The 143,281-nt window shown below is 39.3% G+C and overlaps 1 protein-coding gene across 1 annotated transcript; it reads right to left on the bottom strand.

Moving 5' to 3' along the window:
* Positions 1-25,588: 25,588 nt before the first annotated feature.
* Positions 25,589-134,346, bottom strand: bmpr2 (bone morphogenetic protein receptor type 2). The gene is made up of 13 exons (XM_008114966.3): positions 133,201-134,346; positions 88,954-89,127; positions 86,965-87,144; positions 47,195-47,299; positions 46,004-46,095; positions 43,211-43,441; positions 43,008-43,122; positions 42,188-42,348; positions 38,706-38,853; positions 34,400-34,536; positions 32,023-32,195; positions 29,753-31,032; positions 25,589-27,647 (listed from the first exon to the last, which is right to left on the bottom strand). The coding sequence occupies exons 1-13, from the start codon at positions 133,274-133,276 to the stop codon at positions 27,397-27,399; spliced, it is 3,123 nt and encodes a 1,040-aa protein (XP_008113173.1). The 5' UTR covers positions 133,277-134,346; the 3' UTR covers positions 25,589-27,396.
* Between the last annotated feature and the right edge of the window lie 8,935 nt (positions 134,347-143,281).

Here is a 143,281-nt window from a genome sequence, read left to right as displayed (position 1 = left end):
CTCCCCGCAGCGGTTAAGCAATGCTGTCATCGTCGAGGCAAGCGTGAATCACAGCGCGCCGCCCTCTTTGCCCCCTCTCTCCCGCGACACTCCATCTGCCACCCTAAGCCTCGTTGGTGTGGCATAGTGCCTTATCGCTGGACCACACACAAACAAGGCTTGGCTGTTTGGATTCAGCCATGGATTCAGGAACACAACAGGCCCTTGGTATCTGCTGGCCAGAGACGCCCCCCCCCCCCAAAAAAAACCCCCCACAATCCATGGAGGCTCCAATCAATGGCATAGAAAAATGGTCACCCTTCTGAAGAAGGGCAAAATCAAGGTTTGCTGTTTGAGTTTTCCATATATATATATAAATCTATCTATACACATACATATGCACATGCATACACATAATATATAATAATAATAATAATAATAATAATAATAATAATAATAATAATAATAATAATAATAATTCTGGCAGAAACCAGTTCAGGTGGTCCCGGTGGTGATCGGTACAGTGGGTGCCGTGCCAAAAGATCTCAGCCGGCATTTGGAAACAATAGACATTGACAAAATTACGATCTGCCAACTGCAAAAGGCCACCCTACTGGGATCTGCACGCATCATCCGAACATACATCACACAATCCTAGACACTTGGGAAGTGTTCAACTTGTGATTTTGTGCTATGAAATCCAGCATATCTATCTTGTTTGCTGTGTCATAATAATAATAAAATTATTATTATTATTATTTATATCCCGCTACCATCTCCCCACGGGGACTCGGGGCGGCTTACATGGGGCAGAAGCCCGACAACATAATTGAACAAAATAAACAACAACATAAACACAATTCACAGCATAAGAAGATAAAAAAAGTAATACAACAGTTAATAATATCAGTCAACCACCAGGTTATGCAGATAGATCCATGCATGATCTTATCAAATTGTTTTAGTGGAAGAAATAAAGCTGGCAGTATTCATCTTTTCAGTCACCAATTACAGAAAAAAAATAAGAGATGGCCATGCAGTCAACAATTGAGCTAAAATAAACCATGCAAGTTACATAGATGACTGTTTTGCTACAAAGAAAAAGGCATTCTAATGAAGCTAGTGCATGCATTCCAAATCTGAAGAACTGCGTATGCAAATTGAAGATAATGTTGACCAACAAATATATATTATATAATACTATGTAATACCATAATAATATAATATAAATAATAATTAATAATAATAATAAATCTTCATATAATAAATAATATTCTATATAATCTTCTATCTTCTATCTATGCACATAATAAAAGTGAAAGTCTGTATGTGTGTATGTAGCACAGGTGTCAGCTCACACAAACAGCCTCCGGCCTCCAGAAACAGGCTATAGTTCCTAGTGCTGAGGAGCCACCGAGTCACTCCCTCCCAGGACATTGCAGGTTACACTGAGTATTCCTTTCTCTCTCCATTTGCATGACCCCACCTACTGCCTCTCCCTTAACCCGTTCCTATTATTTTCTGTGGCACACAGCAAACACAGGAATTGATCAGCAACTGAACATACTAGAGAGACAGGTTTGAGGATAATTCACCAGGATTTATAGGAGTTGTAGGGACTGGGATGTATAGTTCACCTGTGATCTAAGAGCACTCTAAACCCCACCAATGATGAAACTGGAACTCACTTGGCACGTAGACCCAAGATGGACAAATTTCCATACTGGCAGGGTTTGGGGGTGATTGACCGTGACATCCAGGAGTTATAGTTCACCCATATTCAGAGAACACTGAAACCATCTGATGATGGATCTGGACCAAACTTGGCACATAAATTCAACATGGCCAACTGGGAATACTGGAAGACTTTTGGGAGGGTTGACTCAAGATTTTTGGGAACGGTAGTTCACCTACATCCTTATGCATTTCCTAATGGGAGAATTCATAAAACAAATGCAAAAACTGAGTTTTTTCCCCTAAGAAATAGCTTAACATGACCAAACTGAGAATACCTAACATCCAAAAACAAACAAGGCCCTTTTCAAATAACCCGGGCATCGCTGGGTACCCAAGCTAGTAAATAAATAAAAGTGAAAATGTGTATGTGTGTAGGTATGTGGCAGGAGTGTCCACTTCCACAGACAGGCACCTACTTCCACAAACAGCTATAACCCACAGTGCTGAGGAGCCACCAAAAGCACTCCCTCCAAGGACATTGTAGGCTATAGCGACCCCCATGAGCATGTCGCCCAAACCCTGCCAATGTCCTCCCCAAACACTACGGCCCACCACCCAAGGAATGCTTTCATTCGGAGACAATTTCATCCCAGATTTTCTGTTTCTCATCTACCAAAGACCGCTCCTAGGGTTCCTTTTTCTTTCCAGTGGTTTGGAGTTTGCATAATCCCACCCACTACCTCTCCCTTCACCCTTTCCTACTCTTTTCAACTCTGTCTGCTTAACAAACTGAGCAGAACTGAGCAGCAGCTAGACATACTGGAGGAGTTTGGGAGATTGACTCCACATGATGGAAGTTGTAGTTCACCCTGCATCAAGTCAGAGCACTGTGACTTCCGCGGACATAAATGAGTCTACACTGCCATATAATCCAGTTCAAAGTGCATCAAGTCAGAGCACTGTGACTTCCGCTGACATAAATGAGTCTACACTTCCATATAATCCAGTTCAAAGTGCATTATAATTGGATTTTATCTGGCAGTGTAGAAGGGGCCTAACTCTTCTCACTTGTCAGTTCAGTTATTCATACTACCCTCATTTGTATTCTGATAAGGAAGACACCCAAGAAGGCTATACAGGCAGTCCCTGAGTTACAAACATCCAATTTGCAAATGACTCATAGTTAAGAACATGGGTGAGACAACAGGAAGTGAGAGAAATCTACCCCTCAGAAGAGAAATTCTTGTTTCCACAAGCCAATTTTTTTTCAAAATCCAATTCTCACAGGGACAGAAAGTGAGGTGAGATCTTCTGAACAGGGGCACAGACAGCACTGGAAACACCACAAGGGCACACACTCATCCCTGTGCTATCCAAAATCTTGTGTGTGTGTGTGTGTGTGTGTGTATATGTATACACACACACACACATTTGCATGGAGTTACCTGTTCCAACTTACAAACAAATTCAACTTAAGAATAAACCTACAGAACATATCTTGTTCATAACTTGGGGACTGCCCATATTGATTTGGATATTTTATTATTCAGTGTTCAAATATGTACACAGACTAAGCTTAGTTTAATTCAGGGATGGGCAACTGCACTAGAGCCGTTGGTCACTGCAACTGCAGCAAATGCCAACAAAGCGAAAGCAAAACCAGGGCAGAGTATGTGTGTGGTGAATTGCAATTTCCTGAAGGCCACCACAAATTCTAATCTCCCACCACTTTTGGGGTTAGCATAAAAGGAGCTATCTATGGAGGCTTATCTAACTTCCTCAGGAACCTTCCACACAGCCCTATATCCCAGTATATCAAGGCAGAAAATCCCACAATATCTGCTTTGAACTGGGTTATCCGAGTCCACACTGCCATATATCCCAGTTCAAAGCAGATAGTGTGGGATTTTATTCAGTTGTGTAGAAGGGGCCTCAGTCTTTTTACCCACAGAGCAGCAACTATATCATTTTTCTTTCCTTGCACCATTATTTTAATGACAGCCAATGGAACAGAGTGGTGTTAATTACACAGTGTAACATTATTTTTGTTCCTGGGTAATAAATGTCATTTCCTAATTCGTTCTAGCATAAAAACATGGAAAAGGATTATTACACCGCAAAACCTTTGTTTTTGCAGGATATCCTGCAACACGTTTTGCTATAGATTTTCAATGACCTTCGCATAGAGTCTCAACCAATTCAACAGTTTGTGACAGCCACAAAAACAGTTTCTGCACTATAACAACTACAGTACTTTCAAAGTAAGTACTACACAATTAAACAGGTATAATGCTTTCAAACCAGGAACAGAATTTTTAAAATAAATTTTGTTACATAGTGTTATCTAAGGAGATCCCAAGATCCTGGTCTGAGCAAGGAAACAAGCCTGAATCTCCTAGATTCAAGTTGCTACAGATTCATTGGTTAAGCTCTTTCCACGAACAATCCTCCAATCATGTCCTCAGCTCTTGATTGGCTGTAGATGAGCCTCATCCTTATCTATATATATAAATGAGTGATGGCATCACGGCGACCAACAAAACAACAAAACTACAGGCCCCCAACCTCGAAATTTGACAACACAACCCATCATTCACGCCTCTAGGTTGATATAACAAAAAGAAAAGAAAAGTAAAGTCCTAATTAGAGGGAAAGGAATAATTGTTTTTATCCAATTGCTGCCATTTAGAGGACTAATCTCTGCCCACTTGGTCTCCTAGCAACCCACTCAGCCCAGGGGACAGGCCGGGTTAGGCCTCACTTAGGCCTCTTCCACAGATTATCTAATTTGCACTGGATTATATGGCAGTGTAGACTCAAGGCCCTTCCACACAGCTATATAACCCATTTATAATGGACTTAATGCCAGGGGAAAACTTTTACCTTAACTACCACCAATTCCTCAATACTTTATTTCCCATACCACCATACTTTGCCACAGCAACGTGTGGCTGGGCACAGCTAGTTTGCCTATATATTTATTTAGAGCAGTTTCTAAACTCTGCTCCTCCAGATGTTTTGAACTTCAGCTCCCACAATTCCTAGCAGCTAGTAAGATGGCCGGGATTTCTGGGAGCTGAAGCCCGAAACATGTAGATGAGCAGACACTGGTTTAGCGTATTTACAGCCACAAAGGCTCTCAGAATGCCTTACAAAGTGACTGTCCCCTGTCCGAAATAAGGCACGACACACAAGGAGAAGGAAATGACTGTGTAGCAGGGGATTTAGTCGAGCAGATACTGGCTCTTCCCTCCCTCAAAGGCAGCAGTAATGAAGAAACAACTTTTTATCTGGATACAGATGATGTTCCTATCTTAAATGGCCACGATGATCATGGGAAGCTGGGAGTTTTGTTCCCTTTGTCCAGCTTGTGGCCAAGCTTCCCTAGGAAAGGTGAAGCAAGTAGCAATCTGAATCTTTCACCTTTTCGTCTCTCCCAAAACCTCATTATTACATGATACACAGATAAGCTATTCATGGCTATTTTCCCCCTCCCCTTATATTTTATTTTCAAAGTAGCCAGGCCTAGGGGGACATCAAAGTCAGGCTGACCTGGAAAAATATTTGTTCCCCAACATACGAAGCAAATGCCTTAGAAACAGTGTTGGCATACTGAATATTGGAGAATGGGCCTGGACCTATAATGACTGTCTATTTCAATTGGTATTGTCACACAACCAGGTAAAAACACCTGCCTGAAATGCCTACTTCTCCATAACCATTAGAAGTATACAAGTCTTCAATTTTCACACTGGCAGTCCTTTGTAGGACTATGATCATGGCGCCTTTTTTAATTGATGTTAAGCACTCTTTCATTTTGTACAGATTTTAGCATGTAGTCTGAGGATCAACCACCACTGGACTAATTCTAGCCTTCAGAGTGTTGCCACTTGGTTCACCTCAAAGCCACCTCCAAAGGCAGAGGAGCGGTGGAAACGTGAAGCATGTCATTTTGCAACACAGGGCTTGGTCCTGAATGGGCATTTCAGTTTTTCTCAGGTGGCCTTCCTTTCTGAGCATGAATCCAGTTCTTACATGGAAGACCTTCTACCCACTTCTGTAGATGTCCTTTAAAAAACTTCCCTTACTGATCCCTGCAAGATGTCCGCTGCTTGTTCCCCTCTTTTGTATGTTTCTCCCAATGGTCTGAACTAGAGATATCCTTATGCTTGGTGACCTGGCTGGGTGATCAATGGTCCTCCACATATTTCCCATTATCCCCAGTTTCGTGCTGTTGTACATTCTGCTTACACATATTAGCCAGTTTGCTCTGCATTATATTGTGTTTTTGGTTTGGTTTAGTTTTTGCATTTTATCTGGATGATTTGTTTTGCAAGTACAACTGTGATTTATTATTCCCCCTGTCCTCTGCATGTATATATTTCAGATCATATGGGCAGTATGCTCTTCTAGACTCTTGGACCAGTTCTTAAAGATGCTTCTGGAATGAGCTACGTGTATTCCAAGTAGAAAGAAATGTACTTAGTCTAATTTTTTATACTGGTTTTAAACCCCTTCATTGCATGTGTTGCAATAGTAGATTCCCAGATTAGTTTAGTATATAAACCTTATTTTTTTGGTTATTTAATATTTAATGTTCATTTTAATTAAGTCATATTTGTCTTTACTGTTCTAATGTAGCACAAATCCTATGTAAAATCATACTATGTATTTTTTACATTAATATTTAAATCTGAAATATATACAAAAAGTTGCCATGTATCAGTGTATGGTGCTACATCAGAGCTTTCCAAACTGTGTTTTGTGACATATTCGTGTGTCTGCTGCAATGTGTAGGTATGTCACATGACCGTATCAAGGCTTCTCTGAGACTATGGACCCTTCCACATAGCCATACAACCCAGAATATCAAGGCAGATAATATATGCTTTGACTTGGCTTATATTCAATGTAGATTTTTTACAGCTGTGTGGAAGGGGCCTATGTGAAATAAGAAATAAATCATATATAAAGCAAACATTTTGTTACTACAATTGAGGTATGTGTCCATGTTTCTTATAATGGGTTGGTTTAACCTCTGGTTTGTAGAAAAACTTAATTACTGTGTTGCGAAATGATGCATGTCTTTAAAAGTGTGTCATCAACATGAAATGTTTGGAAAGCTCTGTGCTTTTACATAAACGACAATGATGATGATTATGATGATATATTTGGAGGGACCTGGGGTTTCCCCAGCCTTGCTTTAAGCTGAATATATTCTACAATCCTTTCCCACTTTAATTATTTGTCTGCAGACTAGTTCTGAGACTGAGGAAGAGGTGTGGAGCTAGGAAACACAGGAGAAAACCAAGCAACAGGTTTCAACCCGATCAAGAAGCTACGCCATCCATGCATCGCATCCAGGTTTCAGGCCCACGATGCCTTGCTGCCACACAAAAAGAAAGGAAAACCTGCCCATCTGCTGCTGCAGCAACTTCTAACTATTTAATGTGTTTCCCACCCTGCCTCTCAGGAAGTCAGAATAACCCTTTAGCCTAAACAAAACTCTGGGGGTTGGGGAAACTGAGACAACCACAGTTGCCTAACTAAAGTAGCTGGTAAGATTCATAACTAAAACAGAGGTTGAATCTAACTTGAGCCATACCATATTCACCATCAATCCAAACACTTTTTTCTTTACAAACACGTTTTTAGTGCCAGCTTTTCAGCCACCCCTTTTCTGAATCACAACAGTTTGTTTTCTTGCCTGATAGAAAACCTGTGTGATATCTTCTGGCAGGAAGCACCATCCCATGCGCTGTACACGTGCTGTCGTCACTCTTCTCAGTATCCTCAGTGTCTGTCCGCTTCACATGCCATAACATGTGCCATTTACACACAGAGCAAGCACACATACTGTGATTACGTATGCACACTGCATACACAGCTCCCTACACAATTCCTGAACTGACAACGTGGGAAGACATCTGTCTAGATGCCAACAGGCATAATCCTCGGATACCATACAAATGAAGAAAATTATGGCACAACTATATTTAGGAAGATGCACTAATTCCTTGCTTTCCAAACAGAAATAAACACCTTTTTGCTATTTATTCAAATAAACATGGAAAACCTCTACTTTCTTAACTTCCTTTTTAGTCAGTTATCACGTCTGACTTGTACACATCTTTGAATGTGGATATATGGTGAGTTTTTTAAGGCACTGTTGCTATGTATGTATTTAATGTGCTTAATTCTGACTGGTTTGGCTGAGGAAAGACTGTTTTTACTCCTTTATTATCCTAATCAGTGTACAGTATTCACAATATTAGAGACTTCAGAAGGTATTAAATCTCACCAGTTGATTTTAGGATTGTGGCATAAACCTATAGATTATGTGTTTCAACTGGAAATGGATACTGAAAATGGGTGTGAAATTAATCCACGGAGTGTTTTTACAACTCATGTAGTTTGGGCACGGCTCCATTTAGAAAGGAACGTGGGAAAGAAAGTAGGAGAGGCAATTACTGGAGATCATTTCATCTGCAGCGTAGTTCTGTCTGCCAGGACAGTTCAGTGCCTATCCCAGAGCAATAACAATCTCCTCCTGACACAAAGATTGGAAGAACTTCAAACCATTCTTTATGGCCCTCTGCCAGTTTTTCATTGTTTTCCTACTACATGATAAATTGGGGAGGAGTGGGTGGGAATCTCAATTAATCCAGTAAATGTTCAGTCTGGGCTTGGGTGTCTCAGGTTCTACTTCTGAGTCAGCAGCTAATTCCACTTGGTTGTCCCAGAGCCATTTCCCACAACACTTCCAGCAAAGGATTCACTCTCACGGTTCATGACAGCATCGCACTGGGACATCACTGGACTCATTCCCCATGAGAAGCAGCAGTTGTTCATTTTGTAAACCGGTGGCATTTGGCACTACAACACCAAGTCTTAAAACTGCTGGAAATGAAAGCATCCACGTTGTAAGAAGCAAACTCAACTGGATGTACAGTGAATAAAAGACTGATATAGTCCCCCCTCTTATCTTTACAAGATCTGTGAAGAGATGGACACACTAAGATTTTAATTCTTCCTTTCTATGAGGCTTCTTCCTGCTGCTGCTTCTACCAAGGCACATCTACATTGTAGAATTGTTGCAGTTCAACACCACTTTAACTGCCATGGCTTAATGCTGTGGAATCCTGGGTCTGGTAGCTCAGTGAGGCACCAGCCCTATTTGGCAGTGAAGGTGGTAGAGACTGCAATTCCTATTTATTTATTTATCGTGTCAGAAGCGAACTGAGGGTACAGTTGTAATGTATTTAAAAATGCAAAGTTAAAAAAAACCTTGGCATTATACTAGATGTCCTTTGACCAGTAGCTGGCCACTTGGAGAATCTCTAGTGTTGCTATAGGAAGGTCTTCCATTGTGCATGTGGCAGGGCTCAGACTGCATTGTAATAGGTAGTCTTTGATTTGGTCTTCTCCACAGTCGCATGTTGTGGGCTCCGCTTTGCATTTCCTATGATTCCATAGCAATGAGCAGTGGCAGTTAAAGTACAATCAAACTGCATTAATTCTACAATGTAGAGTCATCCATGGATGAAAAGCAGGCAGCACAAGGAGAGTGTAAAACTGATTCTCAGTTTTAGAGATTTCTATAACAAAGATAGATATAAATTATGGGCCCAGTGTTAGTCTGTGATGAAAAGCCAGATAGTCACCTCTGCAGATACAGATAAAAACATACAAGTAAAGATATTATGGTATATTTTAAAACATTGCATTTAGTAGGGCTGCAGACACATGCAGTCCTCCTGATAGTGTTGGATTGAGAGAAGAGAGCTTAAAGTTCAACATCATCCTGAGAAATGTATTTTCCCCATTGCTTGAGCATTTGAGTCATGATGAAAGGTTGTTTCTAAATGGGGTGGCTGGGCAACAGAAGAGAAGATGAGCTCAGAGCTCCGTTGCAGAGGCATGGACAATGTTATTAATGCTGTTAACAAACTACAAAGCAGCCCTGGACATTGTGGCTATATAAAGAAAGTTATTTTCCCTCTCAAAAAGATGGGGAGCAAAACCAGCTAGTGAGAGGAGTGTGATTTTGAGCAGATGAATGCTGGAAGACAAATTGAGCAAGTTGCCTCTCCCTCTTCTCATCTTCAAAGTGGCAGTTCCTCCCATGACTGCTTTCAATTAACAAAATAAAGCCCTTTGGGAAGGTTCATGTACTTCTCCTGCCTAACCTCGAGTTCAAGGAAGTGAAATGAAGTGAAACACCTTGATCATAGAGAAAGGATTGCGGCCATGTTGTTATCATCATTGTGTGCCTTCAAGTCAACTCTAACTTTCAGCAATCCTAACATATGTTTTTCTTAGCAAGCATTATTCAGAGGCCTTGTCATTGCCCTCCTCTAAAGCTGAAAGAATGAGACTACCCCAAGGTACGTTTCCATGACAAAACTTGTCACATCAGTTCGATGCTCAGACAGGACTGTAGCCAAGGAGGGGTGGGGGGGGTAGGGGTTCAACACCCCCCCCCCCATTTTAAGGGTTTTTTTAACTGGTTAACTCATGAATTTTAATTGGTTAACCAAATCCCTGAAGTTTATGTGTCTTGAGTGTCCACTGAAGTTTATTGATGGAACCTGATTTCTAATTTATTTTGCATTATGGAATTACTCTTCATGATTTGCTAAAAAAAAGTTTGACCCCACCCCCTGAATTTTTTTTCTGGCTATGGCCCTATGCTCAGATGACTCACCACGCTGATGTGGGTCCATCTAGGACAGTGGTTCTCAACCTGTGGGTCCCCAGGTGTTTTGGCCTACAACTCCCAGAAATCCCAGCCAGTTAACCAGTTGTTAAGATTTTTGGGAGTTGAAGGGCAAACATCTGGGGACCCATAGGTTGAGAGCCACTGATCTAGGAAATTATTATTTTTGGAGACATTGTAGAAGATCTAGGTGAAATATGAGGCTATTCTGCTGCAAAGCTAAAAATAACAATGGCAAATATCTTAATGCCATTACATGCTTCTGTATTGTATATCAGTGCTATTCTCATTCCCTCGTGTTTTTTTTTTAAGATTAAAATATAGAGCTAAAGAAGATGCACAGCACTATTGCAAGAGTGACAACTGTGGACCTCCAAATGGTGAATTGCAAATCCCAGCATTTATCATTGTTGACTTTGCTGGCTAAAGTTGATAAGATATGTAGTTCAACATACAGGCCAGGGATTGGAATCCTGCAGCCCTCCACATACTGTTGGACAACAGGTCCCAGAAGCTCTAATTGAGCATAGCCAATGGTCAGGAATGCTGGGAATTGCAGTGCAACATCAGGCAGGCTGCATAATTGTAAGCCCTGAGCTTGAAGGCCATAGGTTTCCCATCCCAATCTATGTCATAAAATTAACAATGGTGCCATCTTGTTTATTTTCATTAGATGTCCACTTCTTAAAGCCATGCTACTCCTAGTTAGTAAACTCTGAGTTGGGTGATTTTTGAATTGCAGCTTAGATCTCATGTGGAAAAGATGCTTCTCCATAAATCCACTGATATAGGATAAGGTAGGCATGTCCAAAGTCTGGTCCAGGGGCCAATTGCAGCCCATGTTCAAATTTCAACCAGCCCACAGCCTCTGTCATTAAAATCAATAATATGAGGCCCACCAGCAGTGTTGACCACAGTATAAAATACACAAGCTATTTTATATTTTACCAGAGGTTGATCAAAACCACAGTTTTGAATATGTACTGAATCTTTTCAATCCTTGTATAATTTGTTCTTTTGTTTTTCAACTGACAATCAAACCAGGTCTCATACATTTGACAAATTAAATATTAAAATCAATTTTGGTATGGTAACCCGTTTTTCCATTTCTACAATTAAAATAATGAAAAACATGGCCGTTTTCGTTTTTGATATCCAATTCAAAATCATAACAGATATAGAGTTAAGGCCCCTTGGTTGTTATCCTACATACAATTTGACATTATGCTATAATTTCAAGGAAATAAGGGACCCAGCTGTCTCATGTATCCTTCTCAAGGCAAGAGATCAATTTTGTCTTTCAGCGGCTACCTTGTAGATAAATGCCTGGCATTTTTATCAGGGTGGTTCTTGCACTCCACCCAATTAATTCTGTCTAATTCCTGTTGGAAATTGTTCCACGTTCTACTAATCTGCCAGATCAGTGGTTCTGAGCCTTTCAACGATTAAATCCTTTTGGGAGGGGGTGCATTAAATAACTTCTGACTCTGTTTGGAGAAAGGCCTGTTAGAGAAGCTTTTCCGTCTTGTGAAGGCCAGACATGCCCTGGAGTGTGAATAGATTATGAATTAACTGATAATAAAAGCTTGTCTTTCCAGTCGAGCAGAGCCTTGCTCCTAATATAAAGCACAGAGTGCCATTACTCAGCATGGAGTGCCAAAGGGTGATGGTCATGGGCAGTGCGTTCCCTGAAGCAGTGCTTCTCATGACATTAAATCACTCAGGATCCCTTTCCACGTTGATACAATAGGTAGGGCATTATTGCATATTTCCAAGGGATTTGGGGGTGTGATTCAAATTAATTGTACAGTTCACATACTGCATCTAAGCTCAGGAGTTGGAAATGCTACTTCTGACTCTTTGGCATGCCAAGCTACAAAATTCCCAGAAATTTTTGTAAAAAACAAAGAAAGTAACCATTCCAAGCTCGAAATAAGACAATTCCAATGCCAGTACAGCTACATACGTACTGACAGCATGAGATTCATTGTTTTCTTACATGGCAACATAACAAGGAATGCCTGGATGTGGCATGGCAGCTGACCTTCTCATTAAATAATCTCAATCTGGCTTCCAAAGAAGGCCACTGTTGTCAAAATATAGTTTAAAACAACTCCTGAAAGATGCCTTTCAAAGAACACTCAAGAAGGGTTGTTGTATGTCTTTCGGGCTGTGTGACCATGTTCCAGAAGTCTCCTGACGTTTCGCCCACATCTATGGCAGGCATCCTCAGAGGTTGTGAGGTATGGATAAAGGAAAGGAAAAAAAATATATATCTGTGGAGAGTTCAGGGTGTGGCAAGAGTCCTTTGTCACTGGGAAGCCAGCATTAATGTTTCAGTTAATCACCCTAATTAGCATTGGAAAGGTTTTGTCTCTTGCCTGGGGGCATCCTTTGTTCAGTCATTAGCTGCCCTCTGCCCTCAGAGTGTTGGTTCCCATATACTGTTTTGATTTTAGAGTTTTTTAATACTGGTAGCCAGATTTTGTTCACAGAAATGCTGGACCACTCCAACAACTATCATGTCAGACTACACAGAGAAGCCATTGAAATCCACAAGCATGTGGACAACTTCAACAGAAAGGAAGAAACCATGAAAAAGTTTAGTACCAGTTTATGTGTCATGGTTCTGCCAGACAGAATCCAGGGAAGGACAGGATTGAGGAAGGACCAGTGGGATCGAGGGAGCTACTGAAGTCTCAACGTGAGGACATGGGTTTTGCAGTTGGAACTGCCTTATCACGAAGTCACAACACTTGTTTTCCTTTGCTTTCTTAGCTGGCTAGGAATTCTTGTTAGATGATGTAACTTTTCCAATCTCTGAAACAGGACAGAGGAAAAGTGAAAAGTGTAAGGGAAAAGTGATATCCATCTGCTCTTGTGTCACTAAGCAGTATCTCTGTGCACTAGATCAACTGGACGTGTCCAAACAAACCATACAGTCCGGATTCCACTTGTATCATAAGCAAAAAGGAAGAACTAGTTGTCCAATGGTTGTTAATTCAGATTGGCAGTTTTTTTCACCCAAGAACAGCATGTGCCAAGGAGCCAGCATGTGATCTGACACTTCGTCCTAGAAAGGTAGATACCAGATAGAGTCAAATAATGATATGAAGGATAAGGATGGTTTCTTCTGTCCCAGAACCAAAAGCAAATAGCAGGTGTAGCCGCACCTTCCTCAAGTGAAAAGGGCAGTTTCTCATTTACCCCTGGAACCAGAGTTTAGAAAAGGAACTTGTAAAAATTGAAATCCAAATCTTTGTCCAACGATAAAAGGTAGATTGGATTAATAGGAAGTTGGTACGCCAAGATTTGTGTTAGTTCCATTGATTTTGGGACTAATCATTTGATTTAGGCCGAGGTACTGTAGCCCTTCAGATTTGTTCAGACTACAATTCCCAGCAACATTAAATAGTGAAGCCAATCTGAGAAATCTGGAGGGTTACAGGATTCCCATCCCTGATCCAAGTCTTGGTTGCCTAATGGATTCTGGGGGATTCCCAGCACAGTCACTGATGTTGCATGACACATAGTAAAAAGATAAATGTTGGTAGAAACATATGTCTGAATGCTTGCCTTATGCGCTCAGCTTGCCTTCAGTCTGGGATGGGGGAGAGCACCTAAGTTTGCTTGAAAACATGCCCCTGATAACTACTACCTATTTAAGGTTTTCCTCTTGCTTCCCTCTTTAGGATATGAGCATTATTTTAAAAAAATCGCTGTTAAAAAAACAAAAACAACCCAATGTGGCTGGATGTAATAGGAACAAGAATAACTTTGTTCCTAAACATTTTTAATATGCTTTCTGTCAGCTTACAGACCAGAATTCTCCTTGGAGTTATGCTTGATCCTAATCACACACAGATGAGAATGGTTAGATATCTGCATTTGTTTAGTATTTTGAAAACGGTTTTTTTAGTCATATGTTGACTCTAACCTCCTGAATGGTCTCTGTGTGTTGCCTGTCGACTACTGGTGACTCGGATAATTTAACAAGATTTTTTAAGGCAAGGAATCGTCACAGGGGATTTTGCCAGTTCCTTCCTCAGAAATGTATTGCCAACAGCAATTTGCAGTTTCATCCAGGCAGACCATATGTTAAACACAGAACAACCTCTGAATTACCGGGGGGGGGGGGGGAAGGGAGTTGTAACACCCCTATTAAACATGGATAATAGTGAACTCCATACTGTGACTATACTTGAGCCAGAAATATACCATAGAATTGTACTGGAAAACCCAGAGAAGCCCACAAACACTACTAGGGTGGTATTATTTAAAAAAAAACATTGGAAAGCAAAATGTGGCTAGTGAATCATAGATAATGAGGTCATACTGTACTACAGAGCCTCCAGTGGCGAAGGGTGTTAAAGTGCTGAGCTGCTGAACTTGCAGACCGAAAGGTCCCAGGTTCAAATCCTGGGAGCGGAGTGAGCACCCGCTGTTAGCTCCAGCTTCTGCCAACCTAGCAGTTTGAAAACATGCCAATGTGAGTAGATCAATAGGTACCGCTCTGGCGGGAAGGTAACGGCATTCCATGCAGTCATGCTGGCTACATGACTTTGGAGGTGTCTACGGACAATGCCGGCTCTTCGGCTTAGAAATAGAGATGAGCACCAATCCCCAGAGTCGGACACGACTGGACTTAACGTCAGGGGAAACCTTTACCTTTACCTATTGTACTACAACTATTTACTGAAAACAATCCAATGGGAAATGCATGAAGAATTCCAATTTAAATCTATATAGATGTTTGAAAAGGAAAGAAGGGGAATGTGGGTGATATCTAAGTTATAAACAACATGATTAACTTTCTACTAGACCACTTAATGAGATTTGCCAACCTATTTTTTTATCTTACAGGCAGGGTTGCTGAGAGCAGGCAATGGACCAAAGACAAGACATACAATTTGGGCCCCTTTCTTAATATCAAATCCAAATCAAATGTTTACTGCTTTCTTAAATTTTAAATTACTTATGTCAAGGGTGCAACTAGGGTCTACTATTTGGATCTGCTACAACTGGTACAACTGATCATAAAGTTACACTTTGCTGCATCTGAATCATAAGAATAAATGTTGTTGCTCATACAGACTGAATTACAGTCACAGACATTATAGTCATTCTAATTCATTTTGTAACTTCCTGTTTTTTATACACTGTCCAAGCCGCAGTGGTCTGAGCCTTAGGGATTTTGCCCTTCCTCTTCAGCCCTGCTTGAGCAACCTCATAAGTCAAGCCATTATTCTCGTCACAGAAGAAAGGTATGGCTATTATCTCCTGCTTAAAAAGAGAGAAACAAGAGAGAGACATCTCAATGGCTGCACTAAAATTATGGTTATTTCTCCCACAGACTGGGTTGCCATTTTGACTATACTTTGTTGTATAGCAACAAGTTTCCTATTTGGGCAGACTTTTGTTGGCATGAGTTCTAGTTAATGCTTTATTCATAGCATCTGCCTGTTTATGGTTGTTGTTGTAATTTTATGGTTTTTAAAAATATTTTTAAACTATTAGATATATTAAGTCCAGGATGGGTAAAGTGAGGCCAAGACTTTTTTTTTTTTTTTTGCAAACCTTGACCATTTCAAGTTTCCCAGACCATCAGTTTTAGGCCAGAAAAAGAACCCAGTTCTTTGTGTTTCCCCAAAACTTACAGGAATCACAATTGATGTTTAATTAGGTCTCAAACCAACACAAAAGGAAAACATGAGGGGCTTAGAAAAGTTGTACAGAAATAAGTCCATCCCTGCATCACTGGACAGAAATGTGGGCTTTTTGCTTGTATTCACATAGATACAAGTAGCACACTTTGTACCATCGTGACTATGGCTAAAAAGTCACGATGCAATTCTAGATGGAGTTGGATGAAATGGCCAGATTCTGACTTCAGTTTTAAATTAAACCTATAATATTATATCAATATATAATATATAATTGTATAGTTGGCTCTTGGTATCCACAGGAATGCGATTCCAGGATCTGCTGGATGCCCAAGTCTCATTATATAAAATGGTGTAGTAAAATGGTGTCCCTTATATAAAATGGCAATATCAATGTTTGTTTTGGGGATTTTTAAAAAAAGTATTTTCAAAATGTGGATGATTGGATACATGGATGTAGAATCCGTGGATACAGATATTTCTGTTTTATGTTTAATCCAAGACATATATTTGGTGCTCGATCAATGTAAGTAGCTTGATGATTCCAGTAGTAATGATGAAATGCCTTGTGCTATATATTTACTATAGTAAATTTGTTACTACTGATTAATTATACGCTTACCATTTATGAAGGATTCTGATGCAGGGAGCAGAAAAACAGAGGAGCCAGAGTTGAAGGTTTGGTGTTGCAACTTCATTGCCCTGATCAAGACTCAAGAAAAGTAGGGTTCCTTGCACCACAATAAGTCATGTCTGATATAGAGAAGTTGCAGGTGCAAGAAGAGTGCGACAAGCCTTCTGTTCCAAGCTGCTGGAATTCCTGAACAAGAATTCCCATCCCTATGCAGTTCTCTTAATGCGTAGGGATACACTGCACAATTCATGTAATGAGGATGAATTATATCCTGCCATATTTTGTCATGGGACAAGTGTTCTGTTTGGCAGCATAACAGAAAGGACTGCATCTAAAAGCAGATGATATCCAGCGTGTACACAGAAATATGTTATGGTAATTAAACACAAAAGTCCATATTTGACACTTGAACCTGGCATTCTTGGTTAATGTATTGTGAAGGTACATAGATGGCTGGAGTTAGATAAGGAAGATCTGATTTCCTAATCCCCGCTCAAATCATGATTCATGAAGCTCCCCCCCCCCCCCCTTGAGCTATTAACTGCCTGAGTGATCTTGATTTAGGGGACATGATTTCATAACTCTTCAGTTCAGCTATCGGGGGCAAATTATACATTACAGTAATAGTAACTTTGAACCCTGCTCAAATTTCCACCATTCTTTGATATCAATAAAGTTCCCCAAACCCTGATTTAGCATGTCTTGATTTAACAATCCTTCTCGCCCCGCAATCCATTTGCTACTGTGCTTAGACACTGTCTCTCCCTGCTGTCTAGTGAACCTCTTTTTTCTGAAACACCATCACTCCGCAGAAACTTTTTTGAAGGCAAAGTTGGTTGTTCAGGAAAGAATTGGCGAGAAAACTCCCGTTTGTGAAATGCCTAGTGCTCTTATAATTTTGGCTCCAACACTACTAACTCTTGGATCATTTGATGCCTTTATAGGCCACTTTCTAAGACACTGCTCCTGTGAGAAAAGCTTACATACAGTGAGAATATGAACAAAATCAATGTACAATGTACAAGGAGCAGTACATGGGTGTTTTTGTTGTATTTCACCACAATTGCAGAGAACATATTAGACTTAGGTGGGCAGAAACACATTAATAAAAGGCTCTGTATCAATTTAGGTTAGTGGACTGAACAGAGGCATTTGGATATAGTTCACGGGCCTTCAAACTTTTTATGCCGAGGGCTGGTTCACGGTCCCTCAAATATTGGGGGACCGGACTGTTATTTCAAAAGAAAAAAATGAAGGAATTTCTATGCATACTGCACATATCTTATTTGTAATGTAAAAAACATGAAAGAACAAGCCAATATTTAAAATGACAAACAATTTTAACAGGTTTCTATCGATAGAATCAAAAGCTGCTGCTAAGTCGACAAAGGCAACAAATAGATGTTTGGTAGGTCCGGCAATGGCTCGCTGGGCTAAAAAATACAAGGTCAAACACTGGTCGATTGTACTTTGTCCTTTTCTGAAACCAGCCTGTTCAGGATAAATGATTTGGTTATCATATTCCTAGTCTTCTAATTTGTTTAACAGAAGTCTACTATATAACTTTGAGTCAATATCTAAGAGGCTAATAGGGCGATAGTTGTTGGGATCTTGTTTATCACCTTTCTTGTATACTCTGCTTTCTCTTCAGATCGTATAAATTTTTCGCATAACCAGTGAAAACAGAGGAATTTTTCCTCCTTCAGCCCCCCCTCCAATAAAATGGGACTATCCTTCTCTATTTAGGCCTCCTTTTGGCCTCTGCTTGGATAATGGGGCAGTACCGTCTATAGAGTTTAGGGCAGGGGCCAGGTAAAGGACCTTGGAGGACCATATCCAGCCCACGGGCCTTAGCTTGGGGACCGCTGATATCATACACACATCTTAAATGATATACTTATTCCTAAAAGTATAATAAAAGTTACCCTTTATTAAAACCATTTTAACACTTTTCAAAAAATCCAGAAGCTACAGATTTGTCAACTCGCAATAAAAGACTATTAGACAAAAAAAACTTTATGTACACTTAACATATCAGGTGTATTAAAAAATGGGAAATTCAGGTGGTTTTCCCTTGGGGGTAGCATTCATGCCATTCAGTATCCTGTCGATTAATAGTATTATGATAGTCATCTAATTTAAATATTAATGTTTTATTTTCCATTTATATACCCATATTTAAGTCAACTTGCTTGTTCAATGAAGCATTTGTTTTAAAAAAGCTTTCCTCCAACAAAAAATAGCATAGGCTCTAAAATGGCCAATGCTCTAAAGCAGGCATGGGCAAACTTCGGCCCTCCAGATATTTTGGACTTCAACTCCTACAATTCCTGGCCTCAGGCCTGTGCGGGAAAAGGAAAGGGCCAGAGTCCAGGAATTGTGGGAGTTGGAAGTCCAAAACACCTGGATGGCCAAAGAGTGCCCATGCCTGCTCTCAAGTAACTGTATAATTACCGGGATGATTGTGATTGAATCACTGATTCAAAATTACCAGTAAGTTGAAAAATAAGGTTTACTTCACATTTAAGGAATATGTAATTATTTTATTTTGGAGAGCTTGTACTATATTTTCAGAGCTATAGCACTTTAATATTAGGAATGAGATATTGTTGTAAATCATTTTTCTGCTGCACCATATACATTTGACATTAACAGCCATGCAAACATGTCCATTACAAGCCTAGGAAGAATTGATTTATCTGCCTACTCATATCAGTTTCTACTAGTGCACAGATTGTGAGACATAAATTCTCTTCTTTCAGTTTTGAAACGGATTTTCACCTGAGGGCCTAGAGGCAATTTTTACTTACCACAAGCATCCTGTTGAGAACTATTTATACATCTAATTTATAACATATCCACAGCTGAAAGTACTGGCAGATGTTCAGTGTGGATATCAAAGACACGGTATATGTGGCCACATGTTTTCCTATTTTTTTTCCAACATAGCTGCCTGAAGAGACATCTGCTGGCAAAGGAAGTAACTGGCAAGTAGAATAAAAAAGGGCCTAAATATCCTAAAGATATTAGATCTTATCTGATCTTGAAAATGTAAAATGCGCCAGCCCTGTTTAATATTTGAATCAGTGATCACCAACAAGTGCCACGGTGGCGCAGCAGACTAAACAGCTAAGCTGCAGAACTTGCTGACCAGAAGGTTGGGAGTTCGAATTCGTGGGGTAGAGTGTGCTCCCTTTGTTAGCCCCAGCTTCTGCCAACCTAGCAGTTCAAAAACATCCAAATGTGAGTAGATCAATAGGTACCGCTTCGGCAGGAAGGTAATGGCGCTCCATGCAGTCATGCTGGCCCCATGACCTATGAGGCATCTACAGACAACGCCAGCACTTTGGCTTAGAAATGGAGACAAGCACCCCTTCCCAGAGTCGGACTCGAATAGACTTAATCTTTACCTTTACTTTATAGATTAGACTTCAGAGAAGGAAACTGGTGAAGTCACCTCTGAGTATTTTTTGCCTAAGAAAAACCTATGGAATTTGTGAGGTCGCTATAACTCAACAGTCGATTTAAAACTGCATAATACACACACAAGGTTAACGTATCTCAAGGATTTTTTGTGTTAAAATGTGTTCAGAGGTGGTTTGCCATTGCTCCCCCCTCTGAGGCTTAGGAGAGTGTAACTCGCCCATGGCCAGCTAGCGGATTTCCATGACCAGGTGGGTATTTGAAAGCATATACATAAAAAGACAGGCAAATTGAAACAAGCCATTTTCATTCCATGTACTGTGCTGTGGTATTGAAGATCCAACAGTGGCACCTATTGGTCAAAATGCAAGAGTCATTGAAAGCACACATAAACAGCAGACGTTCATGAAGGTGATTTTTATTAAATGGATTAATGCATCATTTTACAGCAAACCTTTTCCTGCCCACCCACCCTCCCTTCCCCAAACCGAAAGAATATTTTTTAATGTTCCGATCTGATTTCTTTGTAACAATACAGTCTTTATATACAGTAGAGTCTCACTTATCCAACACTCGCTTATCCAACGTTCTGGATTATCCAACGCATTTTTGTAGTCAATGCTTTCAATATATCGTGATATTTTGGTGCTAAATTCATAAATACAGTAATTACTATATAGCATTACTGTGTACTGAACTACTTTTTCTGCCAAATTTGTTGTCTAACATGATGTTTTGGTGCTTAATTTGTAAAATCATAACTTAATTTGATGTTTAATAGGGTTATCCTTAATTCCTCATTATCCAACATATTCGCTTATCCAACGTTCTGCCGGCCCGTTTATGTTGGATAAGTGAGACTCTACTGTATGTGCATTTATAACAAAGCATTTTGTTATTAGTGTTCATAGAAAACTCTTGAAGTGGCTTTCAGCAATGTCAGCTTTTGTAGTGGCATCCACAAACGATTTAAAAAAGCAATACATTTCATTCATAGTCACTCTGTTCTGCACTACACAACTTAAACAGTGTAGCAAGTTTAAGGGCAGCTTATACAAAAGTAGTAAAACTGATCACTAATAAATTCAGCATTTCAACAGTAAAGAGAGAGAGGGGCTACGATAACAAAATGACTAGCTATCAAGACATTGCCTTTGAGGGATCCTTTCAACCTCTTGACATCTTACTGTGATAGAACTGCAATGCAGCTTAGTGTTTTTCCAGTTTGAGAATGTACACATAGTTTCATACAACATCTATGAGTATCACCCAGTGGTTGGCCACTATCCCCAGATATCTTTGTAGGAAAGAAAGCCACCTCATCAAAAAGTGTGTTTCAATCCTTCATGTCTGTCAATGAAAGCTTTCAGCCTTACATGCACACAAATACAACACACTCTCCAGTCTGAAAAAGCAAACAGGAAATACAGTCCAATATACTAAATGAAAGCAAAGAGGAGAGTGGCGCTCTCATTGTTTTATCTGCTTATTTTACCATTTACTTTTGATTTTCTCCATTATCAAACTCTTAAGTGCTTCCCAAGGATATAGCTGCAAGAACATCATCAAGAATACAATGCACACCACTGTATTGGTATCAAACAAAGATTCGATTGTGAAAGACTCAAAACTTCAGGTTGGCCAAATCTGAATCAAATCCTTTTAAACAATTTAGAAAATACTGATGCACTAAAGGTAAAGGAAATATATAGAGAAAAGAGAAAATAAGACAATTTCCTGTTTTCTGATCAAACTTCTTATCCATCTGTTTTCTTAGGTTTGAGTCTACCAGATGTAATAAAGTATTGTATATGATTTGTTTTGTTTTATTTTCTCAATAGATGTATTGTAATGTCATGGCTTCTCTACTACAGAGAAGCTTAGTGAGCGTTTCATGCAACAATATATTTGATAATTTAAAGGTATTACAGGACTTGGTGCTGTTTTGCTCCAGTTTATAAAACAGCTTTATAGATGGATCCTTAAAGATGTAGTAATTTCTATATTCAAACATTTTATATAAGCTGGAAAAATAACTCTTGACTACTCAAGAGCACGCAGGTATTGTATTATCTGTTATTGCCATTATCACTAAAACTTTAATTTATGGGGGAAATCAATATGGACAAACTGTTTAAAATGCCACTTTTGCCTTTCCATTTAGCACATTTTAAATGTTACACTTGACAATGGGGAGAAAGTGGCTTCCCTGGGGTCTCTGGAGCAACTGCTGTGTCCACTCCTTCCATCATCTTTTTTGTGATCTTCAGGTTGATGAGGGGGATTGCACAGGTTACTCTTAATGACCCCTAAAACCTTTTGCAAGTGCTCAAACTGAGCACTTACCAAAGACTGATTTTTCAGCTGCAGTCACTGGTCACTCTCAGAAGATCAAACTTTCTCAGGGGAAGAATCAGAATGAATATGCATCACTGTGAAAAATGGAAAAAGCTGAATCCTGGTGGTTTTCCTCAAGAAAGTTCTCCCTGTCCTACATACAGAGAGCTCTCTGCACTACAGTAAGGTCCTCCTATCCACAGATTCAATATCCACCATTTCACTTACCCATGCTCCAAACAATATCCCCTCTCTCCCAATCTCTAATCCTCTGGAGTGATTCTATGGTATGCTTCAGTCCCAAGTAGGATTTGCTATTATTATCCATGGTGTCAGGTATCCATGGATGGTGGTGGTCTTGGAACATATCCCCTGTGGATACAGAGATCATACTGTACTACTGAAGAGCTGTTGGAAAAAGGCCTATGGCATCCTGTGACCTTCAAGAGCTAAAATTGCATCTGAGATTAAACTGAATCTCTAGTTTAGTGGTCCTAGGTACTTCTCTTTTTAAAATAAAGTAACCAGAAAAGTTGCAGAGGATAAAAGGATATCCTTTTGAAGGCAACCTGCCTGCCAAAACAGACTCCTTAAAGTAGTTCTCTCAGTACAAGAAAACTAAATGGTGGGAGAAGGAAGGAAGGAAGGAAGGAAGGAAGGAAGGAAGGAAGGAAGGAAGGAAGGAAGGAGAAAAATAAGCCCAATTGCTAGTAAAATTTGGTATGGATAAGTTAATGAGGTTCACTATGGTTCAAAATTAACCTGAAGGTCATCAGATACATTAAGTAACTAATAATGAAGTAAAAATAGCTAAGCCTGTAATTGTAGGCTGAGCATTGCCTACTGAAATCATGTAATTATACAATGTATCTCAAAAAACTGTAATACTGAAAAGATGCCTTTGTTGATTGGAAATAAAAGCATTGCATATATAATGTGATCAAAAGCAAAATAGAAACTGTGCTTCATTCTACGCACTGATGGAATATGCTTTAATAAATATTATAGCAAGATTTACACTGAAATAGTTTATCAGGGATAATCATACTGAAAAATATAATGAAGGGAGTAGCCTTTAGAAATGTTGCAGATGGGAGAGTTTCTTTCACTGATATGAATGTACAGTCTGTTGGCACTTTGTCCCAAGATGTCTGTCTGTCTGTCACTTCCTCAGTTATTCACACAAAAAATTATGTACTGCTCCTGAGCAAAATATTCAAATGAGATGACAAGAGCCACATGAATTGCCTCATTTGTTAAATCTAATGTGAAATCCCTAATGCCATCAAGGGATGATCTTTTTTACACTGGTTCTCCATGAACTAAATATGGCACAGTAGGTATCCGTTGAAGTTTGGTTCCAGGAACCACTGTGGATATCATAATCCAGGGATGCCAAATCCCATTATATATAATGGCATAGTGAAATGGTGTCCCTTATACAAAATGGCAAAATCAAGCTTTGTTTTTAGATTAAAAAAAAACTATTTTCAAGCTATAGATGGTTGAATCCATAGATAGGGAGGGCCAACTGTAATTGATTACCATATCTTCGTATTTTTGAGGGCTTATTTATAGAATTTGAGCATAACTACAGGAGTGCAATCGCTTCATGTATACACCATTTCTCTTCCCCTCGGTTTCTGGTTGAGCATATTGTTTCTGTGGTGTATGCATGTAGAATTAAAGGGGAAAATTACTATTAGAACAATAAATATTTGAGTTGCTTTGTAATGGAATTTTGACCCAAAACTAGTGTCCATTTAGAGAAATTTGTTCTAACCAAATCACAAAAGTATGTATTTTCTGACATATTATCTTACTCCAAAGTACTTATCTCTCTCCGTAAAGGCCATTTCATTGACATATTGTCGGTATTTTAAGGAAAACAGCAGAGATCCCCCTGCACGATAATGTTGTAAGAATTATTGGAGGGAAAAAATGTCAGTTTCACAACTCAGACCCCTTCTACACTGTCATACAATCCAGATTATCAAAATGGATAATTCACTTTATCTGCTTTAAACTGGATTATATTAGTCTATACTGTCATATAATCCAGTTCAAAGAAGATAATCTGGCAGTGTAGAAGGGATCACAAAGAGGGATCACTTAAATTATCATGAACATTTAAACTTGGTGCACCAGTGAAATCAGTTGAACCACACACGATGGTTTTCAATCCATTTCGAAGATTAGAATGATACCAGAAATGTTTGTGATAAAGAAAATAATGTGTTGATTAAAGTATGACATAATATTTAAATTTTTATGTGTATGTTTCAACATCCCTATATCCACCAGACACATTGGGGAAAACATGGACTACAGTGTTCCCTCGCTACTTCGCGGTTCACTTTTTGCACCCTTGCTGCTTTGCGGGTTTTTAATAAACACTAAAATAATAGTATAAATCATAAAATAATATTATAAATCCCTTATAAATTCCTCTTTCTATTTCCTTCCTAATGACAAACCTAAGGAAGGGAGAGAAAAGGAGGCTGAAGCAGCTTTGTTTTCGCCTCACAAGGCAGCGGCAGTGGCGGGTACGCGCATGCGTGTGCTTGAGAGGCAAGGAGGGGACAGAGATGCTACTTGCAAACAACACAAATATAGCATCCCTACTTTGTGGATTTTCACTTTTCGTGGGTGGTCCTGGAATGTAACCCCTGCGATAAGTGAGGGAACACTGTATTAATGAACAGACTAATCAAATTTTAAAAAATTGATCGAAAGGAGGTGGAAGATCATGTCTCTGAACCACTGAAGTAGGAGAGTGTTGATAATGAGAAATGTGAATGGGGAAGTGAAAGCTTTTTAAAAATGTGCACCATGAGGTGGAAGATGACTGACGGAGAGCTTTATACATTAATTAAGATGCTGAATTCTATAAATTATCCTAATTTGCTTATTATATCTTGAAGCAGATTTTTATCTCATTTAAACCAATTCAAATGACCACTTCTGTTAGCCTATTGAATTTGCGTGTGAGGTTTAGGGCTCTGTAACTGGCTGCCTATGATGGCCCCAGGGACAGAGTTCAAGACCCCATGTGTGCAATTTCACAGACACCATGATGAAGAACAGAATTAACAAAAACAATTTAGCAGACATCTGAAAAACATAACTGAACATTCTGACAGAAACTAGGGTGGATATATTCTGCTGTGATTTTATTGTATGGACTACGTAATTGTTTAGTCAGTCCTGGATCATGACAATACAAAACTAATGTTTTTATTCAGAACATACTATACTAGATGCTATGTAGCTCATATAGAGATATAGATATATACTGATAATGTTAACAAAAGCCTGAATAACAATTGAGACAAAAGGGCTTTGTTTCATGCTGGGACAAGGGCCAATACTGACTATCTTCTGTCTAGACAGATGTCCCTACTGACTTTCAAAATGGTGGTTAATTGGCCAAACATTTTATTAGCTATGCACAAATATGTAGTGTTACATATATTTTGAATTCTTCTTCTGGAGAAAACAAACTTGATATGTTGTCATGATAAGCAGGAGTACTGTTTGAAGAGAAGCAATAATGCAAAAAGGGGGCGAGTCTGAAGAAAATGAATCCATCTCACTATTCTCTAAACTAGTAAATGACACATAGGTGATGCAATGCTGATCGCAATCATTTGGGCAGTAAAAATAATAGAACCATCAGAACATATCACATTACTGTCAAACAACCAAGTTCACACTTTCGTCTCTCTGTTGAAAATCCTGTCTTCGTAACTTAGCTACAATAGGTTTTTTACACAACGTATCAAGAGGAAGTTAAAATGTACTTTTCAAAAAGCACTGACAGCATTCATTAAGAAAAAGCATGTACATAAATATAAACTATAATTGTCAAATTGTATAAAAAATAAAATAACATGGTAGACAGCTCGGGTTCGATTCCACACACATACAGTTTCAATTCTTTCATGCATCCTGATTTTATGAAAGATATGCCACAAATCAACTATCCAGGGTTTAGCTTTCTTGGCCTATAACCATTCAACGGGACACATGGTTATCAAGAATCAAGCTTATTGGGAAGATAATTACTCCCACTGGTTGCACAAATTGACACTTTGATTCCTTACAGTTTGTTCAATATTTTCTTTCTTAGAGTTTTCCAAACTTGTATCACTCACTATGAAAAAAGAATTACACTGCATTAGCCTGAAAGGATGAAAGGAAAAAAAGATTTGTTCTTTAGTGTTTTAAGCCTTTTCAAGGCAGGGAAAAGCATGCATTAACTGCGATCTCAAAGCACACATACTGATAGATACAAGCAGTTGCTTCAAAGCTGATTATGCTTTGCGGAGTTCACAGTCGGAAACCACTGGCTGCCAAACTGTTCAAGTTTTTTTAAAAAAAACATTTTTAATTCCAAAAGAGAGAATGTGTAAAATGGGGCTGGAAACAGAAAGCATACTGTGAACTACAGACTATTGCACATTTCAACATAACACAAGTGAAAAATGAGGAGTTCAAAAGATAATACACTCTGACACACACAAACATACGAATGGACTTATGCACAGAACTCAAAACATGAACAGCAGACACCACTGTTGCCAATTGGCTTATCTGTTTAGTGACCTTTGACACGGGTCCAAACTGATTATCAGCAATACATTTTTTCTTTTTGTTTTTTAAAAAAAATATTTTGAGACCACAGCATTTAATACACATATATATATAATTTTGTGGTCAAAGACAGACAGATGTAATTTTGCAATACTAAATAAAAAGTGCAAAAATGTTAAAAAAAGAACAAAATTAAAAATATGGAAGCATAAGCTAAAAATTGTCTGCATAGCTGAAATCTATTTAAAGCAACTCTTCGGTAAGGGATGCTGACAGAAGAAAGCAGGTTTGTTTTTTTAAAAAAAATGTCTTCTGCATGTTTGTTTAACAGAATGCAAAAATGTCATTTTTGTCAGCTTTCAAACAATTCACAGACAGTCCACTCCTGCATCCTTAGACACCATAGTTGTGGCAGTACCTCCATCTACAAGGTAAACAGCTATGCTGGACTTAGAACTAACCACCCTATCACCACCATTGTTGTTGACTTCACAGTCCAGTGGTTCTGTGGAGATGACCCATGTGGAAGGACGCCACCGCTTAAGAGAATAAGGTGTTTTCACACGTTTTTTGATCTTTTCTCCTGAGCCCGGTTTGCTATCAAGGGATGACTCGCTCACTATAAAAAGGAAAGAGACATAAAATGGTCATGAGGCAGAGACACCTTAGCCAAATACTAGACAACATGCTCAGCCAGCTTCAATTGAGTCAGTCTTGGTAAACCAATAACATCACAAATAACCACAAACATTGAAACACACCTACCATAAAGCCTTGATACTTTTAGCACTGATTTATAAGATGAATGTGTCCATTGGAACAATGATAAAACATGGATTGAAAGAATTGTATTTTTGAAGAGAGATCTGATATCCCCTACTCTGGATCCTTTTACTGAGAGTGAATTACATAAGTAGCCCTTGCAACTGCAGGTAGTGGATTACACACGTTAATGTAAAAATCTAGAACACTACCATTTTTTTTGTTCCTGGTTTGAAAATGTTATTTCCTGTATAATTGTGTGCTACTTACTTTGAGACTAGTTGTTATATTCCAGAAACTTCATTTTTGTGGCTCTCCTCCAGCTGAAGAGAGCTGGTTATTATACTAACATGTTACAGAATAAGATATTAGTGTTCACACTTAAGTTCATTTTCCATGCCTAGGAACTTTTTCAGTGGGGGAAATTTAGACAACCAACCCCTACCCCTACTGGTAGATTAAAAGGTTATGATCCAGCAAAGGATACACTGTAAGGTCATGCTGACCACATTCTTTGACTGAAAGAATACATTATACAATTCCAATGGATTCATTAGTATTAAAATAGCAGTTTAGAATGGTAATTGAATGGAACTGAAAATGTAGTACTGCTTCCACATTATCGTAAAATTGCAAGAGAACCTTCAGATGGCAAACCAAAATCAGTATCCAGAGTAATCATACATTTTAAACCCTATGTTCGGCTCCTGCCGATCTGTAACAAGGAGTGTCTATCAGTCCTATTGAAACTATTAAAAATAAAACAATTTGTTTTATACACAAATGTAGCACAATTGTGAACTTCCATGCATACAACAGAGACAAATAATTGTATTGGAATCCAATGAAACCTATTAAGGTATACACAGGAATGTGCTTTCATCACCTTCCATAATGTCTGCTCATACATCTGTAGAACAATACAGAACAGTTTTCAGGATATAAAAGTATTCTAAAATGTGGAAGAATTAACAGAATACTTTCATTTAAAAAGGGATAATGTTTATATCATAAAGTATCCTAAAATATAATGCATACCTTTAGCTGTAATACATCTGTTAAAAAGAGTTGCAAATCTTTCAGTCAAAAACTAAAATACTTTGTTTCATTCAACTAGAAAACATTGGCTCAGGGAGATTTTCCATGATACTTTCCCTGCTCAAAAGGTAAGTCAGCTGTTGCCAGGAACAAAGGCGTACACTTCTAAGATTACGATAGAAGTTTCTGCTACCCTGTTTCCCCGAAAATAAGACATCCCCAGAAAATAAGACCTAGTAGAGGTTTTGCTGAATTGCTAAATATAAGGCCTCCCCTGAAAGTAAGACCTAGCAAAGGTTTTGTTTGGAAGCATGCCCGCCAAACAGAACACCAGAGCATGCAGGATCGGTAAATGTATGTACCATAGAGTGTTGTACATGGAAATATTGGTAGTAACAAGAAATTCTTGATAGGATTCACAGTTTGTCTGGTAATACTGGTTTGTGATGACAACTACTGTACAGTATATAATAAATGTTCATGTTTTTGTTCAACAATAAATGTGAATTTTTCTTCATGGAAAAATAAGACATCCCCTGAAAATAAGACCTAGTGCATCTTTGGGAGCAAAAATTAATATAAGACACTGTCTTATTTTCGGGGAAACACGGTATGTTGTTCAGGTACTACTGCGACTTCATCAGGAAGCAGAAATGTTCAACACCTCTCCAAAGATTATTTTGATACTACAGTGAAAGGCAGGTCATATATAAAATATATAAAAAGTTTAAGTAATATATTTAATTGGAAAAACACAAACATTTTAAGTAGAACAATTAAAATTACAGTAGCTATGATCATCTCTATTTATGTTTGGCACAGGGAAAGCAAACAACAACTTGACTATTTGTCAGTCACATTAAAAACAATTACTTTCTAAGAACATTTTGTCAACATGCCCTTATAAATCCCACCAGTACTCACACTGCATGCTACAGCTGTCTAAAATATTTGTGGCTGATAAATCCAGGGAGTTAGGCCTCTGTGCTCTTTTAGTACGGGTCTGTTCAGAATTTGGTGCTGTTCTCATATTGACGAGAGTACAGACACCTTGTCCTGGACATGAGTTGCTGCTGCTATTGTTGTTGTTGTTGGCATTTGTTCGGCCATTATCCAGCGAGCGCTCTCTCCGATCAACCAGACGTTCCAGAACACCCTCATCATGGCTCACTTGCTGCTCCCGCCTTAATAAGGGCTCATGCTCATCAGGGCTTGAGTTGATATTCAGACGGCTGTCCTCTCCACTGAATTGGTTCTGCAGCATTTCCTGGGCCCTGTGTACTCCTGAGCTGGTTGATTGGCTAGATGGCACTGTACCATTGACATACTGGGTTGGCACAGCATGAGAGTTAATGGTATGACTTCTTCCTGCCACTTCATTTGTGGTCACTGTTACCACATGAGGTTCTGCAGCACTGACAGTGTTCATCTTGGCAACTCCTGTTTCTACTTGCTTCAAGTTTGATTTGTGCTTCCCTCCGAATTTCAGCCGAGGCTCCTTTGTGGAGTTTTTGGTGTTTAAGGGTAGGGTGGTAGGCCTCTTTGGGAGATTCTGTTGCTTGGGAAGAGGATACACCTGAGCAGGCTGAACATCTGGAATTAGGCAGGCTTGACCATTTCCAGTTTGTGTGAAGTCTGGTTGCCCTGTTGCTTCTACTGCAAGCTTTATCAATGGATAGAGCAAGCTGGAGCTGGTGCTGCTGAGTGGATCTGGGCCACTGAACTGCTTAAGGGAATGCTCCATCAGGTTCTCATCAGAGCTTTCTTTCAGGTTCTTATCCACTTCCTTTGGATCCAATTTATTGGTCTCCAAGTCCTCCTCTGTCAGCTGTAGACAACCAGGGGTCGGCCCAACACCATTTCCTGCACTGACGCTTATGTCACCTGAGTGGGGCATTTCGGATATGGTGGTCATGCCAGTGCTTGGAGTGAGGCCTGTTGTGTTGGTGGTGGTTGTGTTGGTGGACAAACTTGTGACACTTGTCTCGGGACTAGGAATACGGGCTTGTGCTTGCTGCCGCTCATAGTTAATTGAGTTTCTGTTCTTCTCCCCAAGTGTCAGTGGTGTGCTTGACAAAGAAAGTTCAGAGGAAATGTTCTTCACTATGCTATCATTGTGGTGAATTGAGTCCTCAATGTAAGATGAAGAAGAATAATCTTGATATGGTCTGATCTTTGGCACACGCCTATGGTGTGACAAGTTTCTTTAAAAAAAAACACAAAAAACAGAAAGCTATTAGAATTAAGACAATGTGGGTACTAGTTATATTTTCTCATGATATAGGTATCTAAGACGCAAAATGGGTAGTTTCATGCTGCAAACACAATTATCGTGGGAATTTTCTTGTGGGAATGTCTCTACTGGCATCATATTAATCAAGATTAGCAGTCTTCTCTCATATTCTCTAATGCAGTTGTTCTCAACCTGTGGGTCCCCAGATGTTTTGGACTTCAACTCCCAGAAATCCTAACAGTTGGTAAACTGGCTAGGATTTCTGGGAGTTGTAGGCCACAACACCTGGGACCCACAGGTTGAAAACCACTGCTCTAATGGTAAAGTCAACTGTAAAAACACATACAGTTTAACAGTCTTATAAAAGTTCATATTCTTTCTGAACAATTTTCATACTGAGCAGAACAATTTAAACAAAATTGTGTGTTGCCCAGTAACAGATTATCTTTAACTTCACCACACCAAGACTAGCACAGCAAATGCCTTTATATATGGTAATTCATAGCAAGCCACAATTGCTGGTCTGCCCTTATGTGATATTTTTGCCAAATCTCTTTTTATTTTCCTCTCATTGTGTTTTGCGGATGATAAGTGAGATGGGAGGAATAGCTGTGTTTATCATGTTTTTGTAAGAATATGGCTAAATGTATAGATGTGACATGACAATTCTGCAGCTAAGTATGACACAAAACGAGTAATCAAGGACTGTGACATTTCATTTCTCAACCCACACAACAATCATGACAACTGACATGCTATTTAGGGAAGGATCACATTTCCCCAGGTATCAAATTATTGTGATTTCAGTGCTCAGAAAATGTGATATCTCTGCTGTCAAAGCTCATCCCTGAGGGAAAGCACCTAATGCATACACAGGAAGCTTTAAAAATGGTTATACTGCCACTGGCGCACAGGTTTTGGGAAGAGGATGCACATGAACTCCACACATAGTACTACATACCGCTCATTTTGCATAGCTGTAGACATAGGGTTAACTGTCGGGCTAACAGATCTATTCCTCTCCCAAATCATCATAAGTTCAGCCATCCTTTCTTCTGCACACTGGGCAGTCAGTCGAGCTTCAGCGTCCTGATCCCAACAGTCTTCTATTGTCTCTTTCAGCGATCTCACAGCCTGTAAAGTAAAATAAGACTTGATTTTCTTTCTCTTTTTTTATCGTCAATAGGTAAGCTAGTATCACTTGTTTGTTCCAATGGTTATTATTTAAATATATATATTTCACAAAATATCTGAGGATTTTACAGTGCTAGAAAATCATATCAATTTATGATGATTTAAAACATCAACAATAATAGTTTTAAAATGCTAAATATACATTAAATCATTTATCACTTCAAAGATGATAAAGTTAGATTGCTGATTTTTAAAAAAATATCAAGTATTTTAAATGGTCACATAGTGCTATTATTAGGTTTAAAAGAGCTGTGTTGGAGCAGGCTGATTTAGTTCTGCCCACTCTGGCCAACTAGTTTTCCAAAGGAAGACCACAAGAGAACTCGCTTGCTGTTGTGACTGTATCAAAGTAGCACATAAGTAGTATATAAGCCATTGTGACTAGTAGCTAGCCATCTTATCCTTCATGCATTTGTTTAACCTTCTTTCAAAGCCATCTAAGATGTGGGCCATAATCACACCCTATGGAAGCAAATTCTCATTTCATCTATTTGCTGTGTCTTTATATTTTCTTGTCTTATACTTGTATAATAATCTGCTTTTGTCTGTCCTGAATCTCCCAGTGTAAAGCTTCATCAATGATCTTGGATTCTAGAGGAAGAGACATTGCTCTTGTCCCACTTTCTCTATCTTATGCGTAATTTTATGCATGACTCTGACTTTTTTCTAAATTAAATATGCTCTGATCTTTCCTCACTGGGAATTGCTCCAACAACAAGGTAATTTGGGTAGACCCTTTCTCAGACTTTTTCCAACTTCAAAGTATCATTTCTGATTTGAACACTTTAACAGCACAATCCCACGTAACCAGAAACAAGCAGGATATAAGAGTATGTAGCAGTGGTTCTTAACCTGGGGTCCTCAGATGTTTTTGCCTTTCAACTCCCAGAAATCCTAACAGCTGGTAAACTGGCTGCTAAACAGGTTGAGAACCACTGGTATATAGGGTTGCACACACAAAGATATCAGTATTTTTAATGACAACACTGGTAAATTTTGTCTGTAAAAGGCATGTCAATATGATGGCCCCAAGCTTTTTGTTTTCCTGACTATAGTTAAACTACTGAATCAAGTGGATTTACCAAGATGTTGATTTATCATTCAATAGTTGATTCAATAAGTCTACTTAGGATTAGCCACAACAAGATCTAATTTGAGACAAGTAAGCTTGCTTTCAAAAGCAATTCTGCTAATGTTCATTTCGCAAAAGAATGAATAATTAATAAACATAGCATGGGATTTCTTTCAGTAATAGGGAATTTGAACTTATTCTGCATGTGTGGCGACTAAAATAATTTGTAAACCTACATTCAGATGATTCAGTATAAGATTGCTTATATGGGTTTGGCTATTTTGTAAATTTCAATTAAGGAACAAACCAAACAAAAATGTCTTCAATCAAATAGTTCAAAATAGTACTGTGTTTTTCATTGTGCTGGACTGACATTGTGATGACACCTAGCAAAGCAATTATAAATGAGACAACAGAAGGTGTGAAATGGATCACCTGCCACTTCTGTAATCCTGCTGGCTATTGCCAGTCTGTGTGCACAATATATATGTGGGTGGTCTTACCAAATTATTTTCTAGAAAATATCCCCACCACCAAATCCTTTCCCTGTTGGCTTCAACAGATAGGAAAATAACCTGGCATACCCCCACTGGAGGCTTACCATTACCAGAAAGACAATGTGTGACAGTTCTATGCCCATAGAGCTGGTAGAGTGAAAAATGAATCCCTCATTTGCTGAGGGAGCTTTTTTATGTCAACAGAATTCATCTTTAATCCTCTTCAGCCAGGTAACCTGAGAGGTAGGGTTACACTATTAAATCTGTGTAATCAAACATACGTTAAGATATATAATTGTCTAATAGTGATCAAATTGTAGTGAGCCTTTAAATCATGACTAAAATTATTTCAAAAATTAACACAGCATACACAACTGAAATAGGAAATTTCAGTTCAATTTTATTTTTCACATAGTATCTCCACATAGTAGTTGCTTAAATCTTATACTAATCTAAGCAACTACAACAATACATTTTAAACTTTAAACCAACATTGTGTTTCTATTTCCATATTCTAGCAGTGTACATATTATTGTCAAATGCAAAGAAAAAACGGAATGTATTTTGCTTCTCACCAAGCTGTTCTCTTTCCAGGCCTCTGGGAATTTTGGTCTTTGCTTTTCCCTTGAAACAAGGACTTGCATATCTTCAAAAGTAGGGTGGTTTCCAACTTCTGTTTGGAAAGCTGTCTGGAACTCTGGCACTGATTCTCCTGTTTGCAGAGAAAGTTATGTAAAGTACTTTACAATTAAGGCGGCTTGGAGGGCACAAAACAAGTTAGGCTTTGAAATGCAAGAGTGGGATATCATACTCTCTTCGATCTGAATCAGAATTTGGTTGGTTATATAGATGGTAGAGGAGATGTAGGGGCCGGGTTGTGGCGCAGGCTGGTAAAGCAGCCTGCTGCAATAAATCACTCTGACCAGGAGGTCTTGATTTCGAGGCCAGCCCGTGGCGGGGTGAGCACCCGTCAATTAAAAATAAAAAATAGCCCCTGCTCATTGCTGACCTAGCAACCCGAAAGATAGTTGCATCTATCAAGTAGGAGATAAGGTACCACTTATAAAAAGTGGGGAGGCAAATTTAACTAATTTACAATGTTGGAATGAGGAAGTGCGGTCAGAGTGGATTATGAAGCAGCTGCTACCCCTGTGGCCAGAATCGAACATCCCCTCAGGAGAAGGTTAAATTGCCTCTGTGTCTGTCTGTCTCTGTCTCGATTCTATGTATATGGGCATTGAATGTTTGCCCTGTGTGTATATAATGTGATCCGCCCTGAGTCCCCTTCGGGGTGAGAAGGGCGGAATATAAATGCTGTAAATAAATAAATAAACATTAAATGGCAAATCAAAGCAAGAACGCATCCTTCCTCTGCACTATGGCTACTTTAGATTGCAACCTCGGAACAATTTGGGGACTCATTCAGCCGGAAACAGAAGCCTTTTAGCACTGTTTGAGGATTAGAGGGTAGGAAGAGATCAGGAGACCCAAACAAAGGAGATGCATCTTTGTTTGTTTGTTTATTTATTTCTCAACCGCCTGATGCCAATACTAAAGATTCTATAGCAATATATGTGGAGGTTTTGGTTCCCCTTCCTCAATTTTTCTCTAATAGCACAGCGTAATAGGCTTGTTATTATGTGTGTATATGCCTTCAAGTCGCTTTTCAACTTATGGTTACACCGTGGATTTCGTAGGGTTTTCTTAGGCAAGAAATTCTCAGAGATGACTTTTCTAGTCCCTTCCTCTAAAATGAAGCCTATGTCACTTGGTAATGATTGGTGGTACTAATGAGGGCTGACCCTCCTTAGCTAGCTAGATCAGAGAGGATCTGCTGCCTTTAGGGTATTTAGACCCCAGGCTAGTCATTACAGTGCACACATTTCAGGTCCTGCAGCAGCAACTTTAGAGTAAAAAATGGGTTAGTTAAGAGTTAAAGTGATTGCACACTGTGCTTTGTATGGTGCACTTAAAGAGAGAGAAAAAAACATTCTTTTCTGGAAAATGATTTTGCTAAAACTGCCCCGGCATAGCCAACTAACTAAAGATTTTAAGACAGTACTAGTGTAAATAGGAGAAGAAGTCACACGGTAAGCTCAACATGGTGTGGAAGGGAAAAGAAAACTGAATGCATAACATTTGGGAATGCAGCCAACCCATCTAGGAGGGAATCACCCCCCCCCCCCCATCCAACTATCTCAGAAGGTGATCAGGGCTCTCCTCCCATAAGTGGAACTTTTGGAACACAGTAACCTAGCCAGACAAAGGGGAAATTAGCTAGTAACACCTCAATCAATGGGAGGGAAATAGTCCTACAGCAGTACATATACACAGTACTGGGCTAAAACTCCTCAATTAATCTTAACATACACCAACATCTATGCAAATTGGAAGCCCTCCCTCCTAGGCTTTATGGAGTCTCAAAAATCCATAAGGACTCTACTCTCTAGTACGGAACTGTGTTTCCCTTCCCAGGGCATTTGCACCCCACTTTGTACTGGTCATGGACTGTAATAAAGTGTTGTTGTTGCACTGCCTCAGTACGAGCTACTTCCAGTGGGATAATGAATACTATGAACAGAAAGATGGAGTAGCCATGGGGAGCCCTCTTAGCTCTGTTATAGCAAATTTTTACATGGAACACAATGAGAAACAAGTCCTGGAAACAGCACCAAAAAGCTGATATGTGGACAACACATTCACCATTTGGAGCCAGGGAGAAGAACTAAAGTAGTTCCTGGACCACATCAACAACATCCACCCAAATATCCAATTCACCACAGAAAAAGAAAATGAAGGAAAACTGCAATTTCTAGATGTCCTAGTTATCTGCAAACCAAATCAACAGTTGAACCATACAGTTTCATCAGAAAGGAGGAAACAATGAAAATGAACATAATCTGGTTATCAGTATTAAAAAACATCAAAATCAAGGCAGTAAATAATGAACACCACTCAGAAACAGGAGAACTCCAGAGAACAAGCAAACAAGTGCCAGTTAACACCTCCCAAACAGAGGATGCCTTCAGGCAACAAAAGCCAGGCTACCTCTGTTTTATATATGATAAAACATACAGGTCTAGATCCTTTAATGATCCAATGCTATTATGAAATGTCTATAGATGACATGTATCAGACCAATTTACCTCTATGATAAGAAAGCTAATGTGCTCATCTATGTGATATGATGCTCTTCTATAAGGACTGTTAGTTTATAAACATAAAAAGAGATGTAGCTGCATGATTAAGGTCGTGTTATTTAAAATTCTTGAAGGACCAAAATTAAAGAGATTCTTAAGCGTTATACTGATGATGTTCTGCCCACAAAAGAAAATTGTTCCTTACCATCTTGAGAGCTTAGGTGACCAGAAAGGTAAACTCTATAAAGAACTCTGTGCAGAAAAAGATTGGTAAGCACAAAGCAACATACCTTCAGTTCCTTAACAGTGGTTCCCAACCTTTGGTCCTCCAGGGGTTTTAGACTTCAGCCCCCACAATTCCTAACAGCTGGTAAGCTGGCTGGGATTTCTGGAAGTTGAAGTCCAAAACAACTGGAGGACCAAAGTTTGGGAATTACTGCCTTAATAGAAAAAATGGGTGGGGAGAGCCATCTATTTCAACAAGTAGGACTTTTTGACTTTCTGAAATTCTCCCTTCCCTCTAATAAAATCTACCTTCAAACTGGTGAGGACTAGACTAGGCCATCTTCTCCCTTTCTTTTTTTTTCTTTTTTCTATCAAAATGCCTAAGGTCCCAGATGGCGCCATTTATAGCTTCTTGTTACCCAGTTTGGATTATATTACTATGAATTCCTGGTGGATTTTGCTTTTCCATACTATTTGTATACCTGTCCTCCTTTTAGATGGTCAAATATCAGCATCATACTGATAGACACCAGACTGTCTCAGTCTGATACTGGAATAAATGAATTTGGACTTCTATTTCAAAATCACAAGTATGAATTAAAGATAGATAAATCTATTTATTGATTAGTCAACAATAAAATATAAAAAACAAAAATACACAGACGAATAGACACTAATTACTATCCTAAAACTCCTCTAATAGTTAACTTAAAAAATTAAACACAATAAAATTTGATTAAATAATAAGTTTGGTAAAATAGAATTAAATTACAAGATGAAAGCAGGAGGAGTAGGGTGATGAATGTAAAAGAATCCGTCAGAAAATTTAGGTAAGTTCATTGCCATGACCCTTGGGATAAAGAGGGGGGCGGTTTTAACAATGAATTAGGCTATGCAGTTAAGTGTAGATTCTCTCCTGAAAGAAGATAAGACAATCTGGCAGTTGGGTCCTAGTTGGTTGTTGAAGTAGAGATTTATATGATGTTGGCTGCTAAAAGGACTACACATTTATGAACCAAAGTTGATCACTCTGCCCTCAAAAGAATCTTCTACATGTATTCTACAAAATCCAGACATTTTGTTTTAAGGGTTGTATCCACACACAGGCTTCTCTTTAGTTACATTTGAAACAAATTTCAAATACTGGTGTGAATTGTGCTATGTTTGTAGGGCCTCCATTTCCCCTGGTCTACCATTAGCCCCAATGTGAATGCTGGCTATAGTCTGCATATTGGTATCCATTCAACAGCACTACTACTAAGCTTGTAAGCTTTTAATACCGACAGCTTATTGGGTAGGATTAAGTTATTATGTAACCAAGGCTATATATTCACCATTAAAAAATCAATTCCAGTCTGCAACACTAGATGGCACTGAGTTTACTACAGGAAACAAATAATACTGAGTGGTAGGGGAAATGTATATCATGATATTCAGCTGCAAAAAATAAAAAGCAAAAACAAAGGCTACAGCAGATAAAACAAAAGTAGGAGAGTTTTAGCAATCCATGTATTACCTGGGAACAAGTCTGTGCATCTCATAAAAATCTCCCAGTAGATTAGACCTAGTGCATACATATCTACTTGCTTCAGAGCTGATTCACAGTCTCTCAAGTTCACTGCTCCTTCCAACACTTCAGGAGCCATATAACGGATTGTACCAACCTGCAAAAAATTGTAGCATTCTTTATACTTCATTGATATTCATGCAATCTTATTTACAGCTCCCGTCTTTTAAAATAATTTGGATTTTTCCCATTATGTTTGCTTTTATTCTCAACACAGTATCAAGAAGAATATATAGCTTTACCATGGTCCTGCTTTCTGGGTTGGTTTTATGCATTGCATTTAAAGTAACAACAATAACCTTTTTAATGTTTTCTCATTTTCACTAAATGTTTTGAGTAGCATGGTGTAATACTTTAACAGTTTTTTTTATGAACGAAAGAGAGATATATACACAGGAATGCCAAGCTAAAATGTTCAGTATTTCCTTGGGTTAATAGTGAACCTTCTCTTATTTCAAACAGGTGCAGTAAGAGTGACAGCTGCATGTAGGACAGATAGTTCTAAAAGAATATATGAATTTATTCATTCAAACTGAGTAAGTGACAGGATTGGATTATCCCCCCCACCACCACCACCATTCAGCAAGAGAGAAAAAAGAGGAGCTCCCTCTCACCTTTCTGAAGATTATAACAGCCTCTTTACAGCATTTTATACCAGTATCTATAAAAATGCAGTTAGAAAATTGCTATTTTGAGAACACTCATCTTTTAGATTAGCATCAAGGAACACATTTCATTCTGTAGCTTGAGAGTGAAATCAAATTTCTCTGGCAAACACTAATGCCAACAGAGAATTTAAATTTATCCAGAGTTAAAAAGCATTCATTAATCCTCTCTCAATTTCACCCTTTCAGATTCAATCACATTTTTTAGTTACTGAACTATCGGCAGAGGGGAATCTCCACAGCTTCACCTCTCAGGTTTAATTACTGCAATTATGAGAAATGCTACTTATCGCTACTACCCCACTACTGCTTCTTTGATATCATTGTCTGTTTTTGTTAATGACTACAGTATAAAAATGGAACTTTTGCTGTTTATTCGTTCAGATGCTTTCGACTCTTTGTGACTTCATGGACCAGCCCATGACAGTTGGCCGTCGCCACCCCATCTCCTTAAAGGTCAAGCCAGTCACTTCAAGACTACCATCCATCCATCTTGCCCTTGGTTGACCACTTTTGCTTTTTCCTTCCATTTTCCCCAGCATCATTATCTTCTCTAAGCTTTCCTGTCTTCTCATGATGTAGTCAAAGTACTTCATCTTTGCCTCTAGTATCCTTCCCTCCAGTGAGCAGCCGGGCATTATTTCCTGGAGTATGGACTGGTTGGATCTTCTTGCGGTCCAAGGCAATTTTCCTCCAACATCACAGTTCAAAAGCGTCTATCTTCCAAAACGTGAACTACACTCTATCAACATAACTAATGAACATGATTTCATACTGTTAATGTCCAGTGAATCAATGACTATAAACTAAGGCTACTTTATACACTGCACCTTTCTGATGTTTGGATGAAATTATCAGCCCATTGGTAATATTAAGACAAGTCTGAACACCACATTGAGGGCACAAGCTGGAGACAAACATTTTTGAAAGAAACCTTGGAGATTTGACCGTATATCTTCCTGAATATTTTTAAAATCCAAGCTTTAGAATAAAAAATAAAAAGTGTGCTATCTGTACCTGCATATCTCATCTCCAGAGGAATGAAAAAGATCATTATAATTTTTCCAGGAATTCCCTTGCAGAGACATGAACTAAGGTTGATATTAAAAGCGAAATAGTCTTATTATAGCAGTGACTACTCTTTTTAAAAAGATGTACTGAATAATAGTGGTCAGACATCAAAGTCAAATCATTTTTAACAGTACTTTCATTTGAAGATGTAAATTGCAAGCCAAGGAGGGTGGTTTAAAGTCATTTATGTGAATAATTGTTAATTGCTGTTATGTTTTAATGCTACGTTATGTTTTAATGCTTAGTTTTAAGTAAAACTGTGTTATTCTGAAATTGTACGGGGGCATGGAATTGCTGCCGGTTGTAAGGCCGCCCTGAGTCCCCCTTCAGGGTGAGAAGGGAGGGGTACAAGTATGGGAAATAAATAAATAAATAAATAAAATAATTAGAATCACAGAAAAGCATCAAACCAAGGAATACAGAAACAATGTCACAAGTGCTATATTTCATACTTTCTGGCTTTGAGGTATGGAATCATTATTTTTGTTACCACAATAAGCTGTACCACGCCTAATCCAGAACCTCTAAAAAGCTTAAGTACTGGCAAATGTTTAAAAAACCCAAATCCTAAACTCTTCCAAGTCTTAAATCCATCAGACTATCACTGCCTCTGACTAATGACCAAATTCTGCTCACACTGTCATTTACTGTTAAAGATGTCATTTTTCAAGACTCATTGGAGAAGACTCCATCACACTGGTACACTCAAAGGATTGATTTACAGGCTCCTCTTAAGAATACCTACTGGATATGATGCCACAGAATGTACAGAAAGATCCAGCTATATTTTAGAAACACTGCAATCTCTGCTCTAATGGGAAGAGAATGGAAAGCCTCCCTCATTCAACAGTAAAGGTTACTAAGCAGCCAACCCATCTCAACATTAGCAGGAGAGACACACACCTAATGTCAACCTATTAATGCGTCCAGAGGAGGACAACTAAAATGATGAAAGGTCTGGAGAACAAGCCCTATGAGGAGAGGCTTAAAGAACTGGGCATGTTTAGCCTGCAGAAGAGAAGGCTAAGAGGAGACATGATAGCCATGTACAAATATGTGAGGGGAAGTCATAGGGAGGAGGGAGCAAGCTTGTTTTCTGCTGCACTGCAGACTAGGACACGGAACAATGGCTTCAAACTACAGGAAAGGAGACTCCACCTGAACATCAGGAAGGACTTCCTCACTGTGAGAGCTGTTCGGCAGTGGCACTCTCTGCCCCGGACTGTGGTGGAGGCTCCTTCTTTGGAGGCTTTTAAGCAGAGGCTGGATGGCCATCTGTCGGGGGTGCTTTGAATGCTATTTCCTGCTTCTTGGCAGGGGGTTGGACTGGATGGCCCATGAGGTCTCTTCCAACTCTACTATTCTATGATTCTATAAAACCATGCTAGGTCATTGTATCAGATACTAAGAACTCAATGTACTTCACACTCTGACTTCCTCTTCACTATTTTCAAGCAGCAACCAAGAAAAGATAAAATCATACTTAAGAACATTTTAATGACCAAGATGGGTCTGAAGTGTCTGTAAGTATCATTCGTTTTATTTAGCCAAGGGACTTGAAAATAATCCCATGAACTCTCAATATTTTATATCAATTATTTATGCTCAAAGCAGCAGATAAGCACACTCTTTGTTGAGGTTTGTGAAGGTATTTCCAAAATACTTGTTTTCTTTTGATTCCTTTTATATACTCACCTCACTAATGGCAGCATTGTCCTCCTCCCCTGGACGAACAAGTCTATTTCCTGTTAGCTTCATGGAGAGACCAAAATCACTGATGACACATGTCCCATCATTCTTCACCAATACATTGCGACTGTTCAGATCACGATGGGAGATGGCAGGTTTATAGCAATCTGTTTTGATATATGAATACACTGTTTTAGAATTTCTAATAGTTCATTTCAGGTATTACAAAACACAGGCATTTTAGCAAAGAAATTCTCCATGCTTTCTATGATGATTTATGAGAATATTTCATTGCTGTACTACATGAGTGCTCAAAATAGGTCTTTAATAGGAGAAAGTGATACAATTTTCTCCGCCCAACAAAAATTCCCTTCCCCTACAGCATAACTTCTGCAAACATTTAGTTTATCTATAGAGCCAGTACCAGAATCAGTACTGGCACAAAGATAGGTATATTGTATTTAGAAGACATACATGACCAAATATGCATACAAAGAGGACCAGGGATGTGCATTTCAAAGAAGACTGCATGCACTGACAACAGAGTTAAGACAAATTCAAGTGTTCAACATATGGTGCAGTTTTTATCTGAACACAGTCTAAGCTAATTCAGAAATTTGTATATATCCATTTTGATTTTTGTATTCATGCATATATGAGAGCATACCAAAACCAAACACCTGAAACCAGATGTGTAAAAGTCCTTATTTTAAAAATTAAGATCAGACTACATAAAATGGTTTCAATTTATTTCTAGTGATAGAAATATTGGCATCATCTTAGGTCTCTTAAAACAATTTGACCTTAAATCCCCTTCTAACTTTACCTCCTCGTGGCAACTCTGTATGAAGATATGCCAAGCCTCGAGTTATAGAGTGTGCTAACCGACAGGAGCTCACCCAGTCGCTAGTATGAAGACTCAAATATCTGCACAAGGACCCCTGGAAAGAGAATATGAAGAGTTTATCAGTTCATTAGCTCAGTTAATCCACTGTAGAGGATTTTTAAACTCTCTGAATTATTACTTACATTGGCATAATATTCCATCACTAATAAATACTCCATCCGTCCATCTGCAGTGAATCTCTCATCTCCAACAATGAAGTGGGCAATGTTGTCATGTTCCATTAGTGGTATTCTGTATATATTTCTCTCATTGATAAAATTTTGACGATTAGTGAAAGAAAACACTTTTACAGCCACTGGACGCTCATCTAAGGAACCTTTGTAGACTGCTCCATATCGCCCTCGACCAATCAGCTGTGGATTTTTTAAATACAGCAGCCATTAGTTCAGCTTTTAAATAATGGAGAATGAGTTTTGCACCCCCACGACAGACTCCGTACCGGTGACCATTTCCTTATTTGTTGCACTTTACCCGTTCTATTAGTTCGATATATCCACAAGGTCCACCCCATCCCAAGCTGCTCTTTCATTGACTGTAGCACTTTTAGCCAATTACCTCATCCCCTGGATTTACAAAACTCACTCGGAGCACTTTGCCCAGTTTGTTTTTATGACTTTTACCTTGGTGCCAAATCATGTTTTATCACAGTCACCTTTTTAATTTTATTATGTCTAATGTGTAATTTTTTTTTGCATCTGTATTTCTTTTCTGATGTGTTTTGTTTTGTTTATTGTAATCATTTGGGCTTGGCCCCATGTAAGCCATCCCGAGTCCCTTCAGGGAGATGGAGGCAGAGTACAAAAATAAAGTTGTTGTTGTTGTCGTTGTTATTATTATTATTGTGTAAGTCATCATTATCATAATCAATAACAACATCTTCTGGTCACAAGTGAATACAAACACTCGTATAATGAGCTTGTGGATCCGTATCAGGCTGATTTTTTACCTGTTGTAAAGCATTTCACTCCCAGATATACAATATATATTTCTGCCCAGGACCCAAAAGGAATGCTTTGATGTGTGCAAAATGAGGGTTTTCAGTTTGTTTTCTAGGTAACACATAATTAATTAATCCTGTTCCTGAGTGAATCTGCAATAGCCAGGAAGAGTTTTGCAAAGACTGTAGCAAGTTAAATAGGATATTAACTATGCCTTTGAGTCCCGTGATTAAAATAAGATCACCTTCTCTTCTCTTCTTCCCCAAATCAGGACTGAGAGCTCAGTACAAGAAAAAGATGTTAAGTTCTCACCCTTGTAATGGAAGCCTGCACTGAAAGCCCAAATGGCCACTATAACAGCATCAGAAACTCCTGAGGATACTGTTACTAAAAAAACAAACCCAGGGACAGAATCCTACCTGCATAACTGAATGATGTAGTCACTGTCAAATCTATTTTATGACGCAGAACTTTAGATTTTGATATGACCCATGGATAAGCCAAGGATTATTCTGCCAAGAGGGGAAAGCACCAATTCCCACTCAGGAGCTATTCACCCCTGCCTGCCACCACCATTTACCCAGCCAGGCATTCAAAAAGGTCACAAGCAGCATCATGGTGGAGAAGAGTAGAGGGACTGGTGCTTCTTTTAGGTTCTAAGCTTTTGCCACTCTACTCAGAGAAGAGGATAGCTCCCTTTTAATGAGAGTTAAGGTACAATACTCATATTGACCGGTGGATAAATTGACCCTAGACTTATGCATAAGTATATAGGTAAATTATTCTAGTAAAGCATTACCAATTTAAAATAGCATAAAAGCATTCTAAAACATAACACTAAGACTAAAAAAGCAGCACACACTCTTCAAGTGGTTCTATGACTGTGTTCAAAACTGATATACCACAAACTTGTGAATATAACTAACACATGAGCTGAGATTGCAGGTGGATCTGGTAAAGAATAAAATTCTGTTGTTTCTCCCAGAGTGCAGAACCCACCCATTTTCTCTTATTCCTCCCACAGACCTTTAGTGGAATTGACCAAGCAGTGAATAGTTATGTCATTATAACTATTTATAGCTGTTCTTTTTACCAAGACCTTTGAAAACATTTTATAAATCTGATTTTAGAAAGTTTACCAGGGAAGTCCTTACAGTTTTATGTTGATTACCTTCTGGCTGACAAGCATCCCAAAGTTACTGCCAAGGTTGCTAGCTTTTGTGCAGCAGCAATAGCTTGTCAGCACAAGATGCTGTCACACTCTTAGGTTTTAATACTTATTTTAGTTTTTTCCTTTGTCATCTAAGTATTTAAGTAAATTTTTATCTATGATATTTAATATTGGCTTTTAACTCTGCTTTTGACAGTTCCTAAAACCTAAATGCATGTCATGTTCATACTTAGATGTTTAATCTTTTTTTTTTTTTGGTGCTGGTTATTGACACACACACATATATGTCACTATGTGTAGATGCACAACAAAGAAGACATCCTCTGCAACCACTTGCCCAGTTGTAGAAGATAACCAGATGCTGCTTGACCGCTCCCTACCTTCCCCTGGATACTATATGACTCGGAGAGGGCTGTCTGAAGACAGTTGTGTGGGCAGAGTGTCACTTCACAGCAAAGGCAGTGAATATCTCCTACTCTAAAAGACCACTAAAGGACATGTGCAGGCAGGATTCTGTTTTTTTCTTTTGAAATGACAGCTGTTAAGTGACAACTGGAATTATATCTTCTCTATAAATAGTCTCCAGTGACATAAAAAGCAGCACAACTCTTTATCTTAGCATGGTTTCCTAGAACAACAAAACAAGAATACCATCCCAGCAAAGAAATAACAGTTATTTGCTAATGAAGAAAAATCTTTATGTAGTTATTGGTAAAATGAACATCTGGTATTAAATTGAACAGATGATTGATAAATCATGTGAAATGTCAAAAAAGAGCTCCTACTACTTCAGATGGCAAATTTACCTCCAGCAGCTTCAAATTATCCAGGTCTAGCGAGGGTTCTGATGCTGCTGCTTCCATCATATCCATACTGTGCAGACCTTGTTTACGATCCCCTGAGGAAAAAGATCCAACGAAAAGTTAAGACTTCGATCATTTATATATCAAAATGCTCATAGAGGGGCTGAATCCTTATGTGATAACATGAGAGGTTTAATAAATCCTATGTGCTCAAACTGTATGCTTGTGTACTTAATTATACTTAATTAATTGTGTAGCACCTAAACAAAACAGAATACACCTATATCATAAAAGGGTGTATTGTATTTTAATTTACATGTCATAGCTTGTTTTCTGTGCTCTTTACTGTAATACGTATTTGCAAAGTTATTTCCTTCCTGGTTTGTTTAGTCACTCATACAAAAGGAAGAGCAGAGCAGAATGAATGGGCTATATGCACCAGAATATACCTAGTTTGCATTTTTGTTTATTAAAATAGGATTTCTGGATTATCATAAATATGGAAATAATTTCCATACCACTAACTATTTAGGGGATGACATTCAAGCATCTTTAAAGGCGACAACAGGACCCCCCCCCCCCCCCCAAATGTTTACTCCAGCCATTTTGGGTGGGGATGAGAGCGCTATAGTCCTACACAACATCAGTGTCCCAAAGTAGGGAAAAACTGAACCAGAAAATATTAGAATTCTTGAAAAATCAATTAACCAGAAAAATGTGAATAAAATAATGTATTGAGAAGATGCTGCTATACAGTTCTACACTTTATCTGTCCCATGTAGTATTTCTCAAGATTTAGTGGTAACCTCTGAAGCAGCTTGTCTCAAAGATGATCTTCATCTCATGGAGTATCTTTGCTCCCATTTGCAAGATCCAGCACTGATGTAGCACCTCAACAAAAAATAGGGAAGGCACATGGGCAGTGTACTCTAGACATTTCAACTTGGGCATCTTCCCAAGTGGTGTAAGATGCAATTATATGGAATTATGCTAAACTGGCAGTAAACTGATGGCTGCATTCTGATCTGTTAAACAGGTTTAGGGAACATTTTCAAGAACTTTAAAAACTCTGTCGCAACAAATAGAATAAAACATTGGGTAAGAGCAAGGGGAATATATCAAGAACACTATGGCAGTAACAAAAAATAGCAAAGGATTACTTATACTCTTGTTTACAAACAGAACAAAACTTACCTACAAACATCCTGTATCCAAAGAAAAGAGCAACCACCAAAACAGCCAGTACTGACACTGATGCCAGAACGATGACAATTGTTTCAGGAGGAGGAGGAGAGGGATCTGGGGGGGGGAAAAATCAACCCATCTATGATTATATTTTCTTATAGAACTAGTTTTCACCCAGCAGAAAGTCAAATTAAACGAAAGTGTTGTCCTAGAAAATTAATTACATATCCCTATACACACATGTAGTGAGCAGCAAAAGGAAGAGGAAAAACATTAAAATTCTTCTCTTCCCCCATTTTGTAAGTGTAATTATTCTGCTATACCAGAAACCTTCTATGAATGGAAAGGGTTCTCCCTTCTGAAGAAGAAAAATTCTAAGTGAAATCCTCTATCTTAAATTACTTATGAGAATCTAGCTGTTGGTGGTTATGATAATCCAAACAATCTTCCAAATTTAAGATACTTAAGACAGTATAACAAATTGCTCAATATTCTTTTTTAGAATTATGTTTTTATGTGCTGATGAAACTAGAGTTTTGATGGAAGTCAGTCATTATTCGGGTCGAACTACAGTTAACTCCTTTGTACTAAGTCGACAGGTAGAAGTCGACAGTTTAGAAGCCACTCTAAACACCTTCGCAGAAGCATACGAGAAGCTCGGCCTCTCACTGAACATCGAGAAAACCAAAGTGCTCTTCCAACAGGCACCAGCTAATCCCTCTGCAATGCCAGGAATACAGCTTAATGGTGTAACATTAGAAAATGTTGACCATTTCTGCTACCTTGGCAGCCACCTCTCCACAAAAGTCAACATCGACACTGAAATACAACACCGCCTGAGCTCTGCGAGTGCAGCATTTTTCAGAATGAAACAGAGTGTTTGATGACCGGGACATCTGTAGATACCAAGGTGCTTGTTTATAAAGCCATTGTCCTCCCAAACCTGCTCTACGCCTGCGAAACGTGGACGGTCTATAGACATCACACCCAACTCCTGGAGCGTTTCCATCAGTGTTGCCTCAGAAAAATCCTGCAAATCTCTTGGGAAGACAGGCGGACAAATGTCAGCGTGCTGGAAGAAGCAAAGACCACCAGCACTGAAGCGATGCTCCTACGCCATCAACTTCGCTGGACTGGCCACGTTGTCCGAATGCCCGATCACCGTCTCCCAAAGCAGCTACTCTACTCCGAACTCAAGAATGGGAAACGTAATGTTGGTGGGCAGGAAAAGATGGGCTTAAAGCCAACCTTAAAAATTGTGGCATAGACACTGAGAACTGGGAAGCCCTGGCCTTTGAGCGCTCTAATTGGAGGTCAGCTGTGATCAGCAGTGCTGTGGAGTTCAAAGAGGCATGAATGGAGGGCCTAAGAGAGAAACGTGCCAAGAGGAAGGCCTGTCAAGCCAACCCTGACCGAGACCGCCTTCCACCTGGAAACCGATGTCCTCACTGCGGGAGAACATGCAGATCAAGAATAGGTCTCTTCAGCCATTTACGGATCCATCCCCAAGATAGCGAAGACGGAGAACCATCATCCTCGAACTACGAGGGATTGCCTAAGTAAGTAAGTCTACAGGTAATTTGAAGGCACATGCATACACTCTTTTAGTATGTTTATTGCTTTGACAGTACTACTCACTTGAATAGTTCAGTAAACCTTTACCTGAAGGCTGGAAGAACACTTCGTCTCTCTTGGTTTCTCCTTCCTTCCCTGCTTCCTCTGCTGCCCTAGACATGCCTACTACCATAGGTACATGCTTTGATCAATGTGGTTGGAGCAATTAAGCACAGTTTACTTGGGCAATGAGAGAGTAGGGAAGAAGGTTTATTGGCTATAGAAGAACTCGTGCCAGCCTGTCAAATCTTGAGGTAATTATTTGAGGCTGCTCTGTTTACATATTGATCCTTAAACTATATTAATTCCTTCCTGAAAATTGTAAGCAATATTTCAAATATGTCATATAAAACAAGACACACAGCAAAATGAATACGTGTAAACATTAGTTCATAGGCCTAACACTGCAAGATTAAGAAACTGAAACAAACCAAATATAGTAGACTCTCAGTTAACTCACATCTATCTGATTGGAAGGTGTCAGATAAATGTAGTTTCTGATTGTTGAGAGCTACTATTAAAAATAAGCCTAATACTATACCCCAAACTATACAGTGCCATAACCTTTTTATTGACTTCATATTAATAATTAAATACAGTAATTAAAAACAAATAAAGTCAATTAAAGTGAAACTTGACATAATATAATACTGTTTTACTGTATTATAAATCAGCTTTGTGATTTAAAGTATTATTTCTTCAATTTTTGCCAGTTGCTTGAGTTTCAATTAACTGAGGGCCCTTCCAGACAGGCCCTATATCCCAGGATTTGATCCAGGCATTCTGTTTATCCCAGATTATCTGGCAGTGTGGACACATATAATCCAGTTTAAAACAGAAAACCTGGGAAATAAGGCATGTCTAGAAGAGCCCTGAGAGTCTATTGTATTAAGATACGATGGATGCAGAAATCAGCACCCTTCTAAGCTACCTGATCTTCTAAACTAGAGATGCCACAGACTGAAATTGGGATCCCTGGTTCCAATCTAACTGTGATCTCAGATCATACTTATCATTGGAAGTGGGGATAAATTATTCAATTGTACAGGAAAATGTTCTGTATATGCTTGAAAGTTCTCAAAATATTCATGATAAGAGCTCTCTATGATTCACTTTCTTATTGTTGAACTTCTGCCAGTTCAATGTCATCTAGGAAACTAAAACATTATTCCACACTAATCTTTAACATCACTCCTTATTAACCTTTAATAAAGAAGGGGTTTGAAAAAAAGGATACATGCTAGTGGAGGATGGAAATAAAGAAGCAAGGTACAGAGTTGTAAAAAATCAATTGACCAGGTTTATTTCTTTATTGAATTTACATCCTGCTTTTCTCACAAGGTGGGATTCATATACAGTAGTTTCTAGATATACTGCTCCCCCACCCCCATTATCAACAGGTAGTAGCTATGTGTCATGGAACCCAGTTACAGGGCTTTGGTAATTCAGCCCTGTAACTGGGAGTCATAACATAAACAATCCCAGGAGCACCTGGCAGAAGAAGATAGAATATGCCTGGGAACTTGGGGCCGAAAGTATAAACAATTATAATTGGTCTAGTGTGTGAAAATGGTAGTAATGTGATATTGGGGGTGGGACTTGATGATGATATTTACGTGTGGTGTTACGTAGCATCAAAAGTTATAAAAATAGTTGTATGTAAACATTGGGTCATTCCTGACTTTTCCAAAGTCATGTGTTCTTCAATAAAGATTGGATTTGAGAGCAGCCATCTCTGATCTGCGTTCAGACTGATCCTTTGAAGTGAGCAGGATAATTAAGTCAGGAATCCCGTTCTCACCCTCCTGCAAATTTGCAGTGAAGTGATAATGAGCAGGGAAGGAGATCAAAGCCATGACGGAGCAAAGGGGCCTCCGCTGGGAGCTCTGCCGTTGGCAGAAGAGACATTGCAAGCCATAGCTTCCTCTACGGGGTACCCCAAGCCGGACGGCGTGACCCAGAGGATTCCCAGAGGGGGAAGAGGCGTTCCGGCGGCGGCAGAAACCAGTTGGGGATCTGGAGGAAGCATGCCGGAGACCGTGGCCCTGCGGTTATCCATCCTGGAAACTCACTTATCCAGGCTGTCGGATACCGTGGGGAAAATAGTGCCAATATTGGAAGAGAATCTCCAAAAAGAGCACATCCGATACGGCGCCGAGAGAGAGCCAAGCAAAGGAGGCGGTTGGAGCCAGAGGGGACAGCGAGCTTCAACGCAGAGTCCCGCGGCGGCAAGGGACGAGGGAGACGAGGAATACTGGCAGGAGCTGGAGTTCCGAGACAGAATGGCGCGCGAAGTGGAGCGCCAGCGAGCTCTGGGAACTCTGAGGCCGCCATCTCCAACAGAGCTCCCAACCCCCCGAATGGGCGTCGGGGTGGAAAGGCCACTGGGGCCAGGGATCGGGTCCAGTGGATTTGCAGACGAAGGCGGAGAGGAGCGGGGGATCCAGGAAGAGGAGGAGGATGTGCCGTACGACGAGGAAAGGCGAGATGAGGGGGCTACAGCGAGGCCAGTATGCGGATGGGCGGAAGGGCCGACAGCGGCGGCAGACTTTCGGGAGCCGCGCAGAATGACCACCGGAGTGGGGCGCGGCGTGTTCCAAGGAGCCGCCCGAGGAAACCTGATGCAACCCTTCCCCATGCCTCCCAGACAGCATCAACGGGCCGCAGAATGGATGCCAAGAAGAGAAGATCTCAAACTGGAATACGGAGGGGAATCAGATGAACTGAACTTTTTTCTAATTAGCATCAGAGGATACATGGAAGACAATGCACACACATTCCCCTCCGAAGCAAGCAGGGTTCGAGCCATCGGCAACACACTAAAGCGAGGAGCAGCCAGCTGGTACGTGCAACTCCATGCCAGACACGACCCATGCCTGAGGTCAGTGCCCCGCTTCCTCGCCGCACTGGAAAACCGATTCAGAGACCGGCTAGAGCAATTGAGGGCTCGAGACCAGCTGAAAGGAATAAAGCAGAGGGACAAAACAGTGCCCGAGTACGCAGAGGAATTCCTACACCTCGCGGAAAGGGTACCAGAGTGGTCTGAAGTGACCAAAGTGGAGTTATTTAAAGAGGGACTACGCCCCGAGATTTTCAGCTGGGCAGCGCACAGAGATGACCCCGAAACGCTCCAGGGATTGATTCAACTAGCGGGGCGCGTTGAATCCACCCTGGCCCAAGTAAAGCGCTTCAGGAGCAGCGGCGGCCAGCAAAGACCGGTGGCGAGAGGTCGAGGAGAAACGAGGAAGCAGGAAAGACCTGGAGGGAGGCCGGGGATTCCCTCCAGAGGAGACGACAACAAACCTAAACCGGGATGCTTTGTATGTGGGAAGACGGGCCATCGAGCAGCAGAATGCTGGGCACGGAAGGGGGAGCCGCCAAAACCCTCAAAGCCCAAGCCAGCAACCGGGAGGCGTGCGGAGGAGGAGGTGCAAGCCCCAGAATCTTCAGAAAAATTGGTGAGTCGGGACAAACGCATGATAGTAGTGCCAATCTGCCTCTCGGGGCTAGAGAATCGGGCCACCTGCAAGGCATTTGTGGATTGTGGTTGTTCCAGGAATATTATAACTCCAGAGTTAGCAGGAGCGTTGAAATGCCAGCAGATGGCGCTTGACTCCCCAATTGCATTTTCGCAGCTAGACGGATCAGTTGCTACTGGGGAAGTATCTACAAAGGAAATACGGGAGGTCCCATGTAAAATAGGCAAATGGGAAGGAAGAATATCCTTTGTGATAGCCCCTATTGCCACATACCACGTAATATTAGGGATACCATGGCTCGAACAGGCAAATCCCGAAGTAGATTGGAGAGGAAAGAGCCTAGCATTTAAAGAACAGCAGACGCAATGGGAGATAAGCAAGATTGCAGAAGAGGAGGACGAGGGAGATGAAGAAGGTGAAATAGACCCACTGCTATTGCCACCTGAATACAGAGACTTTGTGGATGTGTTCAATCAGAAAGAGGCAAGTAAATTACCTCCCAAAAGGAATATAGAAGTAGAAATTGAAATAACCCCCGGAGCAAACTTACCAAAACCAAAAGTGTATCCCATGTCTGTGCAGGAGAAGGAGGAATTGAGGAAATACATTGATAAAAACCTGGCGCGGGGCTTCATTAAGCCATCCAATTCTCCTCTCGGGGCCCCAGTGTTATTCAGGAGAAAGAAAGACAACTCCCTAAGATTGTGCATTGATTATCGAAATTTGAATGCAATTACTAAGGACAATAAATACCCTATGCCCTTAGTAAAGGATTTAATTACCGTATTGAAAAAAGGGAGCATATTTACTAAACTTGATTTAATTGAAGCATATCATAAATTAAGGATCAAACCGGAAGATACTTGGAAAACTGCATTTTCCTGCGCATTCGGCCATTTTGAATATAAAATTTTACCTTTCGGTTTAAAAAATGGAGGCGGGTGCTTTATGCAGCTTATAAATGAAATACTGCACCCATTGTTGTACAGAGGGGTATTCATATTTCTTGATGATATCTTGATTGTGACTGAAGATAAGGAAAAGCACGTGAAATTGGTCCGGGAAGTTTTGCAGAGACTAAGAGAAGCAAAGCTGTACGCAAAACTGTCCAAATGTGAATTTAATAAAACTCAAATTGACTTTCTGGGGTATCGGATATCTCCAGAAGGGTTAGCTATGGATCCAGCTAAAGTATCAGATGTAAAAGAATGGGGAGTGCCTCAAACAAGGAGGCAATTGCAATCGTTTCTGGGGTTTGCAAATTTTTATAGATCCTTTATAAAAGGCTTCGCGCAAATAACTGCACCCCTTACTGAACTTTTAAAAACAAAAGGGAAAGGAGAGACAGCAAAAGTAAAAGCTCCTGGCGCCAAACTAAGTTGGACGCCAGAATGCCAAAAGGCATTTGAAACCCTAAAAGAATGCTTCACAGAAGGACCCATTCTAAAACACCCCGATATCAGGAGCCCTTTCATAATCCATTGCGATGCCTCAGACTGTGCGTATGGGGCAGTACTATTGCAAAAGGATCAAAATGGGAACTTAAAACCCTGTGGATATTTGTCCCGGAAGTTCAGCGAAACTGAAAAATGCTGGCCGATATGGGAAAAAGAGGCACTAGCCATATTAAAAGCCTTAGAATGCTGGCGACACTTTCTCGAAGGAAGCGGAATCCCATTTGAAATTTGGTCTGACCATAAGAACCTCCAGTATTTAAAGTCCCCTCGAAAATTGTCCCCCAAACAGATTAGATGGGCACAATACTTCAGCAGGTTCGATTTCCAATTAAAGTTTTTTCAGGGGAAGCAGAATGTCTTGGCAGATGCTCTTTCACGCATGCCTCAACACGAAGGAATACCCACAGCAAAAGAGGGAACAATATTCTCTGACAAACAATGGGGTTTAGCTGTCAGAACAAGAGCACAAGCCCAAAAGGAGAACACTGCTATGGTTGAACTCGACGGAAAAGATAATTGGGGAAACGAGCTGAAATAGTCTTATGAAGGAGACCAGTGGATCGCATCCAATGCAGAACAGGGGGAGCAGAAGGGGGGATTTTGGTTTGTGAACAAGAAACTGTATATCCCAGCAACATTAAGGATCAAGATTTTGCATCGTTTTCACAACAACCAGAGCGCTGGTCATACAGGAATTACAAAAACAACAAAAGCAATAGCAAAACATTGCTGGTGGCCAGGGATGAGGAAGGACATAAAAAATTATGTTGTTCAATGTGATGATTGTGCCAGAAATAAATCGAGAGGAGGGAAGCCAATGGGATTATTACAAACAGTAGCAGAACCTACCAGACCTTGGGAATGTGTAGCTATGGACTTTGTGGGGGAACTACCGGTTAGCAAAGGACATCGTTATATTTGGACAGTATTGGACCTGTTTTCTAAACAGGCCCACTTTATAGCACTGACGAAACTACCATCAGCCGAGAAACTAGCTGAATTGTACATAAACCACATTTACAAACTGCATGGATGTCCCAGTAGAGTGGTCAGTGACAGAGGAGTACAATTCACAGCAAAATTTTGGGAAAAATTCCTGGAAATGCTAGGAGCAGAAAGGAGTTTAAGTTCTGCTTTTCACCCCATGACAAATGGGGCGGTAGAACGTACTCAGCAGACACTTGGGCAGTTCCTTCGAATGTACTCTAACATGAGACAAAATGACTGGTCTCGGTGGTTGGCTTTTGCAGAACTAGCTTTTAATTCGACTATACATTCAGCAACAAATAAAACCCCCTTTGAAGTAGTTTACGGGTATGAACTACAGCCTCTGCCCCAGCTGCCGAGATGGACAGAGAATGAGGGAACAGAGGCAGGGAAATGGAAAGCGCAAATGATGGAATGCTGGAGTCAAGTGACTGCATCCTTAAAAGAAGCACATAAAAAGTATAAAGTATTCGCAGACAGAAAGAGGGTGGAAGGTGATAAATTGGAGAAAGGAGATTTAGTGTGGCTAAGTACCCAAAACATCAAACTGGGGCTACCTTCGAAAAAATTGGGCCCTAAATATATTGGACCATTTAGAATACAGGGTGTTATCAACGAGGTGACTTTCCAGTTGGCATTGCCAAAAAGCTTAGGGAAAATACACCCTGTATTCCATCGTAGCTTACTGAAAAAATATATGGGTACTTTGGACAAAATGGACACATAGAATTATTGTTTTGTTTCAGGCTTGTGATGAAAGAAGAACCGAAGAGGAGGACGAAGAAAAGGAGGGCACCATGTCATGGAACCCAGTTACAGGGCTTTGGTAATTCAGCCCTGTAACTGGGAGTCATAACATAAACAATCCCAGGAGCACCTGGCAGAAGAAGATAGAATATGCCTGGGAACTTGGGGCCGAAAGTATAAACAATTATAATTGGTCTAGTGTGTGAAAATGGTAGTAATGTGATATTGGGGGTGGGACTTGATGATGATATTTACGTGTGGTGTTACGTAGCATCAAAAGTTATAAAAATAGTTGTATGTAAACATTGGGTCATTCCTGACTTTTCCAAAGTCATGTGTTCTTCAATAAAGATTGGATTTGAGAGCAGCCATCTCTGATCTGCGTTCAGACTGATCCTTTGAAGTGAGCAGGATAGCTATGCTTTCAGCTCCATAGTACATCTCTCTATATAAATGTCAAAATATGTATCTGTGTCCCTCTTAGGGACATGCTATATCATTCTCTCCACCCCCCCCCTCAAAATGATTTTTGTATACTAGGTAAAGGTTTTTCCCTGACATTAAGTCTAGTCGTGTCCGACTCTGGGAGTTGGTGTCCATCTTCATTTCTAAGCTGAAGAGGTGGCATTGTCCGTAGACACCCCCAAGGTCATGTGGCCAGGATGACTGCATGGAGCGCCGTTATCTTCCTGCTAGAGTGGTACTTATTGATCTACTCACATTTGGATGTTTTTAAACTGCTGGGTTGGCAGAAGCTGGGGCTAACCGTGGGAGCTCACCCTGGATTTAAACTGCCGACCTTTCGGTCAGTAAGTTCAGCAGCTCAGTGGTATAATCCGCTGCACCATTGGGGGCTCCTTTTCTATAATATATCATGAAATTATGAAAAAATTGCATGTCACTTAATTTGGAAGTGAAATGGAGCTAACTACAAATAACAGTATCTCTTCTCCCTATTTTGTAAATCCTTCAAGTATCCAGAAATGCAAACATTAGTGCATTTTAAAAGGCCCTCAAAATTGCTTGAGAAGAACTTCAGTAAAAGGTTCAGAGTAGAAAACCTTAAACTAGGAGTGCTTCTAGACATGAATTTATGAACCAGGGACTTGCATCTTTTTCTAAGTGCCCGTCAATTCTCAACCTCTACTTCATCTCTATCTCACACACCATTGCGTTTTCTTTTCACTAAAATGCATCAGCTACTGCAACTAATATCAAAACAAAAAGCTAGCAGCAGCATCTGGAAAGATGTGGATGGACTACACCAGGGAGGCTATACAATCATTTCTCAAGTCCCACTTGAAATTTTCTCCTCAGGTCCCTTATTTGAGGCCACTTTTCATGTGGTTGGGCACTGAATTGTATGAAGAATCACACATCTCCGCATTTTTTCAAGGTATTCTGATTTCTTGTTAAGCCCATGAATCTCTGCTGACTAGAATAAACTGTTTTCCCAGTCTCCATTTGCTTTCCTATTTATTTTTCCTCCTCAAATATTTTTCCTCCTGGTCTAACATATTCCAGTATCTTCACACATTTAGCTCCTTACGCATACATCAGCACCAACTACCATTTTAGGCTTATCGGACTCTAAAATCCTAAATGTAATATACCGATGACTTCAATGGCAGTTCATTTTGCTAGTTTCACCTTCTAGTCAGAGGGCAGATGGCAAATACAATTGAGGTTAAACCAAGACCACAGCTAACCTCTGGCTAGATGACCTTCATATAAAATGGCACCATTGTGCAAAACGGTTCTCTAAAACAAATGCCTCTAGTTTCAACAGAAGGATTAGTTTGAATTATGCTTCAATAGAAGCATTGGTTTGAATTATGTTTGCCTTGGACACACGAAAGCCATTTATGTCCTCATTTTGCTTTCATTTGTTAAAGTCAATAGATCTCCAAGAGTAAGAAAATTAAAGTATGATCCATTCAATAATGCCTGTAGTAAATCTGGGTTATGAATTGAAAGAAAAAATTATAAAGCTTAAACATAGTCCTAATCCTGTCATTGTCTATGTCTCTGCAGCAATAAGCTGATTTTCTAGTAACAGAATGAACTGAACTGACGTTTTCACTGTAATAACTTCATTTTTGACTCCAGCTTAATCAACCAATTGAGAAAATTGTAACAACTGCTATAGGCTCTAGAGTTAGCTCAGGTTTAATTCTAATTGTTTCTGTGCTACAACTGCAATACATTGTAAAGAACATTAAGGCGCTCAAAGTGGTAATAATCATTTAAAGTAAATCCAAAATATTTTTTTCCATATTAGATATTTTCAGAAACAAAAGTGAAGAGAAATCTATTATTAAAATGTTCTATATTTTGATCAAATGATTTTTATCACAAATTAAAATATAGTAGTACATTTTTATAGAAGAATATGTGTTTTAGATTACAATTCATGATTTAGATACACACATATTTAAAAACACCACTTACAAAATGGCAAAGAAGGAATAGTATCATGTGTATATGGTGATTATTTACATTCTTCCATATGAGTCTTCCATTCTTCTTACATGATTTCAACCATTATTTATTGGTAAAAATGTCTGGCTGCTTGCCTTTGCAAAGTGAAGATTGAGAAATATGTTACTACATCAGCACAGGCAAGGTTTTTATGTGATACTGTATAGTGTGCCACTGGAGCTATGACAAAGAAAGATTACTCCACAACTCTAGAACTTTAATTCTTTGTTTAATCACCATGTGGTTCAAAAAAGGTCAGTTTGTGAGTTCTGAGAAGTGAGGTTTCCCTGAAATGGTGAGAAGACATTCCTCTATGACTTGGTCCACAAGACGAGACACCACTGGAAACCATTAACTTCCTTGGTTTTCAGTCTTGATCATGCCAATAAAGTATATTCTTAAAAAGTTGTAAAAGTCTTGCAAGCTGTAGTCTTGAAGATAAGTTTTCACTTGTTTATGATCCTTTTTTATTTTCTATCCACTTTTCTGTGCAGATAAAGAGAACTGCTTCACCTCCACAAATATTGTTTTTTGCTATTACTAAGAGACCTTCCACCTGAATAAGCAGCACTATATGATGACTTACTTAATATTCCAATTAGCAATCTCCTTCAAATGTTTAAGTGGAGATTAAATAAATGGCAGCAATCTGCAAGAATAAACTTGAACTTTTGAGAGTGTTTAATAAATGTCATGAGAGAGTAATGAGTCAGTTGGGTTGTCAGGGCTGCTTTACTTATTCTATGCTCATATTTATGCTAGTGTTTTTCAACCATATATTATTCAACATGTAAAATAGCTCAGTATGAGTCTCAGGAGTGGGTATGTCTACCTTTAAACCACATAGAGACATCAACTGGTGCAAAATCTAGACTACACAGCCATATCTGTGTTATCCAAAACTATGACCCTAAAAACTGGAGATTCAGGTAAATGTCCTCTAGTTACCCTCAAGATACCAGAATTTCCACTTCAGCTTCACCTCTGAACTAAGAACTGAGATCAGAATGCAAAATCACTCAGGGATACAATGAATTCTTCCCAAAAGAAATCCCAAACCCTTCATCCTGGGATTGCTATCAATTAGTATCTTTTGTTCAGTCAAAGAGTGTTCCCCTTCCCAGACCTGATATCCACCACAAAATTCCGCCCCCCCTACACCTTCATGGAGATAAGGATCAGATAATCCTCATAAATGTGAAACAACCACAAGGACCAAGTTTGGTGGATGGGGGGATGCTGCTGTGCCTTCCATGAATTTGTGAGGAGTGGAATACTGACAATTCCATTCACAAACAATTCCACAGTGGAGTACAATTCAGAAGACTTTGGTGAAGGGGTGATTGGTGACTGAAATCATTGCTACTCCACATCCCACAGCTTCAGGGGGAGGTGCAGTGGCAATCTTGCCATCCATCAAAGTCTACTGGTTTGTAGATTTAAGTGTGTGTGTGTGTGTGGGGTGGTGGTGGTGAGTAAGCACATACTTTCTCTGTCCTCTAGAGCCACAGGGAGTCCCTCTGTCCAGCACCCTGAGGCTGCAGGAAACAGAACACCAACGTTTTGGCCTAGGGCCTTATGGGACAGATGGCAAACCCACAAATAATCAAAAAGCCATGAATGCCAAACCCAGAAAATTGGAAAGCTAGATGTAGTTTGTTTTCAAACAGAATTTTAATAGCTGGCCATCACAATGTCTACCTTTTCCCGTATGGGCCTCTTCCAATTTGCTGGCACTAAATATATGTATTAGTCTCCCTAAGATCAATTTTGCCTTGTAATGCATCTAGCCTTAATTTCAGTTCAGCGGGGAGTCAATTAATTTGACAGAAACCGGGAATTTAGGGGAAAAAGGAGGGACAGTGTTTGGATTCTGTAGAACTATTTGTAGGAGGAGGAAAAAGAACAATGTAAAATCCTATAGGACCATTAAAAAAAATATAATAAGACCAAAAAAAATCATGCACAGCATGCCCAAAGAATCTCCATGGTTGTGTTCACACAAATTTGTGAATATTAATAACACATGAGCTAAGATCCCAGGTGGATCTGGGAGACCAGAAAACTCTGCTCACTCTTCCTGAGTAGAGAAATGACCTGTTTCTTGCCACCCCTCCCACAGTTGTTTAGTGAAGGTGATCAAATAGTTGAATATATATATATATATATACACAGTAGAGTCTCACTTATCCAACATAAACGGGCCGGCAGGACATTGGATAAGTGAATATGTTGGATAATAAGGAGGGATTAAGGAAAAGCCTATTAAACATCAAATTAGGTTATGATTTTACAAATTAAGCACCAAAACATCGTGTTATACAACAAATTTGACAGAAAAAGTAGTTCAATACGCAGTAATGCTATGTAGTAATTACTGTATTTACAAATTTAGCACCAAAATATCATGATGTTTTGAAAACATTGACTACAAAAATGCGTTGGATAATCCAGAACGTTAGATAAGTGAGTGTTGGATAAGTGAGATTCTACTTTATGTAAACTTACTTACTTCGGCGATCCCTCATTGTTCGAGTATGATTCTCTACCAGGTGTAATATCCTGGTGGTGGATACGCAGGCGGCTGTGGAGCCCTATTCTTTTTTCTTTCTTTTTTTTTTGAAACATTTTATTAAATTTTTATACTACATCGAAAGAGTGAGAACAACTGAGATATAGAAAAGTAGGAAAAAGAAAAGAAGAGTAAAATCTACAATCTACAGAAATATAGCCCACACACAACCAAAGGGGAAAAAAAGGATGTGACTTCCATTCCATCTTCTTGGATAATATTTTCTTATTATTCAAAAATATTTTTTCTTACTAAAAAAAGAAAGCAAAAAATAGTAAAATTGTCTCTTGTAATGTTCATTTTCTCAAGTTATCCAGATAGTCCTGAAGATCGTCCCAATTCGTTCTTTGCCTGTATTTTTCTTCAACAAAAAGGTCAATTCGTCCATATCCTTTATTTCTCTTATCTTCTCCACCCACTCCTCAATTGGTGGGACTGATTCCTGTTTCCATTCTCTAGCAAAAACAATTCTAGCGGAGGTCATAATATAAGTAAAAAGCTTATCTTCTTGTTCAGTCAATTGTAAGTCTAAGGCTGTAAACCCTAATAGATAATACTCTGGTTTTCTTATAAATGTTCTTTTTTAAATCTTTTGTGATTCTTCATGAATCTTCATCTAAAACTTTGTTGCTTCTTTACAAGTCCACCATATGTGATAGAAGGAGCCAACTTGTTCTTTACATTTCCAACACTTATCAGAAACTGTTTTGTACATTTTGGTTAATTGTTTCGGTGTAGGATACCATCTGTGGAACATTTTTATCCAGTTCTCTTTCAAATCTATTGTATATGTATATTTAAATTTTTTGCTCCACATTTGTTCCCATTCTTTCATTTGAATTGGCCTTCTTAAATTTTGGGCCCATTTTATCATACAATTTTTAACCTGTTCCATTTCAGTCAGCCAGGTAAGTAATATATTATAAATATTTGATATTATTTTCTTTTCTAATTTTAAAATCCCATCCCAAATCGCCTCTTCCCAACTAAAACCTAATTTTTTATCTTAATTATAATAACCTTTAATTTAATTTAATGTAACCAAGTAATATTAGGGAATTTTTGTTTTAATTCCTCATACGGTTTAATATTATTTGTACTTTAATTTAACAAATCTCTATAGGTTGGCCATTTTCTCCATCCTAAAAGTCTTCTCTGGTGCGTTTCCATAGGAGAGATCCATAAAGGTGTTTTAGAATAAAGATGTTTTTTGTATTTTTGCCAAACTCTTAATAAGGATGCTCTCACAAAATGATTGCCAATTTTTTTTCCTTTTTTCCTCTTTCATACCATAAATAGGCATGCCATCCTACTCTTAAGTCATTCCCTTCTATATTTAAAAAGTCTTCTTTGTTCAGTAATATCCAATCCTTTATCCATATCATAGCACATGCATCGTGGTATGCATTAAAGTCTGGGAGACCCAAACCCCCTCTATTTTTCTTATCAATCAAATTATCATACTTTATTCTTGGTCTTCCTCCGTCCCATATAAATTTTAGAATCTCTTTTCTCCATTTTATAAAAAGTGATTGACTTCTAATTATAGGGAGGTTTTGAAAAAGAAACATTAGTTTCGGTAGTATATTCATCTTAACTAGTGATATGCGGCCTAAAAGCGACAACTTTAAATAAGTCCATTTTTGTAAGTCCTTCTGTATTTTTTTCCAGGTTTTTTCATAATTGTTTTTTAGCAATTGTCCATTTTTAGTTATCCACTGTGCAGCCCTATTCTTGACCCATGTGCTCTTCCACAGTGAGGACATTGGTTTCCAGGTAGAAGGCAGTCCCAATCAGAGTTGGCTTGACGTGCCTTCCTCTTGGCATGTTTTTCCCTTTCACCCTCCATTCATGCCTCTTCAAATTCCACAGCACTAATGGTCACAGCTGACCTCCAGCTAGAGAGCTCAAGGGCCAGGGCTTCCCAGTTCTCAGTGTCTATGCCACAGTTTTAAAGATAGCTTTAAGCCCATCTTTAAATCTCTTTTCTTGTCCACTAACATTCCGTTTTCTGTTCTTGAGTTGAGAGAATAGTAAATGCCTTGGGAGATGGTGATCGCGAATTCAGACAACATGGCCAGTTCAGTGGAGTTGATGGCGTAGGAGCATCGCTTCAGTGCTGGTGGTCTTTGCTTCTTCCAGCACGCTGACATTTGTCCGCCTGTCTTCCCAAGAGATTTGCAGGAATTTTTGGAGGCAAAGCTTATGGAATCGTTCCAGGAGTTGACTGCAGACGGTCCATGTTTTGCAGGCATATAACAGTGTTGGGAAGACAATAATTTTATAAACAAGCACCTTGGTATCCCTATGGATGTCCCGATCCTCAAAAACACTCTGATTCATTTGGGATTATGCTGCACTCGCAGAGCTCAGGCAGTGTTGTATTTCTTACATATATATGCTTTTCTACATAATAATAAAATGAGAACAAAATTTAACATAAGAAAAAAAAAACTTAACAAAACAACAATGACGGGGGGGGGGGGGGGGGGGAGAAATAAGAAAAAAGGGACAAAGTAGAAAAAAAGAGAAAAAGTGCTCTCTGAACCATCCTCCAAAAAATTGGATGCCCTGACAAATTTGTGAATATACTATGGCTCCTCCACGATAACATGATGGCAACAGTCTTGAACAGCAATGGCTCCCAAAGTGACCCATTTAAGGTGGAAGTAGGTGTCAAATAGGGATGTGTTATTGCTCCAACCCTATTTTCCATCTTCATCACTATGATGCTATATTTAAAAAAAAATATTTTGCAGAAAGAGATGTGAGGAGAAATATTAGAAATTGGGGTAGCAAACTGAATCTGATGTCACAAGAAATCACAATGAAAATGAGCCATACTGAGACTTGAATTCATACGCTCCCCCCCCCCCCCCCCCTGCAATTCTGCTTCTAGTGCTATGGCTATGAAAAGAACAAATGTTCTGGCTTTCAATTTTTTACCTGGATATAACCCACAACAAATGGTGGTTAATTTTAATTGTAGCCTGTTTGAAACAAACCAACCTGAAATAGCAGGTTATGAAACTGGCCTGTTCAAACAACCACAATTAATATTAATCAGAGCTTAATTCTTGCCATAATGCTCAACTTAAATTAATCAGAAACAAAAACAAAAGTGTTTGATTTCATGATCACACCAGAAACATCTGTGGTTCCTATGGTTTACTGCCACAATTTTTAAACCTTAATTGATTGAGACATCTGAAATGATCTAGTAAATAAAGGTGAAGAAAGTATTAAAACATTGCTAGCTACCTTTAGCTTATAGGATCACTGGGACAGAAATAAAACAAGTATATCATTTAGGGAATACATGCAAGGTTTTTGGTGCCAAGATGTGCCTACATTTGATACCAGTTCTCAATAATCTATGGAGGAAATTGTAGTTCAAATCAAATAATAAAAAGTAAAGCAAACTGTTACATTTTTGAGAAATTGGACTACAATTCCTATGTTCCCTGATTCTTGCCATGCTGGCTAGGGCTTCCAGCAGTATTTCAAACAATATGAAGAACAGTAAGTTCCCGACCTCTCATGTAAAGAAATGAAGGAATAAAAGAAACAAGGACAGGAGTAATGAGAAATGAACAACTGGCCTAAGACCACAGCGAGAACTGTATGATACTACATACAGAGAAAATTACATGCACCTGATTTGAAAACAATACATGTGAAAGGGATCTAGGAGTCTTAGTAGACCACAAGGTGAACATGAGTCAAAAGTGTGGTGCGGCAGCTAAAAAAAAGCTAATGTGATTCTATGCTGCATCTATCAGAGTACAGGGATAAGATGGAGGGAAGTCATATATCCACTCTATTTTGTTTTGGTCAGACTTTACATGGAATACTGTGTCCAGTTCTGGGCATCACCAGTCAACAAGGATATTAGCAAGCTGGGACATGTCCAGAGGAGAGAGACCAAAATGATAAAAAGCCTGGAGGGCCAAGCCCTATGAGGAACAGCTGAGGGAGCTAGGTATGTTTAGCTTGCAGAAGAGACAAAGAGGGGATATGATAAGACATTTTTTTTAATATTTGAGAGGATGTCACATTGAGGAGAGAGAGGTCTAACTTGTTTTGTGCTACTCTAGAGACTAAGACACAGAGCAATTGATTCAAATAGCAGGAAAAGAGATTTCACCTAAATATCATGAAGAACTTCCTGAAGGTAAAAGCTGTTTGGCAGTGGAATCTGCTGCCCTGGAGTGTGGTGGAGTCTCCTTCTCTGGAAATTTTTAAGCAGAGCTTGGATGGTCATTTGTCAGGAGAGCTTTGATTGTATGTTCCTGCTTGGAAGAATGGGGTTGATCTGGATAGCCCTTGTGGTCTCTTTCAACTGTGTTAAAGATGATTTCAGAACTGGTGCTGCCATCCAAATTTTAAAAAAATAATTCCACTGAGCCAATTCCAATACTAAATCTATTTTTCCAGACAGCGCCTTAACTATGAGTCATTTATTATTTGGCTCTAGATTGTTATAAATGAACCCCGCACCAATATCATTGAAATTAGAATTTTTAAAATGTAGGAAGAGGTAATGATGACTTCATGGATTTTCAGAAACTACAACCTTTTCCTTTAAATGTGCTCATAGGCAAAACACACAGCAGTTTCCAACTTGTTGACAGCTGTTTGAAGATTGGCTTCCCCAGGCCTCCAACAATACTGATCTGCAGCGGGTGGAAAAATGTGTGTGAACACCTGCTCTGTAGCAACGTAATTTGGTCCTGAGCCATCTAATCACTCTGACAAAACTTGGCAAAGACCTTCCCAACTGGAATGTCTGCGTTTCATAAGACACACCCTAAGATTTTATTTCCTCCTGTGCTGCGTTCAATGAAATTAGGTTTCAAACAAAATTATGAGTGTTGACATTTATAAAGAGGTACCAGTATAATACAGGTTGTTTCACAGAGGTTCAGTAATGCTAGTCATCACAACATTTGACTTAATTAAAACCAGTTTCTCAAGACATTACCCTATATTTATGATTCAGACTATTCCAAGGGCAGAATATCATTGGTTTCTGAGACATTCAGTGACATATTCCCTCCATGTAATAATATATAGCTGTCTTAAATGAAATGCAAATGATTATTTAGCAGGCCATCAAGAAATAGTACTAAATACAATATGGATGAGTTGTTGGAAAATACTGGTTAAATGATTCAAATTCCCTACACATTGTAATGTGTTTTCCTTGCATTTCCCCAATAGCCAACATTCCAGCCAATGTACGTGTAAATAAATATATCCAGTTCGATGATTCTATGACTTTATAAGCATCTATGACAATAATATTGAACTAATTTCACTTGTAAGGCCCAATTCAGTGCTAGAGCCAGGACTGCAAAACTCCCCCCCTACCCCCTTTAAGGGTTACATTCCATCTGTCAGGTGCTACATGCTCTTAAACAGCCAGGCTCTCTCTCTTTAGGTTGTCACCAAGAGACAAATGTTCTTTCCCTAACAATTATTAAGAAATACACAGAACACTTCAGGGTAAGGATAATGATGTTAAGATCACCACTCAAGTATGTATATATTTTTTACTTGATACACGTACCCATTCCTTCGCTTGCACAAAAATGTAAGATTTTCAGAAATTTCGAAGCCATAGATATCTAGGGAGAAAACTCTAGAAACTCTCAAATAATTGGAAAAAATGCAATATTTGTATCTTTTGCAGACAAAAAACCAATTTGCTACTTTAAGAAGATACAGTGTGTTGCACCTAATTTCATTCGGTGGAAATTTGGTTTGACCCATGCTATTCTGCCATTTTGCTATCGGAACCATAGTCACAGACAGTATCTAATCTATTACTCCAACCTCTAGGACAGAAAAGAATGGCGCAGATTCATTAGGATATGGTGCAAAACATGAATTAATAGCTTTAACATCTGTTAGTAGCAAGGTCCCCAAAAGATAACATTAAAGTGTTAAGCTTGGATACTTTATTTCCATGAAATTCTACTGATGTTTGAACTGCATTATCTTTTAATGCAATTTTACTAAACACAGACTGATAGTTGCAGTTTTATATGCTCAATATAATTAAATGTACTTTTTAAAAATAAAATGATAGTTGCTGATTTCCAAAAACATATGGATAGAAGGTGATAATCAAGATAGCAAATACATTATATGTTATTCTATGTTCAGCTAGAATGTGTTCTACACATACAGAAATATGTGTGATTATATACACTAAATAGAGATTTAATTTATTAATTATTTAAGATAGCCTTTCCAATTTGCTTTCTTTTTTACTGTAAAGTGAAATATTTTTTAATAAATTTTTATTGCAAACATTTATAATAGTGTGATTTACAATGACATGACAAAATTATACATACAGTGAATAAATTTCCCCAAAAAACCAAACCCATCAAGCCAACATAAAAAAAGAGAGAGAAAAAAGGGAGGAGGAAAAAAAGAGATAAAAACAGAATGGCCACAAGGGAAAGGAGATACCAAAAAATACAAAAGAAAAACAAAAAACAAATAAACAAACCAACAAACTCAGCCGGTGTTAAATAACAAACTGAAACTAATTTAACATTACATAAAGTGAAATATTAACTGAAATGTACAAGGTATGTACAATAATCTACCAGTTGCTCTTGCAAAAAAACCTTTAAACTATGCCCAGTAGTTATGTAGAACTTGAATGTATACTTACAAGAAGTAATTCATTGTAAACAACAATTACCGTATGCTACACCCAAGTAGTCAGTCCAAACTATTGTTGGGATTTCAAATGTTACTTTTTTACTTATAGTCAAAGTAACAAAGTAATCATATTTCCTAGCTTTTAAAAATGTAAAGTGCTGTTTTCTAGTTCAAAGAATATTATCTACCTCACTACTATCTCAGCAGAACATTAAACACAAGGACCCCAATATTCAAGCACTTGTTTCTCTGCTATCATTTAGTGAGGCCACATCCCCAACATTTATAAAAGTAACTAACCACTTCATTCCATGCATTAAATTCTACTGAGCCACCCACTTAAGAAACAACAACCTACTGTGTTCATCACATGACGTAGGCTTCAAATATAGAGATATCTTGCTGTTTTTAAGTGTTTTATCTTTTCAGATGCTTTCTAAGCTGGTTGGCAAGTGACTTTTTGTAAATTATCTGCATAGAGATGGGCAAAATGGCAAATTCTGTCATATGATGAATTCCTTCTGTTGTCCGCTTTAAAATGAAATGGGTATGCAATTTGTGGGAGGAGCAGATAGGCACTTTTGAGAAAAAACTCTGCCATTACCTTTTGTTCAAGGAGGGGGAGGGGGAGAGAAGGAGGGGGAGAAAAGGAGGGAGAGGGAGAATATTTTGATTCAAAATATTTTAACATTTGCTTTTACATGTGGCAAAAATCAGATATTCCTCATAATCAAACTCTGCCTTCTGCTGAGCAAGTACATGAAAGCTGCAATATATAATTCACCACCTAATACCATTTCCCAAGTTCCACTAGGTCTAAACTACTGAAGAAACCATTGAGATGACTAGTAGCAGTATAATAAATTGTTCTATGATAGTTTGATGTTTTGGTTGTTTTGCAGGTTACAAAAAAGGGACACATTTTAGTAGGTCTAACAGACCATGCTTTATGTCACAAACAGAAATATACTTTAACGTTAAAGGATAGAGCATCAATACCACTGAAGAACATTCAGCAATGTCCTATTTTACAAGGAGCCATGAAGCTCAGAAATAACTGATTACTCACCAACTACTGTGTGCTCAAGACACAGGTTATTATTGTAGCCTTTCTAGGCTTGGTGGATAGAAAAGACACTGCTGAATCAATGCAAAAGGATGCCTAGGCAGAGATTTTACCTGGTCTTCCAGGTACAACACCTTGTTCCAAGAGACTGATAAGTTATAAGTTATAAGTTTAATTCTGCGGTACTGTTCCATTATCCAAGCGGAGGCCACTAGGGTGTGCTAGAGAAGGATAGTTCACTTTATGTGGGGAGGGTGGCTGAAGGAGTAAAAACAATTTCCCTCTGTTTTCCTGTTATTCCTACTACCCACGTTGCCTTCGTGGAAAGAATCAGGGAATGGGGAATAACCAGCAAAAATGGGGAAAATTGTTTTCCTCCTTTAACTTCCTGTAAAATGAATTAGCCTTCTCTGTCTAGGCCCCCTTTTGGAATCCGCCCGGATAATGGTACTGTACCCAGACTGCATTGCAATATCCAGGTTTGGTTTTTTTTTTTTTTTTTTGGTAATTGCCAAAAGAAGCTTGACTCAGGATTAAGACTGTTTACTTAACCACATTCAGTACCTACCCTTCAGAATCATATACAAGAGAATGCTTGGTATTACCAGCAAATAAGCAGCACTCAATACCAAAATCTTAAGATAACCTGCTGCAAACCATTCATGAAATGCTTTAACAGCATAAACAAGCATAGACTGCTCCAAGGCAATAAAATTGCAGTTAAGCACTGGTTTCCCAATACCAGCCACTGGAACTTACATTCATGTCAATCTCCACTGCAGAAAAAATCCTTACACATATTTGGCATATAATGAAAGCGTTCTTCTCTCTCTTAATTTCTATATTACCCTAATAAATAACATAAATATGCCTACTGTGTAAAACTAAGGTCCAGTTCAGTCCTTTGGCTGAATCATAATTTAATGCTCCTTAAAATAGGAAACATATAATGATGTAAAAAGAAAAGGCAACCAAATCAGCAGCTAGAATCCTTCCACCAGGATAATAAACCTGAGGTTTATGGTAGACCCCATACAGGCCAGGGCTTTTTCTCTGGTCTTAGGCCTGATGGCTCCAAACTGAGCTCTTGTCTACTAGCGAATTTAATCTCTATAGTTTTTGGCCAACATGTACTGAAGGCTAGCCAGAGTTACAAAAGAGAAGAAATTTAAGCCAAGACCCGTGAAAGGGACTTGAAGGCAGACACACACTGAAGTAAATTGCCTTGCCTTGGTTTTTGCAGCCACTTTCTAGTCACACAATAACCCACATAATTAGCAAGAGAGTTGTTTGAAGGTAGAGCTATTTCAAAAACTACCCCTACATGTATGGCTGAAAGTACGTGTGGATTTTTATGTAGTGGAGGAGAGCAACGCCCACATATCCATAAAATTTAACATGACTGCATGGTCTTTCACACTTAGGCATGCTGTATAAAGCACATTGTGTTCCCACTAAGCAGTTAAATACCTTTGTTTCTCCAATATTCTCAATAAGGCAACTCTGGCAAACTTAAACAGCCCATGGGTGGTTATACGCAATGGCAAGGCTTGTACAAGCAGGCACTTCCTGCATGCAGATCAGACGGGAGAGCCGCTGTCTGCCTTATTGGAGCCTGGGATGTTTCTGTTTACAAATCCTGGAGCCAGACCGGGGTACTAACTGGAGGCGTGCCGTCTGCTTCCTTGCTACACTCAGCCTTTGTCTGGTTCTGCTGTGTCAAAGAAAGAACAACCCTGACGCACTAGCAGCAGCAACGGGTGTTTTCAATACAATGCATCAGACTGGGCCCTCGCTTTCCTCCTTTTCTTTCTTTTTCTTTTCTTTTTTTACAGTCTCCCTCAGAAAGGTAATTTAAGGATTATTGGGCTGAATAGCTTTTCTAAAAATAAAGACCAGAGGGGAGGGGGGGGGGGCTAGCATTTGCCCCAAATCATTTTATTCTTACCTATTTAAGAACCAACTTTAGCATTAATCTAATATAACAATAGTTATATTAGATCCCCCCCCCCCCAAATAGTTTGGCTTTAAACATCTGCACATCAATAAAGATTTAAGCCCTTGAAATATGCATACAGAAACAATACATTCAATAAAAGATATTTCACCTCTTGTTTTAATTTTCTTTCAAATAATATTCCATTTTAACTATTAATCATTGCTCCATTCTAGATCTGCACATTTTTTTATATTTATTTATTTAGTCAGTCAGTTATGTGAATGTATTTCAAAAGAGCCAAGTTTACATAGTGGTTTAGCAATTTAGTGACAGACTGAAAACAAAAACAGATCTGTTACCTCTCAGACTTGTGGCCTTGGAATACAGATATTGTGGAATAAAACTGGTTGCTTTTTTTAAAGCACTTTTACATGTAAGATTTTGGTTCTATGATATGTGGTCCAGATAGCCAACCCATGCAAGCTTATATAAAATGAATGTAATAAGCCTTTTAGGAATTTTTGCTCTTTCCGTTACAAGAGATTGACATTTTGGGAATTGACAAAAAAATAAATACCTATATGTTGTATAATTTTTCTTCCACAGTGGATAATCCATTCATGGCAATTTATTATTGCCTTGAGATCATCCTTTATACTGAACTAGATTTTATCAGTCTTACATAGACTAGTCTCACCAAATCAGTGGAAATTTCCAAACTATTGATAAATCATATTCTGACACATGCAGTGTTGGGACTGACAACCTGACTTAGACTGATGCAACCAGACATTAAGATGCATACTACTGACATTTAATATTAAACTAACATACAATCTTTCTGGAGAGTATAGTAATTCTAAGCATTTCTGAAAAACCACTGAGTATTTTGCTGCATCAGACAGGGACCGGTGTTCAGAACATAAACAAGCAACTACCTCTGAGACAAGCAAGTAGGAATAAATGCACAAAACCCTTTCAAAACACTTACAGGAAATTCTACTGTTTTAGTCAATTTAGTAATTCGGTTATATAATCTACCATTTTATGGAATTGCAGCCTCTAAACTGTTTTTTAAGAGAAAAAAAGATTTCGATCACCTCATTGAAGGCTGACAAAGCCACTTTGCTAGAATAATGACTTTATAAGGGAACTAGCTGTGCCCGGCCACGCGTTGCTGTGGCATATGGGAATTCTTTGTTAGGTAGGTGGAATAACAGTGAATAGCTTTGTAGCCTGAAAGCCTGGCCATTTTCTTATGGGAATCCTTGTTTGGTGAGGTGGAATAGAAAGGAATAGGCTTGCTGCTTGGAAGATTAGGTAGTTGCCTTTTAGGGGGGTAGAATTGTAATGAATAGCCTCGGTGGTTCAAAGCCTGGGTGCTTGCTATCTAGGGGAAATCTTTGGTTGGTCAGTTTCAGAGTAGTATCACTGTTTCAAAGCCTGGTCGCCTTTTACGAAGGTTAATCTTTTATTGGTGTGGTTGAATTGCACTGAATATCCTTGCAGCTCCAATGTCTGGCTGTATTTATTATTTTGTATTATATATATATATATATATTACAAAATATAGAAAGCATGGCACATTGCCTGTTGTGGGTTTTGGCCTTTTTTTGGTGTTGTGATTGTGTTTTTTGTGTGATTGTGTTGTAACTTACTGGAGGCAGGGATGATGGATTGTGTTGCCAATTTTAGAGTTTGGGGGGTGTTGGGTTTTGTTGTTTTGTGAGTCGCCGTGATGCCAAAAGCCTTTTATATATATAGATTACAAAATATAGAAAGCATGGCACATTGCCTGTTGTGGGTTTTGGCCTTTTTTTGGTGTTGTGATTGTGTTTTTTGTGTGATTGTGTTGTAACTTACTGGAGGCAGGGATGATGGATTGTGTTGCCAATTTTAGAGTTTGGGGGGTGTTGGGTTTTGTTGTTTTGTGAGTCGCCGTGATGCCAAAAGCCTTTTATATATATAGATGTAGATATGCACATAAGTAATTGAATCCAGACATTTAAAAACTTCTGATGCTGATACTAATCTAACCAATAGTTTTCATGCTTTTTTAAAGCATGAATTTTAAACTCGTGTCCTTTGTTTAATCTGTTTTGTGTATTTTAATATGTACATATTTTAATATGTGTATTTATGGTATTTTTATAATGTTTATGTGTTTTAATTATTCTGTAACCAGTCACGAGGAGAAGCAGCTAAGAAATAATAATAATAATAATAATAATAATTGTTATTACTATTATTATTTTTAAAATGTTATCATAGTAAGCAGTTGCTTAATTAGTGGTAAGGGGAAAAACAAAAGTTCAAGAATTCTTAAGCCAATGCTAAGATAAAATGGAGGAAACAAAATGGCCAGAATAATACTCTTTGTTTCTATAGCAATTTAGTTATGTTTTTTCTTTGTATATACATTTTAAATGTATTTGCTAATATTCAAGCAAGATATAGTCAACAAATAGTACAGCACAATATTGTCTTCAAAGGTTGAGAGGAAAATGTTTACATTTGTAAAGGTTGAATATTACAGCCCTGTAGACAGAAACTAGTTATACACAAGTGAATGTAAATGTCTTCAGGTGTTTTTGCTTTGTTTTTGAAACAGTAAATGTGGAGAATCAGCATGGTGTAGTGGACTGAGTGTTGTATTCTGGAGACCCACTTTGTCATAGAAACCCAACTGAATTATCTTGGAAAAGTTATCCATATCACTGAATTTCCAATCGCTATGTATGTTTGTGAAAACTAGACAGCAAAGCAATCTGATAAGAAGAAAATCAACTTATTTCAAATGTAGTGCTGGCAAAGGGTTCTATGGATACCATGTATCGCTTAAAAAGGCAAATAAAAGCATATACGAATTTTGACCATACCATGAGAACGCATGATTCACTAGAAAAGACAATAATAAAGTAAGGTAGAAGACAGTAGAAAAAAGGGAAGGCGGATAGATTTAATTGAGGAAGCCATGGCCCTGAGTCTCCCAGACCAGAGCGAGGCTGGTCGCCATAAGTCAAAGCCGACTTAACAACAACAAACATTAATAATCTTTTGCGGCGGTGGGTATGAGGAATATATTAGTCTCTTAGTTGGCATGTAAACTGCAATTGTAAATGCTGTGCTGAATGCTTCTTGTTGTGCCTGTGACAGAATTATGAATGAGGCATAAAACCCCTTCCTCCCAGAGCCCAAACTGTTCACGTAGCTGTTAAAAACTGCAAGAATATAAGCAAGGCCACTGCCTTCCTGTCAGAGCAATGCCATTAGCATTTCATGCATATTCATCTTCTAAACTGAATTTAATATTAGTTCTTTAAAGGTGGAACATACATTTATTCAGTGCTGAAGATCAGATTTTCTATATTATAAATGCAAAACCAGTCTGTTTTCTATCCATTGTTTTAGATAAATGCTATTCACACTAAACTAGGTCCGAGTTACATAAAATACACAGCAATATTTCAATGTTTGTTTACCATCAGAATATATGCTACTGGGAATGGACTTTCCTTTCTTCCAGCACTCAACTCTTTCTCAGGAAGGTCAAACAACCCTCTGTAGCTGACCTCTGGGGTACAGGAACAAGGAGCAAAAGGGGGAAGTCCCAAAGTATAAATGGAAGTCAGTTCACATTCTCTAAGGATAAGTGTGTGCCAATCTAAATCCTAAGACTATATGATGTGAGAACATAATGACAGAAAAAAATAACTTCAGCCTCTAACACAATATGTAAGTATATAGCACAGTGAGCAAACAGCCCAGGATCCTTACTATATTTTTCTTACATAAATGTGTGTGAATGAGAAAAACTGTTGGCAGGGCTTGTGTTTGTAGAGCTGAGTTTTGAAAATAATTTGAGCAATTTAACTCATCTAAAATATTTTGGAAAAATGTCTTATTTACTATCATGCCTTAGTTTGGAGAGAGTAAATAGAACTATGCAAGGTACATAAAGCAGGCTTAGACAAGAATCATAATTTATTTCAGAGTCTAAAGCAGGGGTCCCCAAACTATGGCCCGGGAGCCACATGCGGCCCAATGAAGTCATTTATCCAGCCCCCGCAGCGGTGGCTCCCTCCTTCTCCGTTGAGGAAGGCGCATGCGGTGCAAGGAAGTAGGGAAAGGCGCGCACCTTTCCCGCCTCCTCCCTTGCCCGGTGCGCTCATTCCAAAGCTTTGTTTGTTTATAATGGTATTTTAATTATCAATTAATTAATAATTAATTATTAAGGGGTGCTTTGCTTGTGCTTTTGGTGCACAAAGCCAAAAGGGGATTGGACTAAATGGCCCAAGGGATCTCTTCCAACTCTCTTTATTATTTTTATTATGATTATGATTATTATTGGCACAAAGACACAGTATGGCACAGCAAATGAGATATATACGCTGGATTTCGTATCACAAAATCACAAGTCAAACACTTCCCAAGCATTTAGAACTCGTTTTTATTATTATTATTATTATTATTATTATTATTATTATTATTATTATTAACATTGAGGCTGGGTGGCCTTCTGTCAGGGGTGCTTTGCTTGTGCTTTCGGTGCACAAAGGCAGAAGGAAGTTGGACTAAATGGCCCAAGGGGTCTCTTCCAATCCTCTTTATTATTTTTATTATGATTGTGATTATTAACATTGAGGTTGTATTTGTTCCCGTTTTGTTTTTTTTACTTCAAAATAGGCTATGTGCAGTGTTCATAGTTTTTTTAAAAAACTATAGTCCGTCCCTCCAACGGTCTGAGGGACCGTGAACTGGCCCTCTGTTTAAAAAGTTTGGGGACCCCTGGTGTCAAGAGTCAGACGCCAGCCAGTTAGGTAAATTCAGTTTATTTAACAGTAACTCAAAAAAGCACAACAAAAGGTCCCGGGAGCTTGCAACACTTAGCCTTCAATGTGATTAAATGGTCTGAAACAAAGAAACTCCAAAAACGCAAACCGGAATATAATCCGGATTATCTGGAGATATAATCCGGATTAAAACTAGGTTGCTTAAATTCAGCTCAAAATTGCAGCACAGGGTCAAAATAGCAAAATAAACACAGGACAAAGCGTCCCGACGTTCCAAAATGTTCTGAAACCCAAAATATACGGAAAAGGTCCCAAAACTAAAAGGAAGCCCAAACCGGGCTAGAGTCAACCGCTGAAAGAAGTGTAAACAAACCAAAGCCGAGAAACGCTGAAACAAAAGCGAAGAGTTGGAAGCCGGGCCAGTAGTCAAAGGAACGGAACATAGTCACAGTAGTCATAAGCCGGTCCGGACTCAGGGCAGGAGAGGAACGTCAGGGTCAGATACAAAGCCAACGGTCAACACAGGAAGCAGCCACGGGGACGGTAATGAAGCCAAGCCAAATTCGGGAGCAAAGAGATACACCAGGTCGTAGTTTAGTCCAGGGTCCAAGAAATGAAGTCGTCACAGTAAGGTCCACGTCACGAGGTTACACAAAGAGCGGCAGCTAATGCAAAATAGTAATAACAATGCAGTCCAAAGAGAAAACCCACACAGTTCCAGCCCTCCGTCATAGAATAACCCGGATCAAACTTACATCAGTTGCAAAGTCCCAAGCCAGTCTTCGGAGTCACGTACAAGAAACCCAATGGCGCCCAACAACACATTGCCACATGTAAGGAACAATGACCAAAAGTCCCCAATTTATTTAGGTTTCCTTGGGCGTCCAACAACCAACGCCTTAGGATCAGGTGTCCCAAGCTCCTCATCAGAATCTGAGCTCCAAACAGTCAACGCCTTAGGATCAGGCATCCCAAGTTCCTCATCAGAGCCAGAATCGCCCTGCCCACGCCCAAGCCTGTCCACACCTGCGAAATTACCCTTATTCCTCCAGGCAGACCATGTGGGGTCTGCTTCTGAAGAACCCCAAGCTTCTCCTGCGTCCTCAGCATCCATGGGCTGAGATCTTCCGAAGCCCGTGCCCAGTCTATGCCAACCCCTTCTGCTACCACCGGGTCCTCAAGAGTCATTTCCACCTCAGGATTCCCTTCCAAATCCCCAAATGAATCCTCATCTGAGGATTCCTCAAGTATCTCCCTGAGCCTTTTCCTGTGTAAGTCTTCCAACGAGCCCTCCTTGCGAGGAGTCTTCCTTCCCCTCCTGATCCTACCATTGGCACTAACAGCCTCGGAAGACTTATTCACAACACCTGGTCTAAAGCTTTCCCTCAGAATTTCAACTTTCAGTTATGAGAAAACATACCATTTTGTAGCTAGTATAAACAAAGGCAAAAGTTAGTCTACACAATGTCAATAGACTTAGTTAACTGCAGTATCATGAAAACATAGCCAGTTTTAGAAGTTCCTAACATTGCAAACAAACAATAGTAGGATACACAAGTATGTGGTTTATTTTCTGCTAAAACAGCCCAGCTAATTTTGACTAAATAGATAAAAATATATGAGAAAACAAACTAAACAGATAATAGCCATTGTAGTACAGTATTATAATTCCGAATGTACAGTATACAAACCACCTACAGTAATTGTTCGAAGGGATGACAGTAACATTCCCAGAATGTGGATTCAGAAATAAAATTAAAGGTCCCACAAAAACCCTGCCTTCAATGAAAGGTGAATAATTAACACCCTAAAGTAATTCTCCAGCTCTGGTTAAAACCAGTTAGCCCTCATCTCTTCAAATTAGTCCTCCTCCTTCCCACAATGAAGATGCAGAAAAGGAAAAAAGTGGAAGAGACCAGTGAAAAAAGGAAAATGGGGCATTCCTCAACAGAAGTAATGGTATATTTTCCATTTTTCTATGGATTCCATGAAGCTCTTAGCAGCACATTGAGAAGAAAGAGAAAGAAAGGAAAGAAAGAAATAATCTATCCTTCATGAAGCTATTTTTTGTTGGTCTTGCTACTGGTATAGTTTCAAAAAGAGCTTCCCTTCCAAGAAGCTAAAGCAATCACTGTATCTTGTATTCTATTATTAGATTGCTTCTTGACCCAAATCTGTCATTTCTACCATTATCAACACAGATATCAGATGAGTTGCCAAATGGCCATGGCTATGCATTGAGATATCTGTGGCAGACTAAACTATGACATATGAAGAAACATTTTAACTTAATTTCCAAATGTAGATGCCATACAAAGTTCTTCCCCATAAGCTAATAGGACACATACAGCCATTTCCTTCTGTTAGCCTTAAGGAATGACTTAGCTCACATACTTGCCACACACCAACATCCCAGAGTTTTATTAACATCTTCCTGTGAGCAGCATTGCACAAAGCAACATCACAACTGTTAGTTACATTGTTGCCTCACAAATTTCCATACGAAGTTGCAACGAGAGCAATGACACAGCAAAGGAACTAATGGAATTTGCAAATCATTCCTTGCTATTTTTTACCATTGAACATTCCCACCATAGATCACAAAATCACATATTTTGCGGTTGGATATTTGTTTATTTGTTTATAGTGAGTAGTGTTATATATACCACCTGACATCATATATTTTCTGTGACTGACTTTAATGAGAAATGTTATGGCATGCATCACAGGCTTTTCTCCTTAAATATTTTCTCAATGCATCATGTCCACTTAATCACATAACTTTCATCTGTTTCACACCTTTCAGGAGTGCGTGGCCCATACAGAATTGGCTGCACTAAGGAACCATGTATTAACAGAATTGTTTTTATACTGCTAATATGCTGCCAATGTGCAAAGCAGCACATTCAGAAATCTATATTAGGTTCAGGTGCTGCAAGTTTTTAATGCAGTACTATGGTGTCTACTTGTTCTGATTTCTAATCCTAAACAAAAATAATACAACTATATGTATGTTCATTTTCTCCCCTCTTCTGATCTACCCTCTAGCACAAATTTCAATCATAATTAAAAATCTAATAATAACAGAAATAAAATAATTAATCAACTATTCACAAAACAAATGTTGATGCTCAAACCTGGGTCTGTTACAAGATATTAAGAATTCACGCTGATAATGAAGGAAGTATTTCTGAGAACCCCACCCTGAAAACACTAATGTACTGTGGATCAATGTGCTAAAGCCACAATAAAGTCCAAAGTGAATTTTCCAGTTCATTTCTTCACCTGCCAAAATCAACTTGCAGTTTCCATCAATATGAAGAATATTGGTTTATTTCTTTTCAGATAGTCCCAAAATATCACATATTTTCTCAGCTAGTTCCTTTAAAAATAGTAATGAAAACAATGAGCTGAAATACCAAGAGAAACTTGAACACAGAGAATATAATTTCATAATTCTGTTTATTGAATTTATAATTGCTCCCATTATTATGTGCTTGCCCGTCAACTCTTTTATGGCCTCCCCAACCAAAGGGATTTCTTTTCAATATTTCTTCAAAGCGTGTTTGTCTTTGCCTTAACATTCATAATCTGTATAATTCCAAGCACTAACTGATCTGACTTCTCTGACTTTCTGGGATTCGGAATATTTAGCTTAACTAATCACTACCTTCAGGTTAATGTAATATTTATCACAGAGAGCATGCTTACCAAATTTGCAGATTACACCACACTGGAAGGGATAGCTAATATCCCAAACGACAGGATCAGAATCAAAAATGACCTTAGCAGATTAGAGAGCTGAGCCAAAACTAACAACATAAATTCCAACAGGGAGAATTGTACTGTATACTTAAAAATGAAATAGACAGATATAGGATGAGTGACACCTGGATTGAAAAAAGTCAATGTGAAAGGGATGTAGGAGTTTTAGGGTGGAAGAAGCCCTGTGTACTGTAAGTGTGAAGTAGTAGCAGTGAAAGGCTTCTTCCTCCCATCTCCCTGACCCCTTGCCACTGCCACCTCCACTCTTGATGGTGGCAAGCAAAACAGAGAGGGAAAAGCAGGAGAGAGAAAGAGAGATGCAGCACAGGTTTTTCACAGCCCTGAGACCCTATTGCTCTCCTAGATGCCCTTGCCCCGATCCTCCCCTTTTGCTTCTCCTCTCCACTGTCACCTCCAAAGAAGAAAAGAGAGACCACACAGTTCCTGCTGTCTCAGCCATCTCCACTGGCACCTCCCTACCAATCTCTCAGTTCAAAACAAACCTGCTGACATTAAGGGAGAGGCAATGGCAACAACCGACAGAGACAGTAGCCTGGAGAGTAGAAGCCCGGGCATGAATCGGTCATGCCGAGCCAACAATGGGAGGTGGCATGAGAAGTTCAGGGCTGGAGAAGCGGCAGCAGCATCCAGTGCAAGGTTGAGGCTTTCTGGGGGCTAGCCAAGACAATCAGCTTCCCTCCCGCTCTTTCAGTCACTGTTACTGATCATTTGTTGCCCCCCCCCCCAAATGAATCTAGGACACCGACAATATTTATTTACACCCTTTTTTCTTACTCTTGATTTTTTTTGGGTAAGGTGCATCTTAGAATTGGTGAAATATGGCAGTATTTTCCTCTTCTTCGTCAATATAAGTCCAACTATTTGAACTAATCAGAGTATTTTTCTTTCCAGAATATTCACATCTAAGTGAAACAATTGAATTGGCCTAATTTCTTTTCCAAGAAATTGAGCTTGCAATTTTAAAGGTAAAAACAATTTTAGTCTACAAAATAGCAAAATAAAATGAAGAAATGTCTCCTGTAAACTTCAGAGTGCTTCTAAAAATGCAAGTGTAGGAATTTTCATCTTTCTTATCACTGTGTCTGCTTAATTTATACCTTCACGTTCCTTATCACTTTAGGCCTAACCATAACAATTTTAGATTCTGCAGCCACAGCAAGTAAAGCAAAACTGTTCTGTTTCACTCAGAACAGAGCACAGATTTCATTTGATTTTGAGTTCTCTAGCCATATACTGTATCTGGTTTTCAGTAGTGTGCAAACAAACCTGGGGGGAAAGTACCATGTGTAAAAATACATGGGACCAAGGAAACCATTGTTTGTACTGAGTTTAATAGATTTGTAAATATATCAAGTTCACCTATCTTCAGTCTCAGAAATGTTCATTTCTGAATGTTACTACGTATGTTTGGTACTTCATCTTTGAAAGTAGACAAACCATATGAAATGAGGAACTCCGGATGGGTAGAAGTAAAGGTTTTCCCCTGACATCAAGTCTATTTGTGTCTGACTCTGGGGGTTGGTGCTCATATCCATTTCTAAGCTAAAGAGCTGGCATAGTCCGTAGACACCTCCTAGGTCATGTGGCCAGCATGACTGCATGGAGGGTCGTTAACTTCCCGCAGAAACGGTACTTATTGATCTACTCACATTTGTATGTTTTTGAACTGCTAGATTGGCAGTAGCTGGGGCTAATAGCGGGAGCTCACTCCCCTCCCCGGATTCGAACCGCCAACCTTTCGATCAGCAAGTTGAGCAGCTCAGCGGTTTAACCCGCTGTGCCACCGGGGGCTCCAGACGCAATAACAGACTGTTAGGGACAAAAATAATCAAAACCATAGTACAAGCAAAGCTGACTGATTTTTTTTGGTAGCTCTTTGGATGTTCCCCAATTTTACAGCATTACCGTTTTACCATTCCGTTGGTTCTCGCAGAAGCAGAGGCAGCAGGAGGACATTTTTGCTCCCTGGCTTCAGGTAGGATTTGGCTAAGATTTGGCTAAGATTTTAAACTGAGTGTGGGCTTGGCTCCTGTGGTCAAAGTCTAACTGTTGTGTGACTGTTGTGTTGAAAGAGAGCCAGGTACTTAAGTTGATTGACAGCAGGCATTGTCCCCTGTTAATTGAGTTTCTGGGAAAGCTTTATTTGCCAGTGTGAGTTTCTGCCAGAGCCTGATCCCAGAAGGGCAGTTGGTTCTCGCAGAAGCAGAGGCAGCAGGAGGACATTTTTGCTCCCTGGCTTCAGGTAGGATTTGGCTAAGATTTGGCTAAGATTTTAAACTGAGTGTGGGCTTGGCTCCTGTGGTCAAAGTCTAACTGTTGTGTGACTGTTGTGTTGAAAGAGAGCCAGGTACTTAAGTTGATTGACAGCAGGCATTGTCCCCTGTTAATTGAGTTTCTGGGAAAGCTTTATTTGCCAGTGTGAGTTTCTGCCAGAGCCTGATCCCAGAAGGGCAGTTGGTTCTCGCAGAAGCAGAGGCAGCAGGAGGACATTTTTGCTCCCTGGCTTCAGGTAGGATTTGGCTAAGATTTGGCTAAGATTTTAAACTGAGTGTGGGCTTGGCTCCTGTGGTCAAAGTCTAACTGTTGTGTGACTGTTGTGTTGAAAGAGAGCCAGGTACTTAAGTTGATTGACAGCAGGCATTGTCCCCTGTTAATTGAGTTTCTGGGAAAGCTTTATTTGCCAGTGTGAGTTTCTGCCAGAGCCTGATCCCAGAAGGGCAGTTGGTTCTCGCAGAAGCAGAGGCAGCAGGAGGACATTTTTGCTCCCTGGCTTCAGGTAGGATTTGGCTAAGATTTGGCTAAGATTTTAAACTGAGTGTGGGCTTGGCTCCTGTGGTCAAAGTCTAACTGTTGTGTGACTGTTGTGTTGAAAGAGAGCCAGGTACTTAAGTTGATTGACAGCAGGCATTGTCCCCTGTTAATTGAGTTTCTGGGAAAGCTTTATTTGCCAGTGTGAGTTTCTGCCAGAGCCTGATCCCAGAAGGGCAGTTGGTTCTCGCAGAAGCAGAGGCAGCAGGAGGACATTTTTGCTCCCTGGCTTCAGGTAGGATTTGGCTAAGATTTGGCTAAGATTTTAAACTGAGTGTGGGCTTGGCTCCTGTGGTCAAAGTCTAACTGTTGTGTGACTGTTGTGTTGAAAGAGAACCAGGTACTTAAGTTGATTGACAGCAGGCATTGTCCCCTGTTAATTGAGTTTCTGGGAAAGCTTTATTTGCCAGTGTGAGTTTCTGCCAGAGCAGAAAGAAAGAAAGGCACCTTTACTAACTATCCTTTGCAGTAAATACAGGAAACAAAGCAACATAAACAAATACACAAAGAGGTGGTTTGTTGCAGTTTGCACATAAAGTGCGTGCATATTACTTAACTGTACAAAGATCCCACTTGGCCACCACGCTCACCAAGAGATGCAACAAAAGCAAAACATTCCCATCACATGCACCAGCTGTGGCATGTTCCGCTTTTTCACACAAAAACTAGACAACTACATCTGCTCCAAATGCAAACAGATGACTCTGATGGAGCAGAGGATCCAACAGCTCGAGCACCGTATTAAGACCCTTAAGGACATTCAGGCACTCGAGCTCTTCTTGGACACTGCACAACACGCTGCTGTAGATCAGCAGCCTGCATCACACCAACACCACCAAGACCATGATCAGGAACCTTATGGGGAGATCAACTCAAAGGTAGACAACCCTCAGGCTTGGAAGGAGGTCACCCATAGAAGGAGACGCAGGACCAGGCAGCCTCCGCAGAACTCCTCTGCTCAGCTGCATTTACACAACAGATTTGAAATTCTTACATCATTAACATACAATCAGGAAACACATCTTGTGGAGGACCACAGTTTCTTAGATACTACTCAGTGGACCACCCTGGATCAATGCGCAGGGGATAGCCCTGACGGGGACAGTGCATCACCACAGTCACACTTATGTAATCATGCAAATGCTCCATCCCCAATCATAGACCAGGAGCAACAGGAACATCCTTGGGAGAGTAATGGGCTCTCGGATGTATCTCAATGGATTGTCATTGATGAATGCACTGGGGATGTTGAGGAGGAGGACAACACTTTACACCTACATGATTCACTTCAACAGGAACACTCTTCAGGGGACATACACACTGTCTTGCACAAAAGGGACCCTGTCAATCCTCAAAGGAAACAGGTCTTGGTAGTAGGTGACTCCCTCCTTAGAGGAACGGAAGCCATCATTTCCAGACCGGATGGGATGGCTCGAGAAACATGCTGCCTCCCGGGGGCAAAAATACACCATATCACTCAGAGGCTCAGCAGGCTCCTAAAGCCCCATCACCCTCCCCACCTTATGTTGATACATGTAGGTACCAATGACACCGCTAGGCATACTTTTCAAAAGATCACAAATGATTTTCGAGCTCTGGGAACAAAGCTAAAACTGTATAATGTACATGTGATCTTTTCATCCCTCCTCCCTGTTGTAGGACACAGCTCTACAAGGGCCGGAAAAATAGTACAGGTCAATAACTGGCTCAGAAAATGGTGTCAAGAGGAGCATTTTGGCTTCCTTGACCATGGTCTACTCTTCCAAGAGGATGGACTACTGGCAAGCGATGGGGTGCATCTCACACAAGTAGGAAAACATCTTTTTGCACACAGACTCACAAACCTCATCAGGCGCACTTTAAACTAGATCCACTGGGGGAGGGGAACAACAGCCTGGCGAACAATATATTACCCACGACCACAGGGAACCGCCGAAAGGCTAAACGGAGGGCTGCACAAACACAGCAAGGACCAAGTACAGAGAGCACAATAATCCCAAATAAACAGTTCGAGAGGAGGTCACAGGGGCTTACATGTCTTTACACTAATGCTCAGAGCATGGGAAATAAGCAAGACGAACTCCAACTCCTAGCACAGCACCACACATACGATGTCATAGGCATCACTGAAACCTGGTGGGATGACTCCCATCACTGGAATTTAACCATTGAGGGCTATAACCTCTTTCACAGAAATAGAACAAAGGGGAGAGGAGGGGGAGTAGCTTTATATGTCAAAAACAGTTACGTTGCAGAAGAAATGCAAGACTGTAATCCGGGAAAACAGCTTGAAAGCATCTGGATAAGAATCAAGGGAACCGGGACTCAAAAAGATCTTGTCGTGGGTGTCTACTACAGACCTCCGAGTCAGGATGAAGGACTTGATGAAGCCTTCTGTCAACAGCTGACCAAACAGGCACAAAGAAGAGATATAGTAGTCATGGGCGATTTCAATTATCCCGATATCTGCTGGAAAACAAACTCAGCCAAGAGTACAAAGTCCAACAAATTCCTCACTTGCCTTGCAGATAATTTTATGGTCCAGAAGGTAGAAGAGGCAACAAGGGGATCAGCAACTCTTGATCTAATCTTAACAAATGTGGAAGACCTGATCAATACAGTTGAAGTGGTTGGATCCTTAGGGGCAAGTGACCATGTGCTCCTGCAGTTTGCAATACAAAGGAATGCTGAAACTAAGACAAGTCAAACACGCTTTCTGGACTTTAAGAGAGCTGACTTCCAAAAAATGAAGGAATTACTGAGCGGCATTCCATGGACGCCGATATTAAAAAACAAGGGAGTCAAGGATGGATGGGAGTTTTTCAAAAGTGAAATACTCACGGCGCAAATGCAAACAGTGCCAACAAAGAAGAAAAATAAGACAAGTGCAAAGAAGCCAGAATGGATGTCCAAAGAACTTCTAACTGAGCTAAAGCTCAAAAGTGACATGCACAAGAAGTGGAAAAGGGGAGAAATCACCAAAGAAGAATTCAAACGTATAGCCAACACCTGTAGGGAAAAGGTTCGCAAGGCTAAAGCGCAAAATGAGCTCAGGCTTGCCAGGGACATAAAAAACAACAAAAAAGGCTTTTTTGCTTACGTTGGTAGAAAAAGGAAGAAAAAGGAGGCGATAGGGCCATTGCAAGGAGAAGATGGGGTGATGGCGACAGGGGACAGGGAAAAGGCAGAACTGCTCAATACCTTCTTTGCCTCGGTCTTCTCAGAAAAAGAAAGCCATCTTCAACCTCAGCAACACGGAATGGACGAAGGATTGGGGGAAATCCAACCCCAAATAGGGAGACACGTTGTCCAGGAACACCTGGCCTCTCTAAACGAATTCAAGTCCCCAGGGCCAGATCAGCTACACCCAAGAGTACTGAAGGAACTAGCGGAAGTTATTTCAGAACCACTGGCAATTATCTTCGAGAGTTCTTGGAGAACGGGAGAAGTCCCAGCAGATTGGAGGAGGGCGAATGTGGTCCCTATCTTCAAGAAGGGAAAAAAGAACGACCCAAACAATTACCGTCCGGTCAGCCTCACATCAATACCAGGCAAAATTCTGGAAAAGATCATTAAGGAAGTGGTCTGCGAACACTTAGAAACAAATGCGGTCATTGCTAATAGTCAACACGGATTTACCAAAAACAAGTCATGCCAGACTAATCTGATCTCTTTTTTCGATAGAGTTACGAGTTGGGTCGATACAGGGAATGCTGTGGATGTAGCGTACCTGGATTTCAGTAAGGCCTTCGACAAAGTCCCCCACGACCTTCTGGCAAACAAACTAGTAAAATGTGGGCTAGACAAAACTACGGTTAGGTGGATCTGTAATTGGCTAAGCGAACGAACCCAAAGGGTGCTCACCAATGCGTCGTCTTCATCATGGAAAGAAGTGACAAGTGGAGTGCCGCAGGGCTCCGTCCTGGGCCCGGTTCTGTTCAACATCTTTATTAACGACTTAGACGAAGGGTTAGAAGGCACGATCATCAAGTTTGCAGACGACACAAAACTGGGAGGGATAGCTAACACTCCAGAAGACAGGAGCAGAATTCAAAACGATCTTGACAGACTAGAGAGATGGGCCAAAACTAACAAAATGAAGTTCAACAGGGACAAATGCAAGATACTTCACTTCGGCAGAAAAAATGGAAATCAAAGATACAGAATGGGGGACGCCTGGCTTGACAGCAGTGTGTGCGAAAAAGACCTTGGAGTCCTCGTGGACAACACGTTAAACATGAGCCAACAATGTGATGCGGCTGCTAAAAAAGCCAATGGGATTCTGGCCTGCATCAATAGGGGAATAGCGTCTAGATCCAGGGAAGTTATGCTCCCCCTCTATTCTGCCTTGGTCAGACCACACCTGGAATACTGTGTCCAATTTTGGGCACCACAGTTGAAGGGAGATGTTGACAAACTGGAAAGCGTCCAGAGGAGGGCGACTAAAATGATTAAGGGTCTGGAGAACAAGCCCTATGAGGAGCGGCTTAAAGAGCTGGGCATGTTCAGCCTGCAGAAGAGAAGGCTGAGAGGAGACATGATAGCCATGTACAAATACGTGAAGGGAAGTCATAGGGAAGAGGGAGCAAGCTTGTTTTCTGCTGCCCTGCAGACTAGGACACGGAACAATGGCTTCAAACTACAGGAAAGGAGATTCCACTTGAACATCAGGAAGAACTTCCTCACTGTGAGAGCTGTTCGACAGTGGAACTCTCTCCCTGGGGCCGTGGTGGAGGCTCCTTCCTTGGAGGCTTTTAAGCAGAGGCTGGATGGCCATCTGTCGGGGGTGCTTTGAATGCGATTTCCTGCTTCTTAGCAGGGGGTTGGACTAGATGGCCCATGTGGTCTCTTCCAACTCTACTATTCTATGATTCTATGATTCTATGACCTGTTACTTTTTGGCAATTGTTAATGCACTGCTTCTAGATTTACCAGAACCAGACTGCCATCACTGCACATAGCAGAATATGTGGAATCAACCCCCAGTGATAGTTATTAGTTCTATGTTGTGGTGACTAATAATACTCTAATGCAGTGGTTCTCAACCTAGGGTCCACAGTTGTTTTTGGCCTTCAACTCCCTACTCCCAGAAATCCTAACAGCTGGTAAACTGGCTGGGATTTCTAGGAGTTGTAGGCCAAAAACATCTGGGGACCCCAGGTTGAGAACCACTGCTTTAATGCTACATAGAACATAAGATAAACATATCAGTATTTCTTTTAGGATAAAACACTGTGTGAAATTTAATTTTTGATAGAAAAACATTGCCTTTCCATTTCATTTCTAAAATGAAATTGCATTTCATTTGCATTTCATGTGAATATCATAACAATACTTTCCTAAGTCATCGTTAGATACTCTTGACTTACAAACTGATGTTGCATCTATCGGATCTGGGGGTGGAAAGTTCTCTGTGAAGTTGACATTGCATAGGTTGGTACTGCAGCAGCAGAAGCGGTATGTCCCATTCTGAACCAAGGAAGGTGTTGTTGTTACTATGCATTCCTCAGAATGGCACTCTTGGGGATCTCCTATATGAGACCAACATCCTAAAAAACCCCAAAACAAATAAAATATTAGATCAAGTTTCATGCATAACTATTATATTAGCTTTTTATGATGTCCAAGTTATTTCATTTTTTAACTTCACAATTTCTCACCGGATAGGCTTATCTTCACACAAACGTTTTTGCTTTGTAAGGACCTTCACTCCATCCTACCATCCATATCTAGTGGGAACAAAGGTATATGACCTCTTGTTGGTTACTACTAAATCTATAACCCCCTTCCCATAAGGGCTAAACTCATGATGCCCTTCCAAGTGACTGGTAAGGACTTTTTTCCTTTGGCATGTCTTTGCAAACCAACTATTTATGGGCAAAGATATTTCATTATGTGCTGTATTGCCTCTATTTGTTTTTTAATGGGCATAGTTTAAAATTACTTTTAATTCTATATTATTATTATTATTATTATCATCATCATCATCATCATCATCATCCTCCTCCTCCTCCTCCTCCTCTTACCCCACTTTTCCTTGTGGATTGAGACAGGGAACAACAACAAATAATACACATCACATAATATTAGTTAAAATACATATAAAACTGAATATGTATTTTAATCTATCAATAAATATTTTTAAAACCATAATTTAAAAATAATCTGGATAGGCCTGGCAAAAAGAAACTAGCTTTGACGGCTGATTTAAACTCATATAGTGTCTCTGAATGACAAATCTCTTCTTGGAGGCCGTTACACAGTCTGGGGGCATCCGTATAAAATTTCATCTAGATAACGGTAAATCTACTTTTGACTGACTGAAGTAAATGTCTCCCAGAAGACCTGAGTGTACATGGTGAATTATATAAGAGAAGGCAATCCTGCACTTAGCCTGGCTTTAAAGGTAAAAATCAACATTTTGTAATTTGCCTGGAAACTAATTGGTAGCCAGTGGAGTGATTTGAATATGGGTGTAATGTTGTCACTCTTAGATGTAACAGTAATCAGCCTGGCTACCATGCTTTAAACTGAAGTTTCCAAACTGGGTACAGATGTAGCCTAATGTACACCACATAGCAGAGGTTCAACCTTGAGGTTATCAGTGCATTCACTGCTATCTTTGGGTCCTCCAATTCTAGAAAGGGTGCCACAAGCATAACAGCCAAGCCTGATAATAAATACCCCTGACTGTCACATCTATCTTGACTGCCATCAGGAAGGATGTATCCAAGTTCACCCCCAAGTTATGAACACACAGTCTTTCAGGGAGAGTGTAACTTTATTCAGGATTTGGTTATCATTCCTCCAAGCTCAAGTTAGGATGCTTAACCGTAAGCACCTTTGTCTTGTCTGGATTCATTTTCAGTTTGTTTTTCCTTACCCAGCATATCATCTCCTCCAAGCACTCATTCAGAGTAGACGCAGTGTTCTTAGACAATGCTATTATTGTTTTTAGTATAGTCTGTAGCAACATAACAAAATAAATGGCTATCCTGCAGAGAGGATTCTTAGAACTGTAGTTCTAAAAAAGAAGCATTCCCAAGCTCTTTTTATTTAAAAAAATCCACCAGAGACTTAAACCTACCATTTTGGGCTGAGATTTGCTTCATCTTTCATACCAATCTTTCCAGTTTGTCTAGATTTGGAGCTATCAAAATGTTTCCAAATGACAAATGAGTGTATTATCTCAACATCTTTTTATATATAATCAACATCAGTGTATGTTTCACTATAAAAAACAAAAAAGTGATCAGGACTTTAAAAAAATTATTTATCTATTAAGTTAAGGGAAATGACAAAATCAAAATTAAGATCACAACAGTTTGAAAAAATAGCGTCATTGCTGTGAAAAATACCTTGTTTCACAAGATGTATTTCTCCTTCTCGCGTTTTCTCCCAAAGACCATAGCAGGTGCTGCCTTTCATGCACAAGATTGTACCATTCTCCTGAGAAATTCGATTTTCACTAATCCCATGGTCATTTTGGTAAACATCCCGAAAAGCACATGTTGTCTCTTCGCTTTGGGCAGCTAAACCAGAAAACAAAAACAAGCAAGTTCAATTTTTTGTGTCAATGTTTAATTCTAGAGAGTTGACAAAAGTGGGAGAATGTTATTTTTTTAGTTTGTTCATCTTGGAAAGTGAAATCAAACTTCCTGTTACAAGTTTATACAAGATATAAACACAATGGATTTGTTCCTTTTCTCCCAGCAGCATGCATGCAATCATCAAAAACTAGACTTAGGCAAAAATCTTATTTGCAGAGGCATTAGCAACGGAATTGATAATGAGTAGTATGGCCCAGAAAAGCTCTTAAAAGCTGCTGGCAGCAATATTGCCACCACATGTGAATATATGTTCCCATTTACTGGCAACCTCTCCAACGTTTTTTCAAACAGCTCTTATCCATATTATGTATCTCTATCAGGGTCAAGTGCCATTTCCATATCACCTTGTAGTAATTTTCTTTTATTCTGATTGATAAGTTCTTAAAGTGTCTTGCTCTCCATAATCTACATTATGAGACTCAAAGTGGTTTACAGTAAAACCAAATGAAATACTATTTAAAACCTAACTCTACGTGGGGCTGCCCTTGAAGACGGTCTGGAAATTGCAGTTGGTACAATGGTCGGCAGCCAGGTTACTAACTGGAGCTGCTTACAGGGAGACGTCAACCCCCCTGTTCAAGCAGCTCCACTGGCTGCCGATTACATTCCAGGCCCAATTTAAGGTGCAGGTTATTACCTATAAAGCTCTAAACGGTTGGGGACCTGCCTATCTTCGTGACCGCGTCGTCCCCTATGAACCCACCCGATCGCTGAGATCTTCCGGGGAGGCCCTTCTCTCACTTCCACCCTCCTTACTACTGCATTTGGTGGGGACGAGAGAGAGGGCCTTCTCGGCCGTGGCTCCCCGACTCTGGAACTCCCTCCCCAGGGAGATTAGGTTGGCTCCCTCTCTACCTTCCTTCAGGAAACAACTGAAGACTTGGATGTTTCGGCAGGCCTTTGGAGATACAGTCATGAATTAATCCGCCCCAGAGGGTTTTTAATAATCTATCCCGTTTTTATTACGATTTTACCATTTATGTGTTTTAAATGCAATTTTTTATACTGTATTTTTGTTTTAATTGATATATTGTATTACTGTTTTATCTTTTTATAGTGTGATTTGTATTATGTTGCCTATGTTTTGTTCTATGTTGTTTGGGCCTCTGCCCCATGTAAGCCGCCCCGAGTCCCCACGGGGAGATGGTGGCGGGGTATAAATAAAGTTTTATTATTATTATTAATATACAAACATTAAAAAGAATTAAATATTAATGGTATTAAAAAGTCAACAGTTAAAATCCTTAAAAACTTATCAGATGATCTTTACATTCTTCTGCTGTATTTACTATACTAACAGAAACACATTATAGTATTTTAAAACCTATTTTACTTTAAAATTACTTCATGTACTGTTTTATAAACTTAATCTCCAAGACCAATAACCTACTCACAAAACTGATACCTCAAAAATTCAAGTACTGTATAATTTTTCCAGAATCATATTACGCCATTAAAAAGCATCAACCAGCTCATTACATTTCAGCCTTTTACGATATTTTAAGATGGCAATTTACTACCATTTTAATCCTTTGAAACAAAATGGGCCTACTTCCTGCTTTCCCTCCTGTCAGTTTTTCTGAAATGTACCATCTTCTCATTTCTAGAAGAAAAAAAATCCTTCCTTAATTTTTGTGACCAGAACTGAATACAACCCAGATTCTTACCCCAGCTGAACACAGCACCACCCTTATTTCCTGAATCTTAGAAACAATGCTTCCGTTAATACAATTTAAAATAGTTCTGATTTCTCAAGTCACAAAGCCACGTTCTTGTTTTGTGCTCAGTTTCTTATCTATTAAAGCATAGCATCACTCAGACTTACCTCCCTTTTATTGTTGTTGATGTGAGCCTTTTCCCACACCCAGTATCAAACATTTACTTTTGCCTTTTCTTGTTACCATCATGTTATGTATGTTTCATGTGTACATTTAAAAATTATTGACCCCAAATACCATGGGTTAATGCTGGAAAAAGAAAATGAAGATGATGGCTCTATGAGTTCTGTGCAATTTGAATGTGGTCTGAAAAAAAGGGGGGAGTGAGGAAAGTAACTCACTCCTGTTAGGTACCCACCATGGAGCCAGTAACAAGAGACAGAGGCAAGAAGCCCGTCTTGACATTGCTGGCCTTAGAAACATAGTTTTCAACCCATTATCCCATTCCTAGTTCAGATCAGAGAAAGAAAGGTAACTCTTTGTCCTGTCTCATCCTTTTTTTGGCACAAGCAGTGTTGTGGAGCAACATCGGGGAACCCAAAGAATGCACTGCAGCTGCCATTTTGGGCACTTGAGGTGAACATGACCAAAAGCTGCCATTTTTAATAGAGGCTGACTATTCTGTATAAGCCTTGAGAGATTTGGCTGGGGTTTTTTTGCAGGGAGGCTTATACAGCATTCTTCAGGCTTCCATACAATGCTGTGGAATGCAGCTTGAACTAAAAAAGAAAGTGAGGAAGAAGAGAGGACTGCCTTTCTTTCTCCTTTTTGGGGAAGGGAGGCACAATAGGATCAATTTAAAAGAAAATCACCTGATTTCACTTTTGTTGATTTATAAAACATTTTATGAAGGAGGATGTATATGTGCTTTTTAAATAAAGCTACTATGATTGATAATGCAAGGTAAATGCAACATTCAATGTTTAAATGTTTTGCTCTGATATCTTCTCAGATAGAGAAATTATGAGCGAAAAAGCTCATAACTCCATGTGTTGTTCTCAACCTTCTTCTAAACAGAGACAATATATACCAGAATATCAAAGCATGTAGTCCACCAAGACCACACTCCAATGAAGTCATTTTCTCCTGGGCAATGGGTGCTTACCGACAGTTCAACAATTACTGGAGGTTTCAGGATGATGGAAATTAACACAAAGATATCATAAACCTAGCCCACTTTCAAATACTAATACTGTACACACAAATATAATGTCCATATAATACACAATCTATTTAGGGAAATGGTAGGGAAAAATCTTAACATTTCCACAACACAATACCTTGTCTGCTAACAATCTTTAGAACGTTAAAGCATGTCCAGTTTCTGACCCATTACATCACACATGGCAGCCTATTGTGAACCTATTATACTTCTTTTCAATGCCTGGGTAAAACTATAAAAAGTGACAGTCACAATACTTGGTTTGTGTTGTGTATTTGAACTGATAGAGCTCAAGTTGTATTATAAACAGTAACCATTACACAAAATTGTGTTACTTTTGCAGGTAATAATAATAAAGGAATGTTCATTTCACAAATAATGTAAGGGTAGATAACAAAGCAGTACATTCTGCTCTATAATGTATAATATTTATTTGTGAGGGAGGAGGCAGAATTCTACTTGAGGCCCAGTTTGTGACACCCCCTCCCACACACACACACCATTTTATGTATTATTTTTCACTTGACATTTTGCTAGAAAAGAAAAGAATCCAGACTATTGTTTGGATCGGCCCCCTCTCTCCTGGTGTTCAGGAAAAAACTTAAAACCTGGCTGTGCAAGCAGGTGTTTGACAAATGACAGAATTACAGTATAACACCTATTGTAATACAGACATAAATGAAGCTGCTAAATGATAACTATGGGATTGATGCAATGTTTAATACGTTTTATGATTATTATATGTACAATGTCTTTAACTGGTTTTAATTCATATTTATATGTATATTGATTTTAGTTAATTGTACTATGTATTGTTTGTGTATGTATATGATGGCACTGAATTTTGTCAATTATAAGCCACTCTGAGTCTCCCTTGAGATGGGCTAGAGTGGGATAGAAATATAGTAAATAAATAAATCATTACACAACTATTACTTTTGAAAAATAATTTTCTATGTTCATAAAATGGTATACTATTTATTGTTTTTACAGATTACAAATTCAAAAGGTAGAAAAATCCAATCAATTGCATCCTCTGAGATCAGGATAATAATTACTTTTACTTACAGTCTGTATCTTATGTAGATCATATCACACATTTGCCCTTTTAAGGAAAGGAGATATGGTTACTGACTATGGCCCCTTCCACACAGCTGAATAAAATCCCACATTTTCTGCTTTGAACTGGAATATATGGCAGTGTGGACTCCGATAACTCAGTTCAAAGCAGATATTGTGGGATTTTCTGCCTTGATATTCTGGGTTATATGGCTGTGTGGAAGGGCCCTATATCAATTAGCAATAGCAGAATCTCTGCTTTTACAGAACAAAAGGAAGTTATACTAAAAGTATGGGAAATTACAACAGTTTGGGTACTATGACATTGTAAATCACATAATTTTCCATTCTATGCTGGTAATTTTTTTAACTGAAAAGCAGATTACTATATTTACTTTCATGGTGAATTAAAATTTCAACATTCCTTTTTATTATTTTACAGGAAAATAATATGCTGGGTACTGTTCTATTATCCAGGTGGAGGACACTAGATGGAAAAGGATAGTCCATTTTATTGGGGGGGGGGGGGGGAGAGTTGAAGGATTAAAACTATTTCCCCATTTTTTGCTGGTTATTCTCCCTCCCCTATTCCCATTTCATAAACAAGAGTTGTTTCCATGATGGTGTCATGAGTGAGGGGAATAACAGAAAAACGGGAAAATAGTTTTACTCCTTCAAAAAACCCTCCCTCCTTCCCCTTATGCTGTAGAGTTTCATTTTGAGTTCTCTGTTCCAGGAAAGCAACATCTATTTATCAGACTACTAGTATATATTTGTAAGTGTGTCTCCAGATAGGAATTGTAGATGTGAAGTAAAATATAAATGTTAAATTCTAATTTTCACATGGGTAAATCTCTATCAAATCTTAATTTAATACATGGAAAGACTCCACCAACAGAGTAATATGTGATTGATCTACTATATTTCAGCTGCAGGAAATAAGGAGAGCATTTTAGGCATTAATTGCTGGTGCTCTGAAAAATGAGAAGATCCTTCTTCCATGCATCTAGTTATGTTTCAATACACATTTTAAATCAAATGCATAAACCAGAACTTGGGAGTGTCTCAGATGAAAATATTGATGTATTTTATATGGCTCACTACTGGCTCAATCAGCAGATGGTGACAGCAGTTGGGAATTCAACATGTGGAAAACCACATGTGTCCTGCTCTTGATAGAAGACAACCTATTTCCACAAAGCAACCAAACTACCAAAACTGTTTCAGAGATATATTTGTGCTTCTTGAAATCCCCCAGTAATGAAAGGAAATATTTATCGTTTCCTCCTGCTGGTCTTTGAGACTCTGTCCTCCTCATTCTGATCTGAATGTTAAAGAGCCCTTCAGAATAACACAGTGTGATGGTGGCTGGTGGCAGCTCAAGGGGAACCAAAGAATTAGAATAAAGAATAAAATTGACCTCCTTGTCTACAGAACACCACACTTGGCTGAAGAACTTCTTCTGGGTTTGTTTTTAAAGAGTCATTGTAGCGACAAACTACTTTAATAAAGAAAAAAACTATGATTCCACTTTTTTCCTTTATGAATATACAACAAATGTTTTTTCTATCATTTTTCTTTGAAATGATAGGAAACACTAATTTTAATGGAATTGTCCAGTGGTTTCCCAGAAGTCTCTTTTGATCACACTATGAACGTATGCATGTATTTATTTTTACTTGAGAAACAGCAGTAGGAAGGTTTTGTGCTCAACTTGTTTTAAAACAAGCAACTCGTTTATTTTTCTGTTTGATAAAAAAGGAGAGCTCAATGTCCTACTTTTTAATTCACAAGAGCAAACTGGAACACAACATTCCCAACAACAAAGCTGCCAAGTCAGTGCCTCTGAGGCTGAAACTAATGATGTCGTCCATGAAAATCGCCTGCCTCAATCAAGGACTGCAGGTTCACTATTTCTGGTCATGAAATTGGTCAGTCTCTAAGGTAGCTCAACAGCTTTAAACTGTTTTATTAACATTGTACAGATACAACATTCTAAGCCAGTGCTCAAAATTGGACAAATCTGCACAACCTGAGCAGAGTTAATGGGGATAAGGTGGCCTCACCTGTCATCAAGTCAGCTTTGACATATGGTGGCCCCATAATAACAACAACAACAACAACAAATTTGATTTAGATGCGATCCCAAATACCTAAAAATATATGCCATAAAATTCACAAACACAAAATGAAATGAATAAACTAAGAAAGAAAGAAAGTCAGCCCAAGCTTAGTAAGATACAGTATGAGTTATAAGGTTGCATATTTGAGCCCATATTTTATTTGATTTCAAATAACTTTCCATTAAAATACAATAGCTTAAATAGCTTATACTAAATGCAGAAGAAAAAAGCAAGTACGAAAAGTAAATAAGTAAATAAGTAAGTATGGTAATTCACTTTTTAGCTCTTACTACAAATCCTTTTTATGTAAACAACTCCAGATTGATAAAAATGTGTATTTTCCTTGGGCAAGCTAACCTATTGAGAACTGTGTTATTGAAGGATTTCATGGCCAGAATTACAGGGTTGTTGTGAGCTTTCCGTGCTGTATGGCCATGTTCCAGAAGCATTCTCTCCTGACATTTCACCCACATCTATGGCAGGCATCCTTAGAAGTTATGAGGGATATTGAAAAACCTTCCTTGCTTAGTTTTTCCAATATACCTCACAACCTTTGAGGATGCCTGCCATAGATGTGGGCAAAAGGTCAGGAGAGAATGCTTCTGGAACATGGCCCAGAAAACTCACAACAACCCTATTGAGAACTGTTTAATATGCATTACGAAATAGGGGCCTGTGAGCTACGTGCTATCCCAGTACTTTCCCACTTGCCTTTTTAATCTTATCTCAAATCAGCTTGGACTGAAGACAGGCTAAAGGCTGAACTCACATAAAGTTCAAACAATTCAACGATTTTGCAAATCCATATTAGCCTCAAGCTATCTTCTTGCTACCTGAGGAAAACATTTTCATCATGAAAAAAGGAATAACATACTTCCTTGATAATGGCATAGCACTCCTTGATTATAACATATTTTTCTAGACTATTAGAAAATTTTGATCTTAGAATAGATATTTCTGGGACCGTTTGATGCTACACCATTGTTAATGCTAATCAATCATCTCTTTGGCTAGGAGACTTTTAAAGCTCTGTGTTAGTTCAAGTTATAAAACCTGTTTAAAAACTAATTTATTAATTCCTCATACATTAAGACACAGAAATGTTGTTTATCTTTTTTAAATTTACTTAAAACATTCCTTTTTTCCTCATAGGACCTCTGAATATACATATAATAAAACCAAATTAAACAGTTTAAAACCAGAAGAGCAACACATTAAATTTAAATAAAAAAATGGGAAGGCCGTACATATATGCATACATAAAAAATTTACAATCAGTAATATACTAATGGGGCTGAACAAAACTCCCATTCCACGTAGGAAAGTGTTAAAATGGAGTCAATGGTTTGCTGTCAGGGGCTCAATGGGTATGTTATTAGGGAATACATGTTCTGAACAAGGTCACATTCTACCCAAAATATCAAGTTTGCAGCTTGGCAATACTACTGGATCCAGCAATGATACTGTAACCCTATCTAATGATCATGGTACAGAATACTTTTCATCAGCTTCAGCTGATACACCAGCTGTACCTGCTAGCGAGAAATGTGGCTACTATCAGTTATGTTTTGATGACAAACTAGTTTATTATTTGCAAAAAAAAAATGCTACGTGTTATTGGTTTTTAAAAATGTAGTGGCAGGCTACTGTTTCAAAACTATGCTACAGTGTAATAAGAATCTGTGTCACACAGTACCTGCATAATATTTATCAGAACTGGAAGAAATTGAACCTCTTATCTTTGACCTGAATTGGAGTTCATGGGCTTTTTCTAGATTAGCTTCCCTTATCTGAACTGTACTTGCACTGTGAACACAGGAAATGCCACATCAGTGAACAAAAGCAAATTGGTGCTGTCACCAGACTACATTTCTCAACCATTTATTTTTTTGTAATTTCGGGACAGACTGAAATTTCTTCCACTGACATATTTTCCTGGAATGAACTATAAATATAAGTAATCTTTTTTGTTCTAATGAGGACAGGTAAGATTCTATTCCTTTTTAGATTCTATGCTGGGTTTAGGAGGACAGCAAGCTCTACCAACGAACCCCTACAAACCACCTCGGAGTCTAAGATTGTCCAGGGAGGTCCTCCTCTCGGTCCCACCTCCTTTGCAAGCACAGTTGGTGGGAACGAGAGATAGGGCCTTCTCGGTTGTGGAACTCCCTCCCAAGTGATATTAGGTGAGCCCCCTCCCTCCTGGCTTTCAGAAAGAAAGTCAAATCCTGGCTTTGGGAGCAGGCCTTTTGAGAAACAGTGTGTGCAATAAGTTTACCTGAAATCATTAAATTGACTCTGGATCAGCCTTAGACCTTGCTTTTTGGATGATGTGTCTTAACATTGGATTGTATTTAAACATGTTTTATGTATGTTTATATTAATTTTAATGTAACTTCTTCTGTTTATGCTGTAGGCACTATGTAGTGCCAGTTGTAAGTCGACTTGAGTCCCCCCAAGGGCTGAGAAAGGCGGGATATAAATATGGTAAATAAATAAATAAATACCATTGTCTTCACTCTTCCACCTGATAATATTGCTTCTCCAAGTTATGATTTTATTGACAGATCACTGAGTTCCTGGTCAACAAAGGCCAAAACACCTATCTAGATGGCAGAAACAGAAGTGTGAGCTTTGCAAACACAATTCCTCAGAGTTTAGTATAGCGATGGCAGCTTCATAAGTGTCATATACACCTCACTGGACATGGTCCATAGTGTAGGGAATGCTTTGTTCCCTACTGTACACTTGAGGTATGCAGAGGGCTGCAGAAATACAGAGCAACTCTTATTATCAAGAAACCTGGGAGCATCAAAGAAAAAGAGAATCAAGCAGTACCAAGCATCCTAGGCTATGGAATTATACCCCACTAACTTAAAAGGGTAAAGATCCACAAATTCAAACCAGGGACTGTACTCCTAGAGTTTATATTAAACAGGAGACAGTATATTAATTTCCAAGAGGGTTCACAATTTATGACGTTTGTGTTCCAGTGTAAGCAATATGATAACAATTAGCTTTTGCAGAGATAAAGGCATTCTGTTGCTTCTGTTTATTATGGAATGGCTAAGCCAGAAAAATTGTTCGGGTTTCAAATTTCAAGCTATTTGCTAGAAATCTGCCCTGGTGCATTAATGTCCATCTGCCTTGCTCCATCATGCCGTATGGGCCAGACCAGGAAAAAAAACCTCATTTCAAAGAATTACTTCCTCACTGGCTACAAAGCTCCCTAATTACAGATCGAAAGTAAATGATACAAAGCATGTGAAATGGTAAAAAATGTTCAATTCATTCATCTAATGTTATAAATCATTAAAAGAATTACATGTTTAAAATAAAACTGGAAAGAATAATGATACAAGTAGAGGCCGAGTATAGTCCCTCTTAGAAACTTCACAGAGCAACAAGTTGTATCTCATTAGAGCTATCTTTGTTACAGCAAATGACCAGAATGGCTACAGCAAATAACTATTGGTCGAGTCCTGGTTTCTGAGTACCTGTGGCTTGCAATCTGAGCTACCCACTGTTTTCAAACCATCTGGTACCTAGGATATATAGAATTTCCCTTCAGGAAAAAGGAAGTTGCTAAACACATACAGAGGACTGCTTCCTTAGCTGTCTTAAGACAGTGTAATTTGAAATTCTGTACCTGCTTCTTAGACTGCTTATCTTTATAGTACTCTAATGATTCATAATTTAATTTGAACAATGAGCTTATATTTAGAACACAAAGAAAAATTGATGAATGTCAACCATTCCATATTTTATATTAAAGAAAACAGTTATATTGAGAGTCTATTCACCTTTGCAATCATAATATTTAATGTTCTGCTAGCAAAAAGTCAGACACCATCCACATGAATTAGGATGAATACCTTCTGGGTCTCCTGATGTTGACCGATAGCCTAGCCCACAGAGAATATAACTAACCAGTCACAGAAGATGCATTTCAAATCATTTCTTTGTTGAACTTTTTATCAGATATTTTAATTGTTTTGCAACAAAACTGACCTAGATTTGATCCTAGTGTGAGTATAATAGAAATATTGTAATTAAACAGCCTAGCTCAGGCATGGGCAAACTTCGGCCCTCCAGGAGTTTTGGACTTCAACACTCACAATTCCTAAAATCCGGAAAAAACTAGATCAGTGGTTATCAACCTGAGGTTCCCACATGTTTTTGGCCTACAACTCCCAGAAATTCCAGCCAGTTTACCAGCTGTTAGGATTTCTGGGAGTTGAAGGCCAAAAAACATCTGGGGACCCCAGATTGAGAAACACTGAACTAGATGTTAAAAAAATAAAAATAGAAAGGTTGATTCATGTTTTTACACAGCCAAGACAATATCAATAAGTTATTTACTGGCAGAATAATTTTTTAAACAGTAAAGCATTGCTGAAAGAAAAATACAAAAAAGAAAAAAATCTTAAATTAAAAAGCCAATATTGGTTACTCAAAACAAAGAACGATACTTAATACTCAGGACAAACAATAGGTAAAAGACTACAGAAACTATCTGAATAACTAGTAAGTCAGAATTCAGAGCATGAAATTAATTAACAGGAAGTTTTTTTCAATATACAGTTAAACATTGAATTACATTCTTTCTCAACTGGCCAGACTGATGCTGTCCCAAATTTACTGGTTTTTATGGACAGCTGTATTCTTTTAATCTGGAGAGCTCTCTCAAAGAGGTGATTAACCAGGCAACACTTAAATCCTTTCATTAATCAGAGCTACAAAATTAAGTTTTAGACACTGACCCACAAACTGTCAAGTGAATACAAACTTCCCTATTTCTTGGACCACCCTGGAGTTGTATATGAGTTAATCGGCTAACTGAACCCCAACACAAAAAAAAATTTCTTACGTCAATTGGGTGACATCACTGCACCTGGATCTATACTAAGTGCCACATATGGATGTAACCTCAACTCCTACTTTTTCATTGTTTACAATGGCAGTTGTGCTTGAGTGTTCTTACTAAAACTTTTTATTGGGTATAATTTTAGAAACATGAGCTTTTTTTTCTTTCTATGCATAAATAATGTTATATGTGCAACTTATTAAGCCAATTGCATAATGAAGATGCTGTTCCTGCTGCATACAAACATACATGTCAGAAAACAGATGCCAAGTTATGTATTATCATAGACAGACTAACAGCAGGACTTTTTCTGGCTTTATATTCTCTAGTTCCAGCAGCTGCCCTAGAGAGTTAAAGTTTGATTGCATTGCTTAAATTAAGGTAAGATGGCAAGCTAAAGCTATGCCAGTTCAGTGAAGCTACAGTCACAGCAAATACTGTAGACAGTAGAAGAATTTCAGCCATGCAGCTTAATTTAAAGAGTGCTTTAAAGAAAGCTGCAGGGCAGATGATGATTCTGACTACTTTAGAACTAGAGCGTAACAGTTCATATAAAATGAGCTGAGAAAAGTAAGAATGAATGCATGAATGAAAGAATGATTGGATGGATGAATAAACACACTGACACACAAAAATAATCTTGACTCTGAAATATTAGATTCTACTACCTACTTAATTTTCAGGGGTTAAGTAGGTAGTAGAGTCTAATGTATTTCATAACTATTTTTATTTGCTTTACTCTTACAAAAATGATGAGTTACAGAATTAATCTGCACAAACTAAAATTTAAGTTTATCCACCAGGCTGTCCAACTGTGCCTAGGGATTGGTAGCTGACAAGAATTAAGTTCACTACCAGGAAACAGAGAGACCCCTTGTTCTGCTTCGGCTCTTTTACAGTGAACAGCATGAATCTATTAAGCAATCTGCTGCTATACAAAAACAAGCATTGTTTATCAACACTCAATTCTTGTAATGGCAGTTTATCTTGTTTCAATAACTTTCACTACCTGAATTGCAACTAAAAATTGAATAAGGATGTTATTCCTTATGTCTAAAAAATATTAATTAATAATTTGCTTAAATGCATAATTATATTCTACTATCTCTGCATTGCTTAATGCACTTAACTAATATAAATAAAATATAACTGCACAAAATACATTATTCCATGAACAGAAAAAGAAATGAATACATGATTATATTTTAAACTACGTAAACCGAGAATAAAACTACATTTCACTACTTGTGAATATACCAAATTTTATTTACTTTGTACTCTCCAGGCTTTTACAATGTACAAATATAAACCACTCAAATAAAAGATATATATTACAGTACTAACGTTCACAGAGGATAACAATTGTGGACACCCCTCCCCAATATGAGGGAACTTCCCACTGTTCCAACTATGCTAAAGAGATCAATACTCTTAAATATGTTTTCTTAAGAGCAATTCACAACTCCTTTCACCAGTAAGCCACTTCTTAAAGCTGAAGTCTGATAATTTGCAAAACAAATCAGCTATCATAAACAGATGCCACTCTTACAGCTGCCTAACACCACACTGCAGCCAATTATGCTTTTTCTTCTATCCACTGAAAGCTTAGGGAAAAGGCAGAAAAAAACAAAAAGGAGAGTCATGAAGTTGTATCTAAGGAACTAACAGTTCAAGCAATTCTGTGTCAGCTCAACTCACATTAAAATGAAACAATTTCATTACATTCACACTGGTTTGCTTCAGTATATACAGTATTTATTTATTACAATTTATTTTATTTATTTATTACAATACTTATATCCCGCCCTTCTCACTCATAGGGGACTCAGGGCAGCTTACAATAAAACACAATATAAAAATATTACAACAATTCAATCAATTAAAATTCAATACATTAAACACTGATAAAAATATACATATAAATATACAACTGGCTCATTTCGGGTCTGATAGCTGGTCTGTCATTGAGTTCTAGGATGGTAATAATTGTTGCTGCTGTTATTGGTTGAAGGCCTGGTCCCACAAGCAGAAAGATAGAAGGGAGGGAGCCTGCCTGACCTCATTTGGGAGGGCGCTCCATAGGCAGGGAGCCACTACTGAAAAGGCCCTGTCTCTCGCCCCCGCCAGTCGCACCTGTGAGGCTGGCGGGACTGCCAGCAGGGCCTCGCCCGAAGATCTTAAATTCCGAGGTGGGTCGTATCAGGAGACACGTTTGAACAAGTAAGCTGGACCGGAACCATATAAAGCTTTATAGGCTAATGCCAGCACCTTGAATTGTGCTTGATAGCTAATCAGCAGCCAGTGGAGCTGGCGTAACAGAGAAGTAGTACGCTCCCTGTACACCGCTCCGGTTATCAACATGGCTGCCTCCCGTTGGACTAACTGGAGCTTCCAAACAGTCTTCAAAGGCAGCCTGGACAGCCTCCTTAGTGACAGGTGGAAAGGAGTGACAGAGCTGGACATCATCTGCATAGAGATGACACCGTACCCCGAAACTCCTGATGATCTCTTCCAGCAGCTTCATGTAAATATTGAACCCTGCGGGACCCCACATGTCAACGGTTGTGGAGCCGAGCAGGTGTCCCCCAGTGACACCATCTGGGACCGACCCTCCAGGAATGAGTGGAACCAATGCAAAACAGTACCTCCAAGAACCATCCCCGCGAGGCATCCCAGAAGGATACTGTGGTCAACGGTATCGAAGGCCACTGTGAGATCCAGCAGAACCAGCAGGGACACACTCCCCCTGTCCAGTTCCCGGCAAAGATCATCGACTAAGGCTGTCTCGGTACCATGCCCCGGCCTAAACCAGACTGTGCCGGATCCAGAAAATCAGTCAACCAAGAATCCCTGGAGTTGCGAAGCAACCACATGTTCCAAGACCTTGCTCAAATAGGGAAGACTGGAAATAGGCCGAAAGTTTCCGAATTGAGTGGGATCCAGTGATGGCTTCTTCTACAGCGGCTTGATCACAGCCATTTTTAGGCTCACTGGAAACTTGCGCTTCCGAAGGAGGCATTCACCATCACCTTCATCTACTCGGCCTAACCCCCTCTGGCTTCTCTCACCAGCCAGGATGGGTAGGGGTCCAGGATGCTTGTGGTCGGTCTTGCCTCTCCAAGAATCTTGTCCACATCCTCAAGCAGTAGCGTCTCACTTATCCAACCTTTGCTCATACAATGTTCTGTATTATCCAACAGTCTTCCTTTTAGTAGCCAGTGTTTTTGTAGTCAATGTTTTCAATACATTGTTTTGCTGCTAAATTTGTAAATACAGCTATTGCTACATAACGTTGCCATGTATTGAACTGGTTTTTTCCCCATCGATTTGTTGTAAAACATGATGTTTTGGTGCTTAATTTGTAAAATCATAACATAATTTGATGTTTAATAGGCTTTTCCTTAATCCCTCCTTATTATCCAACATTTTCGCTTATACAATGTTTCTGCTGGCCTGTTTATGTTGGATAAGTGAGACTCTACTGTAATTTTATTCCTCAACTGGTCAAATTCAAACATATGCCAAAGAAAAGAGTTCTTACACTATAAATGCAATTGTTAAGGAGCACAATGCTGGCATTTTAAGCCCATTGTACACTGCCATATAATCCATATTATCAAAGAAGATAATCCATATTTATCTGCTTTAAACTGGATTACGATATATGAGTCTACACTGTCACATAATCCAGGTCAAAGCAGATGATCTGGATTTTATATGGTAGTGTAGAAGGGACCTTTTCTGCATTTTCCTCAAAAGCTTAATAGAAATATATATTCTTAGCTAGCTTTCACCTGTTTCAGACCGCCCTCTTCCCCCTTGTAAAGAACCAAAAATGTGTTTTTGAATATGGAAGTCTGTTACCAATTAATAACTTGTAAAACAGATATCAGATCAAACATCATTATTACCCCCTATACTACTTTAAAGGAAATAAACATATTGGTTTTTTCTATTTTCCCCCCATATAATTTTATTGCAAATATATGAAGGAAAGGGCAGGATACAAGAGTGGATATTGCTCTTCTATTGTTCATCTAATAAAATCACAAACTGTTCAATTTTAGAAAGCAACATATTTATGTTATATGACAGGCAAACCAAATATAATACCTTTGTCTCTGGTTTAGCACTTAAAATAATTATTTCATAAGTTCTACAAAAATGATTTAATTTATTTAACAAAAACGAAAACATGTATTTCATCTTCTAGTTTTAAAGGCAAACATTCATATCTGTCTCTAAGGCCTTTACATTCCAATAAGCATTTACAAGTACCAAAAATGTACCTTACACATGAAACATAATCATCTTCCAGTTGACAGCACAAAAGCAAAAGAAAGAGATATTTGCCATGTTGCAGCAAAAAAGCAATAGAAGTATTATTATTATTATTATTATTATTAAACTTTATTTGTACCCCGCTAGCATCTCCCGAAGGACTCGATGAGGCTCACAAAGGCCAAGGCCTCAACACACAATATAACAATACAAAACAAAAGGCAAATCAAAAACAATTAAAACAGTATAAACAACAAGCAATAAACAATACGCTAAAACACAATAAAACTGGTCCGGGCCAGAGTAATGGGTACAAGATTAAAAGTGCTGAAGTGACAGGTGATATATAAGGCTTATAGGGCAAGTGCAGAGTGTGATATACGATCTTAGTTTTAATAAAGTGCTTATGGGACTTGGTGTTGGAGATTTCCTATTAATCTGGGAAGGCACATTGGAACAGCCAGGTCTTCAAGTTCTTTCTGAAGACTGCCAATGTAGGGGCCTGTCTGAGATCCTTGGGGAGGGTGTTCCAGAGTCGGGGGGCCACCACAGAGAAGGCCCTGTCTCGTGTCCCCACCAACCACGCTTGCGACGCAGGTGGGATCACGAGCAGGGCCTCTCCAGATGACCGAAGTGAACGCGTGGGTTCGTAGACGGCGATGCGGTCACGGAGGTAGGATGGTCCCAAACCGTTCAGGGCTTTGTAGGTAAGCACCTGCACCTTAAATTGGGCTCGGAAAGTAAATGGCAGCCAGTGGAGCTCCTTGAACAGGAGGGTTGACCTCTCTCTGTAAGGGGCCCCAGTTAACATCCTGGCTGCCGCTCGTTGGACCAGTTGGAACTTCCGAGCCGTTTTCAAGGGCAGCCCCACGTAGAGCGCATTACAGTAGTCCAGTCTGGAGGTGACCAAGGCATGGACCACCCCGGCCAGATCAGCCTTCGCGAGGTATGGTCGCAGTTGGCGCACGAGTCTCAATTGTGCGAAGGCCCTCCCAGACACCGCCGACGCCTGAGCCTCGAGCGTAAGCGATGAATCCAAGAGGACTCCCAGACTGCGGACCTGTGGCTTCAGGGGGAGTAACCCCGTCCAGCACAGGCTGCCACCCTATACCCCGGTCAGGATTACGATCGACCAGGAGGACCTCTGTCTTGTCGGGATTGATCTTCAGCTTGTTCCTCCTCATCCAGATAGACACAGCGGCCAGGCACTCGTCCAGCACCCGAGAGGCCTCCTTGGAATTAGGTGGAAAGGAGTAGTAGAGTTGTGCGTCATCTGCATAGTGGTGACACCCAACTCCAAAACTCCGGATGACCTCTCCCAGCGGTTTCATGTAGATGTTAAAGAGCATGGGAGACAGAATAGAGCCTTGCAGGACCCCACAGCTCAAAGGCCAGGGGTCCGAGCAGGCGTCTCCCAGCTTCACCATCTGGGATCGACCCTCCAGGAAGGATCGGAGCCACGACAAAACCGTGCCCCTGAGACCCATCCCAGAGAGTCATCTCAGAAGGATACCATGATCGATGGTATCGAAAGCCGCTGAGATGTCCAAGAGAACCAACAGGGTCACACTCCCCCTGTCCAGCTCTCTACGGAGGTCATCCACCAAGGCGACCAAGGCTGTCTTGGTGCCGTGACCAGGCCAGTATTTGATTACGCCAAAGTAAGTGTTACTTGCACATCAGTGCAGAGCAAAAAAGTTATTTTTTCCATTTCCTTTCCCCCAGCTGTTTCTTTTGGTTCTCAGGGAAAATGCTGAGGTTTCATAAGATGTTCTAAGGATCTGACGGGGGCCCAAAAAGTACTTAATAAAATGCTGACACCTCTCTTCTGATACATGTGCCTACACAGAGACAACTCTCCTGCATACTAAGCCAAACTGTGAGACAGCAGTAGCTTTAAAAAAGTAATTTCCAGAACAATAGCGGGTTAGATGCAGAGGTACTGCTTCAGAAATAGAAACATTTCTTTTAATAGAAAAAAGTGAGGTCCAATGTAAACTGGATGGAACCACAAGTACAGAAAGAAATTTTCATTCATGCCCCTTCCTCTGTCATCCCATGCAAATCTGTTTTAGAGCATTCAGGGACTCTTGAAATGTGTGGGAAATGGGCTTGGAAGCTTCAGGGATAAGGGAGAATGGGAGCAAACTCCCCCTTTTCACCAGTATGAGGATCAAGTTGGCAAAGTTGGAACCTCTGCTAGTCCCAAACCATATATGAACAGGTTTCTTTCCATTCATGAACAAGTCCAGATACGACTATATTAAAAAACCCAGAAATGACAGAACAGGATATTCATTAGTATTGCCGTAATTCAGAATGCCTATGAATATCATCTTCAGGACACTCAAGGTTCCTGTAACAATGTTCAAAGAAGTGGAATGCAATACAATAACAACACAATAACAACAAATATTTAGAAATATTTCCAGAGTAGAATGTCTTAATTTTAAATTTGCTGGCAACTGTAACTTAGACAATCAAATAAAAAGTAGGAAACATACAAAAGCACTAATACAGGTGGAGTATCTTTTATCCAAAATGTTTGGGACCAGAAGTGTTTAAAAGTTTTTTTTTTCAGATTTTGGAAATAGTTATATTTGCATACACATTCACAAGGGGCTATCTTAGAGATAAGAGCCAAGACCAAACATAAAATTCATGTATGTTACATAGACACTTTATACACGTATCTTAAAGACAATACTCTTAATGCTGTGCATGAAACAATGTTTGTGTATACGGAATCATCTGAAAGCAAAGGTGTCCCTATTTCAGCAACCCATTTGGGCAATTTCAGATTTTGGATTATTTCAGATTTCAGAATTCTGAGTAATGGATGATCAGCCTATAATATAATGAGTAAGATTTTTTTATTGTGTCTGAAGCTACTTGAGAACATATTGCAAGTCGCTTTTGGTGTGAGAGAATTGGCTGTCTACAGAGACATTGCCCAGGGGATGCCCAAATGTGTTACCATTCTACTGAGAGGCTTCTCATGTCCCCGCAAACTAGAACTGACAGATAGGAGTTCACCCCGTATCGTGGGTTCGAACCGGCAACTTTCAGGTCAGCGGCCCAATCTTCAGGTTTGCAGTTCAGCCGGCACAAGGGTTTAACCTATTGCACCACCATGGCAATGAGAAAGATGTAGTGCAGTAAGAAAGAATTATTTTAAGTCACTATCTAATATGGATGACTAAAGAGCTGAGGTGGTAATATTCACCTTGCAAAGCATACTAGAAATGAGGTCTATATTATTTCAATATACACCAGCCCTGCAAATAATTTCATTGATCTTATATAATAGTGCAGAACCTAAGAGGTAGTAGTATTAGCAGCATAAAAGGGGGGGGGGGGGGGGGAGAAATGTAGCAAGACTTTTAAGACTAATCGATTTTATTTTTGCATGAGCTTTCAAGAATATGAACCCACTTCTTTGCATAGAGAGTCAAGCTGTATCAGGATCTAACTATAAGGCATATTTCTACAATTGTGGGAATGGGATAAGATTGCAATAAGATCTACCCTGTTTCCCCTAAAATAAGACATCCCCAGAAAATAAGACCTAGTAGAGGTTTTGCTGAATTGCTAAATATAAGGCCTCCCCCGAAAGTAAGACCTAGCAAAGTTTTTGTTTGGAAGCATGCCCGCTGAACAGAACACCAGAGCATGCAGGATCCGTAAATGTATGTACCACAAAGTGTTGTACATGGAAATATTGGTAGTAACAAGAAATAGGATTCACAGTTTGTCTGGTTATGCTGTACAGTATATAATAAATGTTCATTTTTTGTCCAACAATAAATATGAATTCTTTTTCATGGAAAAATAAGACATCCCCTGAAAATAAGACCTAGAGCATCTTTGGGAGCAAAAATTAATATAAGACACTGTCTTATTTTTGGGGAAACACGGTAGAAATATGCAAATCATGACCCTTACCCTAAATTTTCAAAGAGCTGCATAAGGTGATACCTTTCACATCTTTACAGTAATGTTGATGTATGAAAGCAATAAATCTTCTTACCAAGTCAAGTTACCTCAGTTCAACTCTGAGAAGATTCCTGTTCTAATATGTGAAGTAGGGAGGACTCTTGTATTAATACATATATACATATATACTCAACATTCAACTGCTTGCCCTTGTCTACTGGAAAGCTCTTTGATCCAATAAAAACAACACACACTTTCTTCCACAGGAATGTAAACAGAAATAATCCAGAGCCACAAAATCTGAAAAGTAAGCAGTTTGTTCTCCAAAGATAATTGGTCCAAAACCCTCTAAAATAAAGGCACTCATTAATTCACTCAAAGCACCAAGAATGTCAATTAAGAATGATTCTCCAAGATACTAATTTATTCTGAAAACATTATCTGAAATGCAGATGGAAAGAAACCCAAAGGAGAAACAGATATGAGAGCAGAATGGGAGATGCTAGACTGAGGGGGTTCTCAGCCTGTGGGTCCTCAGGTGTTTTGGCCAACAACTCCCAGAAATCCCAGCCAGTTTACCAGCCATTAGGATTTCTGGGAGTTGAAGGTGAAAATATCTGGGAACCCACAGGTTGGGAAACACTGTACTAGAGGTATATATCAAAGATCTAAAATCAAAATATGCATGTGATATACATTTCATATAGATATGAATATCTGAGAGGAAAACAGGTTAAATTCCCTTAGTAAACTAAGTTTATAATGTGCATAATACAAAAATGGTTGTCCTAGGTAGGATGGAAAAACAAAGGCACAACAGAGGCACGTTGCATGATGAGAAATGGAACATTAATGAAACAACACAGACCTCAAAACAGAAAAAGTAACAGAGAAAAAGAAGGAAGACAATGAAAACTTAACCAAGGCATTGCAGAATTCTTGACTGGTGAAATAAATAAGAAGCAGCAGAATTGGTCTATTCTAAAGAAAAATAAGAATGAGCGAGAAAATTCAATCTCAATGAGGCTTCGTATTGAGTATGTGTGCTTTATTTTTTATGTCATTGAATTAATTTCATTCTGTTGGATGGTTTTAATAATTTTAAATTTTTTATTGTGTTTTGATTTATTTCTTTTGCTAACTGTCACTCCATGACAAAGACAGCATACAAATGAAATAAAAACATAGCTAATCAGGTTGTTGTCAAGAGTAAAAAATCCAGACACAAGAAGAAAAATACTGGGAAACTGAAAGCAAAAGACAGATGAAAAATACTGAATTGAGATCATGAATGACAGTAGGAAATTAACATTAACAAGGATTAACATTAAACAGTATCTTACATGGTAGTGTATATTACATACCCTATGATCAACATATATTTTGACAACTAATTAGTTTAAAAAACAATAATTGAATTGAAATGTAGATCATCATAAGAGAGCACACGTTTTATTGCTAAGATTCCTCAATCACTACTTTTGTAAAAAAAAAGTTTTGTCTTTGAAAGAAGCAACCTTCAACTTTAAAAAAGTTAATACTTCCATATTGTTTTGTTGCTATGGCACAGCACATGATAAAGATAGAAAAATAATCAGTTCATTCCTAAAACTACTTTGTTCTACCTATGGTGTTAAAAGTATGCTGTACAGTTGTAGAGTTGGTTTCTAAAAGGTACCAATTTTTTTAAAAAGAGTTCTTTTTGACCAGTAATAGAATATTATGCAAAGATTAAAACTTTCAAAATGTATCAGAACACCTCAGTACCTGGTTTGTAAAATCGCATTGTACAGCAAAGGAATGCACATCATCAGCATATTTTTTTTATTCCTGCAAAATTTGTTCGGACAGATTTGACACCTTTTGGGAACAAGCTCCACATTTATGAAGTCACAAACTGCAACATTATACTGTATAAAGAAGTCCTGTTCAAGTTCCAGGATTGCTTCTAGCTTCAGTGCAAGAAAATAATAAACTTACTGAATTAAATTTCGTCTACCTATTCCAACACATATTGTTAGTTTACAGTAGAAACATTAACACAAGTGGTACAGTATGTTCCATGTTGCACTAATCATGATGAAAGTGTTCTGGATATATACATTCAACTGGAACACTTGTCTCAACATTACATGTGAAGGAAAAAACCAATAGGATTTCAAGTTACAATCTGTAACAGCAATGAGTGAAAATTTAGACAGCAGAGAGATCATAAGCAGCAAGCAGCTGGTTGGCCCTTCGCATCTATTTCCATTCCTCAACTTTTTGACTGATTCCTAATCTCCCAAAGCAAACCCTCTTATACAGCAAAGCTGATCCACATGGGATAGATCCAGTTCAAGCCGCCCATGGACACACAGAAACGCTCCTTCCAATGTTTGGCAGATCTGTTGGCTGAAAGAAGGAATTGTTTATTTCTCACTCCAAAGATTAGTCCCACCACTTCATCAAATTGAAGCTGGGAAGTGTAGAGCTCAGTCTGAGTCAGTACTGGAATGAACAAATGGTTTCCCTACCTTCATCATACTATTAAATCTATCAGTGGTACTGAGCATTTTTTCAGTAGATTTGTCAATACACTTTAATTGCTAGGCACCATCCCTCCCCCTTGTTCTTTGTGGGGGGAAAAGCTCGCTTTGAAATGTCAGCAGTTACGGGGCTTCAATTCCCAGAAGCAAGGAAGAAGGGAGGGAAAGCGGTGATGTGCTCTCTCTCTCTCTTGTCCCACAGAGTAGGGTATGGACCTTGGAAAACTATAACTCCCAGGACTGCATAGTTTGGAGCTATGGAATTTAAAGTGGGGTCCAAGAGCACTCATTCCATAATGTAAAGGCATTAAGAGAAGAATATTGACCTTGGGAAACTATACCAGGAGGTAAAGTGGGCTGTAAGGGCATTCATTCCATACTGTAAATGCACCAAGATAAGGGTATGGACCTTGGAAAACTATTATTCCCAGGACTGCACAGCATGGAGACATGGCATAATAATAAATAATTGTATTAATATAATAATAACAACAACAACAACAACAAATTTATTTTTGTATGCCGCCTCCATCTCCCCAACAGGGACTTGGAGTGGTTCACATGGAGCCAAGCCCAGCATATCATATAACATCATAAAATGAATAGTTAAGACAAGCATCAACGTTAAAAACTAATTAAACAAGTCATAATTTAAATAAAACATAATTAAAACAAAAATATTAAAACAAGGCATTAAAAGTCTGTGGCGCAGGCTGGAGAGCAGCTGCAATGAATCACTGCAATGAATCACTCTGACCAGGAGGTCATGAGTTCGAGGCCCGCTCAGAGCCTATGTTTGTCTGTCTTTGTTCTGTGTTAAAAGGCACTGAATGTTTGTCTATATGTGTAATGTGATCCGCCCTGAGTCCCCTTCAGGGTGAGAAGGGAGGAATATAAATGCTGCAAATAAATAAATAAATAAAGGCATTTAAAATGGATCCCAACTACATTTATTCTCCAGTGCAGATGCATGAACTTTGAGAAATTATAACTCCCAGGACCACACAGTAAGGAGCTATGGTATTTAAAGTGGGGTCCCAGAGCATTCATTCCATTGTGTAAAATGCACCAAGAGAAGGGTATGGACCTTGAAAACCAAAACTCCCATGGCTGCACAGCATGGAGACATAGCATAATAAATTATAATCCTGCTCTCCCGGCTTTCCCATGCAACACAAGGCACAGACATATCAGGGAGGGAAGGGAAGGACCCGGAAAGGCTATTTTTAAAAAAGAAAATTTTCTGGCAAAGTAAAAACTCGATGAACAAGAGGTAATGCTTTCCCTAATAAGGATATTTTTGGCTCCTCCCACAATTTCCCCTCCCACAAATTGGGGAAACATTTCATTTTAAACTTGGGAGCTTAAAATACGCAAATAATGCATATTCAAGCCAAACTAATGAGATGAGAACAGCGGCTTGCCGGATTTTAAGTGTAGCACTCAGTGGAATTTAGTAAATGTGATGAAGTGGCCAAAAAGTTGGGGCACTGGCAACAAAAAATGCCCTTGCCCATTCTACATCCCCTTCATCAGAAGGTGCATTTTGTGCAAACTTCATTAGAAAAGCTGCCACCAGCACATTCTTGTCCATTTCCTGTATTTATTTATAAACCAATCACTGCTTGATTGTAAAGTCCAATAGAAATATACATTTGGGAAGAGAACTAAACATATTAGAAGAAATGTAATGTTGCAAAATGAAATGTTGCATTATAAGCAATTATTCAAAGAGCTCCCACAGTACTCATAAAAGACGACGAAATTATGTCAGTTTAATAAACTATGATTATTAAATTCAAAAGAACAAAAGGTTGTTTATTGTTTATATGTTTTAAATGTATTTATTTAAAATAAATTTTATTGTGTATTACAGGGCTTGGTCCCCATGTGAGCTGCCCCAAGTTCCTTCAGGGAGATGGGGCAGGATACAAAAATAAAGTTGCTGTTGTTGCTGTTGTTGTTAGGTTGTAGTCAACTGAAATTTTTTCCCCCAATAATTAGGACTTTTAGAGCATAACCCAACTGATATTAACCAGTCTTACAGTTCACTAATTTAAACTGAAGGTAGATAAATGCATGCTTAATTCTATCACTGAAATAAATCAATGTAGCTTATAAGCACTTATCATGCCTCAATAATTTAGGCTCTAGGATCTGGCTGTGCAACATTTTATTCTGCTTTTGAAATGTAATTTGAAGAAAAGCTATAGTGCCTTAAGTACGTACAATACACTTATAAAACAGTACACCCACAATGTTAAGATCTGTTTTTTCGGACTAACATGAAGAATTCCCTTCACTACAAGAGTAGTAGCTACGGCTACTACTCTTGTATAAGATTTTACTGTTATCTTTTATTGTTAGGTTTTAACTAATACTGCTGTAACAAGTTGCAGAAGTGTGTACATGTTTAATAAATATTGTAGTTGGCTATCTTAATTATTTATTGGCTGTGAATTAACAGTGTAAGTGATCTGACTCACCATTGAAGGAAGACAACAAATTTACATGGACTTCCAGTCTTGTCAGATATGGCGTGTTGTATGTTTTCACATTAGAAACAGTATATGAATCTGATCTCTCTTTTTTCTTATGGCTTCTGGTAATATCTTCCTTTCCTATTTTGTCAGCATGTTTGTCACAGCCAAAAAAGGCAGTAGTGGTTAGCTACATACATAGATTCTTCTGTCTTGTAATGCGCACAGAGCCACTGCTGAAAACAAGCTAGTCAAATATGGAGATTGATGCCTTTGTATTTTTGATTTTGTTTCATAAATATCATATTGACTAAAGCAAACGGAAAACTCAATAAATCATGGATCAGAGGGGTCACGGAGAATATGCTAGCACTTGTGAAGTTTGCGAAGTGTTTTTTTTAAGGTGAGCAATGACTGGTATGGTATTAACTATTTCGTAGCTGCTAGAAAAGCCCATTAGTGCAACTCATTTCGCCTTCTGTTTTTCATCCCACTGCATTCTGGCACCATCCAAAAATCTCCAGTGAAGGGTTTTATATTCCTTTGAACAGAGGGCACCCCTTCACCCAGGTCTTCTGAAAGGACTGCTTCTTCCAATGGAGTTATAACAGTACCGATTTCGCTAAGGAAAACATCTACTATTTCTCTTTCCTTGTCTGTGGATTTATGTTTAACACCAGTAATTAGGGTAAATTGTAGGGGTGATAAGGAAGCATGATGCGCATATTCAGTTTTATCATATATTTTTACTGTATTGTTATAAGTGTTTTATTTAACTTACTATACAGAATGTAATCATGTTTTATCAAGCCTTTTTGTTTGGTTTGGTACTGTGATATGGCCTAATAGCTAATCAATAAATTTACTAACAGTTTAATCTTCTAAATAGACTTCTTGATGTTTTTTGATTTTACAACTGCAGAAACTATTCTTTCTCATGGGATATACTGTATTTTAGTTCACGAGGAATACAATACCCAGTTTCTTTAATCTCACTTGATGTGGTAAAGTGGTTTCATAGGATATAATTGTGATATGTAATTGAGGTTCTGTATATCCTATGGATTTTGGAAGCAGTTGCCTTCAAACTCTTAGTAATTTTTATAAGGACTCAAAAGCTTTGATCAACATTACAGAGGAACAGAATCTCTGGTCTGATTCAATGGACTAAGCAAGGATGTCTTCTTTCTCCACTACTTTTCACATTAGTCATTGAATCACTCATGAATCATATTAGAGATGACCCTCTAATAGAGAACCAAATAATATGGGCATCAACATAAAGACTCACTTTATGCAGATAATGTTTTGCTTTTTTAACAGACTTAAGCAGAAATTGTTAATTTGATTTATGCACTGGTCTCTGGATACATTTCAATAAGCCAAGCATGTTATGCTTCAGTACACACTTGAAGCAATAACTAGGCTAGATCAAGACCACACAGCCGTTAAATGCTCTGGCATTATAACTTCTCAGGAATTAAATGAAGTTGTCCACTGTAATTATAGTACTAGCACAAAATAGATGAGTTTAAAAACCAAATCCTAGTCTGTTCTAAAACCTTATCTGCAAATTGCATGTTTAAAATCTTTTTATGCTATGACAATTTTTTATGTTCCCAATAATCCCATTACATCCTTCCAAATAAAGGCTTCTCAAATGGTAAAATATTTTTACTTTTTATTTGAAGAAAAAAAGTAAAAGCAGAGCAGTACATACATTCAACAAAAAGGATTTTGACTTTTTCAGATAGTGAATTATGTTTTTTTGTCTTTCAGTGGAGTCAGTTTGATTCTACAAATAAATGGGTAAATATCTTAATAATATTTCTAGAAAAATCCTAGTCATAATCCCGAATTCCTTCATACCTTGCCTTGAATTCTAGTCTGGTCGAAGGCTAAATAAATAAATCCAAAGAATAAATAAATAATTTAAAGGGTCTGGAAACAACGAATAGCTGTATTGGCTTCTTGGCCATCACCTATTGTCCCCTTTCTATCTCACCCTAACTTCCATTTTCCTGACAAAATGGATCAATATTTTGGAGGGGAAGGATGAGGTATATTTAGGAGATTTATTCTTAAAGGTTAAATCTAGAAATAAAGATGATTTCGCTAGACAACATGAAAGGATCAGAATCATTGAACTTCTAATGCAGTGATTCTCAACCTGTGGGTCCCCAGATGTTTTGGCCTTCAACTTCTAGAAATCCTAATAGCTGGTAAACTGGTTGGGATTTCTGGGAGTTACAGGCCAAAACACCTTGGGACCCACAGGTTGAGAACCATTATTCTTATGGAACAGGTTACTTACTACTTTTGTTAAAAACATATTAGATATATGGATGATTTATCTCATTCTTTGACACCCTTTGAAGCATCATGTGTGGAAATATATAACACATTAAAGAGCATGCATAAAAATTTTATAACTGATTGACAAATACAGTAGATGAGAATTGTCTTGGTGTTAAAAGGGGATGAGAAGCAGATTGTAGGATTAAAAATCATGGATAATGCATCTGGTTTCTCATTCCCGCCCCTTTTAGATCTCAATCTCCTCTTCCTAGGGAAAATGTCCTTAAAGTTAATTATAAATTATATTTATGGTAATTCCTCTTAGGTAAAAAGAAATTGTACCAGCATGTTAGAGAGGTTGCAATTCATTAGGCACACATTTTCATATATAGCTGGAATGTGCACATATGGAATAGACATTAATAACTTCTAGTCTCAAACATTTGATCAAATCACAACCATTATGAAGTAAAAAGTGAATTATTACAGGGGTCTTTTACTATTCTCCTTGTTTATAATAATAATATAATAATAAAATTTATTTGTAGACTGCCCTATCTCCCTGAAGGGTCTCAGGGTGGTTTTCAACAAAATAAACACAATGCCAAACATTTAATGCCAAAACAATTTTCTGATGTTATTCTGATTTGCTGTTTTATCCGGGCCTGGCTCCATGTAAGCCGCCCCAAGTCCCTTCGGGGAGATGGAGGCGGGGTCTAAAAATAAAGCATTATTATTATTATTATTATTATTATTATTATTATTATTATTATTATTATTACAAATAATAAATCAAACCAAAGAGTAAATACAGGCTCAATAAAAATATAGGATAACAACTTAAATAAACAGATATGATACATCACATACATTTACAATATGACAAGCTTTTAAAACTCTTTAATAATTACACTAAAAGTATTAATGCCAAGATACAACTTACGGACAATAAATCTTTAAAGCACAAATATATTATTACATTTTTGGTGAGTGCTCATAAAATGATAGCTAAAATTTTTAAAAGGAATACACTAGAACTTCTGAAAATGGCATTTTTTAAAAGTAAAGGTGTGCAATGATTGAACCAGTACCTTAACTATTCTGTAGGTGCTAGAAAAACTCCCATCTCTTTTCTGCCTCCATCACCATTATATTGCAGCTACCTTCACTGCAAACAGTACTCAGATTTTCTCAACAATATTTTCCTTCATACTAAAAATATTCACTTTCCAGTAAACAAATTTGAGACATAGTTTATGTGAAGCCAAGAATTAATTTTTGACAAAAATTAAACAGATTCAATTAATTTTTTTACTTCATAATTACTTATAAACTATCCAAACGCAGCAATTATGGAAAAGTGGTGATCAGATTGGAAAAAATCAATTTATATCCCCATACCAAAAAAGGGAAATGTTAAAGAATGCTCAAACTTCCGTACAGTGGCACTTATTTCCCATGCCAGTAAGGTAATGCTCAAGATCCTGCAAGGCAGACTCCAGCAATACATGGAGCGAGAGTTGCCAGATGTACAATCTTGGTTCAGAAAAGGCAGAGGAACGAGAGACCAAACTGCCAATATCTGCTGGATAATGGAGGAAGCCAGGGAGTTCCAGAAAAACATCTACTTCTGCTTTTTTTACTATTCTAAAGCCTTTGACTGTGTGGATCATAATAAACTGTGGCATGTTCTTGGTGGTATGGGGATACCAAGTCACCTTGTCTGTCTCCTGAGAAATCTGTATAAATACCAAGTAGCCACAGTAAGAACAGATCACGGAACAACAGACTGGTTCAAGATTGGGAAAGGAGTACAGCAGGGCTGCATACTTTCACCCTACCTATTCAACTTGTACGCAGAACACATCATGTGACGTGCGGGGCTTGACGATTCCAAGGCCGGAGTTAAAGTTGCTGGAAGAAACTAACAACCTTAGGTATGCAGATGATACCACTCTGATGGCCGAAAGTGAGGAAGAGCTGAGGAGCCTTATCACCAAGGTGAAAGAAGAAAGTGCAAAAGCTGGGTTGCAATTAAACATCAAGAAAACCAAGATCATGGCAACTAAACCTATTGATAACTGGCAAATAGAGGGAGAAAATGTGGAGGCAGTGACAGACTTTATATTTCTAGGCGCAAAGATCACTGCGGATGCAGACTGCAGCCAGGAAATCAGAAGACGTTTACTTCTTGGGAGGAGAGCAATGGCCAACCTTGATAAAACAGTGAAGAGCAGAGACATCACACTGGCAATGAAGGTCCGCATAGTCAAAGCAATGGTATTCCCCATAGTAACCTATGCTTGCAAGAGCTGGACCATAAGAAAGGCTGAGCGAAGGAAGATAGACGCTTTTGAACTCTGGTGCTGGAGGAAAATCCTGAGAGTCCCTTAGACCGCAAGAAGATCCAACCAGTCCATCATCCAGGAAATAATGCCCGGCTGCTCACTGGAGGGAAGGATATTAGAGGCAAAGATGAAATATTTTGGCCACATCATGAGAAGATAGGAAAACTTGGAAAAGATCATGATGCTGGGGAAAATGGAAAGAAAAAGGAAGAGAGGCCGACCAAGGACGCGATGGATGGTATCCTTGAAGTGACTGGCTTGACCTTGAAGAAACTGGGGGCGGCGATGGCCAACAGGGAGCTCTGGCGTGGACTGGTCCATGAGGTCACGAAGAGTCAGAAACGACTATGCGACTAAGCAGAGCAGCAACCTGATTTACACAATTGAAAACAAAATATTTACACATATAAACAGGCCATTTAAGAACCTCCGCTCAGTTGTCCAGCCACTACAAACCAACTAAATATTTTACCATTATCCAGCCAGACTCAGGGCTCACAATGCACAAATACAGAATAGTTGAAATTGGCCATTTGTTGAATAAAAGGAGGGAGAAACTGAGTGCAAACCAACAATAAACCTGGGAACCACAGGAACACTTCTTTATTGAATATAAACGGTACAGTATATGCTTTCAGTGGCAACAGCTAAAGAAACCATTATCCTTTCTTTTATCATGATGTCCAAACACAGCAGCAGCCACCATTCTGGTTTTTGAGGACAGGAGCAAGCCAAAGAAAGAATTTGGCAGTTATACAGTTTCTTTCTCTGGCTGAGACTAAAGTAGGCATTAAACAAGCCAAGACTTCCACAATTCTCTTGCTATATACAAATACAAATATTATTTGCATGTTGTCTATCACAGAAAATCAAACCTATAAAACCATACTTCAAATCACCACTCAACCAAGAAGAAAAACTACTGGGGTTACAGCCGCACTGTAGAATTAATGCCAACTGATATCACTTTAACTGTCATGGCTCAATGCTATGTAATCATGGGAGGTGTAGTCTTATCTTTGGCAGATAATCTCTGCCAAAGAACGCTAGTGCCTCACCAACTACAAATTCCATAGCATTGAGCCATGGCAGTGTAGATGCACTCTGGTTGGCAAATTTCCTTAGGAAGGAAATGACAAACCTCTTCTGAATAAATCTGATGAATAAAACCCTAAAATAGATCCGTAACATCAACAACAGCTGAAGGAGAAATCCTTAAAGACCAAAATAGATTATGTTGCACCAAGAAATCCGAGGTAATTTTCTCCATGTAATAATGTAAGCTAGTCTTAACCCAAATGGTAAATTCTTGACTCTTTTATCCTGTTACACTAAATCAGCCATTCTGAGCAGACACTCTCATTTTTAAACTATGGATAGGAAAGAGTGTAAAGGGCAAGGTTTTTGCTCTCTCAAAGCAGCTTCATCGTATGTCATTCTCTGGATATTTTCCTGTGGTATAGGAAATTACTCTGAATTACACTTTCATCAAGCTATTCACCTCATAATGAAGATATTAGCTTCTGTTAGCTGTAAGCAATCAGAGAAACTGTATCACTGTGGGATCTACATAATGACAGATCAAAGGTTCAGCTATCTTCCCTCAGTGCTGATTTTATTAGCCGTTTCTCCCATGTAAATTATGGGGGAAATAACTTTTCTATACAGATTGAAATATCTTGTGTAACCCAAATTAAAAAGGACTGAGGTGATATGGGAGCCCAGATTTAGTGTGGCTTCATAAACAATTTGATTATATGAATCTAATGTTCAGAAATACTGTAAAATATACCAAAAAAACCCCAAACCCCAAATGTAATATGTTTATTAGGCCAACTGAAAGGTCACAAAATGTGCAAGCATTCAAAATCCTAAGATGTTTGTGCATCTGTGATTAAACTGGACAATATATATTGATATATATAGGGGGTTCTTATGACAAATTTGCTTTCACTGAAAATATATTCTACATGTATTTATCTGGGAAATAATAAACCAGTATGCAATTCATAACATCTAGATGAAGGAAAATCTGTTATCACAACAATGTTATGATGTACTGCTTATTTATATCTCTAGATTTACTAAGAAGTTTATTATTAAGATTATAATTCCACAGAATTAGCCACGAAATGTAAAAATATACATTTCTCCGACAAAATCCTTTACCTTTCTCCTCATGATCAGGGTTTTTAAAATAATCATACATTAATTTATTTATTACTAGCTGTGCCCGGCCACGCGTTGCTGTGGCTTAGTCTGGTGGGTGTTGGTCAGTCTACATTAGATTGTATTTATGCTGTGACCTCCACCCTTCTTTATACTCACATTAGTAGTAGTATTTGAAGTCTGTTACCTTCTTCAATTTTTGTGTTGATTGATAATTGCTTGAGATCTCTGTTGTCTTTGGTTTGTTGTTAATCGTGATGTCTGATACTGCTAAATGAGGTTTATATTTTTATTGTGGTACAATAGTCTTTTTTTTGTTTTGCCTGTGTAGATGTTTATTATTGTTATTGTTGTAGTGGTCATGAAGGTTGGATAAGTTAGATGCTACTGTATTGTTTTTTGGAGGCCCAGTGTAGCACTGACTAGCCTCTCAGCCTCAGTGCCTGGCTGCTTCTTGCCTGTGATGGTGTTGATTCTTATTGTTGTTGTTGTCATTGTTATTATAATTGGTTTTTTGGAGGTCAAGTGTGAATGTAGGGATTGGGGAGGTGGATGAGCACTGAATGGCTGATTCTTGCCTGTGTAGGTGTTTATTATTAGTGGGTGAGTGGATGGATAGATAGAGTGGGTGCTCTCCTTGTTTCCTTTATTCCTATGCTGTTCCCTTTCTCTACTCCGATCCTGAGCTCGTTGATAAGAACACACTGGACAGAAAGGAGGGTAAATATAACCGGATCAATGGTCTTTCTCTCCCTTTTGCTCTTGGCCTTCCGGGCAGAGAGGGAGGGCTCTTGTCCTTGGCATTCCTTCGCTTCCCTTCCCTCCCTCCTTCCTTCGTTCTATTCGTCCCAGCCTTTCCTACCTGCGGAGCCATGGAACTGGGTCAGTGGGTTGGATGGCGGGGAAAGGGAGAAGGAAGAGGCCTCTAATTGAAATGCATAGACTCCATGCCATGGGGTGCTGGAATTTGTAGTTTGCATCCAGTCCAACCCCTTTCTTTCTTTTTGTCATGGAGGAAGAACCCACCCAAACCTCTCAGACAGATGGCCATCTGGTTTAGTTGTGTTGTTATTGTCATGATGCCTTGTTGTGAGTTTTGTGGGTCCGGATTGTGGTTTTGTGGTGTGGTTGTGTTGTTACAACCGGGAGGGAAGGCTTTTGTGTTGTGTTGCCAAGTTTCGTATTTCTGGGGTGTTTAGTTGTGTGCCAAGTTTCGTCTTTCTGGGGTGTTTAGTTGTGTTGTTATAGTCACAATGCATTGTTGTGAGTTTTCTGGGTCCGGATTGTGGTTTTGTGGTGTGATTGTGTTCTTACAACTGGGAGGCAAGGCTTTTGCGTTGTGTTGTCAAATTTTGTATTTCTGGGGAGTTTAGTTGTGTTGTAATAGTCACGATGCGTTGTTGTGAGTTTTGTGGGTCCGGATTGTGGTTTTGTGGTGTGGTTGTGTTGTTACAACCAGGAAGCAAGGCTTTTGCGTTGTGTTGTCAAGTTTTGTATTTCTGGGGCGTCTAGTTGTGTTGTTATAGTCATGATGCGTTGTGAGTTTTGTGGGTCCGGATTGTGGTTTTGTGGTGTGGTTGTGCTGTTGTAACCGGGAGGCAAGGCTTTGCATTGTGTTGCCAAGTTTCATATTTCTGGGATGTTTAGTTTTGTTGTTATAGTCACTGTGCAAACAACTTTATCCTTTTATATATATAGATTTATTTCTCACATTTATAACCCGCCCTTCTCACCCGAAGGGACTCAGGGCGGCTTACAACAGTGGTAACAATTAGATGCCCATACAAATCAATATAAAAACAGCGCATAAAACAGTTAAAGCTATTAAAATTCATTATCAATTAAAAATATGTTTTGAACATAAAATAAGATCCGTTCATCCTCATGCTTTGTCCATAGTTCAGTCCATGTCAACTTCGTCATTTATAGATTAAAAGCCTGGGCACACAGCCATGTTTTAGGGCTTTTCTGAAGCCCAACAGGGTTGGAATTTGACACATCTCTCTTGGGAGGGTGTTCCACAGCCGGGGAGCCATCACCGAGAAGGCCCTGTCCCTCGTTCCCACCAGCCGCGCCTCCGCGGGCAGGTGGGGCCGAGAGCAGGGCCTCTTCAGACGATCTCAGGGATCTTGCTGGCTTATAGGAGGAGATACGTTCGGACAAGTAGATTGGGCCAGAACCGTTAAGGACTTTATAGGTCAAAACCAGCACTTTGAATTGGGCTCGGTAGCATATCGGCAGCCATTATTTAAGAGTAAATAATGGTCACCATACAGTCAGGAAACAAAAAGCAATACAAATATTTTCACAGGGATCATGTAATTAAAATTCAGCTCTAAACTAAATAAGTCTTATGATAATATCAATATTTAGGTCTTAATATAATGTTAAAGAGTACAAATCTTAAAAGTAGTTGACTTCAAAATGAACTCATTATTAAGTTCATTTCATTTTCTTCAACTTTCATTTCAATGTCTTTGATAAAGATTTTGCCATCACAAAAACGATGCTGCAGTTTGCTTCCAAAATTTGTGGCATACTGTTAAATGTATTATACAAAATGGGAAAAGGAATCAAATGAACGATACAGTCAATGGGAAATTAAATATAATAAAATATGAAGAAACTGAATGAAAATCAAGTAGTGGAATATATATTTTATTTGTTAATAATGAGTAGGGAGTTTTTTCACTGATTTAAGATATTTAATGAATTATATGTAATGAAGAATAACTAATCTCAATTATTTTTATTTTGTTACATACACAAAGTTATTTTTTCTGTATTTGAACTACAAAAACAAGTCATGCCAGACTAATCTGATCCCTTTTTTGATAGAGTTACAAGCTGGGTTGATACAGGGAACGCTGTGGATGTAGTGTACCAGGATTTCAGTAAGGCCTTCGACAAAGTCCCCCACGACCTTCTGGCAAACAAACTAGTAAAATGTGGGCTAGACAAAACTATAGTTAGGTGGATCTGTAATTGGCTAAGCGAACCAAAGGGTGCTCACCAATGCGTCATCTTCATCTTGGATTGCCGCAGGATTCCGTCCTGGGCCCGGTGTTGTTCAACATCTTTATTAACGACTTAGACGAAGGGTTAGATCATCAAGTTTGCAGACAACACCAAACTGGGAGGAATAGCTAACACTCCAGAAGGCAGGAGCAGAATTCAAAACAATTTTAACAGACTAGAGAGATGGGCCGAAACTAACAAAATGAAGTTCGAGAGAGACAAATGCAAGATACTTCATTTCGTCAGAAAAAATGGAATGCAAAGATACAGAATGGGGGATGCCTGGCCCGACAGCAGTACATGTGAAAAAGACCTTGGAGTCCTTGTGGACAACAAGTTAAACATGAGCCAACAATGTGATGTGGCTGCTAAAAAAGCCAATGGGATTCTGGCCTGCATCAATAGGGGTATAGCGTCTAGATCAGGGGTCCCCAAACTTTTGAAGCAGAGGGCCGGTCCACAATCCTTCAGACTGTTGAGGGGCCGAATTATCATTTGAAAAAAAAATACAAACAAATTCCTATGCATACTGCACATTTGTAGTGTAACAACAACAATGAAAAAACAATACAATATTTAAAAATGAAAACAATTTTAACCAACATAAACCTATTAGAATTTCAATGGAAAGTGTAACACAATATTAGCATTATATATTACTATATTGAACTATACCACTATACTATTATATAATATGTAATATATAACATATAATTAATATTATTATATGGTATTACTACTAGTATTATATTGTATAACATATGATTATCATCAATATTATATGTATATCCAATATATTATATTATTAAAACTGATATAAAATATTATATTGATTTTATAATGTTGATTTTAATGATTGTTTTTATTGATGTTGATGTTTTTTACTGGGATAATTGTTTTATTGCTTTGTTACTGTTTTGTTTGTTTTATCGGGCCTGGCCCCATGTAAGCCGCCCCGAGTCCCTTCGGGGAGATGGGGCGGGGTATAAAAATAAAGTTGTTGTTATTATTATTATTATTATTATTATTATTGTTATTATTATTATTATAAAACTGAGGGCGGGGGCCAGGTAAATGACCTTGGAGGGCCGCATCCAGCCCCTGGGCCTTAGTTTGGGGACCCCTGATCTAGATCCAGGGAAGTCATGCTACCCCTCCATTCTGCCTTGGTCAGACCACAGCTGGAATACTGTGTCCAATTCTGGGCACCGCAGTTGAAGGGAGATGTTGACAAGCTGGAATGTGTCCAGAGGAGGGCAACTAAAATGATCAAGGGTATGGAGAACAAGCCCTATGAGGAGCGGCTTAAAGAGCTGGGCATGTTTAGCCTGCGGAAGAGAAGGCTGAGAGGACACTTGATAGCTATGTATAAATATGTGAGGGGAAGTCATAGGGAGGAGGGAGCAAGCTTGTTTTCTGCTGCCCTGGAGACTAGGACACGGAACAATTGCTTTAAACTACAGGAAAGGAGATTCCATCTGAACTTGAGGAAGAACTTCCTAACTGTGAGAGCTGTTCGGCAGTGGAACTCTCTCCCCCTGACTGTGGTGGAGGCTCCTTCTTTGGAGGCTTTTAAGCAGAGGCTGGATGGCCATCTGTCGGGGGTGCTTTGAATGCGATTTCCTGCTTTTTGGCAGGGGGTTGGACTGGATGGCCCATGAGGACTCTTCCAACTCTATGATTCTATATGAGGCACCCCAACAACCTTCAACCAGCAAGATTTAATTTTCCCAAGGCTGGAAGTGGGAAAGCAGAGGATTGTCTTTGTGTGCACATCTGGTCATGCAGTTACCTAATAACTAACATTCTTCTCCTCAGCTCTGAAAACAGTGTCCACTTGGATTTTAAGGTTTGCATTTTTTAAGGTTTCAATTGTGTTTTCATTTAATAATTTCTCACTTTGCTGAGGAGTCCTTTTCTTCCTTCCAAAAAAATCTCCACACATTTGTATCGTACAGGAGGTTGAATTACTATTTTATATACATATACCACACTAGCCTTGTTTAAGATGTATGCATATGTAATTGCTTATGTGCGTTTTTTCATAATATATAACTGGGTCATCTTATCCATAGGGAGTTAGTTCCAGGATTCTGCACAGGTTAAAAAACAGTGTCTATTACAGTAGAGTCTCACTTATCTAACGTTCTGGATTATCCAACACATTTTTGTAGTTAACGTTTTCAATGCATTGTGATATTTTGGTGCTAAATTTGTAAATACAGTAATTACTATATAGCATTAATGTGTAATGAACTACTTTTTCTGTCAAATTTGTTGTATAACATGTTTTGGTGCTTGATTTGTAAAATCATAATCTATTTTGATGTTTAATAGGCTTTTTCTTAATCTCTCCTTATTATCCAACATATTTGCTTATCCAACGTTCTGCCGGCCCGTTTATGTTGGATAAGTGAGACTCTACTGTATTAAACAGCCCCAATGTGAATGTGCACACTTCAGTGTGTGCTCATTCACATCACTATCATTTAATAATATGGATTATGGATCTGGATCCCATGGAGCTGGAGGGCTCACTGTAATCCACAATATGAAAAACTTACTACAGTGTACAATTTTCTTTTAATAAATTCATTTAAAAATAATATGTGCTTTGCTCCACATTCAATTACTCACATATGTTCAATGCACATATCACTATGACTTCAAGGATAAAATTACATGTTCTTGAGAAAGGCAGGAATGTATTGAAAAGAGAGGAAAGTATTATTTAAATGTTTCTATAAATTTTGAAACCAACAGAAACACCATATCATACTAGTTGTAGTTAACAGATTTCAAGTCCATTTCAACTTATGGCAACCCAAGTCAACTTATCAACAACAGTCTTGTTCAGGTTTTGCAAAACTGAAGTTTACTTGATTGAGTTTATCTACCTGTAATGCAGTCTTCCTCTTTTCTCTCTACCTTCTCCCTTATCAAGCACTGTTGTCTTTTCAAGTGATTAATGTCATCTCATATGTCCAAAGTAGAGCAATGTCTGTTTAGTTATCTTGGCATCTGGGAACAGTTCTGACTTGTTTTGCTCTTGGACTAACTTATTTATCTTTCTGGCAGGCAATACTATTTGCAGAAATTGCCACCAACACATTTCAAATGAGTAAGTTTTCTTCCTCAAGCTTCCTTTACTGTGGCTTTCACAATCATATGTGATTTGTCCCAAAAGTAATGAAAATGATTTTGAAAAAATTATTGAACATACATGCGATTGCCTGTATCATATTTAAAATAGGTTCCTTGTGATCAAATACAGCAATTCCATCATTTCTGACATTTTATGAAATTGGAGGAAGTCTTCATTTGAGGTGTTGTTCAAAGCCCTTGTCGCAGCTGCCTGGATGTTTTAACTATCCCAAAATGATGTCCTTTGAAGTGGGTTTTGAGCTTGGGGAATGAAATTGCATGGAGCCAAATCAGGGATGTACTTACTTAGGTGGATGGGGAAGCATTCAAAACAGCCTTCACATTATAAGCTACACTGGTCTCAGTTCTTGAAATTGAAGACTTCAAATTCCCCTGCAGTTTTGGCCATGACAAGTCACAAAAACTACTATAACCTTTTTAATGTACTGACTGCTAAAAGATGCAGACTCGACCGAGGAAGGTTAAACTTTACACTTGGGTTCCACTTCCATCAGTCTCAATCTCCACTTTCCTTCCCTGGTCCTTCTGCATTTCACAAAAAGATCATTCTCATTATTTTTGGGACAAGCTACAATTAGCTCTTATTCAAGCATGCCTGCTTAACCCTTCTTCTTACAGCACGAAGAGGCCAGGGTATTTGGAGGATCTTTCATCTGCGTTTGGGATTAGGCATGATAGAACTGTGCCTGTAACTGTTATGTTCAGTGTGCAAATTAAACATAGTAGGTGACAGAATGCAGACATGCCTAAGCCAAGTACTAAATAAAAACCATTCTGTTTCTTCATATTCTGTCCTGAGACTGGCCTTTTGTCCCAAGTGTAGATTACACATCAGATCAATCAAATATTGTGGTGCATGCATTTCTTTGAAAGCAATCCATACTTTTTTTGTTATCTGTAATAATATCAGTATCTATTAATTTTGTCATTACCCTGTTATTAAATTACATGCTTATTAGTACAACTTACATGCATGTGAGTCCCTTTTTGGACCAGATGCAACGGGGTTATTCTTGCCCTTTTATTCAATTCAAAAGCCTTCCACTACCCAGCAGCTGTCAAAACCCATCAGAGTATTGTCATAAACAAACAACTCTGAGAAAGGTGTTAACATGCTGAAGAAATGCACAAAAGATACATGCAGAATTGATGTCTGCATTCCATAGCAATAAAATGGGATTCAGCAAAGGTAACCACTGATCACTATAAATGTAATCACAGTTGGTCTATATAGCAGCATTCTGCTCCATCCCTAGATGAACTCATCAAATCCCATGACTTTCGGTATCACTTGTGACACCCAGCTCTACCTCTTTCTCCCACTCCTTCCAATTTTGCATCTTCAAATGGTTTTCTGAGGTTTTTCCCCCCAGGTTGGATGCCTTTGCATAATCTGAACCTCAGTACTATGTCCAAAACTGGACCTCTCACTTTCATTTTATGTTCTTCTTATCCATTCATAATACTAGTGCATTTGCTGCAAGACATTTAACAATGGCTCTCCTGTCTTAAATCAAATGCTCAGTCCATGGTCAAATAATAGCACTTTTCATTTACAGTGTTCCCTCCCTATTTCGCGGTTCACTTTTCACGGATTCACTGTTTTGCGGTTTTTCAATAAACTCTACAAGACTTATAAATCATAAAAACTTACTATTTACAGCCTAAGGAAGGGAGGAAGGAGAAGCCGAAGGGAGAGAAAAGGAACCCAAGTGGCAGTGGAAGGAGAAGGAGGTGATTTATCAACCCATGATTGGTTGATAAAGACTTAAAATAGTGTATAACTACTAAAATAATGTATGAATATTAAAATAAATATAGTGCCCCTACTTCGCGGATTTTCACTTATTGCGGGTGGTCCTGGAACATAACCCCAGCGATAAGTGAGGGAACACTGTAAATCATTACAAAGAAAGCCTATCTTCTCCACTTGAATCTCATTCTTTCACTCTGGTCACCTCATGTCAATTCAGCATCTTGCAACCACACCATATGCCTCTCTCACATTCCTTTAGTTACATTATGTCCCTCCTAATATTCTTACAGACTTTGCACATTTCTGGATCTGCACTGGTTTCTCATAGGTAAAAATAGGTAAAGGTTTTCCCCTGACATTAAGTCCAATTGGGGTCCGACTCTGTGGGATGGTGCTCATTTCCATTTCTAAGCCGAAGAGCCGGCGCTGTCCGTAGAGACCTCCAAGGTCATGTGTCTGCCATGACTGCATGGAGCACCGTTACCTTCCCGCTGGAATTGTACTTATTGGTCTACTCACATTTGCATGTTTACGAACTGCTAAGGTTGGCAGAAGCTGGGGCTAACAGTGGGTGCTCACTCCGCTCCCCGGATTCAAACCTGGGGGCTCCCTGGTTTCTATATTACCTACAAAATCTTCCATACAATTGCCTAATTCTCTTTATATCTCTACAGATATAAGTAGAGATATATCTGCCTCTGAACTTATTCAATTCTACTCTACCACAGGCATGGAAAGAAAACCTGTCATTTAAATTATTCTTCCCCCTTTTTTGTTAAATACTTATTATTCACCTGTTTCTTAGAAAAACCTCCTGTCACCTCTTACTTTCACAATTTCCCTAATATTTTGTTCCATGAAAGCTTTCCACATACTCCTGAAGTTCCCACACCCCACTGTGTTTAAAGTTGATATGATATTGCAATAATCATACATTCTTGCCCTCCTTATCATCCAGGAGTCTAGCCCAAGACTGTAAAGATCTTGGTAACACTGTGTCCTTTTCTTCGGCAAGTGATAATATTTACTAAGTAATAAAAGGTACTGGGTCAACACTTTGAAATTTGGGAACTCAAATTCAAAGCACCTGGTAAAGGTAAAGGTTTCCCCTGACATTAAGTCAAGTCGTGATCGACTCTGGGGGTTGGTGCTCATCTCCATTTCTAAGCCGAAGAGCTGGTATTGTCCGTAGACACCTCCAAGGTCATGTGGCCAGCATGACTGCATGGAGTGCCGTCACCTTCCCGCCGGAGCAGTACCTATTGATCTACAGACATTGGCATGTTTTCAAACTGCTAGGTTGGCAAAAGCTGGAGCTAACAGCGGGCGCTCACTCCGCTCCCGGGATTTGAACCTGGGACCTTTTGGTCTGCAAGTTCAGCAGCTCAGTGCTTTAACACACTTCGCCACTGGGGCTCTTAAGTACAGTAGAGTCTCACTTATCCAAGCTAAACGGGCCGGCAGAAGCTTGGATAAGCGAATATCTTGGATAATAAGGAGAGATTAAGGAAAAGCCTATTAAACATCAAATTAGGTTATGATTTTACAAATTAAGCACCAAAATTTCATGTTATACAACAAATTTGTCAGAATAAGTACTTCAATATGTAGTAATGTTATGTTGTAATTACTGTATTTACGAATTTAGGACCAAAATATCACGATGGATTGAAAACATTGACTACAAAAATGTGTTGGATAATCCAGAACGTTGGATAAGCGAGTGTTGGATAAGTGAGACTCTACTGTAATTGTGTTTTAATTCTTATGCTTCATGACATATAGGATTTCATTTTTTAAAAATTATATTCATATTACAATGCATTTGCTCTGGGTTTTTTGTATTGTGCCATGTTTGCTGTTAGCTGCATTGAGTCCCTATATTTGAAGAAAGGCAGAATAAAAATAAACACACACATACAGATACTTCAAAATGATAGGAAATTAATGCATACATGCATCGTTAAAAATCCCCCCCCCCCCCCAACCATAGTGCATTTAGTGGTTTGCTGCCAAATTTAAACAAGAAACCCAAAGCCATTTATGAGGGGAAATGGTAAGAATCTAAGACACAAAGGCCAAACTGCAAAAAGAAAAGGATTGGGGGGGGGGGGGGGGGTTTGCAACGTTTTGTCCATCCCTAAATCCCACAATTCTAAAAAAAAAATAGTTTAAATTAGGTTTTTGCTTCTTTTCACCCCTTCTTCAGGTACTATGGAATGTTGTTGGTGACTTAATGCTGAATAATGAATCTTCTGGCAACTTCAACAAGTTTTATTTGGAATAATCTTTCATCGGTTGCCTACCACAAAATCTGGTGGTCTTTACCTTGCCATGAGTCTGTGTTGCTTTTGCTACGAAGACTATCATGCTTCTTCCTCTCTCTCCTGTTCCAGTCAAAAGCAAGCTTTGAATTGTGCATGCAGATACTTCAGACTTGTTCTGAAGTGTAACAAGATATGCTATATTTGCAGGATATTCATCTAGACTACAAAGATTATTCAGCAATTACTTTGTTTAGCCAAGTACCTCTACTGTCTGAGTTTCCAAAAGATACTAGATAGGCAGATGCCAGAGATTTTTTGGATGTAAGAAGACAGACTAGATTGTTCTTGGGAACTTCCCAAGTCTGTGATTAATAATGGGTATGCTGTCAAACCTGAGGATAATTACAAACGACTATACAGAACACACAGTTGCTTTACTTCCTAAGAAGCACAAACCAAAGCAATTATCCTTAATCTTTTTAGCATGCTGTTTTTAGCATGCAAATATTTCAACATTTTGGAAATTAGGTCATAGAAAAGGCATCCAATTTTAGCAGATTAAATCATGGAATATTTTAATTACAGTTGTGATATTCAGTGCAAAAATCAAGAACTAATTCTTCAAAGGAAATAATTGCAAAAGAAAGTTCCAGTATTAAACACCAATGACACAGCCAATGTTTAGCTTACTAGTGTAAATATTCCATAAATTTTAACTCACAATTTTCCAAGACTTCTGAAAAAAAATTTAAACCTTAAAAACTGTCAATCCCAACCAGAGCAAACCTATTAAATCAATGAGATTTACGTAAATTGTAACATATATTCAGCAATTGGACCTACTAGCAGCAACGAGATATAGGCCTAAATGTACAAGCACACTGTTCTTCTAAAAATAATTCTTCAGAATTATTCATTATTAATACTCATCCAATTTGATATCTGGATGAAATAATATTAGAAGGATACTACAGCAAGTCCTCATTAACTTACCGTATGTGACATTTGTTAACAATCACAAAAGATTCTGAAATTTTGAATATCTTCTTTAAAAATTAAGAAACTCTTAAGTCTATTTCTTCAATGCATTTAAAACAATTTTCCAAAGTATTTGCTTCCCTATTGAACAAATTCACTGCCTATTCAAAAAAAGAGAACTAAATGAAAGTAATATGATGTTAGGCAGATGTTTTAGATTTCTAACAGAGGAAAACTATCTACTCAACTCTAAGTCTCACTGATTTTAGTAGAACATACTCTCAAGTAAGCCTGTATATTATCGCAGCCTAGAGTTTGGATAAGTGCATGTAGGAAAGATAATTGAAAACATAATGATGTCTCAGCACTTCAGAGAGTTCTTTCATTTCTATCTTCCAAATCACAATGTGCCACTATCAGGCTTCTACACAGTACCAAAGCATGAACTATACTCCCATTCCTTGTCCATGTATGTAGTCGTATTATGAAGCGAACAAAACCAACATGATTAACATCACTTAAGGTGCAAATATATTTCAGATATTGCATTGTGCAGCAAATAATGCTGCACCAGAACTTCTATTTATGTTCAGTTGAATATTTCATGGCAGATTTTGTCAAATCATTTACTTTAAAATCCAGATGACATCCCTTTAAAATGACATCCCTTTAAAATGTCCGCATCATTCTCTCGAAAATGGGAATAATTCCTCATGCATTTAAAACATCTGTCTCTCATGCATTTAAAACATCGTATACACTGAAAGAACTAAAGAACTAGTAGCCTCATTGTAGTGAATAAAGATTTGATACCCATGAAATCGATTTTTTAAAATGTGTTATACTGTATTGTCATTCTACATCATGAGTAGAGACCTTGAGAGACATATCAATGATGAGAAACATACAACCAAATTTTCTGTTCAACCCAAACCCCGCAAAAGATAAACTAGCACCTGGGAATTATTCCCATTTTCGAGAGAATGATGCGGACATTTTAAAGGGATGCATATTAATTGGGTTGCTGTGAGTTTTCCGGGCTGTATGGCCATGTTTCAGAAGCATTCTTTCCTGACGTTTCGCCTGCATCTATGGCAGGCATCCTCAGAGGTTGTGAGGTCTGTTGGAAACTAGGCAAGCGGGGTTTATATATCTGTGGAATGCTCAGGGTGGGAGAAAGAACTCTTGTCTGTTTGAGGCAGGTGTGAATATTTCAATTTGCCACCTTGATTAAGATTGAATAGCCTTTCAGCTTCAAAGCCTGGCTGCTTCCTGCCTGGGGGAATTCTTTGTTGGAGGGAGATAGCTGGCCCTAATGGTTTCCTGACTGGAATTCCCGTCTTCTGAATTTTGTTCTTTATTTACTGTCCTGATTTTAGAGTTTTTTTTAATACTGGTTGCCAAAATTTGTTCATTTTCATGGTTTTGTTTTCATGGTTTCCTTTTTCTTGAAATTGTTCACATGCTTGTGGACATGATGGTTGTTAAGAGTGGTCCAGCATTTGTGTTCTCATTACCTCTGCGGATGCCTGCCATAGATGCAGGCGAAACGTTAGGGAAAGAATGTTTCTGGAACATGGCCATACAGCCCGGAAAACTCACAGCAACCCAGTGATTCCGGCCATAAAAGCCTTCGACAACACATAGATCTGAATATTGGCCAGCCGCACCCCCCTTCTTTTGTATCAGCCTAGATGCTACCTCTAGAACTGGTTGAACCAAAGTACTGAAATGCACAATCATTCCTTCCTTTCCATGGAACGAAATGGGTTTTAAACCCGGGTAATCCTGTTTAATTCATGTGCAGATCATGCTGCCGGGTTACACCCACTGGCTACTTACCAGCCGCAGTGCTGAGGAGTAAGGTGGCACTGGCGAAGAGCAGCACCAGCCAAAGGTGCTGCAGCAAGGCAGTCATATTTGGAGGGACCCAGGAAAGGGGGCCTGGTGTGCGCGATCTCCCTCGAAAACAAGGCCAAACTGGGAGGAACCCTTCCAGGCCGCCAGAGAGTCGAAACCTTCCCAGTTTACAATCCAGCCGGGAAGGGCAAAGGCGAGGTCTGGCCAGGAGCCGCCCGAGCTCTTCTGACTCCACGAGGCGAATCTGTCTTCATCTTCCAGGGCCTGGCTCCCCTTGTTCCTTGTCGGGGATCCTCAAGCCAGCACCCACAAACACAGGACCATCCCTGCGAGGCTAGGTTAAACCCAGATTAAGAATTCCCATGCGTCTTCTTCACAGGATCAAGGCCCCGCTTTGGTTTCCAATGAATCATATCCAGAGGTGAAGAGGATGGCGAAAAGCAGACTGTCAGTAGAAGCAGCTTCCCTCAAAAAGGAGGTTTTTTTAAAAAAAAAGAAGAAGAAAAAATTCTAAAAACGACAGCTCTCAAATCATTTAACATTCAGAAACAAGGCAGGGATATTAGCACAATATATATATAATTTATGTATATATTCTATTTTTATATATTAGTATTACAATGAGAAAGAGAGGAAGGCGCCTGTGTGCTTATTCTGTGAGGCAGCGAGCAAATCAGAGCTGCCTTCTCCTAGGCTTCAACCAGCCCAAAAGAAAGCAAGGCCCATTTTTTGTCCTCCACAGAAAAGCTCCCCTCCTCAGTCGGGCAAAAGGGCCGCCTTTTCTTCTTCTTCTCCTTCTTCTTCCCCTTCAGCTCGGCAGAGGCCTCCCCTTCACACAGGTCCCATAGCGCCAGGCCGAGTCTTTCTTTCTCTCTCTCTCCCCCTCACAGTCCCGTCGCCGCCTTCCTTTTTGGCCGTTTCTCGAGGCGAATAGTGTGTCTGAGGAGAGAGTCTCGCGGCCCCCCTCGCGCGCGCGCGCTCTTCTTCTCTCCCTCCGCGCGCGCGCCGCTTCCAAAGCAATGCAACGGCTTCGTTTTTTTTTTTTCTTCCCCCCCTTCAGACCAGACACAAAGGGGAGCCGCGGCGAAACTGCCAGTCTCTCTCTCTCTCTCTCTCTCTCTCTCTCTCTGTGTGTGTGCCCGGCCTGTGGGCGCCACGAAGCCCCGCCCCCTTCGCCGCCAGCGCCGCCAACGCCTCCCGCTTTAGCCACGCCCCTTTCCCTCCTCCCCCCTCCTCGCGCCTCTTTCCCTCCACCCCCTCCCCTTCCAGTTCCAGGCTAGAGTGGCGGCACGTAGCGACGCTCTCCGCCTAGTTTTGTGTTTGCCGCGCCCCTCCCGCACCGCCATGTTGCGAAGAGTTCCACGTTTGCCAGATCGGCGGCCTGAGGGGAAAGTGCGTGGGACGGGCAGGAGGAGATTTTATTTTGCCTCCCTTTTGGGTTTCCCCCCCCCCCTCTCTTTCTCCGTGAGAAGGCGCCTTCTTCAGCCCTAATTGGCTTGAAGGCCTGATTGGCATCTCAAGATTGATCTTGATTAACACCTCCCAACAGAGGATTCCCACTAGTCAGTAAGCAGCCAGACCTTGAAGCTGAAAGGTTTTGGAAAATATCTGCACCCACTCTCTGGAGGCATATCACTTTGGAAAGAAATGGCAGTCATACCTCACAACCTCTGAGATTGCCTGCCATAGATGTGGGCGAAACGTCAGGAGAGAATACTTCTGAAACATAGCCATACAGGCCGGAAAACACACAACAACCCTATGATTCCGGCCATGAAAGCTTTCGACAACACAATCAACCTCGTTGAAAAGGATAATGATGTCATATCCATTTGGCAAATGTGAATCTCCATGAACAAGGCCAGGCTGTGGTACAGCTGGTTAGTAGCCAGCTGCAATAAATCACTACTGACTGAGAGGTCATGAATTTGGAGCCAGCCCCGGTCGGATTGAGCTTCTGGCCATTAATAGCCTAGCTCGCTGTTGACAGGCAGCTCGAAAGACAGTTGCCTCTGTCCAGTAGAAAAGGTAGGTACTGTCACACCCTGGCAGCGGAGCACTAAGAACCAACACACGGAGGCCAAATACAATCTAATATCTTTATTAAGGAAATATTATAGTAGAATAAAAACAAATAGAAAATGTAGTCCAGCAATAGACCTTTCAGGGAAGGTCAAATATAGTCCAGAAATATATTGTCCAGTATTTAATATTAGAGTACAAAGTGGTAATCCCAAAACCGAAACACACTCTACTTCCAAGCAGTAGAGTGGGGAAAGCGTCCAAAGTATTTCTATAGTTCAAAGTAAGTCCAAGGCAGGAACTGGAAACAAGGCTAAATACTTGGCATAAGATGTAAAGCTGGAAACACGACGAGATAGTTCATGAAAACTTGGCTAGGTAAGGCAAGGCAAGGCAAGGAAACTGGAGTTGTAGACTTAAAACGCAGTCCACACTAGGCTGGAACCGAAGTTAGTCCTGAAGCTGATCTGTTGATTCCGCACGGATTCCTCGGTGCGGGGAACTTTTAAAGAACCTCAATCTTGCTGCAGAGCAGGTGTCCAGAGCTTCCTTTCCCAAGGGAAAGAGAAGCGAAACACAACTTCATCCAGATGCGTTCCTCCCTGCAAATTCCCAGGGGAAACTTAGCTAATTATCATCCTGTCTGACTGCTAATCTGGTACTTCTCCTTGTTTGTTCTTTTTGACCCCGACTCGCCGCATAGAACTCTTTTCTCACGAAGGGGGGAGAGGCGCTGGGAAAAGCTTGTTCAAGGTCCGTTTTAATGGGCTCTTGGCAAGAATTGTCAGCAACAGGCATCTGGAATGACTCCGTCTCCTGCTGAGACGGCAAAAAACCCATGTTGTCGTCAACATGATCCATAATGGCGCTGGGGTCAGAACTCCGAGGCCCATGGGACATCACAGGTACTGCTTTATGCAGGGAGGCTAATTTAACTAATTTACGACAACATAAAAGCTTCCAGCAGTGTGCGGAAAGGAATGAGGAAGTACTACCATCAAGGGCTCTGTCAAAAGTGATTGATGAAGCAGCAGCTCCCCCTGTGGCTGGAATCGAGCATACCCTCATGAAGCCGGAAACTGGAAAATGTTAAATTGCCTCTGTGTCTGTCTATATGTCGTATGTCTAATGCATTTAATGTTTGCCATGTATATATGCATTGTGATCCCTCCTGAGTCCCCTTCAGGGTGAGAAGGGCAGAATATAAATACTGTAAATAAATACACAAGTAAATAAAATGTGGAGACCACATTTGGAAAACCACTAGTCAAGAAAAGCATGACCTTGTTAGAAGTCAACAAGCATTCATGTAATGGCACACAGGTAACTCAGCTGTAACCACGTATTTGTACTGCCAAGGGCAAAGACACGCCACTACAAAAATATATTTGGTTAGCAGAGGATGGTTGCTTCTTTAAAGTTGAAATTGCAGTTGCCCAAAACATGCGCTCCCTTAAAACATCTTAGTTTAAAATGTGCACTCAGAGATAAAAACGTTTTCTTTGAAAAATAACATCTACCTCACAACCTCTGAGGATGCCTACCACAGATGTGAGCAAAATAAGGAGAGAAAGCTTCTGGAACATGGCCATACAGCCCGAAAAACTCACAGCAACCCAGTGATTCTAGCCATGAAAGCCATCGACAATACAAATAACATCTTGTTTACTCATAAACGTCATGTATTAATTCACCATGCAGGCACAGTTCTTATTAAAGTTCAGTTACAGACAGGATGTAGCTTGTCTTTGTGTTTCAGTATCATTCTTAATAGTCCATAGCCTTTAAGTATAGTTGTACTCACTGGAGTTTGCAAACATAAATGCATCCACCTCCACTGAGGTCTGATGTGAAACCACACACTGAATACAAAATGGAGTCCTGAGTCTAAGCATGCTCAGAACAATCACATTTCTACAACCCCTCCCAAACCAAAGAGGTACAGCTAAACTGGAAATCAACATATACTGTACATAAAATACAGGTTACCAAATATATATATCAACAAACAAATAATGAGAGGCTTGGGAGGTTGCTATTTCCAACATAAAGGCTTTTCAATGCTAATCAAAGTGCCCAATTGAAACATTCACACCTGCCTCGAGAGTTTTTTCTCCCACACTGGACCTTCCATGGATATATAAACCCCCCTTGCCTAGTTTACAACAGACCTCACAACCTCTGAGGAAGCCTGCCATAGATGCTGGCAAAACATCAAGAGAGAATGCTTCTGGAACATGGCCATACAGCCCAGAAACTCACAGCAACCCAGTGATTCCCGCCATGAAAGCCTTCAACAACACATCTCTCTTGATTTTATTTTTTTTAATCAGAAGCATTTTTAATCAGAAGCACTGAGACTTAATCCCGACAAGACAGAGGTCCTCCAGGTCAGTCGTACGTCTGATCGGGGTATTGGGTGGCAACCTGTGCTTGACGGAGTTGCACTCCCCCTGAAGGTGCAGGTCCGCAGCTTGGGGGTCCTCCTGGATTTGGGGCTGACGCTTGAGGCTCAGGTGTCGGCCGTGGCCGGGAGGGCCTTTGCACAATTAAAACTTGTGCGCCAGCTGCGACTATACCTCAAGAAGTCTGATCTGACCATGGTGGTCCATGCCTTAGTTACCTCTAGACTGGACTATTGCAATGCACTCTACGTGGGGCTGCCTTTGAAGATGGCCCAGAAATTGCAACTAGTACAGCGTTCGGCAGCCAGGCTTCTAACTGGAGCGAATTACAGGGCGCGTTCAACGCCTCTGTTTAAGGAGCTTCACTGGCTGCCATTTACTTTCCGGGCCCAATTCAAGGTGCAGGTTATCACCTACAAAGCCCTAAACGGTTTGGGACCCACCTACTTTAGAGACCGCATCTCCCCCTACAAACCCGCACGTTCTCTTTGCTCGTCGGGGGAGGCCCTTCTCTCGCTCCCACCACCCTCGCAGTCGCGGTTGGTGGGGACGAGAGAGAGGGCCTTCTCCGTCGTGGCCCCCCGGCTTTGGAACTCGCTCCCTAGAGAGATCAGGCAGGCCCCTACCCTCCTCTCCTTCCGTAGGAGCTTAAAAACCTGGCTCTTTCAAAAGGCCTTTGATACTTAATTTGGTGTCGGACTGATCTATCTGCCCATGTTATAATAGCCCCATTCTTGAGGTGTGGCCAATGCTATATTGCACTTTGTCCGTTTTAACTGTGAAATTACCTTCCCCATTTCGGCCCATTTCGGCACATGTTGCACTTTGCCTGGATTCTATGAATTAGTCTCCAGTGTTAATATTGTATGTTTTATGTTGATTTTAACGATTGTTTTTACTGTAATTGATGTTTTTATTGGATAACTGTTTTATTGCTGTGTTTTGATATTTGATTGTTTTATTGGGCAAGGCCCCATGTAAGCTGCCCCGAGTCCCTTCGGGGAGATGGGGCGGGGTATAAAAATAAAGTTATTATTATTATTATTATTATTATTATTATTATTATTATTATTATTATTATTGTATTTAAAGTGCATCTACACTGTGGAATTAATGCAGTTTCGCTACTATGGAATCCTGGGGTTTGTAGTTTGGTGAGGCAACATTACGCTTTGGCAATGACAACTCCCAGGATTCCATAGTAGGGAAAGAGGAGTCAAATTGCATTAATTCCACCCCTCATCCTAAGGATGGAGATTGGATCTATCTAGACATAGGATTAACTCTAGCAGCCTGTTTGCTAGGTCCCTTCCACACAGCTGAATAAAATCCCACATTATCTGCTTTGAACTGGAATATATGGCAGTGTGGACTCAGATAATTCAGTTCGAAGCCGATATTGTGGGTTATTCTGCCTTGAGATTTTGGGTTATGTGGCTGTATGGAAGGGCCCTCAGAACTAACTTCACAGCCGCCTTTGAATCCCTGCTCAGCCATAGAAAAACCCCTGGGTGACCTTCTGCGACCCTCAGGCCCCATCTGCAATGCCATATAATCCAGATAATCATAAGTAAATAGCATTATTTATATTCTTCCCTATCTCTCTGAAGGGACTCAGGGCAGATCAAAGCAGATCTGCTTTGAACTGGATTATATGAGTTTACACTGGCAAAATAATCTTGCTAAGAAAGCACTGCTATGGGGGGTCACACTCCCCTGTTCAGTCAGAAATGACTTGAAGGCATGCAGCAGCTCCTATTGAGAGACATCCCATTCTTGCTCCAGAGTTATTGCAAAATAAATCTTGGCACTGGGGTTCTTCTACACAGCCATATATCCCAGAATATCAAGGCAGAAAATCCCACAATATCTGCTTTGAACTGGGTTATCTGAGTCAACACTGCCATACATTCCAGTTCAAATCAGATATTGTGGGATTTTCTGCTTTGATATTATATTACTGTGTGGAAGTGCCCTAGCAACTGAAAAAAAAGAAAGAGAAACAGGGAGAAAGAGAGGGGGGGTCAGGGTTCTGTAGGGAGGGAGGGAAGAGAAAACCTAAAGAATTTAGGATTTTTTCAAAGATTCACATGCCTTTTCTTGTGCTACAAAGCCACACAATGTGTGCTTGACTGGGTTTTTCAGAATTTGTATTAATGCCCTCAACTCCTATGAGGGAATGAAGAATAAGACTGGTTGCTTAGAGTGGGGCAAGCAGTATAGTCCATATCCACAAATTCAACCATCCACATCTTGACAATAATTTTTAAACCTCAGTTTTCCCATTTTATATAAGGGACACCACTTCACCATGATGTTGTATATAACTCTATGTAACAAAATTTGAAAAATGTTCTGTTCCTGGTTTGAAAATGTTATTTCCTGTTTAATTGTGCAGTACTTACTTTGCAAGTAGTTGTTATTATCCAGAAACCTCGTTTTTCTGGCTGCCACAAACCATGCTGAATTGGTTGAGAGTCAATTAGATATTCTTTGAAAAATTGTAGCAAAATGTGCTGCAGGATGTCCCACCAAAACAAAATGTATTGGAGTTTAATAATCCCTTTCCATGCTTTTATGATCGAACCAATTAGGAAATGGCATGTATAACCCAGGAACAAAAAATGTGTTGCATAGTGTAATAGGACTTGAGCATCCACAGATTTTGATCTTGAGAGGAGGGGGTTCTGAACCATTACACAAACAGATACTGAGGGCCCTTCCACACAACCCTATATCCCAAAATATCAAGGCAGAAAATCCCATATTATCTGAGTGTGGACTCAGATAACCCAGTTCAAAGCAGATATTGTGGGATTTTCTGCCTTGATATTCTGGGTTATGTGGCTGTATGGAAGGGCCCTGAGGGCCTGCTGTAAAACAGGCATAGGTTTGGGTCAGATCATGTGTCTTAACTGTCAAGTTTGCATCAGATTTGTAAAGAATCTGATCATTACAACAGCAGCAAAGACTCTAAAACCTTCCAATATCATCCTGAGAGTCAGTTCATGCTGTGGCCATAATACTAGATTATTTGGGGAAAGCTTTCAAGTTCCAAGGCAGTTGGGAGAACAGAACATCATCAAACCAGGTTAGTTTTTGGCATAGGCCCATAAATAGAAGGGTTGAAGCAAGACCAATTGTGAGCCAAAAGTACTCTGGGGCCTCACCTACATTGCCATATAAAATCCAGATTATCTGCTTTGAACTGGATTATATGGTAGTGTAGACTCACAATCCAGTTCAAAACAGATAATGTGGATTATCTGCTTTGATAATCTGGATTATATAGCAGTGTAGAAGGGGCCTGGGTTGGCTAGTATTGTGTGCCTTTAAGTCATTTCTGGTCTATGGTAACCCTATGGTCAACGTATCATAAGGTTTTCTTGGCAAGATTTGTTCAGGAGTGGTTTGCCTTTGCCTCCCACTGAGGCTGAGAGAGTGTGGTTTGCCCAAAGTCACCTATTGAATGTCCATGATTGAATGAGGTTTTGGATCCTGGTTGCCAGAGTCCTAATCTAACATCCAATTCACTACACCGGGAATGTATACACGGTAGCAACTAAAACTAGGAAGTCTTGCTTGAAGTCATTTGCTTAAAACCGTCAGCTGTGATTTTACAGCAACTAACTATGTGTTAATGGGGCTCCCATGTCTAGTAAGATTCCTTTATAGAAGTGTTCACAGCGTCCTAATATATTATATATCTTAATATATTATAATTTATTATACAGGGGAAACATGAGCAGCAAGTTTTTCTAACTAGGAGAGTCACTCTTTTAAAATATCATCTTCAAAGAAACAGCGTAAGTCCCCTCTGCAATGCATTACGCAACCAATTTTAATATTCAGAGTGTTGTCGGGAAAATGAGCTAACAATCCCATAGGGCGAGATTGCTCCAACAAATTATCCATTCCCTCCCTGCATTTTGTTTGCACCCAGGTTAACTTGCCTGTGATGTATTTCATCATATCAACGTACTAGTATGGGTTGTTTGCATAGATGCTTAGTAGCTGGCATCTGCCGATCTTGTCTCCTTCATCAAGTCAACTTGGAGCCGCTTCCAAAACAAGATTTTCCTTATCTCCGTTTCTATTGCAGAAGGCAAGTTTCTGCCTTCAGTTCTCTCCCCCCCCCCCAAAAAAAATCTCTTTTCTTAGACCTTTAACTTCTTAAAAGTACTGGGACATTCAGAGGGTGGAAAAGTCACCAAAAATCAATCCCCCATCCACCTCTGGAAGTGTTATGAGCAGAATATTGCATTCGGGGAAGTTCCCACCAAGCTAATTAAAACATAGTTAAGGAGTTTGCCTAAAGGCAGGAAAGAGAGTTGAAAAATAATTCTGGATTAATATCTGTTCAGATACAAGGCATTGCAGAGTAGTTATGTTGTCAAATAGCATCAAGTCAACTTTGACTTCTAGTAACACTATGAATGTGAAACCTCGAAGCCACCCTGTAATTGACAATGCTGTGCGAGTCTTGCAGATTCAGGGTTGATTGAAGGAGCTTCCACACCGTAGAATGAATGCCATTTGAAATTACTTTAACTGCCATGGCTCAATGCTGTGGAATACTGGGATATGTAGTTTTACAAGGTCTTTCACTGTCCCTGCCAAAGAGGGCTAGTGTCGCCGCAGATTACAAGTCCCGTGATTCCTTAACATGGAACTGCATTCATTCTACTGTGTAGTTGCAGCCTGAGTCTATGTGATCTAACAGTATGCTCACCAGCTTTTGAATCAATGCACATAATAAAAGTATGTGTGTATCTGGCTGGGATGTCCACTTACACAGACAGGCTCCCACTTCCACGCTATAGCTCCCACTACTCAGGAGACACCAAAGTCCCTCCCTTCAATGACATTGCAGATTATAGTTAGTGCCGTGAACATGTATAATCCCTGCCAGTGTCCTCCACAAACACAAGACTACCCACCACCCAAGTGAAGGCTTTTATACGGGGATAATTTCATCCTAGATTTTCTGTTTTTTCTCCACAACAGACATCCCAGTGTTTCTTAGTCTCTCCATTGGTGTGGCGTTTGCATGATCCCACCCACTGCCTCTCCCATAACCTTTTCCTACCCTTTCCTATGGTACACAGCAAACAGAGCAGAATTTATCAGAAACTGAACATACTGGAAGGGTTTGGGAGACTGACTCAACATGATAGAAGTTGTAGTTCATCCTGCATCAAGACAAAGCACTGTGACCCATACCAGCCATGAACCTGGACCAAATTTGGCACAGAGAACCCCCATGACCAACAAAAAAATACTGGAGAGGTTTGGGGGCAAATAGCCTTGATTTATAGGAGTTTCAGCTCACATCCAGAGAGCACTGTGAACCCAAAGAACAGTGGATCTGGACCAAACTTGGCACATATACCCAATATGCCCAAATTTGAATACTGGTGGGTTTTGGGGAAAATTGTCATTGACATTTGGGAATTGTAGGTACTGGGATTTAAAGTTCACCTGCAATCAAAGAGCACTCTGAACAGAACACCACCAAAGATGGACCTGGACCTAACTTGGCACACAGAACCCCCATGACCAACAAAAAATACTGGAGGGCTTTGGGAGGAATTCATCTTGATTTGGGGGAGTTGTAGTTCACCTACACCCAGAGA

Source organism: Anolis carolinensis, chromosome 1, assembly GCF_035594765.1.
Source record: "Anolis carolinensis isolate JA03-04 chromosome 1, rAnoCar3.1.pri, whole genome shotgun sequence".
In the NCBI taxonomy this organism is placed as follows: Eukaryota; Metazoa; Chordata; class Lepidosauria; order Squamata; family Dactyloidae; genus Anolis; species Anolis carolinensis.
Note: the sequence above shows the minus strand (reverse complement) of the source record. Positions and strands in the feature narration are given on the sequence as shown.

Excerpts from the sequence above, each read along its gene's own strand:
- bmpr2 (XM_008114966.3), bottom strand. The coding sequence starts at position 133,276 with ATGACTGCCTTGCTGCAGCACCTTTGGCTGGTGCTGCTCTTCGCCAGT. Across the intron at positions 89,128-133,200 it reads ACTCCTCAGCACTGCGGCTG|CTGCCCAAAGCGAAGAGACA; the intron begins GTAAGTAGCCAG and ends TTTCTGGTTTAG. Across the intron at positions 31,033-32,022 it reads ACAGCTATGCAAAATGAGCG|AAACTTGTCACACCATAGGC; the intron begins GTATGTAGTACT and ends TTTTTTTTAAAG.